At 34.8% G+C, this 144,179-nt stretch overlaps 1 long non-coding RNA gene across 2 annotated transcripts; it reads right to left on the bottom strand.

Moving 5' to 3' along the window:
- Window positions 1–28,172: 28,172 nt before the first annotated feature.
- Window positions 28,173–88,134, bottom strand: LOC145671899 (uncharacterized). Of its 2 annotated transcripts, none has more exons than XR_014128566.1 (3): window positions 87,556–88,134; window positions 34,828–34,878; window positions 28,173–28,437 (listed from the first exon to the last, which is right to left on the bottom strand). It is a non-coding gene; the product is annotated as an uncharacterized LOC145671899 (long non-coding RNA). The 2 variants fall into 2 exon arrangements; XR_014128567.1 differs by lacking the exon at window positions 87,556–88,134 and adding an exon at window positions 35,362–35,548.
- Between the last annotated feature and the right edge of the window lie 56,045 nt (window positions 88,135–144,179).

Below are 144,179 nucleotides of genomic sequence, written 5' to 3'. Positions count from 1 at the left end.
CTGAAACTGAGCAAAGTTGGCACACCCATCGGATTACCACTGAGATATCTAGGGAATCGTACTTGTCGATTTCACATATTATTGTTCGTTTCAGCGTTTAAGGCCACCATTGTTAAATAAACAATTGTTGGATTTCTCCATTGTTAAATAAACAACCAACTTTATCTGTAATACTTTCTACCACAAACTAACCAAACTTAGCACACTCATTTACGATTGAGATATCAATGAAATGGAACTTGTCGCTTTAAGTTATTGTTGTTACCATTGGTAATAAACAATCAACTTTATCTGTTATACTTTCTACCAGAAACTGACCAAATTTTGCATACCTATGTAAGATTGAAATATCTATCGTATGGTTAATGTCGATTTCACATATTGTTGCTAGTTTCATTGTTGGAGACTACAAATTTTACATAAAAGATTCACTTTACTTTCGACATTTTTTACTAGCAGCTGACCAAACTTGACATATTTATTTACGATTCAGATATCTAGAGAATGGTACATGTTGATTTCACTTATTGTTATTAGTTCCATTGTTGTAGGCCCCCATTTTTAAAAAAAAAAAACAATCAACTTTACGTTCCATACTTGCTATCAGAAACTGACCAAACGTGGCACACCTGTATGGAATTGAAATGTCTATGGAATGGTACATGTTGACTTTTCGTATTGTTGTTAGTTTCATTGTTGGAGGCCACTATTGTTAAATAAAAATCAACTTTATCTTTCATACTTGGTACCAGAAACTGACAATGCTTGGCGTAACTGGATGGTATATAGTAGTTGTTGGTGGGATATGTCCTCAAAATTCTCCCCAAGGGTCCCCAGAAACAATGGGTAGAGATGCTTAAATAAATAAAGAAATACACTATTGTTTAAATGACATATGATGACAGGTAAGGGTGGGGTAAAGCTACTACACTATTGTATGTAAAGGAGTAACACAAAAGAGAATAGTAATAGATGTCAAAGTTGCAAAGATATATGAGTAGTAAAACAAAAGAATAATAGAAATAAAAAAAACCTTGGAAACTTATTGAACAATGGTAGACTATTATAAATAAAAGAAAAATAATAATAGATGTAGAAAATACATTGTAGTTGCATGAAAAGAATTTTGAATAAAAGAAAAGATTAATAAAAGAGAAATCTTGCAGTTGTGTGCTTTAAAGAATAATAATTTAGGTGTAGAACAATCGCAGATTGTTATAAATAAAAGAAAAAGAATAATAGATGTAGAAAATACATAGTAGTTGCATGAAAATAACAAAAAAGAAAAAAGAATAATAAAAGAGAAACCTGCAGCTGTATGCTTTAAAGAATAATAATATTGGTGTTGAACAATGGTAGAATGTTATAAAGAAAAAAGAATAATAAAAGACAAACCTTGGGAAATCATTGAAAATTGGTAAATTGTTATAAATAAAAGAAAAGAATAATAAAAGTACACAATACATTGTAGTTGTGTGAAAAGAATAATAATAGAAAAGAAAAGAATAATAAAAGAGAAACCTTGCAGCTGTGTGCTTTAAAGAATAATAATTTATGTGTTGAACAATCTCAGATTGTTATAAATAAAAGAATAATACCTGATGTTGATGTCGTGCGAAGTTGAAGAGAACATTGTACAGTAAGAGACACTTCTGGATAGTACAGGCATATGGAGATTTACAGCTAAAGTGCTCCACCAACTGAGTCCCAAGCATTTAATGGGAAGTATGCAACCAAATTAGCTGTAAATGAAGGTGGGTGGCATAATCGCCAGGAGCTGAAAAAATTCCCATTCACTTGGGCGAAACTCCCACTACTCTCTACAGCATCATTTCCCCAAAATGAAATAAATCTTAACGTGTAGTTCTTATGGTAAAAATATTACTTGATATTTGCCCTATTTGTGAACATAAATTGAAACAGAAAATTGAAGTCCAATCCTGTTGTCAAAAGTCAAGAGTCAAGTCAAAAGTAATAACCTCGAGTCGAGTTCCGAGCCGATTCAGTTTTTCGCGTCGAGTTCAGTCGAGTTTGATAAATGGTTCGTTCGTTTTAACTTGTCTTGAAATCATGGCCTGATTACACTGGAAAACGAAAGCCATGAGAAATGTAAGCTAAACAGTAATATGGAATACTTTTAGTGTTGCTCACGAGAGGGGACACTGCTCGCATCTCGATAGCGAAACCACAAGAGATTTTTCATAACAAGCTCACCTCGGCTCGGTTCAACTGAGAGGATGGCTCGAGGCGGCTCACTTGGGGTGAACCATCGGCTCGAGCTGGCTTCGTAGGGATGAGCAATCTGCTCAGTTAGGCTTAACTGAGCCGAGTCGTTTGGTGAGCTGTTGGCTCGGCTCTTTTTTTCGGTTCGGGTCGATAGTGAATGAGCTTTGAGCCGAGCTGCTCGAGTCGTTGACAATTCTAAACCCGGACCGAGCAGTTTTGAAAATATTTGGCCAGTGCTATATAATTTTAACAGTGTTTACCTCGAGCCCGAATCAGAAGCGTCATTTCAGACTTCGCTTGGGGGGGTGGGTAAGAGCATCACCGACAAAAGACTTTCACGTTTTGTACTAGTATATTAGTAGGCAATCTATTAAAGTATATGTATTCCTCAAACTCTTGGGGGGCAATTGCCCCCTCCTGCCCCCCTAAATGACGCCCCTGGCCCGAATACTCAACGTAGACCCTCAACCAAAATTCAGAACCTAGTGAACAATGTCCTTGACTCCTAGACTTCACGACTACCGAGGTTCTGATTCAACTAGTTTTTTAGTATACAAATACAAACCGCCTATCTTTCACGTTTACAGAGTTGTTACAATTAATAATAATAATAATAATAATAATAATAAAATCATAGCCATATCTTATAAGAATTTCAGGCTTACTCAGTAAATTAATTCAACATGGTCTCTATTCGAAGTTCTATTTATTCGAGTCCGATAGAAATACAAAGAGAAACTTCGAGAACAGGTAAAAAAAATGTTACTTTTGTGGGACTGGAACTAACCTTTAAAAGTTCCTTTCAAGTTACAAATGCTTTAGACACTTTCTTTCTTGTCTTTAAGTTTACTGATTCACTGAACGTATCTGAGTAAGTTGTCTTTATTTTCTACTCGGTTATACACGTTTTACAATAATTTCTTTTAAACTTGAACGACAAGAACACGAATGCAAAAACAGTTAGGTCAATTAAAATTCCCCCACCGGGAATCGGACCGGGGACCCCGTACACCAAAGGCACACGTGCTAGCCACTAGATCGGCGATAAGAACGCATAAAACCTGTTTTGAAGTGTCTGAAATTTTTGCCTATTTCGCCCTGATGTAATGTTTACTGATATTTTTATTTTTACCGTATTCGTTATTTTGAGGAACGATATATGTTATTTATATAGGTTATATTACGTATTCGTCCATAAATACTATATGAATTATGAGAATTATTCATGATCTTTCATGGAAATTCGCTCGTGCATGCACAGTAGACGGGCAGTGTAATTGGAAGGTGAGTTCAAAAGAGATTATGTATTTCGCCGACATTATTTAATAGCTATATAGAAGAGATAGCGAAAACGAGTCTACCTAATGAAGATGTAATTTCGGTAGGGGATGAAATGATGAGGTGTATACGGTTTGGGGTTGATATAGTTGTTGCAAAATCTAAAAAGAAAATTAATAAGATGTGGAAAAATTGAGAAAGGTTTCTGAAGAATATGAGTTGAAAATAAATGTTAGAAAGACAAAATCCATGGTGATTGAAACGAAGCGATGGGTGTCAACTACAGAAGTAGGATCGGTAGAAAAGAACAAATGACTAGTTTTCGATATCTGAGTAGTATTATTAATGATGATATGATATGCGAACGTGAATTAAAAGCAAGGATAGAAATGGCGAAAGAAGCCTTTAGGATGAAGAAAATACTATTTTGTGGGACCTTGAATAGAGTTGAAAAAGACTCATAAAATGCTTCGTGTACTGTATTTTACTGTATTTATAGGCAGATTTATGAACATTATGCAAAAATGATGAGAAACAATTGAAGGGTTTCGAAATATGTGCGTCGAGAAGAACGGAGAGAAATAGCAGGGTCGAGGGGAAAACGAATGAGAGGACGTTAGAAATTGAAGGAGAAAAATATTATTTAGAAGAGGAAGAAAAATTGTTTGGGATATTGGTTAAGAAGGAACTGTATCATGAGGGATGTGCTAGATTGTATGGTGGCAGGAAAGAGAGGGAGAGGATTAATTAGACTATATAGAAACAGAACTAGGCAATTTTCGATATAAAAATAGAAAAATCGTATGTGAAGATGGAAAGGTTAATAGAAGATCGCGGAGCATGGCAATTTCTCAGTCACGGCAAGTGACCCGCTGGTAATGGCGGAATACTTCTGATGCAATGATGCCGATGATGAAACAGAAAAATCCAATTCACTGTCATTAGTAATACGAATCACAATGCAAATTTCTACAGGCTGTCAAACGGAAGCAGTGGTTCCAAACCTGAGGACGCGCAGCTTCCTCCTGGTTAAGCATGAAGAGGGAGTAAGGGGCCAAAAGCCGCTGGCAGAAATGAATTGTGAAATAAATAAATAAAGCACCACTTGGAAAGACTCCTTAAAATTTAGCTTGAAAATTTTATAATGACCGTTTAAAAATAATACTGTGCTACAAGGTATGCTAAAGACTTGCTTTAAATAAATATAAATACCTGACATTATTATTATTATTATTATTATTGGTCTCTCACTTCTTGGCTGAGATGTGAAATATTCACCACCTTCTTCATATCACTACATCAATTTCTTCACTGTTTTTTTTGTCACAGCCCATACCCCTAGCTATGTGAATGGCAGTTTGTCCCATAGTTACTCGACCTATGATTTCCCCTCTCATAGTAACAGATAGTTCTCTACAGCCTTTAGAGCAAGGCATTTTGACAGCCTGTAGAAATTTGCATTGTGATTCGTATTAGTAATAACAGTAAAGTGGATTTTTCTGTTTCTAGTGTGCATCATCGGCATCATTACATCAGACGTATTCCGCCATTACCAGTGGGTCACTTACCACGGCTGAGAAACTGCCATGCTCCACGATCTTCTATTAATCTTTCCATCTTCACAGACGATTTTTCTGTTTTGATATCGCCAATAGCCTATTAGTCTAATTAATCCCCTCCCTCTCTTTCCTGCCACCATACAATCTAGCACATCCCTCATGATACAGTTCCTTCTTACCCAATATCCCAACCAATTTTTCTTCCTCTTCTTAATATTCTTCTCCTTCCATTTCTAACACCTATTCGTTTGTTTTCCTCTCGACCCAGCTATTTCTCTCCATTCTTCTCCACGCACATATTTCGAAAGCCATCAATTGTTTCTCATCATTTTTGCATAATGTCCATGATTCTGCCTTATAAATAAAGTAAAATACAGTACACGAAGCATTGTATGACTCTTTTTAAACTCTATTCAAGGTCCCACAAAATAGTATTTTCTTCATCCTAAAGGCTTCTTTCGCCATTTCTATTCTTCCTTTTATTTCACGTTCGCATATCATATCATCATAAATAATACTACTCACATATTGAAAACTAGTCATTTGTTCTTTTCTCCCGCTCCTATTTCAATATTTGACACCGATCGCTTCGTTTCAATCACCATGGATTTTGTCTTTCTAACATTTATTTTCATCCCATATTCTTCAGAAGCCTTTCTTAAGTTTTCTACACCTTATTAATTTTCTTTTTAGATTCTGCAATAACAACTATATCAACCCCAAACTGTATACACCTCATTATTTCATCAATAGACATATTACATCAGGGCGAAATAGGCATAAATTTCAGACACTTCAAAACAGATTTCGCTCGTTCTTACCGCCGGTCTAGTAGCTAGCACGTGTGCCTTTGGTGTACGGGGTCCTCGGTTCGATTCGCGGTGGGGGAATTTTAGTTGACCTAAATGTTTTTGCATTCGTGTTCTTGTCGTTCAAGTTTAAAAGAAATTATTGTAAAACGTGTATAAACGAGTAGAAAATAAAGACAACTTACTCAGATACGTTCAGTGAATCAGTTAACTTAAAGACAAGAAAGAAAGTGTCTAAGGCATTTGTAACTTGAAAGGAACTCTTAAGGATTAGTTCCAGTCCCACGAAAGTAACATTTTTCTTTTACCTGCTCTCGAAGTTTCTCTTTGTATTTCTATCGGATTCGGTTAAATAGAACTTCGAATAAAGACCATGTTGAATTCATTTATTGAGTAAGCGTGAAATTCTTATAAGATATGGCTATGATTTTATTATTATTATTATTATTATTATTATTATTATTATTATTATTATTATTAGTTAAAGTACGAAGTTTCAAATCAGGCGATGCAGTATTTACGTAAACTAAATGATAATTTATTTGATAATATTCACTAGCCCACTATACATTTGTGAGGTTTTGCTTTGGGAAATGAAGTGTATACGACATTAAATAGTAAAAATATTATAATAAAAATATATTATTAAATATATTGATTAAGTAATTGGAGTTAAACATGCTTTCCAGAAAGAATTATATATAGAGAGGACTTACTTTAAAATGCGATGCAAATGAATATTCTAGTTTTAATCCGATTAGAAACCGATAACTTACACAATTCTATTTACTTCATTAGTTCTATAAACCTTTATGCTTATCATATTATAATTATCTTTAAAATTATGATTTTGTCATTTCAAAACGTAGAACGAGAAATAAATGAAATATTCTACCTAGGTATTTGTTAAAGAAACCTTTGAAACAGTGATGATTTCAGGGCATGACCTGTGGGAGAATTTGAATCCCTGTCGACATAAATTCGTGGCCATATCTTCGATCATGCTCAAAGTGGACTAATAATGTTCTATGAATTTCCTATCATTCATATATTGACTATTACACGGGGAGAATCTTCTGAAATCATCAATGCTTATAATTAGTTTTTCATTACAAAACAAAAGATAATAATGAAATATTGAACATACTTAATAGTTTTTTTTCAGTTTTGGATTTTAAATTTGCAATTCATATAATGTTCCCTTCTAATCGAATTTGAGAGAAAAGTAGTTGCCAAAGATTTTTTCAAAGAAATGTTTTCAGTCCTCTGATGACAATAAAGAACACACTTTTAAGGAAAAAACAAAAAGAATACTTCCTACAGGATTTGAACACATAAACTTATGATTGATAGATTATTGACCCAAACCGCTCGACCAGTTCGTACGCCTTCATTGAGTTTCTTTAGACTTTTGTGTAAAGTAGTTTCCTGCTCCACACTTTTTTTTTTGTTTATGTCGATACCACTATAAGTTTGTGGTGAATATTTGGGCGTTACAGGTCTTGCAATGCATAAAGGTCCTTTTCGTATAAACTATATTCAATTTTACGTCCTAATAACTTATATGCAACAGGTTGAATCCGTGAAATGATTGGGGGAGTGATCGTAAATGTTTTCATAGTTAGAAGCCCTGATATGGAAACCCGCTTAACGTGGGGATTTACTATTGTGAAATTTGGTATATTCTTCAAGTATATTACATAGATAGTATAATTATTATCAATGACACTACTACTACTACAATTTTTATTATTATTACTATTATTGTTATTATTATTATTATTATTATTATTATTATTATTAATAATAATAATATTAATAATAATAATTGTAACAACTCTGTATGTAAACGTGAAATATAGGCGGTTTGTATTTGAATACCAAAAAGCTAGTTGAATGAGAACCTCGGTAGTCGTGAAGTCTAGGAGTCAAGGACATTGTTCACTAGCTTCTGAATTTGGGTTGAGGGTCTAGGTTGAGTATTCGGGGTCGAGCCAAACACTGTTAAAAGTTATAGAGCACTGGCCAAATATCTTCCAAACTGCTCGGTCCGGGTTTAGAATTGTCACCGACTCGAGCAGCTCAGCTCACAGCTCATTTACTATCAACCCGAACCGAGAAGTGAGCCGAGCCAACAGCTCACCAAACGACTCGGCTCAGTTGAGCCGAACCGAGCAGATGGCTCATCCCTACGAAGCCAGCTCGAGCCGATGGTTCACCCCAAGTGAGCCGCCTCGAGCCATCCTCTCAGTTGAGCCGAGCCGAGGTGAGCTTGTTATGAAAAATCTCTTGTGGTTTCGCTATCGAGATGCGAGCAGTGTCCCCTCTCGTGAGCAACACTAAAAGTATTCCATATTACTGTTTAGCTTACATTTCTCATGGCTTTCGTTTTCCAGTGTAATCAGGCCATGATTTCAAGACAAGTTAAAACGAACGAACCATTTATCAAACTCGACGCGAAAAACTGAATCGGCTCGGAACTCGACTCGAGGTTATTACTCTTGACTTGACTCGAAACTAACTTTGAATTCGAGTCAAGTAGAGTTTTAGCTTGACTCGTGCTCATCCCTATGCGTTAGAAAAAAATTGTTGCTTATTATTATTCTGCTAAACTAATTATATAATAATAACAATGTTGTTATGTAAAATTAAAAATACAGAATATAGAGTAACATTACACTACAACTAATAAAATGAGAACACATAAACTGGGAGTGAATCAAAACTTGCCAGTAACTCTAAAATCGATACATGCTTTTTAAAACTATTTTCGAACTCTATAATCAACGGGACTCTAGGATAAGAAAACTGATCTGCAAGAACCCCAGCATTACACACCATCAGCAAACTATTTTCTAGTAATAAAGTAGGCCTGCTCATCAGAACACAGTTTATTCATATTAATCCCTTACTATAAATCGTTAATTATGGCAACCTAGTTGTTGATAAATATTTTCCGCCGGTGCAGTTCAGACTGTTTACTTTTAAATTTTGTCCACCATCATCCTCAGCTCTTAAGAAAAAAGTATTCTTTCAAATGTTCGAACGGTAAAATATTTTCGTACTCCATCTTTATTAAAACAACACCAATCTAAGTAAAATAGAGTACCGGTATCATTGCACTCCTAGTTCACTCACTGAATGTATTGACTTGGAGCTGCGAAATCTACGACAAAATCTTCCAGGTGCTCTCAGTCTGTACACGTGATTTCCCTAAGGCTGTCTTCATCTTCCAAAAACAGGAAGTGGCACTACGAACTAGGGAGCACATAGTATTTGCCTCCATCCAGCTATAACCAATGCCCTCAATTTCCTTCGTGCAGTTGAAACCGATTTTCCTCCAAGCTGTTACACAACGACAATTAGTGTAGTTTTCTACGTGTCGAACTGCTGAGCCAAAGGACGAGGGATCGAATCTCAGAGACGGACATGAAAATTTTTATTATTTGCAGAATTATACATTTCACCCATAATAAAATGAGCATTCAAACAGTTTGCCTCTCCGTGGAAAAGTAAGAATTTATTTCAAGTTAAGCTTGTGAACAGTGAAGCAAAACGAATTGGGATCATGGTTGTTCGAATACCTGACGGTTTGAATAAATCATACGACACGCCTTTAGTATGGAGTTAAAGAGCTTTCTGATACGTATAAAGAAATCTCACTGACCTAAAATCCGTTACGAAATAGGACCTGCCAGAAGCTTCAACACCACGTCTGCGTCACTTCGGTGAACGCTGTGTCGAAACTTCCTATATAAATTTCACTCACGTGACGTCTAGTCAGTCGATCGTACTTGGTTTGTTAGCTAACTATATTGAAGGGGTATAGAATGTCGAAATTAACGAAACGGTTCTCTTGCTTTCTTTCTAATAATGATTATTTAGATTTCAAGAGAGTTAATTTTAAATAAACATGCAACCAATTTGTTAATTTCTACGAGCATTGAGTTCTTCCTCATTGTGTGTTAATATATATTCTTCAGTGTTTACATTCTATTAATAATAAATATTTATGCCAAACTTAGATATAATTGAAGTATACGAACGTTAAGTGGGTAATAAAGCAGTTCAAACCAATATCTTACTTCAATCTGTATCGTAGATTACAATTATCGTTAAAAGAAATTGAATATTCGTATCCAAAATTGATTTTATGTAGGTAGGATTGATAGGGATGCGCGAGACGACATTTGAGATCGTCTCGTCTCGACAATATGGTGTAAAAGTGATGTCTCGTCTCGAAAAATGTATATTTTTCTATTGGAAGAGCTGTGTCTCGAATTGAATTTTGCCAGGAAAATTCTGTCTCGACTCGACTTTGCGCATCCCTAAGGATGGACAGTTTGAAGAGCCCAGTATTCCAAAGCTGGCGGGGTAACCAACTACTCCATTATGCACCACCCATTTCAGATACAACCATTATTATACACTTCATTTTCACAAGCTTCTTCTTATAATAACTATATCGATTTCCTACTTAAATTCGATTATAGATAATTCTTTCTTTCTAGCAGCTAATATTCATGCTATACAGTATAAAACAAGTGCACATTCAATGTAAATAAATAAAAATGTATGATATTACAAATTACTGGCATTGCGATTTAATCCGATTTTAAGCACTACATATTTTCTAAATAATTGTTCAAATTGCTTTATAAGAATCCAGATTATGAGGTACCCTAATGTTCCGTAATGCAAAAAAAATACATGCATATATATATATATAGGTGTATTTTAGGAGCTTCCGGGCTTGGTCCCCCCAAATTTTATGCTTATTTAAATAAAATATTGTAAAGTGAATCAAATATCTTGTAGAATTTTCACATTTTCAGGAATGAAGTTAGCAAAGCCCCCCAAAATATATATATGAATAATTTTCATTTTGGACGTGTGGTTTTAGGTAGGCCTATTCAACTGTTCACATTTCTCATTTTTTTAGCGTTTTCGTATATGAATTATGGACATCGCGGGCTAGTAAACGGGACAGGGATTTGAAAAGTGACAGTTTACCGGATAATGTGTTTCCAACCACTTCACAGTAGAAATTTATATTTATAAAAAAATTTTCATATATTTAAAAAAAGGAAGAAAAACTTTAACTTTACGCACGGAGGCTCGAACCGTCGACCTTCGTTTCAGAAATTTCAGTAGCAGCACTAAACCCGCTTGACCACAGACGCAACTTGCAAGAGCTTGTATTATAATATTAATAATAGAATCGCTCCAGCACAGGTTTCTATTTGCATGTTTAAATATTCATTTTCTGTCGTTTTCAGCAATTTCTGCTTAAGGTACTGGTTGAATTTGCATATTGGAACTGCAGAGGTGTGCTATCAATATTAATCTTAAAAAAATAGTAGTTTGATTTTGTTTTTACATTTTCACATCGCTTGGATGACAGTACGATTTGTAGCTAGTGTCTATATAAAGAACAGCGGGAACATGCAATTCCCTGTGTATAGATCTGCGGGAATTGTGACGGATCTAGGCTCACTTTTTTGGACTTAGAGAAAGAAAATCTGTTGTTTATCATCGCGGCTACTGATTCACCCTCGCGGTCGAGCTCCTTCGTGACTAAGCGGTTAGCATACGCGCCTTTGGCGTGGGAGACCCGGGTTCGATTCCCGGCGGGAGCTCATGTGGTTCGGTTTCCACTTTAATCAGTAGGTCCACGTCTCATATAGCCTCGCTGCTGAAAGGGACGCTAAACTAAAATCAACTCAACTCAACCCTTGGGGTCTACCTCTAGGTCGCAATGTAGCGTACATATTCCGCATGTGCATACCCATTTGAATCCATGTTTTTGTGCAAGTATCGAGAGTGACGCCTAGACCTCGATCGCGAGGTCTCTTCAGTATCTTTCTACCCTTGGGCTTTATTTTAACAACTTGTGCAAATGTTCGGAGGTTCCAGACTTCCTGGCTACCCAACTGCTTGGTAGCATGCATTCTTCATAAACATCATCAGTCTCTGTGTTCACTTCTACCTTCAGCTATAATTTTATTCTGTCAAGCTAAAGAGAATACTTTCGTTCTCTTTCGCATTTGGCGTTCTTAATAAAATTATGTTATAATAAAACGTGCGATTTTGCCATTTTCAACGTAAATTTCTGTCTCCTCTTCCGCAAAACAAATCTCATGGGCGCAATTTGCGTGTATGGTCCCCCTGTTCCAAATAGAAAAATTGAATTTCGATATTTTCTGCAACACTATTGCCGAGATATAGAATTTCATATCCAGTATTTCTGTTTACTTGGTACTGGAATTAATAGAATTGGAAGTAAATGTTTTGTGTAAGTACAGCCATGAATAAATGTTTTGTGCTGCTATATATAAATGTATGAAAATTGTTAGTAAAGTTTATGGAGGGGTGGAAAATATTCTTCTCAGGCTGAGACAACAGTAATTAAGTTAGTGCCAGGGAAAGAAAACTAGAGACGAGGAATTTCCTTAGTTTTTCCCCTTACAAAAACGTTTTGTTAGTAACAAACGTTCTGTGTCTGACGTATGACTGCCTGTTGTTCAGCGTGGCTCCGTGGATGAGTGAATAGAATCGTTGGGTGGTAATCGGAAGGTTGATAGTTCGAGTCCTTTTCAGGCCACTTCAATTTTTTCATTGTTTGTTTCCCAAATCTGAAGATATTTCTCCCCCTTTGTAATCATCTGATGCTCTCAACTGAGTTCTCCACTTGAATTCAACAATTGGTAGTGGGATGCTCTGAGGTTGGCTTGGGCTTTAGATGTCTACTTACCAAATCAAACTTTTCGACAAAATATGGATGCTATCCGATCATTTTGTCTCAAATTCTAAATTTGCACATGTGGCTGTATCTGTCTTTCATTATATTTGCATCTCTCTTTTTCCAAGGTCATCAGCTATGACATAAGATGGCTTGGGAGCAAAGATTGAAATCATAAAAGTGCTAGACCAATGGGCTCACTCTCACTAAGCATTTGATTAAGTGCGTGTGTTTTCACACTGATGGAGGGGGGGTATCCGCTCTTCCTACCCTCCTGAAGTGACGGAATATTTATTCAGACTCTGCAAAGTCATTTCAGATCAAACGACAGAAAGAGTGTTCATTCCAACAACAACAGGATTGGACTTCAATTATTTGTTTCAATTTATCTCCACAAATAGAACAAATATCAGGTAGTATGATTGCCATAAGAAGTAGATTCCTTTCGTTTGGAGAAATGATGTTGTAGACGATAGTGGGAATTTCGCATAATCGTACGGAAATTTTCAGTGCCTGGCATTTATGCGACCCGCCTTCTTTTAAAGTTAATTTGTTTGCAATACTTCCCGGCAAATGCTTCGGACTCAACTGGTGGAGCACTTTAGCCGTAAACCTCCATATGGCTGTACCATCCAGAAGTGTCCCTCGCTGTACAATGGATGGAATGTTTATGAAAAAACCTCTTAGCCCGCGGCCGATGCGGCCAACGCGGACGCGGTGCGGTGATGTGCGGGCGGGAATGGAAAACACTTGTAAGCGCGGACGGGAATAAACTTGAAACGAAGTAAATCAGGAACATTTAGAATTTGAAGAAGAGAATAGTATTTACCTTGAACGTATATATGAAAACAATTTTGGGATTTTTTTTGTTGTAAAGAATTTTTTTTACCTGTTTGTATAGTGTTAATGATTTTCTTTTGAATGTAATGAAAAAAAGAATATTGTTCCTTGAAAGGAATAGGTGACTTGTATGAACTTGATGCTGTTGGTAGACTCCATCTTCTTTCTTGAACTGTTTAAATACGGGAGTTTTCAAAAATGTATGAATTTTACCTATGGCTGCTGTGCTGAAGATAGATTTTGTGGACGTCGATGAAGAGACTTTGCTTTGTCCACCATGTGTGGAGAAGAAGTTGAAGACAGAAAATAGGGATTTGCCGGTAAAGCTAAGACCGGACTCTCCAGATAACGTGGAAACTATTTATTTATCATCATATTCGGATGATGATACAGATATTGAAGAAGAATTTTTATGAGGATAACCATCTTTGTTATCAAGATCGTCACGATTTTGGGGATTAGATTGGGTACCAAATAGAATTTTATTTTGTCCTCCATGTTACTGTAGTTAAAAAATAACAAAATACATACTTGTATAATGAAAAGTAAAGACGTGTTGCACTTGGAAGCTGTGTCCACGAATGGAAGCAAATAATATTAACTTTTGTAGGACGCATGAGCAGTCGTTAAAAGTTTATGCGGATGCGCAGACATATTTATGTATACATAGGAATATTACTTAAATAGTATAGTATATGTCAAGATGTGCAGTAGACGGGTATATAATTCCGAGTATACTTCACCAAGAGAGAAAGAACTTAAACTTGTTAATAGGAAGGAAGTTATTTTTGTAGATGATAATATTTGTGATGAAGTGAAATTATTATATCCTCTTGAAGAAAATTGTAATTTGTTTGGAAGATTTTATGGAAATGATGATGAAATACACGTTGAAAAAATATATTCTATTACACATATTGAAAATCATGATTTAGATATTGTGAGCTGTAAGTGTAATAAAGGAACTTTTTGAAAATTATAAATTCTATGAAGCAATACTTTGTCATGCTTGTTCCTTAGGAATACGCGATGAGCGCGTTCATTATTTTATATTATCGTGTAATAATAGTTTAAAACGTACTGTGTTGGAACTTGTAATTAAGAAGAAAACTCGTGACAGAGTGTTTGAACTGTACTTGAAGAAACATTCCTTAGACGATACATATAAACGAAACAAAAGGCTTTTTAACCCTCGAGTAGTCGCGCCGCGGTCAAAAGCACCGCAGGAAAATTATTTTTGATCGTGTGTCCATTCTGTTTGTTCGACAGACTTCTCCGTCTAGCTAATCTTCCCCCTCACCTTCCCGAACATTCCTGCTCAATCACTCCGTTATCCGTTGTTTAGTTTAACTACTAGTGATTGTTTAGTGATTGTGCGGTGCTTTCCACCGCGCGCGACTAACCGTGTAATGTTTTTCTCAGTGTTTCGCTCTGCACGTGACCTTTGCTTTTGAGATGTTTTAAGCTTTATAAACATAAATATTATTTTAATGGACGGAAGAGAGGTCGACAGAGTTAAACTGATACCAAGTATGAAAAAAGAGAAAATTAGAAATGAACAGCTTAAAATACGGAGGGAAATGTTAGGAATGGACTATTTGCATAAATCAGCCGAGATGATCTCGTGGAAGCTTTGTCTGAGGATATATATATATATAAGTGAGTAAACGCGAAAGGTGAAGTCAGGAGTCCGCGAGCGAATCTCAAGATCTTAAATCGAAATCCATAAATCCGATTCCCCGAATGTAGTCAGAGCAGGAGAGGACGAAATAAGCGACGACGAAGTGTAGCACAGTGTAAATTTGAAGATAACCTAAAAGAATTCAATGTAGTGCTGTATAAGTGAAGTTTCAAAATAACAGGACCGTAAAATAATTCAATGTAAATTTGATTTTATTTCAATTTAGCGCCCTTTTCAGCATCAAGGCTATGTAAGATGTGGACCTACTGCTTAACGAAGTATCCGAACCACATGAGGTCCCACCGGGAATCGAAGCCGGAAGTCCCACGCCAAAGGCGTGTATGCTAACCGCTTAGCTACGAGTGAGCTCTAATTCAATGTAAAATGCGCTGTGAAGCTTTGTTTTAGTGTTATGTTTATATAGTATATTTTTAACTAATTTACTATTGCATTATCTAATTTTAGACGAACCAGAGTTGACAAAAACTAAAGATCGTCATCAGATTTAGAATTTTCAATAAAACCAGTGCGTAGCTAACTATCTAAAGAAATGTGTAACGAAACAAAACATTTTATTCCAAATGAGAAATAAAAAAAGGAGGTGTCTAATTGTAGGTTTCTCTAATAGTTATTACTGTAAAACTTATTATAATAATAAAAATGTTATTCCCTCTTAATCAGAAAATATACAAAATTACGTTTCTAATACAAGACAAATGTTTAAAACGATATTTGCAACATATTATGTACGTGCGGTCCTTTTGACCGCGCGCGACTACTCGCGTTACTTTTTCAGCGCGACTTCTCGAGGGTTAATGGATTTATCACATGAATCACTTACATTTTTAGATTCTTATATTCTCCATTTAGTGGAACTGTTTTTTAAAAAAAGACAAAAATGTATACAGGAAACATACACTGTGTGTGATTGTACTTCTATTTTGAGACTGAACTGTGCGTGTTGGAATGTATTTCAAGATAGAAGCCAGAATATAAACTTTCAACATATAAAAGTTTTCAAAATAGCAGTATTTTAGATGAACATGAATGTATTACTTTGGACTGTGAAATGTTATGCTATAATGCATGGCGTGTTATGGTACGAACAGATATCTTTGATGAACTGTATGAAACCTTTTCCTCATATCATGATATTGAAATAGATGATTGGACTTGTACTTATGCTTTATATAATATTTTATTAAACAAATTATCACGATTTAATCACATACCTTTTCTTAGAAAAGATTTTATTTACAATGTTTAAGTTGTTTGATGTGTTAGTGAAATAAGTAAACTAAGTGCAAATTATACATTGTAAATACAATAAATTTTGTATTATAGAATACCGATTATAATTTCAAACAGAATTGTTTATATTTACATGAATTCAAAATGAAAATAGAATATAAAATTGCATATATATTTATATTATCTACTTAATAACAATTTTATTTATGATATATATATAATCACTTTTAAATTATGTTAAAAAATAAAAATATTTGGGTAAAAGTATTTTTGTTATTTTTATTTGTTTTTCAAAAATTACTTAGTTTGTAATTTTGTATACAAACACAAATAGTTTGCAACCTTGAACGCAAACGTATTTAGTTTGTGATTTTGCGCACACCCAAATTTAGTTTGTAATCTTGTACACAGGTGTTTTATTTTTTAATCTTGCACGAAATCGAGTTACAGTTATGTGATTATACCTGTATAAATAATAATTGTATAATTATTTTAAAATAATTTCAATACATTAAGAAAAGTATCATAAAATGAATTAACATAATTGAAGGACGAAATATATGAGAAAGAATAAAATAAACATGTTTGAAATACATATAAAGAAAAAACTTATGAAAGGAAACTACCAATATGAAAAATTACAAAAGAATTATTGTTAAGTTATTATTGTTAATTTTAATTTAAATTGTAGCATATACATGAACTTTAATATGTCGACAGGAAATTTTATATTTTCACAACCAATTTTAACAACGAGTATGCCACGGATACAATCCAACTAAAATTCCACAGGAAGCGAAGCGTAAAAAATTAGGAGTTTTAATACTACAACGAGAGATTGATTAGACCATCTTAAAGTAGCAATCCAATAAATAAGTGGAGTTTTCGTAGAAAATGAATTTGTTAATATAAGATATTAAAAAATATGAATAATTAAAAAATAGGAAACAATGCTTTTACAAAAAAGTTTACGGGAAACTGTAACCTGTACTTTATCGGTAAATGCTAACGATACTTCGCTCAACAGTTTACTTCGATATTCACCTAAAAGTATAACAGTAGTAAAAAAAGATTTCTTTTCTTACTGAACATATACTATAAATGAAGTAAGTTAAAAGGTTCAAACGTGTACTACATGGTAATATGAATACTAAGAAAAGTATATTCAAACAAAAAAGATAAAACATATATACATACATATACACAATAGTGATAAAGCAGACTGAAAACTTAAAAGAAATTGAAGAAGTACATATTTATATACAAATTAGTAATACGGAAATTTAAAAGTAGAAAGCTTTTAATATGATCACATTATACGGCTGTTTTTTTTAAGAAAAATTAACTTTTCCGATGATTACACTCTAAGTGTTCTAAGCTTGAATAGCAAACAATAACACAGATACTGCAAACAAATTTAACAACTAATTTATTAAAACGTTCACACATCGTGTTCCGAATTTGCAAAAGGAAATGATTCAATTTAAAATAAATAACACAAATTTTTATAAGAATTTAAATACGATCACAATTATAGATTGTTTAACGAGCTTTTTATTTAAGAATTGTATTTTTAGAGTTTTCGTAGAAAATGAATTATTTATAAAATCACAGTATCGCCTTTCTTATGAGATATTAAAAGATATGATCTAACTATAGAGAATGCGAACCAAATAAATAATACGAAAGTATACTGGAAAGTAACATAGGAAGAAGTTTAGAAAATTAGAAAGGCAAAGTTGTTAATATCATCACAGCAATTTTTATATTTTCACAATCAATTTTAACAACGAGTATGACATTCATACGATCCAACTATAATTCCACAGGAATTCTTAACACTTTCACACGAAGTGTTCGAGAAATTAAGTACGAAATGTTCAAAGATACGATCTAATGATCATATGATCATACTATAACTAAGAATAAAAAGTATAGTGGAAATCGATCTTATTACATTTAAAAAGTTCAAAAAAAGATGTATACTAAATAATATAGTAATATGTATAATAACAAAGTATATGCAAAACAAAAAAGATAAAACATGTACACATACATATACACATGTACATATACAGTTAGTAACACACATACTATTCTATACTGAAAAGCAATATAAAGTGTAAAATCGCAAACAGTATTTGCTGACACATACTTGTACAATTTTGGTATACTAAAACAATAGCTACTTTAAAAAAGTTAAAATAGAGAACGTAAAGTGCAAACACTTACACACATATACATTTTTAGTATACTCAAAAACAATATAGCTACTTTAAAAAGTTAAAATAAAAAACATCAAGTGCAAACACTTACCTACATATACAAATGAGTAACACAGATACTACAAACTGAAAAGGAATTCAACAAGTAATATCTATATGCAAAATAGTAATACGGAAACTTAAAAATAGAAAGTTTTTCATATTATCACAATCTTCGATTGTTTCAGGGGAAACGAACCAAGTAAATAATACGAAAGTATACTGGAAAGTAACGTAAGAAGAAGTTTAGAAAAGCACAAAGAGAAATAATCATCTGTGGATATGCACAAGAAAAATAAAAAGTATAGTGGAAATCAATATAATTACTTTAAAAAGTTGAAAAAAGAAGTATACTAAATAATATAGTAATATGCATAATAACAAACCTTATTCAAAACAAAAGAGATAAAACATGTACACATACATATACACATATACATATACAATTAGTAATACACATATAATTGTATACTGAAAAGCAATATAAAAGATTAAAATTGCAAACAATAACTGCTGACACATACATATACAATTTTAGTATAGTCAAAAACAATATAGCTACTTTAAAAAAGTTAGAATACATCAAATGCAAACACTTACATACATATACAAATGAGTAATACAAATACTGAAAACTGAAAGAGACATCAAACGTGGACACTTACTTTAGTATAGTGAACAGGGTAGCTACTTATTTAAAAAAGTTTTAAATAATATTTATACTCTGACGAGTGTTTTCTTTAGAGGAATACGAAAAAACATTAAATATTTGATAAATTACGGTTTGTGTGTGTTTTGTTAAGAGAAATAAGTACAGCTTCCACAAAAATTTTTAAGAGCGAGTATACCATGAATACGATCCAACCTAAGTTCCAAAGCATAGCTTTTGTTACGAGTATACTTTGGCATACGATCCAATAAATAGTAAAAATAAAATTGAGTGTGAAAATCTTTTTGCATACGTTAGTAAAAAAGTGTACTAAATATTAAATATTTCTCGGAACTGTTACACAGTAACTATTTACTTTATTTTAAATATGTATTTCTGCAGTATATAATCGTATAGTATAGTATGTACAACTTTTTATCATTTACCGTTAATGTATATTAAATGTAAGGTATAAGCAGCTAACTATCTTTATTAAGTCGTTTCTTTTTTCACCCGTATATGTATATCTTATGTAAAATATTTACTTCTCTTTTATTCGTGTATATAACATATAAAACGTTCAGTAGCTTTATGGCAAATATTTAATTTTGTCCATACCGGTTAATATAATACGCTATATACAAATATTATAAGCCTCACCACTTATAGTATATCAATGATAGAAAGAAACCCGTTAAAATGTACTATAGTGACCACCATGTTTGTTTCTTTCTTTGTTTTTCAATCAACGCCATCTCTCCACACAACATTCACACTAGTGTGTATGAGACTGTGTGTGCATGTACAATAGCAAGTTACCGAGTGTTGTTTGCTTTTATAATCGGTAATACCCCTTGTGGTGTCCGGGCGCGCAGCAGTGGCAGTAAAAAGAGCGAAAATGGTTTTATTTTAGTAATATAATTCATTTTGGCCATTAATGTGAAAATATATCCTTTAATAATTATAGTTCTAAAGTTTCAAAAAATTGACGCCAAATTGTTTATGCAAATTTATAATATTTTTATTTTAAAGTTACAATGTTCTAAGTTGTATAATAGAATTCGTTAAATCCTACGCTTCATCAAAATATCTTTGTTTACTCTGTACGACCTATAATTTGCCGTAAAAGCAAAAAATGTACTGTAACCCACCCCAATATAAAATTCCGTCTGCGCCCACGATACCGCGAAAAATTGTCCAACTTTATCGTGTAAAGTGTCAATCTATATAGTTTTTGTCCTTGAAAATCTCTACTCTATTTGTACTCTATTTGCTTCTAGCATCAATACATTAGCTTCTACCTCCAATCACTCATGATACTTTTATTTTAAAGTTACAATGTTCTAACTTGTATAATAGTATTCATTAGGTCCTGTGCTTCATGAAAATATCTTTCTTTACTCTATGCAACCTATGGTTTGCCATAAAAAGCAAAAAATATATTGTGACCCACCCCCATACATTTTTTCCGGCACCCATGATACCCCCGAAAAATATCCACTTTCACCGTGTAAGATGTCAATCTGCATAGTTTTCAATCTGAAAAATCGATTTCTGTATTCTATTTTCTTCAAGCACTAATACTTTAGCTGCTACCTCTAATCAAAGTCATGATATTTTTATTTTAAACTTACAATGTTCGAACTTGTATAATAGTATTCATATATCCTATGCTTCGTGAAAATATCTTTCTTTACTCTATACAAGCCATAGTTTGGCATAAAAGCAAAAAATGTATTGTAACCCACCCCTATATAAAATTTTTCGGGCGCCCATAACACTCCGGAAAAATTATCCAATTTCACCGTGTGAGGTATCAATCTATATAGTTTTCAACCTGTAAAATCGATTTATGTACTTTATTTGCTTCTAGCATCAATAGTTTAGGTACTACGTCCACTCAAAGTTATGAGGGCTTTATTACTATATACCACTGCATTACTACCTATTGTCAAAAAATCGAGTTTTCAAAATTTTTATACTTAATGAACTTTTTATATAAATTTAACCTCAGGAATGTGATGTTTATTTTATTGCTCATGCCATAAGTTTACGAAATACGGGTTTTAAGTGATTTTATATATTAATGTTTTTTGTCAATTTCTTCACTCCGTTCTATTATTGTGTTATATTTTTTCCTTAAATACTTTATGAGGAAAAAATATTTCTTTTTTCCATTAGCGCCATCTATTCACGCAATACTGTCACTACTCTGACGGACTTTGTGCATCTACCTTCGTAGGTTAGCGCGTGTTGTTATTCCTGCAAACGGTAATGCACCGTGCGTCTACCGATACAAATATTGTTTCGCTTCCCGTGTTGCATAAACAAGTTGGTTTTCCCGCCTAATTTCATTTTTTTCGTAAACATAAAGTAATATTCATATGTTCGTATACGGTTTCCATACGTGTCTTCAAACATATAATGTAGTGGCATACATTGCAAAACACTCATATTAGGTAAGTCACAACTTTTTAATTTTCATGTGATTTCTAGTACAGGTACCAACATATACTAAATTTTCATACCTCCTTAACATAACGTCCAAGTGCTTTGCACTACTAACCATAAACGTATAACGTTACATTACATAAACATATATAATACTCAAAACCTAATCTTAACCGCCATTTCCCCTTTCAAATGGTAAAAATAAAGCTCAATAGCATTAAAAGTAACGCTAAATATCCAAAATCAACACTAAAAAGCATATACAAGTCCATGAATCTTAGTTTACTCTCAGTAAGCCGCCACATAATCATATTCTGCATACGCCAGTGTTCTCAACAAATCATTCATCTCTTACAAAAAGACTGAAACATAAAAGAAAAATAAAAACAAATCAATCCTTTCGTTACTAATTAAACTAATCACTTAATCCATTTCCTTAAGTGTTAAAATTCATTCCAGTTTACATTTTACCAAAAGACGCATAAAAATCAAGACTAGAGGCGAAAACAAGTTTCATTGTCGCAGTCCTCCCTTCCTTTGGAATGCCATAAAAGCCTTTCCCCGTTTCACCTCTCATTCAAGTCCAGTCAAACCACAGCTAACAATCCCACCCCCCAACATTTCCCTCACTCTCTCTTTCTTTCCCACACAAACACACACACACAAAATGGAATAAAATGAGGACCCTCAAGCTTAACAACTAAACAGAAAAATACACATTGTGTCCTCTCTCTCTCTCTCTCTTTTCTTTCCTAACTGCAAAAGCAACAACACAAGTTACCCGCCGCAATCCCCACCGCTCTTTATACCAAACTTCTTTTTCTTCCTATCTCTTTTCAATCATGGTTTAATCGGCCTAACATAACTCCCCTTGCTTTCGATTCACTCATTCTAAACCATGGTTCTACAGCTAGCAAACACACACACACACACACACACACACACACACACACACACACACACACACACACACACACACACACACACACACACAATATATATACTCACACACAGGTCTATATTTAAAATTTCTCGTTCTACACCACAGTTTTCTATCTCCGTACCCCCTCTGTCTTTCTTTCTCATTGCAGCAAATACAACAAACATTCCGCTTTCCCCATTCATTCTTAAATTACTAGTACGCGTGTCTTACCCACTTTAGGCAATCAGTTAGTGGTAAACATCTGGTGGAAATTCAATTTTGCTTATGAACCTGAGGTTTAATGTTGCGTTCACAAAAGTTTTTTTTATTTACATTTATTCTTAGTGAACTGCATCTACTTTGTACTACAAGATACATCTTAATATTGTCCTTCCTATTCCGCCTCCTTTACTAGTTAAAGTTGTCAAAGTATTTCCCGGCTAGCTACATAACATGTCCATTGGACCCTCATATACTTGATGTCCCTAATAATATTAAAAACATAATATCACCATTTATCGTTTTGGTCCAAATATACAGGGTGACCGCGTGACTATGTTACAAAATTTAAGGTATGATTCCTGACACGGAAACAAGAAAAAAAGTTCAAATAAACTTTTGTCCAGCGTACATAATTTCGGAGCTACAAGGTGCCGAAAGCGTGGGAAAATGACATTCAAAGCTCTATAGCTCGACTATGGTGAATGATAGAGCTAATGCGGCATGGTCACGTCAAAGACACAGAAGCTGCTGTATTCAAAAATGCTTAGGTCGAGATCGTGCAATTCGTGCACAAGGGATTCCCCAAAGGAGCGTAGGGATTCCCGGATAATCTGTCAAGAAAGATGGGTCGAAAAGGATACGGATGAATAGCTGTCCCAACTGCTAGCAATAATGCGTCTGTACTAAGTCGATATCTCGCACAAACACAAAATGGCGAACAGTTTTATACGTGCCATGTGTGGTTGCATAACGCGCACTAAATAATAGTGGGAAAATAAAAAGGAAAATGTGAATAAATTGGTACAAATGGTAAATACATGATAGTACACTGTCCTGTTCATTGTACGTATAGACGCGTTTAATAAAGGGAATAATCATGAAAAGTACTAAAATGTTATACAAACATCACACTAACATTGTTTTCTTCCATGTAGTTTCGTCATTGAAAGTAAGTAAAACTACGGGGAAAAACCGGGGGATATGGGTGCTTTCTTCCAGGCAGAAATCTTATTTTATTTGATGATACGAGCCGAGGATACTTTTTACGAGAGGGGGATTGTTCCGCCATCCCATGTTAATGTGACCACTGCCAGAGAACAACAGTAAAATATCCGTTTCTTATCATTAGCCGTAATGTGCGTTACCCGAACATTGAAAAAGAACAAGGAAAAACAATTTATCAGGACGTTTGTTTTAGTCGCTGCTTCCGATGTTTTGCAGGACTGATTCCGAGATTTTGTCTAGAATGCTTAACATGTCGTCATATTGTTATCGTTTAGAAGATATTTTGTTTTCACAGACGGTGTTATCACCTGAAGTACGCCACAGTTTTCAGGTTCGATCACAAGCATTTGTTCTTCCTTCTGTCGTAGAAAACAATCGAAGGTAAGGAAAGTATAAGACAACCCTACTAGAAGGCGTTGTGGAAGGTGGAAGGTCATTCTTCATGTGGTTTGTTCGTAGCGTACGAGTTCCTTAGTGTAGTTTGTGCTATGCTTGTTCGAATGTGAGATCAAATGGAGTATTCGATAGCAGAACTTGCGGACATGATATTTGTATACGGTCAAGCAAATGGCAACAGTCGAGAAGCTGATAGGTTATATCGACTGAAGTATCCACAAAGAAGACATCCAGCCCATACTATGTTTACCAGACTTTTTCAACGCTTACGAGACACGGGGAATTTACAACTTCAATACTACGACCAAGGAAGACGAAGAACCACAAGGACTTCGGACTTTGAAGAACAAGTGCTTGATCGTTTCGCCCAAGACCCAACAGTAAGTACCCGGAAAGTAGCACGTGAAATGGGAGTAGCACAAGATACTGTTTGGAAAGTAGTACACGAGCAACAGTTACACTCCTATCATCCGCAGAGGGTTCAGGCCTTACGTCCAACTGACTTTCAACCTCGCGTTCAGTTTTGTGAGTGGTTTCTCCAACGCTCTGTAATTGATTCGCAGTTTGCTTCCTACGTGCTTTTCACCGACGAAGCTTGTTTTACGAAAGACGGGATATTTAATAGTCACAATAGTCATGTATGGGCAGACGAAAATCCTTATGCAATCGTGGAAAGGGGTCACCAAGACCGATTCGCCATAAATATGTGGGTGGGTATTATCAGTGATCAGATAATAGGTCCATATTTACTACCACCACGATTAACTGAACCAGTGTATACGAGATTCCTACAAGACATACTTCCAGAGTTATTAGAGGATGTCCCTCTCGGTGTTCGTCAACGGATGTGGTTTCAACATAATGGCGCCCCAGCCCACTTTTCAGCTAGTGCTCGAGAGTATTTGAATCAAACGTTTCGTGACAGATGGATTGGAAGAGGCGGTCCTTGTAATTGGCCTGCACGTTCCCCAGATTTGACTCCACTTGATTTTTTCTTGTGGGGTCATGTCAAAACACTTGTCTATGAAACGCCTATAGACAACGCAGAAGAACTATTAGCACGAATACTCGCTGCCTGTGATACTATAAGAACAGCTTCTGGGTTGTTACAGCGGATGCGTCAGAACTTACTGCGACGCTGTAACGCCTGTGTTGAAGTAGAGGGACGCCATGTCCATCACCTATTGTAGGATAATTGGGAGATTTGTCTCGTTTACAGGTAATTGATGATGTTCTTGGCTGCATTCAATCCTGCTGTAAAATGTTGATTGAAGACATTATTCCCATTCTTGTGACTTTCGTTTTTAGGAAACAACCTCTTTTGCATTATGGTTGTTTCGCTCAGTTTTGTTTATTTGTTTTCAATGGCAACAATACATGGAAGAAAGACTTTAATAGTGTGATCCTTTTACAACATTTTAGTACGTTTCATGACTATTACCTTTTATTAAAAGCGTCTTTTCAGTGATAGGACAGCATAATATCATGTATTTACCATTTGTACCAAATTATTTACATTTTCCTTTCATGTTTCCCACTCTTATTTAGTGCGCGTTATGCAACCACACATGGCACGTATAAAACTGTTCGCCATTTTGTGTTTGTGCGAGATATCGACTTAGTACAGACGCATTATTGCTAGCAGTTGGGACAGCTATTCATCCGTATCCTTTTCGACCCATCTTTCTTGACAGATTATCCGGGAATCCCTACGCTCCTTTGGGGAATCCCTTGTGCACGAATTGCACGATCTCGACCTAAGCATTTTTGAATACAGCAGCTTCTGTGTCTTTGACGTGACCATGCCGCATTAGCTCTATCATTCACCATAGTCGAGCTATAGAGCTTTGAATGTCATTTTCCCACGCTTTCGGCACCTTGTAGCTCCGAAATTATGTACGCTGGACAAAAGTTTATTTGAACTTTTTTTCTTGTTTCCGTGTCAGGAATCATACCTTAAATTTTGTAACATAGTCACGCGGTCACCCTGTATATGTTTAATACTACAGTAGCCTTGCCTAGTGTAGAACTCTTTTAATATATTGTAAGCGTTTATGATTTTCATTTTCGGTAGACGATAATGTCTGACTATTTTTGAGGGAGTTATTTGCTTTTTTAAAAAAAAAAGTTAAATTGAGCACTGTAGTTTGTTTCTAAAATGGTCAAAGATTATAATAAAAATTCCAAAAAATAATTTCCAGCTATAAAATACTTGCTATTTATTATAGAGCTCACCAAATCATTCAAAATTTGTACACAAAAGAAGTAAAGCTGTAATTAAATCACAAACAAAGGAAATGAATTATTTAAGAGTTCGCAAATAAAATTTGCTCTAACTAAAGATGCACGGTAAATTCAACATTGGAGGTTGGGGAAATCATATATGCAAATAATCCCTAAAACTGAAGGACAACTACAGAGCATGATTCACAAAAAATAAAGTGGTAATAAACAATGAAAAGCTATGAAAAAATACCATGCAATCCAAGTCTTATCTAACAAAAGTTTACAGCCTGCCACCCTTAAATTTTTCACTGACACCCTAAAATTTTCACTGAAGGTTTCTAAATAAACTATAATATGGTTACAGTGTTCTTTTCCCTAGCTTTTATCACAACTCACTCCCGCACTACATTTTTCAGCTAAATCCCAACTTGAATCAAACTAAAACTTTAAAAGGTCGATTATTTCAAGTAGCTGTAAAGTATTTTAACAAAATACGTTTCCTACAACAGGAAAGAAATCAAATAAAAAATTCATATACCCAAAGAAACAGTCATTCTTAATTAGCAAACTGAATATTCGACTTCGGAAGAAGTTGATCAGGTGGTATATCTGGAGCATTGGACTAGATGTTCAGAGACTTCAGCAATACGCAAGTTACAGAGCTTCAAAAAGTGTTTTTTCAAGGAAAAAATAAAATGCATATAAGGACCAACAAAAAATGATGTTTTAAAAAGAATAGGAGAGAAGAGGTGGGTTTTATTCATCTTTTTTGGTAATAATATTATTTCGATTGCACATACTTTACGAAAAAATTGTCTTTCTTCTTCGCAATGGTAAAAAGGGAAAGATGGAAGGAAAGCTAGGGATAAGAAGAAGGAGATAAGCATAATAAATTTTAAAACAGTAAGCTGAAGATCATGAAACTTAAAAGAATAATTTTCCAAGTCCAAAAACCTGTAGCTGCCAAAAGGCCAAATACTCAAATAATAATAATAATAATAATAATAATAATAATAATAATAATAATAATAATAATAATAATAATAATAATAATAATAATGGATATTCAAGTACCCAACATGGTTAGTTCAATTCCAGTTCGCATTACATAAAGTTCGTCTTTTTTGGTTTTCCGTTTCCTTTTATTCCTACATTGCCTAATCTTATCACCGTTTTTTTTCCAAGTTCAAAAAACCATCTTTAACCACCAACTGGTAATTATTTACAAAATTGTATTTTAGCATTCGTCTTCTTATAAAATTTCTATACAACTTTTCCTGTAATTTCAGCAAGCAAACATTCTTAAAAGCGCGTCAAACTAATAACTTTCGCTGGGTCTTTCACAAAAAAAAATTACGTGAAAGAACAGATTTCTAAAGTCATTCAGTAATATACAATCCCTTTCGCGTGCCTTGGTTCCAATGTTGTAGTACCAAAAGGTAACACTGAAAAAGAAAATCATAAAATGTGTTCGCTATAAAGGTTTCCAACCAACCTAAAAAAACTTGATTTTTCAAAGTCAAAATTACCTTAGGTAAAACATTGGAATTTAAAGGAAAGAAACTATATATTTAATAAAACACCAAAATTAAATTCCTATTTTATTTTTTTATTTTTATTTTTATTTAATATTTACATCTTTTTTAATCTTAGTTTTTCTAACGCTTCTACTCTTTTAATTGTTATTATTATTTTTTTCTGTTTCACCATATAGGGGAAACAAAGCCCATAATTTATCTTCCTCGTGCTTCATTTTTTTTCTCCTTTCATCTTTTTCTGATGCCGTCCTTTTTTGTGCTACCCCTGTCTTATTATTTCTTATGTTTTCTTCATTTTCAACTGCCAATAAAATGCCATCTAATTCACTAAATGTATTAAAAACATCAAAGGATGTTGATGGCTGTGATCCCTCCATTCTGCAACAAACAAAAACTGACAATTATAAAGAACAAATATTTTCAATATAAAGTAATACTATAAAATTTCAAAGGTTATATTTAAGCAAACCGTACTGTTAGAAATATATCAAAATAAGTACGCCCTTATTTTTTATCTCTCCAGAATTCAGGCATTCATTTATATAATTATCGATAACAATTCCAAGAAAATACAAGAATCACAATTCTTAATTCTATTGTAATAAAAGAAATACCTACTATACAATCATTACCCAGTTAAATTTATGAAAAACAATCGTAAGTCTTATTTCTCAAATATAACTCTTGTAGTTATTCGCTTAGCGCTTATAATCCACCCTACCGTAGCTATTTCGTTATTGAAAAGAAATACACGTATTACTTCTTAAAACGTTGGTCTTCAGCACAAGTAATTCCTGAATCACCTCCCCCATTGATAATACAATTTCATGATAATTACTCTTCTAACCAGGATCAAATTTCATTTACGGTTTATACCATAGTTAAAAAGTAAACTACATATAACTGTACACAAAATTATAGTTTGTATCCCTCTCAACAAAAATTTCTATCTGTCTCCCTATTTGTCAAAAGTATGAAATAGGCCACGTCCTTATTACAAATGTATACAAATATTGGTAACATCTAAGCTTTTCATTCCATCTATATGGAATTCCATAATAAATACCGGAAAAATTAAGCAACAGTTTTACTTAAAAACAATACTATTTACGAAACTAGCAACACAATATTCAGTTATCATAACGCTTTATTTTACTAGTCCTACACAAATCCTAAACTAAAAGTCACGGTATTTAGTTACTAAATTAGTTTCCTCTAGCACATATGGTCCCTACTTCCGTCCCTGGCTAACAAGGGAACCTTCCGAAAATGATAGTTGCAGTGAAAGATGTGGCCTATGCCAATTGAAAGAGGTGTAACAGAGATGAGCATTCCCAAAAAAATTAGCTGCCCATAGCAATAGGTTCAAGAAATATAAGGGGTGGAAGTTCGGGAAACAGCAAGATTGGACAAGGGGGAAAAGTGCAAATTCCGCAAAAAAGGGGGGTACGGCAAAATACAATGCTGACAAGTGATGTATAAAAAGAGACTTGCCATAATAGGGAACAAATGAAGGCCACCAGTGGGGTTAACAGTGTTCCCAACTGCAATGAAAAGTACATGTTTTGCAAAGAGTAAGTGCAATATTCAGTGTCAACCTGTCATGTAGAACATAAGATATGTCGTGTATAATCAGTGGTACAATCTAACAAAAGAAAATAGAAAAACAGAAGTACGAAAAATACGGAAAAGACGGAGTTGGCCATAATGCGCCACATTTGATCACGGGCTGTGCATATTAGAATGAACAAAGCAAGAAGCAGCGAATATGCAGGAAACCGACGTACCTAGAATCGAAAAGAAAAGCGAGTTCCAAAGTTGGCAACACTGGCCATGAACATCCAGACAAGTCTAATATAGTTAGGCCACTCGCTTCACAAAAAGAAAATTCCGGCAACAGGCATCACTCGGAATGCATCAATGCTAGAGTGATTGAGGCAATGTCAAGTCGGGGAACATGAAATGGTTGGGTTGAGCCAACAACCGATAATAGAAGTAGTGAACATTATGTCATGGTTGGGTCGCATGTGGGAATATACAGGGTGTCCCAGCAAGCTTTGCAAAACCTTTGACCTGAAAGATTTGCAAAACGAACAAAAATGTGACGGATCCAGTTGTGCAGGAATGTACCAATGTCAGAGGGTGATAAAAGTCTGTGAGAAGCAAGTGCCCCCAGGATCACATCATAGGGCCCCAGGAGCCAACTTCAAACTTTCAAATGACAACAGAGACCGAGTGGTACCTCTTTCGATAGATCATGGAATGTGCAACAACACCTATAGGAAACATTTGCTATATGAAGCATGGTTTTCAAAATGGCCGCCACAAATATATGTTGTGTCTTAACATGGCATCGAACATTGTGATCTCAAATTGCTGCGAAGCGAAAAGAGATGTTGGAAATCCAATTGTACAGGAATGTACTCATGTCGAGGGCCAAGAAAACTTTGTAAAAAGCAAGTCTCCCAGGGCCCCCATCATAAGGCTCGAGGGGTCAACCGCAACATTTCAAATGGGAACAGGGAGCGGATGATATTTCTCTGGATAGATACAACACCGCCCATAAGAAACATTTGCTATATGAAGCACGGGTTTCAAAATGGCCGCCAAAAATGTACGTTGTTCTTGTCACCGAGCAGATATTTTTGGCGGCCATTTTGAAATCCCATATAGTAAATATTTCTGATATGCGTTGTTGCATATTCCAAGATTTATCGAAAGAAATATAGTGTAACTCGACCGATGGTGCTATTTGAAATTTTGAAGTTGGCCCCTGGGACCCTATGAGGGTGAAATTGGGGGCACTTGGGCACTTACGTCTCACAGAAGTTTGTCGCCCGCTGATATGGGTACATTCCTGCACAACTTGATGTGTCACATTTTTTTCGCTTTGAAACTATTTCAATCGCAGAGTTAGGTGGGACACTCTGGATATAGCATATAGGCGGTGATAGTACTGCAGACAGCAACACACAGCAGATCAAGCCTTTGATTTGTTTGCTTTCTACAGGTGTGGATATGTGATAGAAAGACCACCAAAGGTTTCGACACTTCTAGAGTACTGTTTCGAGACATTCACAGGCGATCATTGTACCATGTGTGACGGATTGGCAGTATTCCGCTGTGCTCACTATAAATGTATCTTCTGTTTGGACTATTGTCTCATCGAACAATTCCACGTACAATGTGGGCGAGCATGTACAAATGATGCGAAGACTAATGCCTGTTGCGAATTTTCTTTTTGTGAAGCGAGTGGCCTAACTATATTAGAATTGTCTGGATTTTCATGCCAGTGCTGCCAACTTTGGAACTCGCTTTTCTTTTCGATTCTAGGTACTTCGGTTTCCTACATAGTTGATGCTTTCTTGTTTTGTTCATTCAAATATGCACAGCTCGTGATCAAATGTGGCGCATTATGGCCAACTTCGTCTTTTCCGTATTTTTCGTACTTCTGTTTTTCTATTTTCTTTTGTTAGATTGTACCACTGATTATACACGACATATCTTATGTTCTACATGACAGGTTGACACTGAATATTGCACTCACTTCATATAGTGCTCTTTGCAAAACATGTACTTTTCATTGCAGTTGGCAACACTGTTAACCCCACTGGTGGCCTTCATTTGTTCCCTATTGTGGCAAGTCTCTTTCTATACATCACTTATCAGCATTGTATTTTGCCGTACCCCCTTTTTTTGCGGAATTTGCACTTTTCCCCCCTTCTCCAACCTTGCTGTTTCCCGAAATTCCACCCCTTATATTTCTTGAACCTATTGCTATGGGCAGCTAATTTTTTGGGAATGAACATCTCTGTTACAGCTCTTTCAATTGGCATAGGTCACATCTTTCACTGCAACTATCATTTTCGGAAGGTTCCCTTGTAAGTAAGCTTATGGTAAACAACATTATGTCCATATTTTTTTTCGGAGTTCTCCCGTTTCCTCCCACTTTCTTCATTTCACCATTTTATTCATTTTTCATAATCACTGTGTCCTTTAGCCTAACTGGCATAACCTTGGGACCTAAATTAATAAGTAGCACAATAATTATTCAATATTTTAAATGAATTAATATACGGAAACAAGAATCAGCTTCCCTCACTGAGAAACAAATCTTCTCCATACCTACATTTTGAATAAGGCCTTGCTATATACTTCATTTAATTTTTCATAGTTAAATTTTAATCAAATTTCTACAACATAGAACATTAATTCAATTTCAGTCTAAGTAAATATTTTATCTTCCGTTCTATATTCGAGACATTGTTCTGATAAATGTTAACCAGTGCCGGCAAAAAAATCTTTACATTGTGTGGCAAAGAAAAACTTTACATGCAAAATCCACGTAACGGGGTCAAGCGCCGTTCCGGCCATAAAAATATGAGAGGAGTCTGATGATGACGTCAGCGATTAGCGCGCCACTTGCAATCTTCCCTCACCCATCAGAAGCCCACCCTTTGCTGTGTGCAGCTAGATTTTTGTTTAAGTTTTTGAAAGTAAGTGGTCTTATAACTTTGTTCTGATTACACACAATGGGTCGTAAAAAGCTGACAATGACAGAGAAATCCCGGGCCTTAACTCTTCTGGAAAATACGGTAATCGCTGTATCCAATGATCTTGGAGAGTCAAGAGAGACAATTTACCAGCTAAAGCGTTCAGCGGCGTCATTTCTTCCTGGAACTGTACCATGTAGGAATTCCGGCTCCGTTACACCTAGAAAGACTTCACCAAGGACTGATAAACTTCTAAAGCGTGAGATAATTTCAAATACCTTCATAACAGCTGTAGAATTGAAAAACAAGTATCCTGAGCTGCTCCAGAATGTCGCAACTAGGACAGTTCGTCACCGTCTGCAAAAGGATCTGGGCTTGGCAAGTCATCGTGCTGCTGAGAAACCCCTTCTCACAGCAGCAATGAAGAGAAAGAGGTTCGACTTCTGTAAGAAATATCAAGGTTGGACACCTGAAGACTGGAAAAAAGTGATGTTTAGTGATGACAGCACTTTTAGGTTGATCCGGGATGGATCTAAGATGGTGCGCCGTCCGTGTACTGCTTCACGGTATGACCCGAAATTTACAGTTAAGACCGTTAAATACCCTGATAATGTGATGGTGTGGGGGGCATTCAGTGCTTACAAGGGCAGAGGGGGATTGCACTTTCTTCCCAAGAATGAAACCATGAAAGCAAGCAATTATATTAATGTTTTGGAAGAACATTTACTTCCTTTTTGGGACATTCATGAGTGTAATTATTTTATGCATGATGGGGCCCCGGCCCACATGTCCAAGGCCGTGCAAAAGTTTCTCAGTGACCATAATATTCCTCTTTTAGAGTGGCCAGGTAATTCTCCTGACATTAATCCAATCGAAAACTCCTGGAACGTCATGAAAAACAAGATTCAGGAGACACGACCAAACAACATCAAGGATCTAAGGGAAACGATCAAAACACTGTGGATAACCATGGACTCTACATACTTCGCCACTCTGGCTGAATCAATGCCTAAACGACTGCAGATGGTGACAAAATGTAAAGGCGATATGACAAAATACTAATTTTAAAGTATTAGCCACAATAAAACACTTTAATATATGAATTTGTAATGATTTCTGATTTGTTTCGCAATGTAAAGATTTTTTTGCCGGAACATTAATTCAATTTCAGTCTAAGTAAATATTTTATCTTCCATTCTACATTCGAGACATTGTTCTGATAAATGTTAACCATTTGTTTATATTCTGTGTCAATGCTTTCGTCCTTGCTACATCTGCTTTTTTAATTCAATTTGCGGTAAAGTCCAATTGTTCAAAAAGTGTAAAAGCCTTTTTTCAAATTACTCATCACAGCATATAAATACCAAAATAATATTTAAGTCGCGAACAAATTCCCCATAAATTTTTTTTCGTCTCCTCAAATACTGCAGATGGCATTAAAAGTCCTCATAGGCATCAATTTAAATCATTTTAGTTATCATCACATTAACTTTTCTCTTTTTTTACCTAATAACTAAATACATTTTGAAGGCCTACACTTTTATTGCTTGGCGCTCCCTAGTTTCAGACTATCTCTACATTTTTATACAATTCTTCTTCATAGCAAATCTGCAAAAACAGTACCATTTCCCATTACTCTAGCCTCCATATTCGTAACACATAAAAATTCAAAAAATCATTTCATTTTCTCCACTTATAAAGTTAATGTGCTACTAATATTCACTTTTAATCCTTATTACATTCACGTTAAAATTAATTTTTCACCATATTTCTAATTTTTTAGGAATTTTCCTGTTTCCTTCCACTTTAAGCGGCTAACGCAAGCACCTCTGCAGCAAATCACCCAAATTAAATTCTCGGCATTAACATATTCGTTTCAAATCCAATATTAAGCTATATATACACGTCTTACATACCCTTGCTCTTAAAATTATCCGCTAAATTCAAATACAACCAAAAGCTTCCTCCCTCCTGTATATAATTCGTTTACAATAAAAGGTTATGCCTTTCAAACCATCGTTCAACTATAAGTCTATGTCTCATCTCCTCTTTTTATTAATAAACTCAGATATATATATATATATATATATATATATATATATATATATATATATATATATATATATATAGAATTTTAATTCATTATTTTCGATTTCTAGTATATTTAACTAAATATATATTCACACCTTATATTTTTCCTAATATCTTTAAATCGTGCCAACTTTTACACACTTGTCTTCAAATATTTTTTAAAAATAAATAAATAAATTCTTACCTCAAATCCAATAATTGTTGCAATAATGAGAAAACAGGAACCAGCAAAATTCTAAGAGAAAAAATAAGAAAATAATTAATTACGTATAAATTTTAATATGGCATAATAAAACTTGGCAAAGAAAAAATATTCATTTTTTAACTCAAAAAACGTAAATAATTACTAGGAATCCAACACCTCGTACGCAAACACATAACACTATTATTCTCTAGGTAATTCCATATCAAAATATTTATAAGTAACATAAACATTAAAAGTTTAATAAAAATTACTTGAGTGGTTTAAAGTTAAGTTCTATGCTCTTATGTACATTTGCATACAGTTTTAAAAATTAATCCTTCCCAGATCTCTTCAATTATTATTTTCTCTTTAATATTTCTCCTCATTTCTCTTAAAAGTAAACGAATATAAATTAACCTAACGTTACAGTTTGCAATAAAATAATCAAATTACTTACTAAAAATTTTAATATCTTACAGTTTAATCAGCTTTAAAAGTTAACTTATATATGTAAGGAAAGAGAATTCAACTTACCTTCCAAATATAAGTATTTTCTAAAATGTGCGTTCAATGGTCACCGCTTCACCCAACACAGGCAATGTCTAAAATCGAAATAAGCCTCTTCTCCGAAGCACCATATTTATATTTTTTTCACCAAAAACGGAGGTAAAATAACGCGTTCCATTTTCTTCAATACACTTTCTTTTTTTCAAATGCTCAGTCCCCCTCCAAATCAGCTAAGCCCAATTACAGCGTGTCTTCAAGCACTTTTTTCTAAAGCACAAAATTCTTTTAAAGAATCCCCACTACAAACCCATTCAATTCAACACAAAATTTACGCAACTAGCTGTCTGTAAAGGATAAATTCAGACACAATGCATATTCTTTCCTTAACAATAAATGTTGGGTAGCCAACGGGATAAAGAATTTCTGTACATACAAAAGACTTCTTTTCAACCATCTGCAAAAGGTGTGTGCTTTGCACTAACTTCGCGTCAAACATCCAAGGCGTCACAACTTTTTAAATTCTGTAAGTATATATTTTTTTCTTTTTTACATATTAATACTCTTTTTTGCATAATAATTTATGTATGGTCAACTACAAACACCTCTCGTCACTTGTTCCTAGCTTTCCAATGTATAAACAATATTTAACTCTATCCAACCTTAGGCTTAACCGTAGTGTTTCACTAATACATTAGTTATCTGCAATGCATGCCGTGCCTTGTTCCATCTACAATCATGTAAGTGTGCAGTCAAAAACATTATACCTATAAGCTCTAATTGGCTTCCATAGTAATCAGTGTCCATGTCTCATATACCCTCGCTGCTAAACAAAACGTTAAACTCAAAATCCAATCAAATTCATATAGTGTCCATCCAAATCCTCAAAGTACTTTCGTTTTCTCCCACATTATCATTCCATCAGTTCTTTCATCTTCATTCACTTGCTTTATAATTTAAAGACAGCTTTTCTTTACATTATTTCCTTCCACAAATTCTTTCATCATTATTCACTTACGGCATAAACTGCCTCAGTGCTAAAACATAGACCTTTCGTGTTTCTCAGGTCCTTACTTCAATACTTAACCAATCACTTTATATTTGACAGAAAGTCCAGTTTTATGTTTTCTCAACTTCGTGTTTTCAATTATAGGGCAAAACAACATTCAAAACAACATCACCATCAAATGAATTAAAAGTCTGCACAATTCCATAATCCGCAAATATAATCTATGTTTTTATTGCTAAAAATCATATCCCATTTCCATTAATCTTTTAAACATACTAATAATCATCAAATTATATGTTTTCAATTAATATCTTATAAATTTTGTACTCTCTACCTAAGTTTTTCTCCCTTCTCAAACTACAAAAAGGCATTCACGATACTAAGCCTCCAACAACAATATTTTTTCTTTTTTCTTTCTTCTTTCTTTTCAGAACAGTGTGTCCACGTGCTTTATTCTAATAATCCAACCGACCATATATTACGCTGCTTATTCTGAACCTTTTTTAAAAAAGAAAAAAGGACTACAATAGGTATTCTTCAAGTTAAAAAGAAAACCATAAGTTAGCTAACAAGGACCTTTTCTACACAAAACTGAACATTATTTCTTTCTGCTACCAATAAGGGAAAAAAACACAGCATACCAAGGGGATGCTAAGTGTCACATTTATCTGTCAAACAGATGAAAAAATCTTTTCACGTCTATTTCAAATGTTCTTAAAAGCGAATCTTTTCTCACTTTTTTCTAAAAAAAATGGCATATTTTAAACTATAGCATCTTTGCACACATCTCAAAATCGTAACACGCAGATGTTCACAACAAAAAACACTTTTTCTTCTGAAACTATTCATCTGTAACACAAAAGATGTTCCGCCTCTCAGATTCTGTCTCCAACAACAAAAAAGAATAAATGTCACATAACTTTTCTCATCTTATTCTGTTTACTTCTGTAACTTCTATATGCAGTGCTGTCACAACACTATGAGGTCTGATCCCAAAGATTGTTCCAATCAAATTTCAAAAAATAAATGTTGCAATAATTTTGTCAAACTGACATCTACCATTCTCTGCCCATTTCCCTCTCAGGTGTTATCCTAAAATTTCCACTTCATGACAGTAATGAGTACTATTTTTCTCAAACTTTGCATTTTTTCTTGTATCCTTATCTTTTCACATACAATATAGTATTCTTTTACACATCTTTTGTTCTCTCTGGTTCCAAAAGCTACAGCATTGTCCCAAATCAAATCTATCAATCCAATTGTCTATAACTTCTATTCTTTTAAAAGTACAAGCATCAAATTTACGTGACAGATAGATAATACTGTCATTCGGCTTCCAAAAGCTACAGCATTGTCCAAAATAACATTTATCAATTGAAATGTCTATAGCTTCTATTCTTTTAAAGGTACAAGCACCAAATTTATGTAACAGATAGATAATAGGGTATTCTTTAAATTTTAAGCTTCTCTATAGTTTTCCCGGAAGTTTCCCGCTGTGAATTTTGAGGGCATATCCCACCAACAACTACTGTACATATCGATTTCACATATTATTGTTAGTTTCGTTGTTAGAGGCTACCAATTTTAAATAAACAGTAAAGTTTATTTTCCATACTTGCTACAAGAAACTAACCAAACTTTGCTTTTCTATTTACGATTGGAATATCTATGGAATGGTACATGTCCAGGTGTAGCGGGATGGCCCCCTACAGCGTTCCTAGAATTGCACTCTAAAAGCCCACAGCGTTCCTAGAATTGCACCCTAAAAGCCCACAGCGTTCCTAGGATTGCACTCTAGAAGCCCCTCCCACATAACTGACCTTTCTCACAGCTGACACTTCACATTTGAACTCTGTTGAGATTCTGTGTAAGTTTGTCGGCTGTACGTACAAATTGAGAGAATAAACATGTATTAGGGAATGAGAAGTCCTCGAAATAAATTTGCAAGCTGAATATTTTTTCGCGAGATAAATGAAGAGTAATTGTATACCCTTGAAGAGTACCCTGGAAAGTAAGAAAGCTCTAAGCCAAATAATCATTGAATAAATAGCAATGTAATCAGAGTAATGTATGTATGGCATGTTGTATTTCTACCTGATTGTCAGAGCACTAATTCTCTCATTTTTTGATGTGAGTGATCTGGCTATCGAATCTCCAGAACATAAAAAAAAGAACGAAGTTGCATTTAGGTCTATTCCATTTTAAACAAACAAAGTACGTTGCGGATAAGAACTTTCCATGTTAAAATATTTGATCGGTAGAGTAGTTTGTGTGGGATTTGATTGTTATTGCATGTATCTATTGCATGCTGAATTGGTAGCTGGGAAAGCAGTCAGGATATTCATTCTGACGGTTGCAAGCCCGTGAAAATACAGAGCAACTGTTACTCCAAGCAAGTAGATAATAGATAAAAATTCTTAAAACTACCATGGGGGAGAGGGCCGAAAGAGGGTATAGTGTGAAATTTTGGTCCGCAACTAGGGAAGTTCCGCCAGAAACTCAGGATCGCCTGTATACGGCTCTCATTGTTGAGACACTAAAATTTTTCAATTACTCGTATACAGAAGATAAACATTACGAAACTATTTTTATTTATTTATTTATTTATGTATTTACTTATTCCTCGGGGGGTAGTCTATCTCAGAAGATTACGATTAGCATAATTCTATTTTTCAGTGGTACGGCTCCAACCCACCTCCCAGAGGCAGTTTTTTGGGCGGGCGAATCGGACCTTATCCGTAGGTCCACACATTAATTAAAGTATATGTAACACACATGTACATATATATATATATATATATATATATATATATATATATATATATATATATATATATATATACGTACATATGTGTTACATATACTTTAATTAATGTGTAATATATATATATATATATATATATATATATATATATATATATATATATATATATATATATATATGTGTGTGTGTGTGTGTGTGTGTATGTATGTATGCTAAATGTAAATTTTTTTGAACCAGTGTTCCCAATCCAAATAATAGAGCCCCACGGCTCCAACTCGCCAACGGCTCCACAAGAACAAATTCCGCCTGTGTCACCTTCTACACATCAGTGGCTATGCCCGTTGTATATTCTATGATAACAATTCAATGAATGTGCTTTTCAAGTTTCTAGCTCATTTTCTTGGAAAGAGAATGCGTAAGACTCTCTTAGTATTGAAACGAGACGAGACAGGACTCTCTGAAGCGAGACACGATACAATACGAAACGTTTCGTCAAATGTCTCGTGTCGTGTCTCAAAAAATACAAACACAGTTTCTGAATTTGCTTAAAAATTTATTAATTCGGAATAAATTATTTCCCTTCGAAATGTATACCATCTTTTATTATTTCAAATGATCCAAATTATTCAATGTTTCAAATCCTGCAAAGAACAGGGAATACCAAAGCATTTTTTAAAAATGATTCTTACAAAGAGCTTTCTCTTTCGTTTTTCAATCGATTCAAGTTTAATTATTTTGTGATAGACCTCCAGATTCAAATACAATGTAAAGCATTCATTAAGATCAGGGGCGGATCGAGCGGGGGGAGATCGGGGCGATGAAGCGACTTTCCGTGTTAGTGGTCAGGTAAACAAACAAAATGTTCGAATTTGGGGCCTACAGAACCCACATGCAGTCATCGAACATGTACGACATTCGCCCAAAGTCAATGTGTTTTGTGCGATATCCTGATCATCTGTTTACGGTCCATTCTTCTTTAATGGAAACACCGCTAACAGTCAGAAGTATCTCGCTATGTAACAAAACTGGTTGTTTCCGAGGCTGCACGAACATAACTTCATTTTTCAACAAGACGGGGCACCCCCTCACTGGAGTCGCCAAGTGCATGAATATCTGAATTAAAACTCTACCGAACCGTTGGATTGGTCGTCCAGGATCTTGTGACTTAGCAGGTCTGAGCTGGCCTCCACGGTTACAGCATTTGGCACCCTGTGAATTCTTCCTATGGGGTTTCGTTAAAGACTACGTTTATGTACCACCACTCCTATTGAATCTAGAAGAGTTGAAGAACCGGATCCGTACTGCCATAATATCAGTGACCAGTGGCGTATTCACGATTTTGTTTCGGGAGGGGCTTTGCTAACTTTCGGGGGAGGCTTTGCCTGGAAATGTGAAAATTCTGCAAGATATTTCATTTACTTTAATATACTAGGTAAGATTTCGGGGGGCTTAAGCCTGGAAGCCACCCCCTAAATACGTCACTGTCAGTGACGCAGGACATGCTTGCCCGAGAATGGGAGGAATTTGAGTATCGATGTGACAGTGTTCGTGTCGCTGATAGAGGACATATTGAACATCTGTAATTTGAACTTTGAACTGTAATTTGGACTTGAGAGGCTCGTAAATATGTGTGTAAAATTCATTTTCGTATGTCTTAAAGTTCAATAAATATATGCAATCGAAATGCGTATATTGTTTTTGAAACAGGGTGTATTTGACTGATCATTCAAACTAACCTACCCTAGCATTTATACATTTTTTCATTTTATTTCCCGTTTTATCTGCTTTAACATGTATGACTATTTTCAAAATGCTCCATGAAACTTATATTGTAGACGCAAGTATGATTTATTGTAAACATGAATTTTCTACTACAGAATTATATCTACATAGTATTGTTTAGACGCGTAATACAGCATAACTTGAGGTCCTATGGATGTGAATAGGTCATAAAGTTTAACCCAACATCATTATTATGTCATTCTTTTATATTTTAACTGCTCATTATGAAATTTGTTTCAAATTCTAACTCTAAACAATTACCATATTTGGTACTTTATGTGGAAATTACCTGCCTATTTGTAATTACATTTGAGTATTTCCAAGATGTGTTCCTGACACGTATATATTTTAACTATGAGATTTCACTAACCAATAGCCAGGTTTTTGCAATGCATCCCTCATTGATACTACAGAGTTTATTTTTAAACTTTGGAACAGCATGAACTTTTATCTAAGATAGTCACTGTAGAAGTTTTATGAACGCACCATTGAACATTTTGGGTTCCATAGACCATAGGATTACACCTACTTAAGTGGAGCATTTCTTAAACTGAACTTTACATGTATTGTATTAACGAATATTTCACTAATATGGCTTAGATCCAACTTTTGCGTGGTTTATTGAGTTAAGAAACTGGCTCTATGGATATATTATTTGGTACTGTGTTTTACATGTCTTTTTTGGTCCACCATTAAGTAAGAAATTCACGGAATGCATGAGGCGATTGAAGACTGAGTCTACTCACATTTCAGGCAAACTATCTGAATTTCCTTAGGATGTATATTTAGAATTTTAACATGTGTATTTTATATACATTTTCGAGACCTTTTGTAGAATTTGGGTGTAGTAGGATATATTAATTAACCTCTTATCTTCTTTTTATTACTATATATACGTTTGTTAACATTTCTTTGACCGAAAGTAACCACCTTTGTACAGTCAGCGACAGTAATAAGTGGAGGTTGAATACATAAGAAATGATAGCTTTTTCCAGTAGCAGAATAGTTTCACTGTATGTCTGATAGTTGGACAAACAACATGACAGCAAATACATGCCCGAAAACATAACATGCCAGGATATTCCTCCATTTGGAGGAAAAGGTATTACTATCTGAGAGCATCACTTAGAGAAACAACCACGAGATAAATCTGCAGAAATTCCATTCACTTTAAGATCAAAGAGATAGGAATTAATGCAAAGGAAACGAAAAGAATAATACGCATCATGCAGAGACCGAAAAAGTATGGAAAGTTAAACAAAATGAGAAAAGAAGGAAAGAGGGAAAGGAAAGAGCAAAAGACATGGGAATAAATTAAATTTTAACACTTAAGGATAAACCGTGTCCGTCTTTCCTCCTGCCCCCTATATCCGTCCTGGTTTTTCTCCCATCATAGGATAAATCTCATTCAGCATCAAACGCGAACATCATTTATAGTCTTTAATTCCTTGAAAAAAGTTTAACTCAGTCCAGGCCGAGACTCGAACCCCAGATCCTTAGAATGACAGTCAGACGCTGTAACCACTTACCTACACACGTTATAGGAACCGCGTTTATAAACCAACCATTACTCGCGCTGTTATCAAACGTCTTAAATCAGCCAAAGTCGGGAGTTACCCCAGTTACACTTGAAGAATGAATTTTATTTACGGCCTTTAGCCAACTACGGCAACAGGCCCCATGTTTTCATTAAAAGCATTTGTTCTGTAGATTAAAATCAAGAATAACTAAATCTATACTCTTACTTACTGTTGTCAATATAATATATATATATATATACAGAGAGAGAGAGAGAGAGAGAGAGAGAGAGAGGTATATAAAAATCGGATTAATGGGGGTTAAAAGAGTGATTTCGTAACTGCAAAATGGGTCTTCAAGACGGTGATCGCACCACTACTGACATCTGGTAGCGGTGTTACGTAACACACACATTAGAAATAAAGCTTCGAAACGACAAGTTGCACGTTGTGCTGTGGATAAGTCGGTAAGGTGTCTGCTTATTGAGTAGGCAAGTCGAGTTCGAATCTCGAGTACAAAGATTACTTTTTCCTTCAAAATACATTTCTATATTTTTATATATGTTATTAATAATTGCTTTCTTGCATTTTTTGTAAATTATCTTAAATTAGTGAAGGTTCAGTAAAATCAAGAAGGTTAAAATACATATATATGATTGTTTTATCCGTATGTACAGTCCAGAGATGGAGCGGGTCGGGGGCCGCGGGTCAACAGAACGTGACCCACTGCAACCCCCACCCACCAGGACCCACTCTGACTTAACAACGTATTACGACCCACAGACTCATTCTGCTCAGTGCATTGTAGACAGCTTCTGAACACTGGTGAATTTGTCTACTTTCAAGGCATCCTTTTTCTTTTCATTTGTTTCTATTGACAAAAGAACTTCAGGCAATTTTAGATATTGATATTTGCAACTGTAATAATAGCAATAGGACTTATTTGAGACGCAGCCTATTATTTCGTAGAGGAGCTAACTACTGGGGAAAATGTTTCAATCATGTGTAATATATGAATTATTATATAAAAAATTGAATGTGACTATGTGTGCATGATAATCATATCCAAATTGCAAAGTCAAATGAAATGATTTTTGGTATATACTTAAGCCTCAATCTCAACTAGGAAGTTATCATAAATGTATCGGTTTCATTATATTACATATTCTAAGAGGGTCCGAATTTTTGCGAAAAATTTAGTATCTCGCAAGCCGTTCAAGTTGGAGAGCTGATATTCAGTATATTAATTCTTTATCTAATATAAATAAAATAAAGAGTTTGTTTGTGTGTTTGTCTGTATGTCTGTCTGTCTGTCTGTGTGCGGCCTGGGAACCAGACGAGTGGATCGAGAGTTACCAAATTTTGGTCAGGGGAACCTAGCCCAGGCCCCACATCAAGACGAAGCCGTTTTTTCAAATTTCGAACCAGGGGGGTCTCAGGGGGGCTTTTACCGGAACCGGCTTGGGAACCAGAAAAATAGACGGAGATTTACCAAATTTTAGTCACAAATACCTTGGTCCACGCTCCAGATCAAAGTTAAACGTTTTTCTCAAAATTCGAAACAGGGGGTCTCAGGGGGGCGTTTATCGGGACATGTAAAAGTAGTAGAAAATTTCCGATATTAATGTCGAATTCATAGTTCTAGCTGTCGCTGAAATCAATAATAAAGCTTCTCTCGCAATAAACTTCCAAATTAACGCTATTCGGCTCCTTGCCATGGGTCACCGGGGGGGGGGGGCTGAAATATCGAAACCTATAAAAGTAATCCAAAATGACGTATATTAGTGTCAAATACATAGTTTTCGTGGTCTCTGAAATCAATGGTGACACTTCCATTAGCGATGACTTGCAAATTCAGTTACTATTGTATGCGGGCCGCGGGTCAGCGGGTAGGGGATACCTAGACATGTTAAAATAGCCCAAAATGACCGATATTAGTGTCAAATTCAAAATATTCGCGGTCACTAAGATCAATGGTGACAATTTTATTAGCTATGACTTGCAAATTCAGCTACCATTGTATGCGGACCGAGGGTCACATGTGGGGGGGTTACCAAGATGTAAAAATAATCCAGAATGACAGATATGAGTATCAAATCCATATTTTTCGCGGTCGCTGAGATCAATGGTGATACTTTCATTACCGATGACTTGCAAATTCAGGTGAAATTGTATGCGGGCCCGGGTCACATGTGGGGGAGGTTACCGAGACATGTAACAATTATCTAAAATGACCGATATAATTGTCAAATCCATAGCTTTCGTGGTCGCTGAGCTCAATGGTGAAACTTAAGATCGCGTTTACTTTGAAATTTAGCCTCAATCAGCTTAGGAACGGGGGTCATAATAGAGGGGTCATTGAGAAGAAGCGTTTGTTTTTTTAATTTCGAACCAGGGGTTCTCATGGGGAGCGTTTACCGGGACCGGCCTGGGGTCTGGGCTGAGAGTTACCAAATTTAGCTTATGGGTACCTTGGTCAAGGCCGCAGGCCGAAACAATATATATACTGTATATCGTGCTTGCCAAAAGTTCCGGAACGGCTAAATATCTCGGATAGTATGCGTTTTTTCGAAAATTTAGGAGGTACAAAAGTTGCAGAATATCAAAGGAACTATCGGAAGCTCGTGCCTGTCAAAATATGTGCGGCCCTGTGTGAGACCCAGGGGGCTAAACATTGATTTTTCAAATGAGAACCCTTTTTTATTGCAAGTTAGGTATCTCCGAAGCAAACTAAATCAAAATATGTACTACTCAAAATTATAGGTTGTAAGTACCAGGCCAGTAAACTAAATAACATGCAATGCAGGAAAATTACATAAAGATTATCATATTATACAGTAATTTCGCCGTGCATATTCAAAAGTATGTTAATAATAATAATAATAATAATAATAATAATAATAATAATAATAATAATAATAAATTATCACCTTCACTGTATAGTTTTAACTTTAACGAATAACTTACGTCTTCGTGCGAGTGGACATTGGTTCTAGTCCGTTGGGGATTATTGAACACAGAGGCTCTTAACATAGTTTGGCCACAACTGTAAGTCCTGTCGTTAGGAGCTCAGCTGTTCCTTTTTGTGTTTCGTAGCAATTATTATTGTTAATGTTTAGTGCTGATAATACTTTTTGTTTAGTGCTGAAATTACTGTATATGTTAATGTTTATGTAATTTTCCTGCATTGCATGTTATTTAGTTTACTAATGGGCACTAATTTGTCCCCAGGTCATCGAATAAATGAGTTTCGGCATGCACTTTGGTGGAAATATCATTACAGGAAGAACATTAGCGGTTCGCTCCAAATATCAGGGCTGAACTTAGTAATACCAACTTATTTGATTTATGATTTCCTGTGGGAAGATCGTGTAGGGATAACATGGTGAAATTCTGAGTAATATAGCTAATCAACATAGGTCCAAATTCTTTTCAACTCAAAGGTTTTTTTACAAAACGGTCGTGAAAAATCGAAGAGTGACTTCTCATACTAAACGAGCAATCCTTGAGAGGGTGGAATCACACATCTGGTGGAAATGATTTACGAATGTTGGTTGAAAAAGGACAAACAACATCTACGGGGATTACCAGTGGCGTTCAAAACTTCACTGATCTGAAGTATCCTCTTTTCATGTTATTTGTCTTAGAAAGAATCACTGCACAATTTGTTAAATATACATTTTCGGTAGAGTAATCTGTGGGGTATCGGTATCATCAGGGGCGGATTTTAATTTTGGGTATGCCCGCTCCCTCACTTATGGATACATACACACATTTGATTGATTAATGAGAGGAGGAAATAAATTTTACAGGAGTGGTTGATGCTATTTGTTAAATAATTATCTACCATTAATATAAAAAGTGGAAAGTATCTTTTCGCGTTTAATTTTTTTCTAAATTCTTGGGTAGGCCCGTGCCTACACTCTAAAACCGCCACTGAGTATCATGCTTGCCTTCCAAAGAGAAAACTTCCATTCGATTCCACCCCAGGTAACATATTTTTTCGCATAAAATAATGGCTGCACGGAAGGTGAATGATCAATATTCTTTGCTCAAAGTTCTCCATCTAGAGATGAGAGCAAGAATCATGTATCGTGGTGGATTTTCTGTTTCATAAGTAAGTGATTTTTTTTCATGGATATTATCTTTTGCCCCTTGAAGTGATGGAAAATATGAGAAAATCATTTCGCGTAATGTAATTGACCTTTAAAACTTTTAAAGCCGTGGATCCAAGTAAAACAACAAAACATATTACGTTTGCAAATGCAATTTACACAACAAATAACACGAATAGTGTGACAAGCAGGGAAAACAGAGAAAACTGTTATACGGTAAGACGAGACAAACAAAAATCATAAAATGAACGTTTAAAGTATATAGCAAGAAAACAGACACCTAAGAGTGTGGTGTAGTGAGTAACGTTCTATCCTACCAATCAGCCGATCCATGTTCGAATCTTCGGCAAGTACCTTTTTTTCTTTTCATCGAACAACAGCCGTCATTTGTAATATTTACTCTTTTTGCTTTTCACCAAAGGAACAGCCAGTACTTGTAGTATTTTTTTTCTCTTTTCGGGGAAAGAACGGCCATTACTTGTAGTATTATTGTGCCCTTCTGTTAGATTTTTTCTTATTCTCGTCTAAGGTAATAATATAAGGCTGCAAGTATGATCTACCTAGGTAGATCAAGAGTAACGATATTCTAGATTTCTTTCCATTAATAAAATATAAAAATAAGCTTAAATCGGAAACTAAATATACAAGTAATTGAAATGAAAGTAGCAGGTTGGTTCAATTTAACCTGAGGGCAGAAGAGCAAACCACAAGGCAGAAAACCAAAGCAATATAACCTGAGGAGCATTCAGGTGGCTGTTTTATCTCTGTTTTAACTGTGAACTGAACACACCTTTCTAAAAAACAATGTTGTCAATGAATTACTAGTCTGTGTAAAAACATAAAAAGAAGAGGAAAGAAACAATATTAGTATATTTTGTCTTATTATTAGATGTTTCAGTATGTTGAAAAAAAGAAATCATGTCCACTATTAAATGAGAATATGATCAATAAATTAGTGTTCATACCGAGTGGAATGACAGTAGGAATTCTGGAAGGTCATATTCTATTTGGGAATACTGACGTGCGAATGAAAAGAATGTAACAGTTATGGAATCAACCTATCAAGAGATTGATTTCTGAAGGGAGTTCATTTAGTTAGGGATCCCAAGTTAAGTTGTGGAACCATGTCTCATATAGTCTCGGTGCTGAAAGGGATGTTACACTCCCATAGAATCAACTGATCAGTCTTAGAACTATCCGTTTCAGGAAAGGTGATATATTTGTGAACTGTGGAAGGTCTCTATTAATCTACAAGCCAAGCTTAGAGCAATTTCCATATAACCCAAAAAACATTAAAGTCACAAATATGCGTATAAAAGTTGATGACTCGCTGAACCATTGTGATCCATAATTAAACTTGATTTTTAGCTTCGTAAAATTGTGATTCTAGGTTCACTGGAGAAAAAGCTGGGGGAATGACAGGGACATGTCTCCTCCAATTTGGAACTGAGGAGGACTGTCCTCACAAAATCCGATTTGAAGTTTTTTTTTGGCAGGAAACTGATGATGATTTAGGTCCGATTGCCACAAAGGAAAGTGAGATGAAATTGATGTCCCCCAAAATAATCCTCAAATCTGCCTGCCTCCCTATGTTGAAGACAATTCTGCTCCCCTGATGCTCCACAGCATTGTTTATCAACTTCATAATATTTTGAACATCGCTTTAAATAATATATGTGAACGGTCTTACCCTCTCCCCCTAATGTTGAAGACAGATTTGCGCCGCTGTCTAGGTTCGTAATACGGGTTCAAAAGACCTGTAAATATATTTTTAAAAATCAAAAAATTGAATATACAATTCGTTTAAAATATAGGCAGGAGCAATCTTTAAAGGTCCGACACGAATTAGTTGAAATGTTCATTTTTCGAACGAGAAGAATAAGTTTATGTAAATATTTTTTGCGAAATATTCAAACCTCTTCTCCAATAGAATAGTATATCAATCGAAGTGAAATGGAAGAGATCCAAGTGATTCCAACTGCCAAATATCTTCTATGTTTATTGTAAACAGCTAAAATGCTTACTCACTTTGGCCAGTTTATGAATACAAAATTAGAAATTAAGATATTGTATCAGTTGCCTTGTTTTCTTTGCTAGAGTTGGAATTCCCGAAAACGATGCACCACGTGGTTACAGATTTGTAAGGAGGAGTTTAAATGCCGAGATTCATCTTCCTATCATAAGAGTTTCATCAGAAACTCTCTTTCTTTACGTTTTTAATACTCCTTTCCTCGCTTAGAATATGTATTGTATGGAAGAAAGGTGAGAAAAGCCCGGCGAGAGTTAACTAACAAGGGGAAAGCAGACTTTTTAAAATAAACTTCGGGGATATACTTCGGAGGTAGTACTGCACGTTTAAAGTGTTAATATTACAAACTGGAGTAGCGCAATTGCCAGAAATATTGGGGGAAAAGCGTCTTAAAGGTTCCAACTCGCCTCATGTATGAGACGAAGCGTAAAGTTACCAAGTGAAGGCGTGGCAGAGTCAGAAAGATCCACGTCTCAGGTGTAAAGGGTCCTGGGTTCTATTTCTGCTTAAGTCTTTTTTTTCTTTATCCAATAAAGCAGCCATTTTTAACTACGAGTAAAATATTAATTCATAATATGTTTGTGACGTTTTGTCAAGTTTCCACTAGACGTCAGATAATCATTTTTTTCCAAGTACTAAATGTATTCAAATATTCATTTCAAACGGTTCATTCGATTTCCCGTGGTGATCGGACAGACAATCACGATGTCACTTTCACATATTGACCGCCTATTTAGAGCTTGTCCCCTTTCAAATTTTTTTAGAGTTTTTTTTCAAAGCAATAGTGAAGAATCAAAGAGTGACTTCTTATACTAAATGAGCGATCCTTAAGAAAGTAGACCCAAGCACTTGTATCATGATAGAGATGATTTATGCATGTTAATTTGGAAAGGGATAGGAAATTATGAGGACATTCGAAACACTTCATTGATCTGCAGTATACACTTTTTGATTTCTCGTTCTAAGGAAAAAGCACTACACCATTCAAACTTTGGCTAGCGCAATCGGTGGTGTATCATCGTCTCTGCAATAGGCATATTTCTGAAGAAGTTTGTCTGTTGTAGAGACTCACATGTGTGAAATTCGGGAAAATTTCCTTTTTCCGATCACCGCCCTCTGATACATACCCCTGATTAGATATACCTGCTACCTCGTTTTCATTGTTTCACTTCTCTAATAAATGTCACTGGAATTTTTGCCTCGTTTTCACTTAACGTTTCAAACGGGTAATACGCTCTCTTTTACCACTTCTTACGTGCTGTATGTATTATTTTAAAAAATCGTTTTACTTCGAGTGGATTCGAACTTACGTTCTTTGGATTTATGATCTAGCGTCTTAACCACTACACCAGGATCTTCGCTTCGCAAACATTTAGGTGTTGGCATATTTGAAGACATTTGTATTTTATGTTCCCACTTCGTCAATTTTTACTCTTTTTTCTCCGTTTACCAGCTGTGTGGATTTCTCTTTTGGTGTCTTCATTTATTTACACCATGCACTATTCGTACTTACACTTTGGCACTCTGCAATGTCTTATTCAGATTAGACTTTTCTTCTTCCCCTCAGTAAATATTTGATTGATTTAATTCTCATATTCTTCATGGCTGGAACGCAGGAATGCCAGACTCATAAAACAGGTGTACATTTACTTCCTTGATAGACTGTATACACGACTCCAAAAGTGCATTACCACCTGCAATTCTCCTTTTCCTGCAATAGCAGGCAACCCAGAAAGCTAGGCGGTTGGGTTGGTTGCGAATTCGAAAGGCGTTGGACCAAACCTCAATTTTGTAACAAATATATCAGTGTGGCAAACTGCAAATTACATAATAAAACGAGTTATGGAAAATGACAATTTTATTATCGTGGCGGAGTTGGATGACATCAAAAGTTACAACATGATCTTACTTAAGCAGTTCAAACAAGATGAATGGCAAGAAACACATATCACAGGAAAGCATTTCTCTCCTCCACCGCAAATAAAAATTATCTCATAAAATGAAAAAAAAGTTACATAATGTGAAGATTTAATATAAAAACCTCACCAAATATTTTGAAAGTTGACAACGGAAAATTCAAGAACAACTGAACCGAAGTGCATGCGAATGAATTGTGCACAGATATAAAATGACGTAAAATGCGGACGTAAAGTGAGGATACGGGTTTCGTATTTTCCTAAAAAAAAAGGTTGCGTGGGGCACGAGCCCGTCCAAACCTTTGATCACGAAATATGAAACGTGCTAGAAACACTATGTGAAATGTGTGTAAAGGACATGAAGAAAACTTTGTGTATGGACAATACGCCAAAAATAAACGAATACGGGTTTTTATGTTCATTGGAAAAACGATTTTAGGGGGCAAAAGTCCCCACGCAAAATGTTTAAAGCTAACGCCCGAAAGGCAAGGAGAAGTGAACGAAAGGGAATGAAATTGTGAACAAAGATTGCAGACGTAAAATGAGGATACGGGTATCGAACTTTCATGAAAAAAAATGTTGGGTGGGGCACGGACACCTGCAAACCTTTCATCACGGAATATGAAAAGTGCTAGTAATACTATGTCAAATGTGTGTAAAGGACACGAAGAATTGCCAGGAAACTTTACGTATAGACAACACGCAAAAAACAAAGGAATACGGTTTTTGATTTTCTGCGGAAAAATGGTTTCAGGGGGCAAAAGAACCCACCCCAAAATTTTGAAAATTAACGCCCGAAAGATTAAAGAAGTGAACCGAAGGGAATGAAATTTTGCACACATATTGTAGACATAAGTAGTATTCATAAAACCAGTTTGGGGCCACTTCCTCAAACCAGGCTTTTTTATATATGAAATCCCCCCAGCATAGAATCTAATTATATACATCGAAAATTTAAAATCCACCACTAGCCATAGTATTTTAACAAAGTAAATTGAGTAATTGCACTGCATATAGATATTTATGACATTTAAAAATCAAACAAAAATAAACTAAGTATTTTGGATATTTTATATTTAATAAATCATGAAGAAGTGTGTAATTTGTGGAGAATTAAAACAATATCAAGAGTTCTCTAGAAATGGTAATACAAGACGAGATGAGTGTAAAGCATGCCGGAATAAAATAAGCAAACAAAATGATGAAACAGAAAAAATAGGTGCGTTTGCTTATCATGTTGTAAATCCTGAACAATTATCTGAAAAAGAATTTATAGACTTACAAAACGAGCTGAATTATATCAAACTAATGTTTTTAGAATTTTACATCGACTATAAGAATGGAAAAGTTCAACTTGATGAAAAAGCAAAATATCATCTTAATAAAATACACGAGCTGTGGAATAATGCATTACCCTATAAGAATTTAGACTACTATTTCAGTTTTAAGAACCATCATATCTTTATCAATCATATTAATAATAACAAGTGGATTGATTATATGAATGCATTTTTGAAATGGAGGGTAAGGATGATGCCTTATTCAAATTGGGAGTAAAGATAAATAAACTACTGTTTTTATGACATTTAAAATCATAAAAACTTACATCTAAAACTTATAGTGCTGTCTTTAATTTAACAGATACTTTTTGTTTGATTAAAATCGATTCACAAATGCCCGAGTAATAAGAAGATGAACTTAAACTGTATATGAGTATTGAATAAACGCACAGCCAAACAGTATATATATATTTTCATTCATCTAACTCACTGATACATGCACACACAATCCAGTTTGCTTGGTGAGAAAAAAAATAAGTTGAACTAAAGCCAAGGCTATCTACTTCCATTGTATATGAGGAAGATTTTTGCATGCAAGTTGCTTACGTGACTTCCATATGAATTTAGCTGTAGTAACAATGTAAAGGAGAACTTGTTTCCTTTTAAGTCACAAGTTGCATTCTTTCAGGCAGTCTAGATGTCTTTCTTTTCTTTCTTTTTAGTAGTCAAGCAGTATATGGAAGTGTAGTAATAACAATACCAATTCTGTCACGTTATAACTAAAGTAAGAAGTTTAAAACTTTTTCGATTGTGAGGAGAGAGAAAATTGTAGCTAGATAACGTGACAATGTAACGTGATGATTTTTACCTTCACGTGACAAACAGGGTTGGAAACTAATTCTTTTTATCATGTTTTTCCAGAATTGTTAAAATTACGAATTAAGCTCTGAAACTATTACAAATGAACTAGTAGTAAATAAGGTAAATATGATAATTTTTTGGAAACGATAACCAACCCTGTTTTAATGGCGTACTCGAGGGATGTTATTTTTTTAAGTCGTTATAACTTTGTTGTTTATTAACCGATTTTCAAAATTCAAACGACATTCGACAGAGAAAAAAATTTGCCATTTTCTGAATGTATTGTGGGTTGCATACCTCTAAGGATACTATTCCGAATTTGTCATATCTCCGTTGTTTATTAACCGATTTTCAAAATTCAAACGACAATCAATAGACAAATAAATTTCCTATCTATTGAATGTCTTATAAATTGCATAACTCTAAGGATATATTTATAAAAAAAACTCAAATAAATCCCTTATTTATACATGTATCTTTAAAATTCAAATGACATTGTGTTCTGTATATTCAAGGCCTTAGTTTTTATAGTGTTGATACTATAAAAACACTTATACACTTAAAACATACTTAAAACATACTTAAAATTACAAGTTCAGATACTGATAATGGAATCTTCTGCTAACCTCGTTCTCTATAGGAAACAATGACTTCTTAAACTCTGTCCACTGATGATAATTCAAGCTGAATAGACAGCTGTTAATATCAAAAACTACTTGAACTTCGGTTTGCACATTTTTCACAATTACATTAAAATTATTAGTAAGTATAAATTTCTTTTGATGATCCATTCTATGCACTCCATTTTTTACTTCTGACGACACATTTTTTTTCATTTTTTGGATTTACATACAGAACTCAACAGTTGGATAGTTATCTTTTAAACCAGTGTATTTAATTTTTATTCCATCGTTAACGATCTCATCAATCATTTTATCTGTTAAGTGTTTTGTAAATCTAGGTGGAAGAAATACCTTAAACTCTTCACACTCAACTAATATGCTCTTTCCAAACTTAGTTTTAATCTTTTCCATTTTCACAATCTTATATTCTGTATTTAGTTCTAATTCTCTTAATCCAATAACCTGTTTTTGTTCAAGACTTCCAAGCTTATTTAAAAAATCAACGTGTTTTGCCATATTTATTATATAGAATTTTTTCTAATAGTCTCGAATTTCGTTAAGTATGTCATTGATTCTGTTAACAATATCTCTTACATTTTCATCTGTTAATTCACCATTCATGAGCTTAATTACATTAAGCTCATCTTTAAACAGCCCAATTCGATTCACCATATTTTTATAATATTCTTTCTTTGAAGCTATATTAAACCGTGTTGATAGACCAGTGATAACAGCAGAAGCCGAAGCAAATGCAGTTGTAATAATTGAATACACTGTAACAGGAATAAATACATTGATGAACCCTTTAGAAGCTGATAATAGAATTGATAACGTAATAAGAGTAGTATAAACACATTTTATTCTCTTGAACTTCCTTTTGTTTTTCATTAATAACTTCTCAAGCTTTAATATAGTATCTTCAATTAACACAATTAAATTCTCACGTGGAATGTTATCTGGAATAGTCATTTTATTAAATAAGTTTTTATGATATTGTCATAAAAACACTTACAAACTGAACTAATCTAATAAACATATAATTGGTTTATATCTTCTCAATTATTTTTTCTTTCTATACATCATACTCTAAATTTTTCTTACCAATCATAACAACATAGCAAATTGTTTTATCTGGTACATCGCTTTCAAAATTAACAGTCAGTTTCAAATTAGTTCTATCACTTACAGTTACTGATTTATGCTTGCTTGTGTTAATTACGAACATTGGTCTATTTTCTAAAAACTCTTTAGAATAATAAAACATCTCAGTATTTCCAATTGTAGCTCGCTTATATACCGTATACATTTCATAAACTTTCAAATACTTATGTTTTGCAAAATCTAAGTTTAAAGATTCTAATGGGAAAGATTCATTTCTAGAATTACGAAAATGGATATTCTGAACTTTACAATGATCAAAATAGCTTGAATCTCTTTCTTGATTATCATTTCTATCAGTTTGGAAAAAGGCAATCACAAAATTAGGCATATCAAATTCACTTGAGTTAAATTGTGTGGTTAAATCGAATTCTAAATACTTTCCACTAACAGTCTTCTGCAAACATTGATACGTGTTGAATGAAATAGGAATCTTACCTTCTTTTAACATATTAGATCTTAACAAGGTGGCATAGTTAGGTTCATAATTAACAATAGGCATTCTTAACTCCATATTTGTAATCTTAATTTTACCTGGATGCGGCTGATCATTCTCATATGTTTCATCCTGCTTTTTTGTTTTCCAAATAGCAAATGCGTTATCATCAGAACCACTTCTTTTAAATGTATATTTCAAACCTCCTTTCCACATAATATCTTAAAAATCTGAACAAAATCCTGGCAAAAGTCTGAGCAAAAACACTATTTCTTCATCTGTTCTGGCCCACGTAATTCCTTCCCATCCACATTCATCATAGTGATTTGCCTCTGGTTTTGAAATCGTACATGTGTTTACAGCTGTTGAAGTTAAACCAGGATAATCTATAATATCTAATATCTGCCCATGCTTACTAACTTGAATTTGAGAAAACAAATGTGGGAAGAAATTATTAATAAGTCTAATATTTTGACCTGTAGTATATTCTCCATCAGCATCTCTACCTCTAATTTCAAAAGTTACATAAATATCAGCATAATAAGGATGTATGAAACCATCACCCACGTCAATATCAAATTCAATAGACCTGTTTGGCTTATTTAAATTTTCGATTGTTTTTTGATTAGGTTTAAAGGATTGTAATTCATATGATTCTATCTTATCCATACTTATTATAAAAAATATTTGTAATCGTTTTATGAATTAAGCCCATAAAAACTTAAATATAACTTCTCCAAATATCCTTATTCCTATTCACCTGACTAATAATTTCTGAAAAACTATACCCATCTGTAAACATTTTTAACACTGTAATGCATAAATGTCCACAAATTACCTCTTTAAAATGTTGTATACGGCTGCTATTGTACTCTATATTATGACCAAGATATTTTACGAGTGTTTTTGGTGGATTACCTCCAAATGAATCAAACACATACTTTCTATTTCCTTTTTTCCAATAACAAATCCAATGCGTTCCTATATTATTAGACGTATCAAAATTAACAATACCACACTCATTCTTCCTTGGATGTTTAGGCAATTCATCACTCAAAAATACACCTCTAAAGTTTCTTATCTTAAGTTTTTTAACAAGTTGTATTAGGTCTAAATTACTTAAAGGTTTAATTTCTTCTGTTTCTTTACTGTTTGGGAGTTTACGTTTTTTGAAAGCCTACCACCTTGTTTTTCTTCCATTGCTAAGTTATGTCGCTTTTGTTCCTCTAATTCCATTTTATTCTTTTTTGCATCATCTACAGTCTTAGCAATAGCAGCCGCACTTCCAGCAACAGAACCTAGAGCACCTATTAAAGCTAAAATCGTTGGAATAGTAAATATAAAACCACCATAATGAACTTTATTATCATTTGTCTTCATTTCTTTGTTTATTTTCTTAAGTTGTGGTATAGAAAGAGATAGAGACATACATTGTCCTTTACTTAGTTTTGCTTCCTTTTGTTTGAGTTGTTTGTTAGTTAAAATGTGATCTATATTTAATTGTTTAAGTTCCTGATTAGGAATCGTAAATGTAAAACCTTTTAACTGCATATTTATTATATAATTAAAAGCTTTTTATGGAAACATTTCCATAAAAAGTACATATAAACCTAAAACTAAAAAATACTTATAAACCTAATCTTACTTTTGTTACTTATAAACCTAAACCAAATCTTACTTTTGTATTCATCACTAAAGCAGTTCCAAGAGCAGGTAATTTTTCAGTTATTAAATTAGCATCTTTAGCAAAAACTCTTTCCCAAGCTTTATTTTCTAATTCCTTATCTGCAATATGTCTTGATTCTGTATCTTTATTATCCCTATAGTATATATCATGTTCTTTACAAGCCTCATCTAATGGGTTAATACCTTTATCACCTCTTTCTAATCTTTCTTGTAGCTTAGTCCCAGGCCCGCAAAATCTAAAACCTGGTATATGCAACTCAAATGGAAGTTTATTAATCAAATCATTTACTAATCCTTTTCCATACTTTTCACTATTCCAAAATTTTGGTGGCAGCGTATTCTATATCTTTATCAAATAACCTATACCTTTTGGATCATTACTTATAAATTGTATGAGTTTAGAATTAATCATATCCATAATACCTACTTTCTCATTATAAAAGTTATCATTTCCAGATTTTTCTTCCCCATCAATAACAATCAGTTTTCTCACATCATCCATCCATATGTATTCTTTTGATAATTCGTTATATACCTTTATTCCTTCTCCAGATTTTGGTGTCTTTTTTGAAGGTGTTGTTGGTTTTATATATTCATCCCAAATAGGTTTGATAATCTCTTTATATTTTTTACTTTTACTAGATTTTTGTTTTCTTGTACTTGGATCATTATTATGAAATGCAACACTAGAATCAATTACTATTTGTTTATATTTTTCTAGATCATCATTATTATAATTTGTTGGATTATGTTTTGTCAATAATTCCCATAAACCTTCTGTTCCTGTATAATGTCGATTATTAATAACTAAATCATCACCATGAATTTTAACTTCCGCATTTCCTATCATATTTATAATTTTCCCATCTTCATCATATGGTTGTATTCCAAAACTTTTATCATCTCTAGTTGCATAATATCTTGAGGCAATCTTACCAAAATGAGTTGTTGCTAAAGATTCTATTCCTTCTACTTTATATTTAATTTGTTTTTTCATGTGTTTTATTTCTTCTGTTATAGGCGTATCACTTTCATTTATAGAACTATCATACATAGGTGGTGTTTCTAATAAGCTTGAATCCACTCTCGCACTTTTATGTACAACTGGAACTAACTCTTGAATTAGATTTTTATTTTCTTCTGCTACTTTTGATATATCTTGCCCTAAATCTTTAATTGCATCAATAACAGGCTGATCTTGTTCTTTAAATTTTTCATACTTACTTCGATTACTTTGTTTAATTTCCTTAAATCTTTTAATAAGTTCTTCTTTTAACTTAATATACTTCTTAGCTTTATTAACATCCATTTATTATATAAAGAAAAATAAAAACATAACATAACATAACTTAACATATACGTTCACCTGCATTCATATACGTTTTGTTTACACTTTTAGAAATTCTTTAATTTTATTTCTATATTTACCATTATTCACCTTCCTAGTCATATCTATTGTTAAGAAACCATGTTCTTCACTCCAACACTTGCTACATAATAATTGTAATTTTTCAAACGACATATCAGATGCAACAAATTCATCATATATATGTTTTAAATTTACATTGTCCTGTCTAAATATACAAAGAAAGTTTAAGTTGTCCCTAATTAATTGTTTTGGTACTTTAGAATATGTTTGACCAAGATAGAAACAGTTCAAACCCTTATGACGACCTCGAGTAAAATATTCTCTAACGTGATTTTGTTCTTCTAATATGAAATCATCAAATACTACCACAGAATAGTCCTCACATTCATCTAATGGAATAATCTCTTCATTGTTTCCTTTTATTATTGCTATTGTGTCTTTAATATTGCGTTCTATATCTCGAAAAAGTTGTATTAAGTGTTTGTATTTAGGTTGATTTAAACTTTTAGAATATATATAAACATTTGCATATTTTAACCATTTAGGTGCTAACAAAAATTATCAATCATTAACGTTGTTTTACCACATCCACTAGGCCCAACTATTAAACATCTTATATCATCAGGTAACAACTCACCATTCCTCTTTCTCTTCGCTGTTTCTTCTGTTAACCTTACTTTAATATCCCAATTATCCATATTAGTTATTTATTATATAATAAATGAAGGTATTTAATTTAAATGGTTATTCATCTGTATTAAACATGTCATTGCATTACCCATTTGAAAACGATTTAGAAGTAGCTGTTGCAGGATTTTATACAACATACTTAACTCCAAACATTACAGAAAAGAACAACAAATTAACATTTTGTAATAGTAACTTAAAATTTACAAAACAACTCATAATTCAGCCTGGTCAATATAGTTTACAAGAATTAGAACAATATATTAAATCAAACCTTCCATATACCAACGATCCTTTTAAAAATATTCAATTTACTGAGGATAGAAGGAAAAATAGAGTTAAAATATTTAGCCAACAATGTGATATAACCTTAGATACCATTAATACTGTATTAGGTTTTAGTGAAAAGAACTTGGCTGAAAAGATAGAACGTGTTGGAGATAAGCCACCAAGGTTTCATCTGTTTGATACTATAAATATTCACTGTGATTTAGCAGAAGGTATGATTTTAAAACACAATGATACAACACACAACGAAACAGATTTAATAGCAACATTTAGAACAAATGCAGAGTTTAGAGAACCAATTATATATGAACCTAATGAAAAGATATTTTTCCCAATACATCACAATAAATTTAATAATTTCAAAGTTTCAATTAAAGATGAGAACGGTGATTTGATTGATTTTGGTGGAGCTCGTATAACTGTTTTACTTGCTGTTAAATAATTCAAATTATTATATTATAAATATGGATATTTTTGGTAATGTTAAAAGTAAGGTAAGTGATATTAGTGAAGAGCAGTTAAGGAATTTAGATAATGTGGTTAAGAATGAAGAATTTGAAAAATATAAGAGACACACATCAAAATTTAATGAGTCGTACAAATTTTAAATCTGAACTAAATAAAATTTTCACAACAAATTATAGATCCTGGATTGATTTTACACAAAAAAGACTAGTTAGTATAACTAATGGTATTGATCAACAAGATGCTATTACGTTAAACCAGCTCGAGTCAGTGAAAAGCGATATTAACAACCAATTAGAAAGTGATAGAAACAAATTTGAAGATGTATTAAAATCATTACAAGACACGCATATAAAGAAAGACGATATTGAGGTTTTAACAGGTGAATATATGGAAGAATTTAAAAAGACCAATAATAATGTTACTATTCTATTTAAAGCAAAAGTTCCTGTTTCTGAATTTAATCAATATAAGTCAGAAATATCATCCCAATTAAATACACTTACAACAAAACAAGATTTTCAAATGATGAAAAAGGAAACTTTTAATCTAATTATGCAAAAAGAAACTATAAATTTATTATGTCGATTGAGAACTAGAAATGTTCCAAATCCAATCTTCAGAATATTTAATTTATCTAATGATTATGAGTTTCTCTACAAGGGAAAAATAATGCATATGGAATTAAGTTTGGATAGATACTTTTTAGATATATTTTTGAACAATACTTTAGTCGTAAATTTTCCTTTAAACATTAAAAAGGGTGATAAAATTATGTTTCAAGCACAAAAAAATTCAGCTATGGAAGAAGGAAAATTATTAGAAGTTATTATGTATATAGAAAGAGAACCTTAATTATTTTCTTTTAATAAATAATGATGTATTGTGTTAAGTGTAAGAAATCAACAGGTGCAATGAAAGGTACCATTAGAGTAGAACAGACAAAGAATGGGAGATATGTTAAGAAAGGTATATGTGTTGTATGTGGTACTAATAAATCCCAATTCATTAAAAAGCCCGATTGACTATATGAAGGTGAAGGTATTAGAGAAGATATTATAGAAGAAATTCATAAACGATCTAGAAAAAATTATCCTAGGTTAAGTGTTATTATTAAAGGTATTGATGATCTTTGGCAAGCTGATCTTGTAGAAATGGATAGTGGTGTGTTAAAAGGTATTTCCAAAATCAATAAAGGGTATAAGTATTTGCTAACTATTATAGATGTGTTTTCAAAATATGCATTTGCTGTTCCTGTTAAAGATAAGAGTGCGAAGAATGTTACAGAAGCATTTGAATCAGTGTTAAAAGAAAGAAAACCTAATAATTTACAAACAGATCAAGGGAAAGAGTTTTATAATAAAGAATTTGAAGATTTGATGAGAAAAAACAATATTAATCATTACTCAACATATAGTGGTAAAAAAGCTTCTGTTGTTGAAAGATTTAACAAAACACTTAAACAAAATATGTGGAAGAAGTTCACAACACAAGGAAATTATAAATGGATAGATACATTACCAACACTAGTTAAAGAGTATAATCATCAAATTCATAGAACAATTGGTTTAAAACCTATAGAAGTTAACAAGAAAAATGAGCGAAGAATATTAAAGAAAGTGTATCAAAAAGAATATAAGCGTGTTAAGCCCAAATACAAATTAGGTGATCATGTTCGTATAAGTAAGTCGAAAGGGTTATTTGAGAAAGGATATACACCTAATTGGTCAACAGAAGTATTTGTTATTAGTGAAGTTATTCCATCTAATCCACCTACCTATAGAATTAAAGATTTAGAAGAAGAAGATGTACAAGGTAGATTTTATGAACCAGAACTATTAAAGACGAAACATAAAGATGAATACTTGGTGGGGAAAGTGTTGAGAAAGAAAGGTGATAAAGTATACGTTAAATGGTTAGGATTTGATGATTCACATAATAGTTGGATAGATAAAAGTAATGTTGTAGGGTAAATATATAATGTCTTTTATGGTTATTATTACATAAAAGGTTAGTATGAATAGTGAATCATTCCACTTGTGTTTAAGCTAAGATGAATGATGATTGTTTTAGTTGTAAGGGAGACTCAATCAACCTTCTAAATAAAGTAAAAGAAAAAGTATGATTATCATGTGGATTGAGATATTTATAAAGGTAAGGGTTATGTAAATATAACTTTTATGATTATTGAACATAAAAGTTTAACATTAATCTACACTAACCTAATTCTACATAAAAACATGCTATCAATATCTAGAATAAACCGGGTTATCAATTATTATTATATATAACCGTTCTACACAAAGGACAAGTGTTATTATTTCCTAACCAGGTAACCATACACTTAACACAGAACACATTTTCACATGCTGTTTTACACAATTGAGTTTTTGTTTCTTTGCATATTGGACATTCTTCTGAGTTTTCTATTAAGCGTAAACCTGATGAAAGTAACATTAGTTTGTTTCTAAGGCTATCGCTAACATGTCTATTGAATCTTAAGAATTGAACTATATTGATCTTGTCTTTGATTCTCATTATAAAGCTTTCAGAAAAACTCATATTCCAACAAGTATATACTATCTCATTTAAATTTAAACCTTTGCTTTCAAACTCGAGAATGAATTTTTCGCTTTTATCATCTAAGCTAACATTTGGCCAATAAACTCTATTTTGGTATTTTCTTACATGTGTTTCATCTAGTTTCGGTGTAATAGCTCGCCAATTGATAAGAGAATTAAATTCGCTCAAGAAGGCTCTTTGTTCTTTTCTTTCAATATGACACTTTTTAGAAACCTCATCCCAACAGAGTTTATCTTTAAAGGTTCTTAGGAATGCAAGTGTGAGCAAATTTGAATGATAAGAGATTATATCCCATTGTAAGTATTCTCTGAATTGTGTACAAAAATTAATAGCATGTTTCTCTATATACTTTCTCCAGTTATTTTTTTCAGTGAATGCAGGCCAATCAATCTCTTCTTTAAACTCATTAAGAAAATCTTCCGTCATTTGTCGAGCATATTCATCAGTGTAGTAATACCATCTTATATGTTGTCTTACATGTTCTTTATGTTTTAATACGAATTCTGGTTTTAGATGAGAATATCGCCCATACCTTGAATCAAACTTTGGCTCACACAATTCATCCCAGAAAATCATATCGCCATACTTACTAATAATGCATTCGTGTTTAGTCAGATATTTTCTTCTTGATAATCTAACCCAATCAATGTGTTCTTTGTGATTTTCAATAAAAGAAAGTGATAGATTATGTTTAAATGTAACTGAATACCAGTTTATCTTGTTTCTGAAAGTATGTAGAAAGTTATCGGATAAATCCTTTATTTCTGAAATTTGTCTCCATTCTTCGACATTTCGATTATTAAGCACATCTATAACTATATTTTTACAAAGTGGATTTTCAAAGTAGTTTACGATATGTTCAGGATTTAATTTTTGAACCATGTCTTTTATAAGTTCAGTTAGTTGTTGTGAACTTGTGGAGTGGTTCTGTGTTCGTTGATTAAGGTTATTAGTTCTGCTTTTGTAAGCTTTGAATAACCTCGTATACCCTTTTCTTTACATAAGTTTTTCAATTCAGCAACAGTATGTTTAATTAAACTCATAATTACTCTATCGTATATATATAAATTTTAAAAAATAATGATCATTTTTGCTAATTTTCTATATAATAAATTTGAAGACGCATTTTGATTTATTACATGATAGACTTAAACTAATTCATCATAATCTTAAACTCATAACAGCACTACTAGAGAAGCAAATACTGTTAAAGGAAAAAGAATTATTAATAATACAACAAAAAACATCTGATTTGGATAGTGATGATGAATATAAATATGGTAGTGATGATTATGACGATGATGAATAAGTTTACAAAAATGATGTAATTTTAATATGTGTATATGTAACTTTGATGGGTTATTCCCATAAAAGTCGTGTTCTAATACAACGCGTAATATGTAGACAATGGCAGGAGTGTACAATGTTAAGCGTTGTATTAGGATATATGGAAGTAAAATAATACAAAAAATGACTAGAAATACTTCGGCGAAGATAAAAAATTGAGTAATAGTAAGATTTTCTATATAAAACGATAGAGTAATTATGAGTTTAATTAAACATACTGTTGTTGAATTAAAAAACTTATGTAAAGAAAAGGGAATCAAAAGATATTCCCGATTAAGAAAAGCAGAACTGATAGACCTTCTTAAACAATATGATGATGAACAGATTAGAAATATATTCCCATTTAAAGAAGAAGTATTTGAAAGACCAAAACCGAAAAGACCTAAGCTAAAAGTAGAATTGAAAGAAACATCATTGAAATATAGATTACAGACATTTAGAATAGAAAACATTGATGGATATAAAGATCCTTTGAAATTCTTAAGTGCAAGTAGTAGGATTGTTAAAAATAAAATCAAGGACAGTTTTAAACTTTTCAATGCGCTTAAAGTTAATATGTCATTTATTTGTAAATTTAAAAAAGAAAATACGATACAAGAACATAATTTTAAAACTTCAAATGAAATAATACTCGAATTTACAGATTTAGATGACGTTTGTAAAAAAGCTTCATACAAACTCATAAGAGAAATGGAAGAGTTTCAAAGTAAAGGATCTGGATGGATGTTACATTCTATAGACTTTTTAGAATTAAGAATTAATAAGTATGTATCAATGAGAGGTTCCTCTTACATAGAACTTCCATACATGATTAAGAAGAGAAGAGCATGTGTTAATATAAAGAATAATGATCAAAAGCGTTTCCTGTACTCAGTCATATCTGCATTATATCCAGTTAAACATGGGCAACATGGAGACAGGGTCTCTACATTTAAAAAACATGAAGATAAGTTTAAAGATGTTTTAAAGATATCCCATTTCCTGTACAAATTACTGATATAGCCAAGTTTGAAAAGAGAACTGATATTTCCATTAGTGTGTTTAGTTTTGATGATAACTATTCAATTTTTCCACTTCAAATCGCACAAGTAAAGAAAGAAAAACATATTCATCTTTTATATCTTAAAAGTGAAAAGAAAACTCATTATTGTTGGATTAAAGACTTGTGGAAGCTTGTAGGCAGTCAAATAACTAAAGATGGTCATAAAAGATTCCTATGTGAAAGATGTTTAGCTAAGCATTTTAAATCAGAAGAGTTATTAAAAGAGCATGAAAAATACTGTGGATTATATTCAGCTGCAAAAATCGTTTTACCAAAAGAATGGAATAAGGTACTTGAATTTATTAATTATAAACGATCTTTGAGAATTCCATTTACAATTATTGCTGACTTTGAATCACTATTAAAGGAAATTATTACATGCCAACCTGATCCAGAAAGATCTTATTCAAACGCATATCAAGAACATAAACCAAATAGTTTTACATACTATGTCAAAAGCACTTTAGATTCTTATAAAAGCAAACCAGTAGAATATATAGGAGATAATGTATCAGATGTATTTGTAGAAAAATTAAAAGAAGAAGCTATTAAAATTGCAAAGATTTATGATAATTATAAACCTATGAATCACCTTACAGAAGAAGAAAGAAATATATTTGAATCATCTGAAAAATGTCATATTTGTGAAAGAACTTTCGAAGAACTTCCACGCTTATTAGAAAAGAAAATAGAGAGGTTAAATATTTTAACTAGTTATTTAAAAAAGAAAATCGAAGAAGGTTATAAACATCTAGAAGAGGAATTGTATTTGAAAAAAGATGATGATGATATTGATGATATAGATGACATATTAATAGATATAAAAGAGCAAAAGGAGGATATAGAAGTTATACTTGATGAATGTACTAAAGAATTGAAAAAGACTATAAACAATATAAAATCATGTATAACCAAAGTTGCTGATCATGATCATTTAACTGGAAAATTTAGAGGAGCTGCTCATTCTTATTGTAACATAAAATATACAAACCCAAGATTTATTCCTATGTTCATTCATAACTTATCTGGATACGATACACATCTATTTATAAAAAGTTTAGGAGGCGGAGAATTAGAAGAAAAGATAACTATAATACCTAACACAGAAGAAAAGTATATTACATTCTCAAAAACGATAAGATACAAGAATAAAGAAAATAAAGAACGATCAATCCAATTAAGATTTGTAGATTCGTTTAGATTTTTATCAAGAAGTCTAGCTGAATTAGCAAAAAATTTAAAACCAGAACAATTTAGAGAAACATTAAAATTCTTTCTTAAAAATGTAATTGATTTAGTAAAAAGAAAAGGTATCTATCCATATGATTATGCTGATTCACCTGAAAAACTAGATGAACCTGTTCCACTATCTAGAGACAAGTTTAAGAATAGATTAACAGGAGAAGATATAAGTGACGAGGATTATAACCATCATCTATTAATCTGTAAGATATTCAATTTAAAAACTTTAAGAGAATATACTCAATTCTACAACAAAACAGATGTACTTCAATTAACAGACATTATTGAAAACTTCAGAGATACAGCTCTTAATACATATAAATTAGATCCTGCATGGTATTTCACAAGTCCAGGCTTCTTCTGGGATGCAATGTTAAAGATGACACAACAAAAATTAGAATTGTTAACTGATTATGATAAACTGCTCTTTATAGAAAAAGGTATAAGAGGTGGAATTTCTCAATGTTCAAATAGATATGCAGTAGCTAATAATAAGTATCTAGAAAATTATAATCCTAAAGAGAAAAGTTCTTACATAATGTACATGGATGCAAATAACGAATATGGATGGGCTATGAATCATCATATGCCTTATGGAGAATTCGAATGGAAAAAGGTTATTAATGGTGTAAATGATAAATACTGGATAAATAAAATATTAGAGACAGACGATGAGTCTAATACTGGATATATACTAGAAGTAGATTTAGAGTATCCAAAAGAACTTCATAATAAACATTCAGATTTGCCATTAGCTCCTGAAAATTATATAAACAACAAGAAACTTCCAAAACTATTAACAACACTTTACGATAAAGAAAACTATATATTACATTATCAAAATTTAAAATTCTATGTGTCACAAGGTCTCAAAATTAAAAAGATACATAAAATATTAGAATTTAAACAATCAGGCTGGTTAAAGAAATATATAGAATTAAATACAGAACTTAGGTCGCATGCAAGGAATGATTTTGAAAAAGACTTCTATAAACTAGCGAATAATGCAGTATTTGGAAAGACTATGGAAAACATAAGAAAGAGAGTAGATATAAGACTAGCACATAATGTAGAATTAACAGAGAAACTAATAGCTAAACCTACTTTTAAAGATAGAACTATATTTTCCGAAGATCTAGCTGCTATACATATGTATAAGACAAAAATTACTTTTAACAAGCCTATCTATGTTGGGATGTCTGTTCTGGATATATCTAGAATTTGTCTATATGATTTCTATTACAATGTGTTGAAGAATAAATATGGAGATAAAGTCAAACTATTAATGAGTGACACAGACTCGGTTATAGCACATATAGAAACAGAAGATGTATATGAGGATATGAAAGCTATGTATGAGCATCTAGATACATCTGATTACAAAGATAATAACAAATATGGAATAAAACAAGTTAACAAGAAAGTATTAGGAAAATTCAAAGATGAACTGAAAGGTGAAATCATAGGAAAAGTCGTAGGTCTCAAATCAAAGATGTATTCAATACAAGCACCTCAAATAGACCTCGAAGATAAAGACTTTAAAAGTAAATTTGATAAAGACAAATGTTGTAAAAAGGCAAAAGGAATAAAATCGAATATTGTTAAATCAGAAATAACTTTCAAAGATTACGAAGATTGTGCCTTAAAAGATTATGAATTATATAAAATGCAAAATACTATTAGGAGTAAAAGACATAATGTATATTCAGTAGAAGAAAACAAGCTAGCTTTAAGTTCTTACGATGATAAAAGATACATATTAGAAGATGGGATACATACTCTAGCTTGGGGTCATTATTCGATAGATTTAAGGAAAGATTTACTAACAAAGGTAAAAGAACTAATGGATAGCTATATCAAAGGGAGACAAGAAAAAGAAAAGCGAAGAATAGAAAGTTTAAGAAATGTTTAGATGTAAGTTTAGGTGTAAAATTCTTTTATGGTTATATATCATAAAAGTAAATTGAAGATGTATCCTATATGGGGTCAATGTGGGGAAGATGTAATTTTCGATGTGTATAATTAGATTCTATGCTGGGGGGATTTCATATATAAAAAAGCCTGGTTTGAGGAAGTGGCCCCAAACTGGTTTTATGAATACTACTGACATAAAATGTGGGTATACGGGTTTCGTATTTACCTGGAAAAGACGGTTAGGTGGGACACGGGCACCTCCAAAACTCTGATCACGAAATATCGAAAGGGATAGTAACAGCATATCAAATGTGTGTAAAGGACATGAAGAATTGCAACGAAACTTTATGTATAGACAATACGCAAAAAACAAAGCAATATGGTTTTTAATTTTCTGCGGAGAAACGGTTTCTGGGGCAAAGGAACCCACACCATTTTTTTGAAACTTGACGCCCGAAAGATAAAAAGAAATGAACCGAAGTGAATGAAATTTTGCACACATATTGTAGACATAAAATGCTGGTATACGAGTTTTGTATATACCTGAAAAAGACGGTTAAATGGGGCACGGACCCCTCCAATCATTTGATCACGAAATATCAAAAGTTCTGGTAAAAGTATGTGAGATGTGTGTAACGACATGAAGAATTGCAACGAAACTTTGTGTATGGACAATACGCAAAAAATAAACAAATACTTGTTTTTGTGTTCTGTGAAAGAACGATTTTAGGGGACAAAAGTACCTACGCAAAATTTTAAAAGCTCACGCACGGAAAGCAAGAAGAAGTGAACCGAAGTGAATTAAATTGCGAACAGAGATTCAGACGTAAAATGAGGATACGGGTTTCGTATTTTCCTGATAAAAATGTTGGGTGAAGCACGGACCCTTCCAAACCTTTGATCACGAAATTTGAGAAGTGTTAGTAACACTATGTCAAATATATGTAAAGAACATGAAAAATCGCAACGAAACTTTACGTATAAACAATACGCGAATAAAAGGATTACGGCTTTTTTTATTTTCAGCGGATAAACGGTTTCAGGGGGCAAAAGAACCCACCCCAAGCTTTTGAAAATTTACGCCCGAAAGATAAGATGTGAACCAAAGTGAATGAAATTTTGCACACATATTGTAGACATAAAATGTGCGTATACGGGTTCCGTATTTACCTGGAAAAGACTGTTAGGTGGTGCACAGACCCCTCCAATCCTTGATCAATTCTGTTTATATATTCTGTGGAAGAACGATTTTCGGGAGCGAAAGCTCCCACCCAAAATGTTGAAATTTTATGCCTGAAAGGCAAGTTGAAGTGGACCGAAGTGAATGAAATTGCGAAAAGATATTGCAAACATCTAGTTAAGGAATACGGGTTTCGTATTTTCCTGGAACAAACGGTTGGTTGCGGCACGGAACCATCCAAACATTTGATCAAGAAAAATAAAATGTGCTAGTATCAGTATGTCAGATGTGCGTAAAGGACATGAAGAATTGCAACGAAAGTTTGCGTATGGACAATACGCGAAAAATAGACGAATATGAGTTATTTTTGTTTACTGCGGAAATACGGTTTTAGGGGGCAAAAGCTCGCACCGAAAATTTTAAAAGTTGACGCCCGAAAGGCAAATAGAAGTTAACCGAACTGAATGGAATTGTGAACAGATATTGCAGACGTAAAATAAGGGTACGGGTTTCGTAGTTTCAAAAAAAAAAAAAAAAAAACGGTTGAGTGGTGCACGGACCCCTCCAAACCTTTGACCACAAATGTCAAAAGTGTTAGTAACACTAGGTCAAATGTGTAAAGGACATGAAGAATTGCAGGGAAACTTTATGTGTTGACAATATGCAAGAAAAAATGAATACGGGTTTTTATTTTCTGCGGAAAAACGGTTTTAGAGGGCAAAACTATCACCGAAAATTTTGAAAGTTTACGCCCGAAAGGCAAGAAGAAGTGAACCGTAGTGAATGAAATTATGCACAGATATTTTACACACAAAATAAGGGAATACGAATTTCGTATTTTCCTGAAAAAAAAAAAAAGATGGTTGGGTGGGGCACGGAGCCCTCCAAACATTTGATTACGAAAACCTTGTAAGCGTTAAAGGTGCTTCCCGAAATATTATAAAATACTATATATTAGGGATGGCCAGACGGATCCGGATCTCGGATATCCGGATCCGGATCCTATAAGATCCGGATCTCGGATCCGGATCCGGAATTTCGAATCTTGGATCCGGATCCGGATATCCGGTTCCTGGATCCGGATCCGAAATTTCGGATCTTGGATCCGGATCCGGAATTTCGGATCTTGGATCCGGATCCGGAATTTCGGATCTTGGATCCGGATCCGAAGTTTTGTATCTTGAATCCGGATCCTGAATTTTGGATCTTGGATCCGGATCCGAAGTTTCGAATATTTATCCGGATATTCGGTTCCTCTATCCACACCCGAAATTTCGGAGTTCAGATTCGGACTCCTGATTTGAATATTTTAGGCCTTAGATTGAGACCCAGAACTAAAATATCCATATGTATAAAATTGACTAGGTGAATTTTATCTAACTCAGTGGGAAGACAATTCAATTTAAATGACAAAAGATTACATGAAAATCTCATTTTCACATTTTGCGGGGTTAGACCACTGTTGCGCACACCCCATCATTTAGTCTTTAGTATATCTTTAAACGTACTACAAGTATGCCACTTTCATCTCAAGTCAGTAATTGTATAGATCTGCCTTTTGTTATATATTAATCGAGTTAGGATTAAAACTCGATTGTTTGTGAGACCTATGATAATATTTTCAGAATGAGTTATAACGTTGAAAAATTGCATAGTAATGCTGCATATTTTCTTTGTGCCACATTGAAATTTAATGTAGTCTATCTTATACAGTCGGCTCTTATGATTAATTCAATGATCTGAACTCCTGCAGCATTACGCTAAAATCATGGATGTCTTTGAATTTTCGTCATTATTTCTATTTTTTATTACGAGCAAAATAAATATCATAAGCGGCATTTTACATAATACATATAGACGCAGTTCAGTCAGTTGATTGCTTAAAGTTTATAGCAAAGCTATTACATTTCTATGACACTGGCGGCTTTAGGACAAAATCCATGGCTTTCCCATAAAATCTTAAATCTCTCTATATAAAAAGGGCAAAGTCCTGAGTGAGTGAGTGACAGATCACCGTACAGGCCAAATCGCTTAAGCTACAAACGTGAAATTTGGACAGTTTATAGGCTTTGTGACGTAGGATACTACTAAGGAAGGACTTTGGGAAATTCGACGAGGAAGGGGGGAAATGGGGTGGAAAATAATGATGATTCTTGACGTTAAATACTTCAAATTTGTATTTGGGTTTCTCATTGAAAATAATTTGATACTTGTTAAAGTGCTTTTTGATATTTAAAGTAGAAGGGACAGGGAAGATGTAGAAAGCAAAAGAACGGGTGGTAATTGCAATTATTGCAATTAGTATAATAATATGCCTATATCTTGGAATCTTAAAGGGTTAGAAACATGGAATTTGGTATTTGGACTTCTCACTTAAAATAATTAGATACGTATTTCAACGTTTTTTTTGATATGTGACCCAGAAGGGAAGAAAAAGGGCGAGAAGAAAATTAAGTGGAGATTAGAATTACTGTATTAATATGTTCAATCATTTAAGGTTAGAGACTTGAAATTTGGTATTTGCATTTCTCATTGAAAATAATTTGACATGTGTTTCAGTGTTTTTGGACGTTTTAGTAAAAAGGAAAAGAGAAGAGATGGAAAGGAAAGAGGGTGGGGATTGTAATTATTATAATAACATGTCGATATCTGGGAACCTCTGAAGGTTAGGAGCATAGAATTTGGTATTTGGACTTTACATTTGAAATAATTAGGTATGTTTGAAATAATTAGTTTTTTTTTTTCGCATATTGTCACTACACGAAATTTCGTTGCAATTCTTCATGTTCTGTAGGCACTTCTGGCATACTGTTATTAGAACTTTTGATATTTCGTGATCAAAGATTTGGAAGGGCCGGTGGCCCACCTAACCGTTTTCTCCAGGAAAATACGAAACCCGTATTCCCTCATTTTATGTCTACAATATCTGTGCACGATTTCATTCACTTCGGTCCACTTGTTATTACCTTTCGGGCGTCAACTCTCAAAATTTTGGGTCTGGTTTATCGCCCCCTGAAACAACTTTACCACAGAAAATAAAAATACATGTATTAGTTTATTTTATGTGTAGTATCTACCTACCAAATTTTATCAAAATCGGAGTGTTACACTTGGGAAATGTTACTTGTCAGTCATTGTAGAACTATTTTCCTTGTTTTTCCATCAATAAGAAATTGCCTGACAAGTAAAGGGTCCAAATGGATGAATCGAGTTGCGGGATGAGACGTAGTGCGACTGATAAAGGATATGGAAATATGTATATGTGCAAAGTTTTAAGGGCTGAACGCCATAAGAAACGGAGGGGTGTCAAAATTGATGGGAGGAGGGCTATGCTATGTTATTGAAATACATCAAATAAACTATTGAATCATGAAAATAGTGAAAGATAGACAATGCAAACTGTGATAGTTTGTCATATTGACAGAAGAAGAATGGGCAGAGTAGATCGCGAACCTCTGGCGGAACCTTCAAATCCGCCATTTTGAAATCTGTGATAATTTTGGAAATGGAAAGGTAGTGATGTGATATATCAGTTAGGGCCAACATGTTCTCAAAAGTCAATTATGAACTTTAGTGATCGGTATCTGTACTTAGTTGTTAGATTTAGGATAATCTTCATAGTTATTTACGAAAATCTAGGAGACTGATACTCGTATGTTGAAAGTTTGGACTATCACGAAAACACATGTACGTTGAACATGTCCAAAGCCAAGAAAACTAACCTCGAAATTTGATATCCAAGTTGTATATTATTATATTTCACTGTTGAATATCAAATATCACTGTTAGTTTTCTTGGTTTGTAGATATGAGTTATTTTTTGTCCATAATATGACTAATCCTAAAAGACTCACAAATCAAATTTAGTTCGTACCTTTAGCATTTCTTACAATCAACGTTCAATTGTAGTTCTTAGCCTTTCAAAATTATGAGCCTCATAGACTCCTTCTTTCTTACAAATATTAGTATCAATAATATAACATATTGAAAAATTATCTTAACGGTAACCCACCGACAAACTGTAAGCAACCCCTGTAAAATGAAATGAAGTATTTCATTTTAATGAACCACCATTATGCTCTTTAGGCTAAGGGAGACAATGATTAAGGCAAGTAAATGTTGATGAAAGATATGATGGAATGAGAATGTGGAAGGAAACTGAAGTATCCCAAGAAAACCCACACACGATACGATGGTGTCCACTACAAAGTTTCTTGGCTGAGGATCGAACCAGAGGCCCCACGTACCAGAAACAAGTCACCACCACTGAGTCACCGTGTCCTCCCCCAATCCCTAAGAGACGCGGGCATCCAATTAAGAATAACTGACATAGAAAAACGTACTTACCATTTTCTCACAAAGGAAACTCCACGAATCCCACATTCTGACCGTTTGTACTTCTTGTATGTTGGTTTATCACAAACATTATTTAGTATATCGATACATCTGTCAGAATAATAATGTTTCGTCCAAAGTAGGGGCAGGTGACTTAGTGATAGAGCGCTTACTTCTGGTGCGGGATGGACCTCGTTCGATCCCAGACTTAAAGTTTGTAGTGGATACCATCGTACCCGTGAGATTTCTCGGAATTATCCTGTTTTCTCCTACATTCTCATTTCACGAATTATTTCCAAAAAATTAGCTTCCATCTCTTACCTCTCTTTATTATTGGATCGGATTTCAGTTCAGCATTCCTTGGGTAGCAAAATTACATAAGATATGGAGTTATGGATTAACGTGAGATCCGAAATGCTTGCGCTCCCGCCGCGAATCGGAGCCGGGTCTCCTATGCGAAAGTCGCAGACGATACCCAATATCCATGCGTGATCTCTCTGTCTTCATTAGCCTAGAAGGCATAACATTTAAACTTTATGGACTTCATATAATTTCAGTTCTTCCACGACAGCCAATTCTATACTGAGACAAAGTAGATCAATCAAATGTGTCCATGTTCCCTTTTTTATAATTTTCATGATGTTCTTGTAACTTTGACCGTGTTCTAAGATTCCTGTTAGTTGAAATATCATATTTAATTGTAGTTAACTTGCCTCGGTCAACGTTTCATAAAATATCCCCATAATTCTTAAATTTCTTTGAGGTGACCTTTGTGCTGCTCCTGTACCATATCGAGTTGTGCGTTAATGGAAGCCATGGCTAAAAATAATATACATTTCCTTTCCCCCGACTTCGATCCGACATTTTGTTGTCGAGTTATCGCTGTTTTGGGCATTTTTCCGACTGGTTTTTGGCTGGTCATAGCGCCAGAAAGAAGCATTTCTGCACCCAGGTTGTCTTATCATGGTGTCAGGAATCAGCTCCCATACGTTGTCAGTGTTGTTTTGAAACACGCTCTATAAAATTTCTATCCTGTTTCTGATTAGGTTCTCTTTGCCAATCAGTTTCCAGTATTCCCAAAACAAACCAAAAGTGAACTAAATTCACTAAATCGCCTACCCCCTATGCTTTCTTCTTGTATAGTACTTATTATATATTTATATTGTAGTTGACAGAGATTGCCAATATTGATTGAAATATCTGGTTAAAATGCTAGTAGAGGAATTCCCTCTTCAGTACAGAAATTCCCTCCTTGCACCCTACCGCAATTTTAGGCGAGATGGGATTAAGTAAGATGGGAATTCCCATCTCGCCTAAAATAATAGGCATTCTTATCTTGGAGATATAAGTGGCTGATAAATCGTTAGGCTAAGTGGGGTTAGGCTAGATGGGATGGAATCATCTGAAAAGGTAGGTGGATGGTAGGCAGCGGCATGACATCACACCGTACCCCATGCCTATCTGTGTCCATTGTAAATGTTTAGGAAGTGGGGGTCGCCGTACCCAGTTTTTTGGAGGTGGGGATAGGGTCCCGCGCGTTCCCACGCACTTTTACCCCTGCTGCTAAGTATTAATTGCTGTGAGGACTAACAAAAAATATTATGTAATAATAATAATAATAATAATAATAATAATAATAATAATAATAATAATAATAATAATAATAAAGGATCTGAATGATAAATATATTTTTCAACTTTTATTACAATTGCTGTCTGTTCCCGTGAATCTGGTTATATTGTTTTAGTAAGGAGTAAAGAGGCTTCAAACAACAATATGATTTGTATAAAAGAAAAAAAGCTTTATCAGTTGTATTATAAACTGACAACTGACCTTGTGTTTGTTTTTTTAAACACAATGTTACGAGGCACAGAAGCCACCACACCTGCGGTGTGCTTGCTTTTTTTGCCTCAGGCAGCTTCAGTACTAAAATTAAGACTTTCATTCTGTCAATTTATGTGTAGCTATCAGTCAGTCACACAGGTTCTCTGTAACGCTGATTTTTACAAGAAAGGTTTTGTTCATCGGTTAGGAAGCGAAGCCCATCGTACGTTGTAATCCCTTCCCCTCTTTTGCACAGTGTGTGAAATTTAACTTGTATACTGTAGTAAGTTACAGAAAAGAGAATGCTATTTAAAAAAAATGACATTATGGAATAAGATTGACCATTATTACAATATATTCAACATGAAAAATATTCATTTAACAGTCATCGTACTTAGTTGTCTGCACTGAAATTCCCATAATGTGATTTCTTCTTTTCTAATATGAGCTCCGAGCTTCTTCGTGGCTAAGTGGTTAGCGTACGCGACTTTGGCGTGAGAGACCCGGGTTCGATTTCGGTGAGAGCTCATGTAGTTCGGATTTCACGATTAATCAGTAGGTCCCGTCTCATATAGCCTCGCAGCTGAAAGGGACGACAAAATCAACTCAACTCATATTCAGTACCATAGGAGATATAACTCCGAGGGGAATTTTGTCCCTGGAAAACCTTCCAAAATCATTAACGGTACGAAATATGTCTGCAATGCAAGATGTCAATCATTTCCAACTCTATGCTCCGTGACCTAGTTTGCTTTTCATGCTTTCAGTAAACTAGACAGACAAAAGGAAGAATAGAGGCGTTCTTCCAGAAAATTGTGTTCGAGGGTGGGGGGTCACACAGGCCCGTATCGATGGGGACTCTAGGGGGAAGTGCTCACCCTAAATTTTTACATGAGAATGATTTGTGAGCATTAAAGTAGTCAGCCATTAAGATTTTTTCTTTTTGTTTTTGGATGATACTAGATTCGACTCCTGGTGTAAGCTCAACCTTCAGTCCTGTGTCATTTGCAGGTCTCGTTTCATACAGATTCGTTGAAAAACCTCTAAACATGTGCTATGACTAGTATGCAAACTAAAGTTCTTTTTTTAGCAAAAAAGAGAAATTTCTTGCTTTAGACTCTGCCTTGTAATCCAGTTTTTCTGGAGGCGAGATACTATGGTTGGGAACGGCCAATCAGATTCAAGTTCCGATGCCACATTAAAAGGACCTTCCTTTATAACCTTGGTGTTGTATAAGGACGAAAAACAAAAATATACTGATTGCTCCAGTAATAGATATTATGGGAAAGAGATTTAAAAAAATAGGTGGTTTTGAAATAGAGAAAGGACAATACCTGAGCTTTATTAGTATTACTAGCATACAGTCGCGGCCACCGTTAAGCGACCCTTACCCATACCCTTCCTAAGAAACAGCTCCTTCCACAAGCATGACCACAAGTGACCACAAAAGTGTTTTCTACACGTGCTGAGGGACAAGGTTGTCACATTTTTTTCTTGAAAATGTCTGGACACCATATGGTCTTTCTTCTAGAGAGAGCCATTGAGAAAACCGTAGTAGAAACGTATTGACTCGTGAATTGTGTAATAAAAAGTGATCTAAGAAAAATGTTATGATCGAGTGCCAACAAAATTCAAATAGGGCAAAAATACCAAAACTGAACACGAATTATTTGAGTTTTTAAAAAGATATACACTATTATATTTAAAAAAAATAAAAAAGATTATATCTAAAGTGACTTACTCATCAATACCTTACTCAAACTATTATAGATAGAAACATTGATTTGTACAGAATATTCCTTTGTCAAAAGGCAAGGGCTAATAAAACAATTTTAAAAATATATGTCCTATAGGAGACAAAGAGATTTTTTTTTAACAAAAATAGAATATATCGTAAATTCTTGAGGTTAAGAAGATGGAACTAAGGGATAAATTCTTCATTAAAATTAACATAAAACACGTTTCAATGATTGCGAAAACTTCGCTCCTATAGGAGAAAAGAGAGGGTTTGTATTAATAATCAAATTACCGATTATTTGTTTAGAAAATGCCGAATGTGAGGATTCGCTTAAGAAGGCGTAAAATTCAGCACATACACTTCTCATTAAAAAAAAATTACAGGCCGCGACCTTCGGATTTTCTTTCTTTTTTTAAAATTCTGTTCCTGAGAAGGGGAAATGGGGTCAATTTTTATAATATTCTAATTTTAGTTTTACTAAAGAAATATCCTCAGGTAATTAGAAACAAAGATTAGTGCAAAATGTCAGTAAAATTGCAAATTTGATTAGCACTCGGTTGATAAATCTGTCAGTACCGAAACTTAAAATAAAATTGAAAACAAGCTGTTGAGAATTATATCTGTAAATACTTTACTTTTGTATTGAAATCAATGTAATTCAATTGAGTGCAAGTATCTTACATGAAAACGTATCCTAAGGTTAGTGACGTGGGCTGGCTGTATGGTTTCATCATTGAAGCCAATAAACTGGTGATATTAAATAAATGTTGTTTAGAATTATTTTATATTATTCCGATATGTGATCTCCTTTGATTAAAGTACGGTCACTGGTTTTGGAATGCGGAAAAACGATTTAACTCAGCCTTGACTAGTGTTGTCCACGAGAGGAGACGTCTTGTTAAGGTTGAAGAAGTCTCGTTTTGTCTCGATTCTCAAATAATCTTTGTCCTCTCTTTCGAAAATGTTCTCGTTTCTTTTAAAGTAATTTTATATCCTTGACTTTTGAGAGTAATGTACGTCAATTTTTGCACTTAGTAATAAGAAAATTAAATGCTTTGTGGGGATAAGTGTTGAATAATTAGCATTAATTAAAAAAGATACATATCGCCCGGATTTCTTAACCAATATTCATATCGAAACCAGACCCTAGCTAGGGGCAGCTAGAGTTTGAGCCCCTTTCGACCACCTTCAGCCCCCTGAAACTTTCATGTTTTGCTTCCTCTGCTTTGCTTCACTTCCAAGTACACGATTCTTTTATTTGTTAATTAGACTTTTCTGGCAAGAAGGACTAGGTTGCTTATCCTCTGGTACCTCCGAAAGAAATTAGACATTTCCAATCAGCAAGAAAATACGTAGAGACCACCAGCATACTACAATCTCTTCGAACAAAATCTCAAGGGAAAGTAGGGAACTAAAACTTACCAACTGACAACTGTGAAAAACATTGATGGTCATAAACAATAAATTGAAGCGTTCTATAAGGAATGAAATTTTTTGAGAAAGCATTCCCAGCTAAGATTTTCACGTCCTTCTCTTCGTTTCTTTAGTTTTCAAAACAATACAAAAAAGTTTTAACTTTTAACTTCTTTTTGTAATGTTACTCAATCGTGGATGAAGACGTAAGAAATACTGTGTTTCCTTCTTTCTTTCTTTATATATACACTTCAAAAAATCATGCTTAAATTTACAAATATATGATTAATTTTATTATGGTTTGCAAACATCGGAAAACTATAAAGGGAAGAAAGGAAAATCACCCTACTACCTGCCTTAAGTTGTAAACTATAGCGCCAAAAGTTAGGCTCTTGCAGAAATTGAGAATAAATCAATAAATATTTACCTTTTAAGTGCGTAAATTTTTCCTTTCCATAATTTTTTTCCTTTAAAAAAATGTCACCCTGAAGAAAATAGAATCCGTTTTTAAAAAAATGAGATACTTCGTTAGCTCATTTTCCCTACAGATCTTTTATGGGCAATAAATAAACATATCACTTTATCGAAAACTTTCGAATACTAACATAATGCAAGTTGGGTCTAGGTTGAACTAAAAAGTAAGTTTTTACTTCTGCTCTCTGCTGTTCCCATATGACAATCTGGAATGGAAACCTTCAAAACAGAGAGGAACCAGTTCATTCAGTTCAGAAATCTGGCATCGTTGAGTCCTTCGCGACCTCCAGTGCAGTTTGCGGTTGCTAAGCCACAGGGGGTAGAGGAAAGTCTTCCTTCTTCCAGGAAAAATAATCGCTTATCCATGGCCCCGACTTTATATTACCCGCTTTGCTAAGTTAAATGAAAATTTAAAAGCACAACTCCGTATTTCATGTGTTTAGTACCCGTGAAATATGCTGTTTTCGTTTTTAATGGCATCGATTTAAACAGCATCGGAAAGATCATTGATCATCTCGGCGACCCCAAAAATCATGGATTCGGCAGCAATAATGGTCATTTTCGGTCATTTATATGTATATTTCCCCCTCCCCCATCTCGCGGGCCATGGCACACGTTGCCCCCATCTGAAAATATCTAGATTCGACACTACTAATATATATATAATTAAGAAACAATATGTTTGTGACTTTAAATCTCCCGAACCGCTCCACCGATCTTGATCAAATTTGTAACATGGATGAGTTTTACGGCTGGGCTGGTTAAAGGCTATTTACTTTGAAGGTAGAACTTAGGGGGAGGGGGTGTAAAAATAAATGAAACTTAATAACTCCTGAACCACTCTACCGATCTTGATCAAATTTTCAACGTACATGAGGCTCAGGCCTGAATTCCTTTTTTTTAATTTTAATTATAGGAGCAACGTGGGGGCGGAGAAGGAGGGGAGATATATAAAAATCAGACTGAAAGTGACTATTTTGGTAACTTAATAACTCTTGAACCATATCTTGAATATCCGACCGATCGCAATCAAATTTTCAAGATATATGAGGATATGGATCTGAAAACATTTTTGTAATTTCACTTTAACGGTACATCCTAGGGTTGGGGAGGAGGACATATAAATAGAAATTAATAAAACCTAATAACTTTTGAACCACCCAACCAATCTCCATCTAATTTTCAACAAATATGAGGGTCGGCCCTTGGGTGTTTTTTTTTATCGTTTCACTTTGACGAGCCAATGTAGGGGAGGGGGTGGGGGAGATATATGTAAAAAAATAAAATAAATATGACTGCCTTTGTGACTTCATCACTCTTGAACCACTCGACCGATGTAAATCAAATTTTCAACATACATGAGTTTAGGGGCAGGGATTACTTTAGGCTATTCACTTTGATAAAGCAACGTATGGGAGGGCGAGAGGCAGAGAAATTTAAAAATGATCAAAAATGACCGATATTAGTGTTGAAGCCATAGTTTTCGGGCCCGATGAGACAAACAGTGACACTTCTGATGCTGTTTCAATCCAAGTTCAGCCCTAAGAGTTGGGAAGGGGGTACAATGGAGGAAAGGGGTATAAAGATTAAAAAATGATCGAAACTGAGTGATATTAGTGTCGAGTCAATAGTTTTAAGAGATGCTGAGATTAACAGTGACAATTCTGATTCCGTGTGCCGCAGCACGGGGGAGGGGGCACTGTATAATGATAATAAAAAATGACCAATATTAGTGCCTAATCCATAGTTTTCGGGATCATTCTGATGAACTGTGACATTTTCGATCCGGTTTAAATGCAAAATCAGCTCCGCCACTTGCGGGAAGGGGAGAAAGTGATATATAAAATGATCGATAATGCCCACTATCAGTGTCAATTTTATAGTTTTCTGGGTCGCTTAGATGAAAAGTGGTATGCATACTTTCGATCCCGTTTAAATTCAAATTCAACCCCACAACTTGGGGAGAGGGAGGAAGAGATATTTAATAATAATGGAAAATGACCGAATCCACATTTGTGGGGGGTCGCTGAAATGAACAGTGACACTTTCGATGCCATGGCCCGCAACATGGGGGAGGAGGAAATATACATATAAATGACCGAAAATGACCATTATTGCTGTCGAATCCATGGGGGTCGCCGAGATGATCAATGATCTTTCCGATGCTGTTTAAATCGGTGCCATTAAAAACGAAAACAGCATATTTCACGGGTACTAAACACATGAAATACGGAGTTGTGCTTTTAAATTTTCATTTTAACTTAGCAAAGCGGGTAATATATGCTAGTAATACTAATAAAGCTCAGGTATTGTCCTTTCTCTATTTCAAAACCACCTAATTTTTTTTAATCTCTTTCCCATAATATCTATTAATGGAGCTATCAGTATATTTTTGTTTTTCGTCCTTATACAACACCAAGGTTATAAAGGAAGAACTCTTTAATGAGGGTTCGGAACTTGAATCTGATTGGCCGTTCCCACCCATAGTATCTCGCCTCCAGAAAAACTGGATTACAGGGCAGAGTCTAAAGCAAGAAATTTCTCTTTTTTGCTAAAAAGAAAACTTTAGTTCGCATACTAGTTATAGCACATGTTTAGAGGTTTTTCAACGAATCTGTATGAAACGAGACCTGCAAATGACACAGGACTGAAAGTTGAGGTTACACCAGGAGTCGAATCTAGTATTATCCTAAAACAAAAAGAAAAAATCATAATGGCTGACTACATTAATGCTCACAAATCATTCTCATGTAAAAATTTTGGGTGAGCACTTCCCCCTAGAGTCCCCATCGATACGGGCCTGTGTGACCCCCCACCCTCGAACACAATTTTCTGGAAGAACGCCTCTATTCTTCCTTTTGTCTGTCTAGTTTACTGAAAACATGAAAAGCAAACTAGGTCACGGAGCATAGAGTTGGAAATGATTGACATCTTGCATTGCAGACATATTTCGTACCGTTGATGATTTTGGGAGGTTTTCCAGGGACAAAATTCCCCTCGGAGTTATATCTCCTATGGTGCTGAATATGAGTTGAGTTGATTTTGTCGTCCCTTTCAGCAGCGAGGCTATATGAGACGGGACCTACTGATTAATCGTGAAATCCGAACTACATGAGCTCTCACCGAAATCGAACCCGGGTCTCTCACGCCAAAGTCGCGTACGCTAACCACTTAGCCACGAAGAAGCTCGGAGCTCATATTAGAAAAGAAGAAATCACATTATGGGAATTTCAGTGCAGACAACTAAGTACGATGACTGTTAAATGAATATTTTTCATGTTGAATATATTGTAATAATGGTCAATCTTACTCGATAATGTCATTTTTTTAAAAATAGCATTCTCTTTTCTGTAACTTACTACAGTATACAAGTTAAATTTCACACACTGTGCAAAAGAGGGGAAGGGATTACAACGTACGATGGGCTTCGCTTCCTATCCGATGAACAAAACCTTTCTTGTAAAATTCAGCGTTACAAAGAACCTGTGTGACTGACTGATAGCTACACATAAATTGACAGAATGAAAGTCTTAATTTTAGTACTGAAGCTGCCTGAGGCAAAAAAGCAAGCACACCGCAGGCGTGGTGGCTTCTGTGCCTCGTAAATTTGTGTTTTAAAGAAAACAGCCAAGGTCAGTTGTCAGTTTGTAATACAACTGATAAGGCTTTTTTTTCGTTTATACAAATCATATTGTTGTTTGAAGCCTCCTTATTCTTTACAAAAACAATATAACCAGATTCACGGGAACAGACAGCAATTGTAATAAAAGTTGAAAAATATATTTATCATTCAGATCCTTTATTATTATTATTATTATTATTATTATTATTATTATTATTATTATTATATATCATTATTACTATTACATAATATTTTTCGTTAGTCCTCACAGCAATTAATACTTAGCAGCAGGGGTAAAAGTGCGTGGGAACGCGCGAGAACCTATCACTACCTCCAAAAAACTGGGTACGGCGACCCCCCACTTCCTAAGCATTTACAATGGACACAGATAGGCATGGGGTACGGCGTGATGTCATGCCGCTACCTACAGTCCCCCTACCTTTTCAGATGATTCCATCCCATCTAACCTAATCCCACTTAGCCTAACGATTTATCAGCCACTTATATCTCCAAGATAAGAATGCCTATCATTTTAGGCGAGATGGGAATTCCCATCTTACTTAATCCCATCTCGCCTAAAATTGCGGTAGGATGCAAGGTGGGAATTTCTGTGCTGAAGAGGGAATTCCTCTACTAGCATTTTAACCAGATATTTCAATCAATATTGGCAATCTCTGTCAACTACAATATAAATATATAATAAGTACTATACAAGAAGAAAGCATAGGGGGTAGGCGATTTAGTGAATTTAGTTCACTTTTGGTTTGTTTTGGGAATACTGGAAATTGATTGGCAAAGAGAACCTAATCAGAAACAGGATAGAAATTTTATAGAGCGTGTTTCAAAACAACACTGACAACGTATGGGAGCTGATTCCTGACACCATGATAAGACAACTTGGGTGCAGAAATGCTTCCTTTTGGCGCTATGACCAGCCAAAAACCAGTCGGAAAAATGCCCAAAACTGCGATAACTCGACAACAAAATGTCGGATCGAAGTCGGGGGAAAGGAAATGTATATTATTGTTAGCCATGGCTTCCATTAATGCACAACTCGATATGGTACAGGAGCAGCACACAGGTCACCTCAAAGAAATTGAAGAATTATGGGGATATTTTATGAAACGTTGACCGAGGGAAGTTAACTACAATTAAATACGATGTTTCAACTAGCAGGAATCTTAGAACACGGTCAAAGTTACAAGAACATCATGAAAATTATAAAAAAGGGAACATGGACACATTTGATTGATCTACTTTGTCTCAGTATAGAATTGGCTGTCGTGGAAGAACTGAAATTATATGAAGTCCATAAAGTTTAAATGTTATGCTTTCTAGGCTAATGAAGACAGAGAAATCACGTATGGATATTGGGTAGCGTCTACGACTTTCGCATAGGAGACCCGGTTCCGATTCGCGGCGGTAGCGCAAGCATTTCGGATCTCACGTTAATCCGTAGCTCCATATCTCATGTAATTTTGGTACCCAAGGGATGCTAAACTGAAATCCGATCCAATAATAAAGAGAGGTAAGAGATGGAAGCTAATTTTTTGGAAATAATTCGTGAAATGAGAATGTAGGAGAAAACAGGATAATTCCGAGAAATCTCACGGGTACGATGGTATCCACTACAAACTTCAAGTCTGGGATCGAACGAGGTCCATCCCGCACCAGAAGTAAGCGCTCTATCACTAAGTCACCTGCCCCTACTTTGGAGGAAACACTATTATTCTGACAGATGTATCGATATACTAAATAATGTTTGTGAATACACACAAATGAATGAATACACACAAATAAAAAAACTCAACACTAACATACAAGAAGTACAAACGGTCAGAATGTGGGATTCGTGGAGTTTCCTTTGTGAGAAAATTGTAAGTACGTTTTTCTATGTCAGTTATTCTTAATTGGATGCCCGCGTCTCTTAGGGATTGGGGGAGGACACGGTGACTCAGTGGTGGTGACTTGTTTCTGGTACGTGGGGCCTCTGGTTCGATCCTCAGCCAAGAAACTTTGTAGTGGACACCATCGTATCGTGTGTGGGTTTTCTTGGGATACTTCAAATTCCTTCTACATTCTCATTCCATCATATCTTTCATCAACATTCACTTGCCTTAATCATTGTCTCCCTTAGCCTAAAGAGCATAATGGTGGTTCATTAAAATGAAATACTTCATTTCATTTTACAGGGGTTGCTTACAGTTTGTCGGTGGGTTACCGTTAAGATAATTTTTCAATATGTTATATTATTGATACTAATATTTGTAAGAAAGAAGGAGTCTATGAGGCTCATAATTTTGAAAGGCTAAGAACTACAATTGAACGTTGATTGTAAGAAATGCTAAAGGTACGAACTAAATTTGATTTGTGAGTCTTTTAGCATTAGTCGTATTATGGACAAAAAATAACTCATATCTACAAACCAAGAAAACTAACAGTGAAATTTGATATTCGACAGTGAAACATAATAATATACAACTTGGATATCAAATTTCGAGGTTAGTTTTCTTGGCTTTGGACATGTTCAACGTACATGTGTTTTTGTGATAGTCCAAACTTTCAACATACGAGTATCAGTCTCCTAGATTTTCGTAAATAACTATGAAGATTATCCTAAATCTAACAACTAAGAACAGATACCGATCACTAAAGTTCATAATTGACTATTGAGAACATGTTGGCCCTAACTGACATATCACATCACTACCTTTCCATTTCCAAAATTATCACGAAATATCAAAAGTGCTATTAACAGTATGCCAGAAGTGCCTACAGAACATAAAGAATTGCAACGAAATTTTGTGTAGTGACAATACGCGAAAAAAAACTAATGCGTTTTTTTATTTTCTGTGGAAAAACGTTAAAGGGGAAAAATCCCCACACAAAATTTGGAAAATTGACGCCCAAATGCAAAACCAAGTGGACCGAAGTGAATGGAACTGTGCTCAAATATTGTAGAGGTAAGATGAAGGAATACGTGTTTCATATTTTCCTGCAAAGAAAAAACTTTTGGGTGGACCGAGGTGTCTGGTGGCGGTAGGAGTGGACAGAAGCGAAAGAAATTGGATATGTAAAATAAGACCTTTCATGTTTCACAAGTGTATCCATCCGATTTTTCAAATTTGGATGATCAACAGTAAGCACAAACAGTATATATAGTATTTTGTAATATTTCGGGAGGCACTTTTAACGCTTACAATGTTTTCGTGATCAAATGTTTGGAGGGGTCCGTGCCCCACCCAACCATCTTTTTTTCCAGGAAAATACGAAATTCGTATTCCCTTATGTTGTTTCTAAATTGTCTGTGCATAATTTCATTCACTTCGGTTCACTTCTTTTTGCGTTTCGGGCGTAAACTTTCAACATTTTCGGTTATAGTTTTGCCCTCTAAAACCGTTTTTCCGCAGAAAATAAAAACCCGTATTCATTTATTTCTTGCGTATTATCAACACGTAAAGTTTCCCTGCAATTCTTCATATCCTTTACACATTTGACCTAGTGTTACTAACACTTTTGACATTTCGTGGTCAAAGGTTTGGAGGGGTCCGTGCACCACCCAACCGTTTTTCTTATGAAAATACGAAACCCGTACCCTTATTTTACGTCTGCAATCTCTGTTCAAAATTTCAATCACTTCGGTTCACTTTTTCTTGCCTTTCGGGCGTCAACTTTAAAAATTTTGCGTGGGGACTTTTGCCCCTTAAAATCGTTTTTCCACAGAACATAAAAACCCGTATTCGTTTATTTTTGGTGTATTGTCCATACACAAAGTTTCGTTGCAATTCTTCATGTCCTTTACACACATTTGACATGCTCTTACAATCGCTTTCGATATTTCGTGATCAGAGGTTTGGAGGGGCCCGTGTCTCATCTAACCGTCTTTTCCAGGTAAATACGAAACCCGTATACCCACATTTTATGTCTACAATATGTGTGCAAAATTTCATTCCCTTCGGTTCACTTCTTTAATCTTTCGGGCGTTAATTTTCAAAATTTTGGGGTGGGTTCTTTTGCCCCCTGAAACCATTTTTCCGCAGAAAATCAAAAACCGTATTCCTTTGTTTTTTGCGTGTTGTCTATACATAAAGTTTTGTTGCAATTCTTTATGTCCTTTACACACATTTGACATAGTATTACTGGCACTTTTCATATTCCGTGATCAAAGGTTTGCAGGGGTCCGTGCCCCACCCGACATTGTTTTTTTTCAAGTAAATTCGATATCCGTATCCTCTTTTACGTCTGCAATCTCTGTTCACAATTTCATTCACTTTCGTTCACTTCTCCTTGCCTTTCGGGCGTCAGCTTTAAACATTTTGCGTGGGGACTTTTGCCCCCTAAAATCGTTTTTCCAATGAACATAAAAACCCGTATTCGTTTATTTTTTGCGTATTGTCCATACACAAAGTTCTCTTCATGTCCTTTACACACATTTGACATAGTGTTATTGGCACGTTTCATATTTCGTGATCAAAGTTTGGAGGGGCTCGTGCCCACCCAACTTTTTTTTTTTTTTTTTTTTAGGAAAATACTAAACCCGTATCCTCATTTTACGTCTGCAATACCTGTGCACAATTCATTCGCATGCACTTCGGTTCAGTTGTTCTTGAATTTTCCGTTGTCAACTTTCAAAATATTTGGTGAGGCTTTTATATTAAACCTTCACATTATGTAACCTTTTTTCTTTTTATGAGATTATTTTTTGTTGCGGAGGAGGAGAGAAATGCTTTCCTGTGATATGTGTTTCTTGCCATTCATCTTGTTTGAACTGCTTAGGTAAGATCATGTTGTAACTTTTGATGTTATCCAGCTCCGCCACGATAATAAAATTGTAATTTTCAATAATTCGTTTTATCTTGCTACTTTTGTACCTTTCAAATTTTCAGAAAACGCATTCTAACAGATTTTTCGCTGTTCCAGAACCTTTCACACTACTCACCCTTATAGTGTTTGCGGCCCTGTAGGACCTGGCACTTACATCCTACCACTTTAAGCAGTACATATTTAGATTTAGTTTGCTTCGGAGATACCGAATTTATAATAAAAAATGGGGGTTCTTATTTGAAAAATCAAAGTTGGGCCTGGTGAGGCCCACACAGGGCCGCACATATTTTGACAGGCACGTGCTTCCGATAGCTTTGTTGATATCCTGCAACTTTTGTATCTTTCAAATTATCAAAAAACGCATCAAATACTATATATATATTGACAACCTCCTCAGTTCGTGCCTTTGAAACGGGGATGTAATAATTGAACTGAGAAGATCACCTTCCACTCACCATCTAGAATGAATGGGTACGATACTGATTTCTATGCGAGAGGTAAACGCTTTAAGCATGTTCCTTATGGGGATTAACTTAAAATGACAACTCATAGATTTAATGGATAATTGAGCGTTATATTTCTGATTATTATGTGTTGCTGTGTAAAGGTTGTGTTCAAATACGGATATCTAGAAAGTTTGCCAGAAGAGCAACGCATGCCAAGCATTGAGCATTTGATCACTGATTTCGAGGTCACACATACCTTGAATGATATCTTCAGTTGATGGTCGCTGGTGGTGCTCTCCTGGGCTGTTCTCTGAGTGTCGATATCGCCAAGTTGATATCGTCCTGGATAGGTGTCTCTCTGGTTAAGACACGGCTAACATTGGTAATGGCTTCTCTGACCAATGTCCTAGTTAACTAACGTTGGAAGTTAGTTTGTTCAATATAAGCGCTTTGAGACTCTAGTCTCAACTTCGTAATTGGATTGGTACTTTCAAGTCACATACAAACAAGTTTGTTGTATTGAAACTCTTCCCTCCATCAACTCGGTACTTCTCCATCTAGAGACCTCCTGTCCTCTGGTTTTGTTTGAAAATCATCCTCAGGAATTCGATGGCGTCGACTGACGTCAAGCACGTGTGTCCTCCTTTCTTTGGAAAACAAGGTTCTTCCTTGTTTCGCGAACAACAATTGGAATACTTGGAATGCTCTGATCTCATGATTCTAGACAATTTCTACATACCCGTGAATGTGTTTCGTGTTCACAATCATTATACAATTGCAACTCAAAGGATTTTACAAATTGTTCTTGCCAACACATTTTCTAAATTTAGGGTAAGTACAGTGATTTCCTATTTAAATATGTATATGTATATGTAAATATTTTTATAATTACTTAACTATCCTAACTTATAAAATAAACTATTTATTTATCTAACACTTGATAACTGAACACAAAACCCGGTTAAGATTCAGGGGTAAAAATCGATGGAATCTCGAATTTCTGTAAGATTCGATAGAGCCTTGGTTGTTAAACGGCTGCTCGACTACCCGTCCATCCTAATCGAGAATTGTTTCCAGTTATCACATTTACAATCAACTAAAATATATATGTGCAAAATTATAAAAATCTGACAGGGTAATATAAATTTTAAAAATCTGATTCTTCTTCATACTCAATTTCTTTGTTTGCTTTTTCTAAATTACTCGTGACGAAAGAATAATTGTTTTAACTTAATTAATATTCACTTAATGTGTAATTAATCTATATCGACATAATCAGTGATTTAAATAAATTCATCACTCCGGTGAACATAGACGTACTCATTATTTTATCTAACTTCATTGCTTTGGTTGGCCATTCCAAAAACAAATTCAATTAGCTAAAGACAAAATATTTATAAATTAATTATGCGCGCGTTAATTATATTATTTACTATTATTTATATTATATTATTATTACTATTACTATTTATTATTATTATTATTATTCATTACTCTTATTATTATTATTAAAGTATGCCTACAGGGCCTTGCTTGTGAAATGGAACCTCATAATCAGTCGTCAGGCTCCGTTATTTTTGTCCATCTCTTAAATGTTCCTTTCTTGTTTAGGGATAACACTTGCAGAATCTCCTTGTCTGCTTTTCGCCAAATCTATAATTCTTCTTTTCTTCTGCGCTATATCTATATCAACTTATATTCTATTCTCTTATATTCAGTATTCACTATAATTCAGTATATTAGCGCTAGTAAACTCATATATCCATCATAAATTCAACGTTGTATGCTCTCTTTTCTATATCACTTATTTCTATTAATATACTTCTTCTATTATTATTTATTATCTATTTATCTATTTACTATTTACTATTTATCTATTTACTATCTTCATTCTTCTTTATACTCATTTTTATACTTTATATACTTTTATGTCTTTATTATGTATTTATTAATCTTCGTCACGTCTAGTTTTATTCTATTTATCTATTAGTTTGCTATCATTCCTATAATCTAATTTATTTCTATTTTCCTTCTTCTCACTACTCACATTCCTTCCAACACCTTCTCTATTTCTTTACTTCCTTCAATCCATTACAAATATATGAAAATTAATGCTAGACTACTTTACTTAATTCATTAGCAATGAAACTAAAAATAAAGTTCTATTTTAGTTCTTACTACTTGTACTCTAGATCTACTAGATATTAATTAATCTTTACCGTGATCAAACTTATTCACTATATCCTACTCTTACATACTAGGATACTAGATTACTCATTAAATTCACTAATTTTACCTTAATTTAGTATTCGCTAGAATCTAGTCTAAAAATGAAGGATATCACCCCCAAAAAAATATTCACTGCTTTGCACGTGATAAACGAGTCATCTCTTGTGTCTCTTTGAAATTATCACGGAAGACTTATGTGATTTCTTAAATAAATTATTCTCATCGACGTTCGGTAATCGCCCAATTTCAACTCGACGAGAATGTGATTTCCTTCCTAATTAGAGTTTCCCCTAATGAAAGGTTTGCCAAATCTCAATGTTTTTCTTAATTTTAAATTCCTTATCTAGCTTTACATAATTCGCATCATTCATTGTGTTTTGTTTGTTCTTTCTTGCCTTCCTTAATTCTACTTTTCCCTGATCTTATTCTAATAGCAAAAATCATTCAGTTTTTTTCATTCTTCTCCATAGTCATTTTCCCTATAACTACTGTTTATTTTAAAAATAATCATGTCACCATTAATTTACTAAATTTCTAATCTCGATAATTATCTATATGTCATAAAGACATAGTCAAAATTTCCAATAATCAAATGTCAGATTTCTACTTATTTATCACTAATAATAACACTCCTACGAATTAACATATACGCGTCTTTACTTATCACTTAAAATTCACTTATTCCTAAGAACTAAATTACTAACCTAAATAATCACTTTACACAAAATATTAATAGCTAATAATACTCCTAGTCTTACCCTGTATATATATATATATATATATATATATATATATATATATATATATATATATATATATATATATATATATATATATAACTAAGTATTAATAATAATATACTATGTACAACAAAATCCTTATGTTTACATCGTCATGTTTAGTCAGATAACCAAGGCGTTCTCTGCTTGAACAATGACGCAAAAGCCACTAAATCTAAAGCTGCTTTATCACTGGCAATCACAAGCTTAGCTTACTTTTCGAATTGTGATAACGTTGTTATGAAATCGGAAATCTTCATTGCCTGTGTACATTCGAACTTATTTCTAAAGCGATGTAGCCATTCGTTAACTTTCTCCTGGCTAGCTCCAGAACTAAACAAAGCACATATCTTGTACTTCAATTGCTCATTTTTGATTGCGAAAAATATAGAACAACGCACTATAGTATTAGTTTCAGCAATTCCTGTTATTACGAACATAAAATGCCGTCTGAATCCTAATTCCACTAATTCGTCAATACTGAAGTTTTTCTCGTAAAACTCTATCAAGTAATAGTGTTTATACCTTAAGCCTAGTACATTATTCCTAAACGTCTGTTCTTTATCCTCATTGTAAGTAGGATTATATTCTACGAAATGTTTGAGAACTCCTAAGTCTAGATAGTAGTATCTGGACTTACTAAACATCGTAGCGGTCTTTCCATTATCCTTTAGTACGGGATAATGCACCCTATAGTTGTTCTTCAAAGACAACATTGTTATTGACTTAATAGTGCTATTCACAATAATATTAACTACTAACTTAAGAATGGGTTGGTTAATTTTAACTATAACTCTAAGTTGTTACTACTGTAAAGTAAAACAAATCGTAAGATATTATTATTTTGCTGCCCTTCGCTCGACCTTGAGTCGCCGCGAAGGATGGAATCAACTACTCTCTCGCTTAGTGCGCTCGTGTACCGTCGTCTTCGATCGGCAACGTTCGTAACTACTCGCGCAAGCCACACTCTTGCGTTCACTGTGAATGATTTACACTGCTTTCTCGCTCTACACATTCGTTGAATTTCTTACAAATATTTTACTACGTTATTGTTGTCTAACTTACAATAATAATGTATTATATTATCACTAAATATGTCGTAAAAGTAATTAAATCTTGTCGACCACACTCCAATAAAATTACTTCGTTCCTTGAACGCTATCCGTTACAATAAATTGAAAAATATCACTACGACCCATAACTATATTTTATGTTACTCAGCCAAGAATCAAACTCGTGACTCTTACTCATTCATCGCTGAAGTTTAAACTTAAGTCTTAAGTAGTAACAAGGGCTTAAAATTAATTATGCAACTACTGTACTTCCACTGTACTTCCCGTAACATTAGTAAGGGTGGGCGGGCGGTAATTATTTATATTTATTGCTACTAGAATCAAACCAGTAATCTCCAACCATGACATTAGCGAGGGTGGGAGGGTGCGAATTAATTTAGTAACGTTAATAATCTTCTGCGAGAGTTAATTTTAACATGCTTTTCTGAGAAAGACCCAGAACATCTCCGCCATTGCATTAGTGGGTTATTAAAACGGATATTTAGAAAGTGTGCCAGAAGAGCAACGCATACCAAGCATTGAGCATTTGATCACTGATTTCGAGGTCACACATACCTTGAATGATATCTTCAGTTGATGGTCGCTGGTGGTGCTCTCCTGGACTGTTCTCTGAGTGTCGATATCGCCAAGTTGATATCGTCCTGGATAGGTGTCTCTCTGGTTAAGACACGGCTAACATTGGTAATGGCTTCTCTGACCAATGTTCTAATTAACTAACGTTGGAAGTTAGTTTGTTGAATATAAGCGCTTTGAGACTCTAGTCTCAACTTCGTAATTGGATTGGTACTTTCAAGTCACATACAAACAAGTCCGTTGTATTGAAACTCTTCCCTCTATCAACTCGGTACTTCTCCATCTAGAGACCTCCTGTCCTCTGGTTTTGTTTGAAAATCATCCTCAGGAATTCGATGGCGTCGACTGACGTCAAGCACGTGTGTCCTCCTTTCTTTGGAAAACAAGGTTCTTCCTTGTTTCGCGAACAACAACTGGAATACTTGGAATGCTCTGATCTCATGATTCTAGACAATTTCTACATACCCGTGAATGTGTTTCGTGTTCACAATCCTTATACAATTGCAACTCAAAGGATTTTACAAATTGTTCTTGCCAACACATTTTCTAAATTTAGTTCCTGCATTCGCAGACTACTAATTATGTGCTTTTTCTTGTTTTTATTAGCTCACAACAGAATTGTATAATTTCGTAAAACTTGCATTGAGATAAATTATATTCGTTATTTTCCTTCACCAAATAAAAATTTAAAATCTTTCATAAATCCAATATTCCCAAATAAACAAAATTAATCGTTAAATTATGAGCTCTGGTATCTGAAAATACAGGCTCTGCCACTATATATATATATATATATATATATATATATATATATATATATATATATATATGTGTGTGTGTGTGTGTGTGTCAGATTATTATCTTGGGCATGATCAAAGGGATTGGATAAACCGTAGTTTGTGGCTTTATCCAGTGTAAAGTTGGATTGAAGCCCATTTTATCCCGTGTATACCTGAGCGTCAAGAGGGGCCTATATCCCCTTTAGCTCCCCTTGGATCAGCCTATAATATATATATATATATATATATATATATATATATATATATATATATATATATATATATATATAGAGAGAGAGAGAGAGAGAGAGAGAGAGAGAGAGGGGGGTATGTTGGTGCACTAGTAAGCTCTCAAGAGTACAGATTAATTCATTCTTGATTTTAATCTACAGAACAAATGCCTTTTATGAAAGTAAGGGGACTGCTACCCATAGATGGCTAAATGCCGTAAATAAAATTTAAACTTCAAATGGAACTGGGGTGGATCGCAGACAGTGGCTAATTTAACAATACGTTTGATTATAGCGTGTGTAATGCCTGATTTAAAAGCCTGCTTGATATGGCCTCTGTAGCTAAGTGGACAGCATGTGTAACTGTCATTCTGTGGGTCCTCAGTTCGAGTCTCCGACCAGACTGTTTCCTTTTTTTTCAAGGAATTAAACACTGTAAATGATCGCATTTGATAAACTGTTAAAAATAATTTATTCAAAAATGAATACATTTTACTACTCAAAAAAAAATTGAGTAAATTTGTCTCAATTTTGAGGAGAAAATAACTCAAAAAATGAGAATGAGGAAATTTAGTTGCATATTTGAGTCAGAGACTGGTTCTCAAAAACGAGTAATAATGTAGTCTTAAAAAATATTGTTTTATGACAGATATATAATTGAATATCGTGAGATATAAAAGACAGTTTGCAAATGCAAGACTATGGAAAACAAGTACGAACAAGCTAACATAAGAGCACAAAAGTCCTTTATAATCCTGAACTATATGTTCTCATTCTGGCTGATGGAGGAACTACTTAGCGGATGGATAAAGAGAAAGTTAAAAGGCAACATGGACGACTTGTGTTGTTTACTAATCATAGAGGATTTCGCAGGTAAGTACTGGTAGCAACATGAATTTAGTTTTAAGTGTGAATGCAACATTGCTTGTGTGCGATCATTGTAATCGATTGACGGTTAATCACGACAATCCATTATTTTCCTTCGAAAATCATGAGTAATGCTTCTAGGTACTGGTTCTCAGAATTAGTATCAAGTTGGCCGCACCACTTTTGGACGGAGAAAAATAAATAATGCTATTCGTTTGTGCTACGTTAGTGCTGGTTAGTGCCCAAATTTCAGCGTTTGTGCAATCAGCAGAACAAAGTCATGAACAATTTAAAATTCGGGGCCAACTTGGCGTCAAGTTGGCCCCGCTTTTTTCCTAATTCAGATAGAATCGATTTTATAACGTCAAACATTTGTGCTACGTTAGTGCTGGTTAGTGCCCAAATTTCGCCGTTAGTCCTGTTCAAATAACGCCGTTATAACCAAATTAATTAGCGTCAAGTTGGCTCCGCCTTTTTTCCCTAATTGAGATAGAATGGATTTTCTAACTTCAAACGTTAGTGCTACGTTAGTGCTGGTTAGTGCCCAAATTTCAACGTTAGTGCTGTTCAAATAACGCCGTTATAACGAATTAATTAGCGTCAAGTTGGCCCCGCCTTTTTTTCCCTAATTGAGATAGAATGGATTTTTTAACGTCAAACATTAGTGCTGCGTTAGTGCTGGTTAGTGCCCAAATTTCACCGTTAGTGCTGTTCAAATAACGACGTTATAACGAATTAATTAGCATCAAGTTGGCCCCGCTTTTATTCCCTAATTCAGATAGAATGAATTTTCCAGCGTCAAACGTTAGTGCTACAATAGCGTCAAATGTTAGTGCTAGTTATTGCACAAATTTCGCCGTTAGTGCTCTTCAAATAACGACGTTATAACAAAATTAATTAGCGTCAAGCTGGCCCCGCTTTTTTCCCTAATTGAGATAGAATGGAATTTGTAATGCCAAACGTTTGTGCTACATTAGTGCTGGTAAGTGCCCAGATTTCACCATTAGTGCTCTTCAAATAACACTGTTATAACGAAATTAATTAGCGTCAAGCTGGCCTCGCTATTTTTACTAATTGAGGTAGAATTTTATATTTAATGCAAACAGTTTGTGGTTGATCGTTGATGCTTGGTCGTGCTTCATTTTGTCCGTTAGTGGTGTTGAAATTGCACGTCCATGAACTTTACGTCTCCACTTAACGCATTAACAATAAAATTAGTGTCAATCATTATTGCATCGTTAGTGCTACTTAGTGCAGCAACCTCTAACCTTAGTGCTTCGTTCGTGTACATGCTACAAGTAAAACAACGTTAGGGTTTCAAATTGGTGCTGGGCTCACTTTAAGGACTATCGAAATAATTAGTGCCATTTGTTAGTGCAGCCTCAGTGCTTCTTACTGCACTAACCACTAACGTTAGTGTTTCATTAGTGTAGTTTTTACAGCCAAAGCAATGGTCCTCGCTGATCTCTCCACACTATGCATTGATGAAAAAATCGTGCCATTCGTTTGTGCATCGTTGGTGCTTTTAGGAAACACTAATAGTTTCGTAAATACTTTACTACTCGTGTAGATATAGCCAATTATATATCACGAAACTCCCTTAAGAAATACATGGGGAATTTTTCATTGCGTGAAATTCCCGGCAAATTCAAAAGCACTAATGACTTCTTCTAGTGCAATCGTTAGTGCTTCTTAGTGCACCATCCCCTAACGTTTGTTCTTCATCAGAATCGCTGCAACAAGTGGAAAACCTATGTAGTCAGCGTGATCTTGATCCCTACTTTAAGCACTAACGAAGAAATCAGTGCTTTTCGTCAGTGCATCGTTAGGCTTCTGGAAAACACTGATTGTTTCGTGAATGCTTCACTATTAGTGTAGATGTAGCAAATTATAAGTTCCAAAACTCCCAGATAAAATGCATGGACAATTTTCTAATTGCGTGAAATTCCCGCCAAATTCAAAAGCAGTAATGACATCTTTTATTGTACTCGTTAGTGCATCGTTAGTGCTTCTTAGTGAACCAACCAATAACGTTAGTGCTTTTTCAGTTTAGATGCTACAAGTAAAAAACTTTGGGGAGCTAAGTTCACGCTGCTTTCACTTCAAGCAGTAACGAAAAATCAGTGCCTTCATTAGTGCGTCGATATTGCTTCTTAGTGCGCCAACCAATGACGTTAGTGCTTCATTAGTGTATTCTCTAGAACCAAATGAATGATAGGGAGTAATTACCCTATAAGCCCCACTTTGGGCACTAACGGAGAAAATAGTGGAATTTCTTAGTGCATCGTTAGTGCTTCTTAAAACGCTAATAGTTTCGTTAATACTTCGTTATTGTTGTAGATATAGCCATTTATATGTCATGAAACTTCCAAAAGAAAAACGTTAATTTTTTTACTCCTTAAATTCTCGCCAAGTTCAAAAGCAGTAATGATCTCTTCTAGTGCAATCATTAGTGCATTGCTAGTGGTTGCTAGTGCACCAAGTCCGAACATTAGAGCCTCTCATTGTGAATGTTTTTGTAGGGAAGAGCTAGCGTGTAGTTAGCATCCCCTAAGTTTTATTTTATAGCGTCCATACTGTTGAAGCACTAATGTTGGGAGTTCTGCAATAAGACCTATTAACGAAGTAGTAACCATTACAATACACGTCGTCATTAGTGCTTTTAAATTTGGCCTTAATTTTACAAAATGAAAAATGCTATGTCCGTAAAATTAACCCCGCACGGTTCTCAAATGCTACTATTTTTTTTTTTACATATTTACAGCTTCTTTAGTGCACATTAGTGCACTAACCACTTACCTTAGTACCATAGTACTTTAAAAGTTATTAATGAATAACTAGGGCAGTTCTAAGTTTAGATTTTTCAACTTTCGCACAATTTTATAGTAATTGTGCCACAAAAGTGGAACTAACACCAGCGGTTAGTGCATTGTTAGAGCTCTATGACACAGTAGGCCCTAAAGTTAGTGCTAGCATATTTTAGGAGTTATAAGTGCATAACTCACTCAGCACTAAATTTAAGTTTATCGAACTTTACAATAATTGTCTCGCAAAGGTAGAATAAACGTTGAATTTTTGTACATCGTTAGTACTCCAAAAAGTTCTAACGGTAGTGATATTTAATCTCTAAAGTTAGTGCTATCATAGTTTGGGAGTTATTGATGAATAACTCGTGCGGGGCTAACTTTAGATCTTTCAGTTTTTGTAGAATTTTACATTTATTGTCAGATAGAAACCAGTCAACAACATTAGTCAGTGTATTGTTGGACCTCCATTAAACAGTAAGCACTATTGTTAGTGTTGTCATAATACAGGAGTTATTATTGAATTACACGGATGGTACAGTATTGAAACTTACTGAATTTTACAATAATTTCCTCATAAAGACAGGACAAACTCTAAAGATGAGTACATTGTTAGTGCTACATAAAACTCAAAACACTAACGTTAGTGCTATCATAGTTTAGGAGTTACCAATGAATAACAGAATTTAAAATTATCGAATTTTACTCTGTTTCACAAAGGTACGACAAAAACTGAAGGTTAGCGCATCCTTAGCAGTCAAAAAAGAAAAACTAAAAAACTAGGTACTAACGTTGTACTATCTCATTTTAGTGGTTGTTAATGAAGAACTCAAGCGAGGCTATTCATTTTACACTAATTTAGATTCACATTAGATTTTTCATTTACACAATTGTCCCACAAAAGTGAGACTAATACCAGGGCTTAGTGCATTTCTAGAGCTCTATAAAACACTAAGCACTGTCGTTGTAATTTCATGAATACTTCAGGCAGGACTGAATTTAAATTAATCGAATTTTACTCTAATTGTTCCACAAAGGTGGATAACCACCAAAGCTTAGTGCACTGTTGGTGCTCCATAATACACTAATCACTAACGTCAGTGCCATCACAGTTTAGGAGTTATTAATAAATAACTCGGCAGGGATAAAATCAGGTTTTTCAACTTTTACACAATCAGTGTAAAATTCAATAAATTTTAATTTAATTTCGTCCGAGTTATTCACTAATAACTCTTAAACAATATCGTTATCGTCAGTGCTTACTATGTTTAGAGCACTAATAAAACACTAATATTTAGCAATTACACTACCTTTTGATTGACAATTATTGTAAAATTCGATAAATTTAAATTTAGCCTCGCGCGAGTTATTCATTAATAACTTCTAAATTGAGATAGCACTAACGTTAGTGTTGAGTTTCTGGAGCACTAACCTCTGGTTTTGTCTCATTTCTGTCTGACTAGCATAAAATTGTATAAAAATTGAAAGATTTAAAGTTAGCCCCGCCCGAGTTGTTCATTAATAACTTGTAAACTACGATAGCAGTAACGGTAATGTTTAGTATCTTTTGGAGCACTAACGATGCACTAACCTTTGACGTTTACTGCACCTGTATGGGACGATTATTGTAAAATTCGATAAAACTAAATTAGTCCCGAGCGAGTTATTCACTTATAATTCCTAAACTATGAGAGCACTAACGTTAGTGCTTGATGTTTCGGCAGGCAATAACGATGCACTAACTTTTGATGTTTATTCCACCTTTGTAGGACAATTATTGTAGAGTTCAATAAATTTCAATTTAGTCCCACGAGAGGTAGTCACTAATAACTCCTAAACTTACATAGCACTAATGTTAGTGTTTAGTGAACGAAGCACTAACCATTTGAACTGTTTTGGTAGTAATTCAGATGCGTGCGAATCTAAATTTAGACAAGTGGCATTTTCCAGTTTGTAAAATTCCCGCCAAATTTAAAAGCACTAATGAACATATATAGTGTAATGGTAATTATTACATTAGGAGGTTTTATTGCAGAACTCATAATATTAGTGCTCCAATTGTATGGATGCTAAAAGGTGAAACTTGGGGAAAACTAACTACACGCTAGGACTAGCCCCTCCGCACAAAAGCATTCACGATAAGAACCACTACTTTTTGGAATTGGTGCACTAGAAAACACAAACGATTACACTAGAAGAGATCATTACTACTTTTGAATTTGGTGATAATTTGACTCAATGAAAAATTCCCGATGTATTTTTTATGGGAGTTTCATGATATAATTTGCCATTCTACACTAGCTACTAGTGAAGCACTAACGAAACTATTAATGTTTTCTAGAAGCACGACCGATGCACTGCGTTTCATCGTTAGTGCTTTCTCGGGAAACTAACATGTATTTAGACCTCCCAAAGTTTTTCCTTCTGGCATTCAAACTATTGAACAATTAATGTTGGGAGTTAATGCTCCAAGAAGCACTAACGAAGCATTAACGATTTTACTAGAAGAGATTATTAGTGCATTTGAATTTGGTGGAAGTTTGAGACAATAAAAATTTGCCCATGTAACTGTTATTTCCTATGGGAGCTTTGAGACATAAAATTGGCCATATCTACAGTAATAGCGCAGCACTAATGAAACTCTTAGAGTTTTCTAGAAATACTAACGATGCACTATCGATTTCACTAGGTTTCATCGTTAGTGCTTTCTTAAGGGCCAACGCTTTTCGCTTCTAGCGTCCAACCTATTGAAGCATTAATGTTGGGAGTTGGTGCTCTAAGAAGCACTAACGAAGCAATAACAATTGCACTAAAAGAGATCATCAGTGGTTTTGAATTTGACCAAAATTTGAGCCAATGAAAAATTCCCAATGTATTTCTTATGGGAGTTTCGTGACATGCAATTGGCCATATCTACTCTAAGTGAAGTACTAGCGAAACTATTAGTGTTTCCTAGAAGCACCAACGATGCAATAACGAATGGCGCTAATTTTTTCGTTAGTGTTTGAAATGGCGACCAGAGTGTAATTACATACTATCATGTTTTGGCTTTAGAGCCTCCACTAATGAAGCACTAACGTTAAGAGTTTGTGCACTAAAAACAGGAACAATCCACTAACGAATGGCACTACCTTTTTGTTAGTGCTAGAAGTGGGGCAGAAGGTTTCGGCCCCACGAATCCCTACAATTGTTTTGGTTCTAGAGCTTACACTCATAAGCACTTACGTTAGTGTTTGGTGCATTAATAAGCACTAGAAATGCACTACAAACGGCAGTATTTTTTCGTTTGTGCTTGAAGTGCGGGCAATGTCAACTTGATCCCAAGGGGTTTTTACTTGTAGCACCTACATACACCAATGAGCACTAACGTTAGGGGTTGCTGTACAAAGAAGCACTAAAGATGCATTGACGATTACACAAAAGGAGATCATTAGCGCTCTTGAATTTGGCGGGAATTTATCGCAATCAGAAATTATCCATAACTACACTAATAATGCAGTACTAACGAAACTATCAGAGATTTCAAGAAACACTAACGATGCACTAACGAATGACAATAATTTATTCATTAGTGCTTAAATGGGAGGCTAAGTTCACACTGGCCCTCCAAATATGTTTTACTTCTAGCACCTACACTAATGAACAAGTAACGTTAGGTGTTAATGCACCAAAACGCACCAATGATGTACTAATGATCGCATTAGAACAGAACATTAGTGCTCTCGAATTTGGCGGGAGTTTGACGGAATCAGAAATTACCCATGTATTTGTTATGGAAGTTTCGTGACATGTAATTAGCCATAACCTCACTAATAGTGAGCACTAACGAAAATATCACAGTTTTCTAGAAGCATTAACGATGCACTAACGAATTCATTAATTTCTTCGTTAGTTCCTAAAATGGGGGCCAAGTTCACGCTAGCCCTCCAGAGGTGCTTTACTTGTACAACCAACACTAATGAAGAACTAACATTAGGGGTTCGTACACTAAGAAGCACTAACGATTGCACTAAAATAGATCATAAGTGCTTCTGAATTTACCGGGAATTCGACGCAATGAAAAATTACTCATGTATTTCTTTAGGGAAGTCTCCTGAAATGTGATTCCCATAACTACACTAATATTGAAACATTAACGAAACGATTAGTATTTTCTACACGCACTGACGGTGCATTAACGAATGACTAATTATTCAGCTAGTGCTTGAAGTGGAGGCCAACGTGAAGTTGGAGCCATGAAGGTTTTCTTTTACTTGTAGCATGTACACTAATGAAGAACTAACGTTAGGGATTGTACACTAAGATGAACCAACAATTGACACTAATTTTATTGTTAATGCCTCAGGTGGAGGCCAAGTTCTCTGACGTGAAATTTCATCACAACTATAGAACATATGAAAGCACGACCAAGTTCTAACATAGCTGAAACGCTTGGCATTATAAAAATTCTACCTCAAATAAGGAACAAAACCGGGGCAAACTTAACGTTAATTAATTTCGTTATAACGGCGTTATTTCAACAGCACTAACGATTAAATTTGAACATTAACCAGCTCTAAAGTAGCACTGACGTTTGGCATTAGAAAATCCATTCTATCTCAATTAGCGTAAAAAGGCGGAGCCAACTTGATGCTAATTAATTCGTTATAACGGCGTCATTTGAACAGCACTAACGTTTACATTTGGGCACTAACCAGCACTAACGTAGCACTAGCGTTTGGCATTAGAAAATCAATTCTATCTCAACTAGGGAAAAAGGCGGGGCCAATTAGACGCTAATTTCGTTATGATGGCGCTATATGAACAGCACTAACCAGCACTAACGTAGCACTAGCGTTTGGCATTAGAAAATCCTTACTATATCAATTAGGGAAAGACGGCCAATTTGACGCTAATTAATTTCGTTATAGCGGCATTATTTGAACACCACTAACGGTGAAATTTGGGCACTAACCAGCACTAACGTAGCACTAACGTTTGGCATTAGAAAATCCATTCTATCTCAATTAGCGGTAAAAGGCGGGGCCAACTTGACGCTAATTAATTCGTTATAACGGCATTATTTGAACAGCACTGACTGTGAAGTTTGGGCACTAACCAACACTAAAGTTTGTAGTTAGAATATCCATTCTATTTCAATTAGGGAAAAAAGGCGGGGCCAACTTGACGCTAATTAATTCGTTATATCGGCGTTATTTGAACAGCACTAACGGTGAAATTTGGGCGCTAACCATCACTAACGTTTGGCATTAGAAAATCCATTCTATCTCAATTAGAAAAAAGCGGGGCCAACTTGACGCTAATTAATTCGTTATAACGGCGTTATTTGAACAGCACTAACGTTGAAATTTGGGCACTAACCAGCACTAACGTAGCACGTACGTTTGATGTTAGAAAATCCATTCTATCTCAATTAGGGAAAAAAGGCGGGGCCAGCTTGACGCTAATTAATTTTGTTATAATGGCGTTATTTGAAGAGCATTAACGGCGAAATTTGGGCACGGACCAGCATTAACGTAGCACTAACGTTTGACGTTAAAAAAATCCATTCTATCTCAATTAGGGAAAAAAGGCGTGGCCAACTTGACGCTAATTAATTCGTTATAACGGCGTTATTTGATCAGCACTAAGGTTGAAATTTGGGCACTAACCAGCACTAACGTAGCACTAACGTTTGACGTTAGAAAAACCTTTCTATCTCAATTAGGGAAAAAAGGCGGGGCCAACTTGACGCTAATTAGTTCGTTATACCGGCGTTACTTGAATAGCACTAACGCTCAAATTTGGGCACTAACCTGCACTAACATAGCACTAACGTTTCCTATTAGAAAATCTATTCTATCTGAATTAGGGAAGAAAGCGGGGCCAACTTGACGTCAAGTTGGCCCCGAAATTTAAATTGTTCATAACTTTGCTCTTTTGATTGCACAAACGCTGAAATTTGGGCACTAACCAGCACTAACGTAGCACAAACGAATAGCATTATTTATTTTTCTCCGTCCAAAAGTGGTGGGGCCAACTTCATACTAATGTTCTCAGATAGAATGCCCGGAAGCCTCTCTCTATGCTTCTGGGCATTCTATATCTTAGACAAAGTTGTTGTGTTAATGATATGCGATTTTCCAATATATTCAGTAAATTGTTTACTTTTTTTTTTGGGTGAATTGGGGCGTGCACTTTTACTTTTGGCGCTGCACTCTAAATAACTGTTGGAAAAATACATTTTTTTTTTATAATTTCCTTCTTATTGTCCCCTAAAAGATTTGTGGTGGGTGACATGAAAAAAACTCCCTTGCGGGAAGGTTCTAGATTACTGGTCCCTCATGTAGGTTAGTAGCTGGGTTGGTTTCTTTCTCTACTAAAGTTTATACATTTAATCTACACAGTATTGCCGAGCGAGCGTTAGCGAGTAAAGGCGGGTTAGAACCCCGCAGGGCACGTTGTTTTCTGTCTTTATTATTGCTCAATCGGAAGGGGGACCAGTAATCTAGAACTTTGCCCTCACTTGCAGGCCCGTATCCACACGGGGGGTCTAGGGGGACGGGCTCCTAAATTTTTACTGCCTGCCTAAAATGTTCACGGTAGGCTTGCAAATGAACTATAATATGGTTGGATTCCCCCCCCCCCTACATTTTTGGGCTGGCTACCGGCCTGCTCACTTACACAGATAAAATTTCAAGGGACCACCAGAAGTATTAGTTGAAAAATTGCAATTCCTTTACGATTGCCATATAAATACGGATTCCGTATCTGTTGCATAAAAGCTACAATGTAAAAAAACACAGGCATTACTCGAGCAGACTCTTCTATCAAGTTTTGACACATTTCTTACATTCTCAGGTTGGGTTAAAGTTTTTTTTTTTTTTTTTTTTTAGCAGCACTAAATGATAAAGCTCCAGTACTACATACAGATTAACTTCAGAAGGGCTCGATGTAAATACAGTGTGGACGTAAGGCTTAAACACGAACGAACTTGTGCTAGGTGGCAATAAAAGCATGAATGCTATCTAACCGAGTCAGTGCAGAACGAACCTGGTGGCACTGTTCGTAGGTTTCTTGAAGAAAATTTCCATCGACTGACACAAATTTTTCACTTTATCAAATTTTCCGTTGTTTGTTGAGTGTCCAATACCTATGACAGAAGTTATGTAATAATTTTAATTTAGCTATATTAAGGGAACTACCACCAGTGGCGTCATTTAGGGGGCAGGGAGGGGTAATTGCACCCAATGAGATTGAGATTTATATAGATTTTTTGAGTAGAATAGTAGTCAGTGAAAAACGCAAAATTTTACTTATATCAAGGGGTCTTGCCCTCCCACAAGCAAAATCTGAAATGACGCTTCTGCTACCAACCACATTTGTTTTATTAATTTGCTTTTTCCTTCTATTTTTACGTTTACTTTTTTTTTTTTTTTTTTACAAAAGTATACACACAGCCAACAAAATGAAATATAGTGAAATCTTTCAGTTTAACATCCCATGATTATGCCTTTAGGTTAAGGGAGACGATGATTAAAGCAAGTGAATGATGATGGAAGAATGAGAAAGTGGGAGGAAACGGGAGTACCTCGAGAAAATCCACGAACACAATGTTGTTTATCACAAGCTTGCTTGGGTGAAAATCGTACCAAGGAAACCATGCACCTGAGGTAAGCGCTCCCCACTGAGCCACCGTGCACCCCACCAGCTAACAATGGGTGCAAATTATGCTACTTGCAGCACACACAAACTATTGCAATTGTATTGGTTTATTTCTGAGTAACAAAGAACAATTGAAGTAGTGATGTTTGTTAATCAGTCAACTAGAGAATTCCCCTGAATTTTTCACGTTTTATCGAAAAATTCCCTTTTTTCCTTTTTGCTAAATTTACCTATGAAATTTCCCTAGACTAGGGAACTTCCCTCAAACTACGAACACTACGGTGGCTGTTTCAGCTGAATTACTTATTGTTTAACACGGGTGTTGGTTTCGTTACTCATCGGGAAGTGTGGGAGCCTGAAAATTAAGGTATGCGAGTTGCACAGAAGGTTAGTTTTTTCGAGTTTCATGTCAATTCCTTCATTGTACTGTACCTATTTTTGTATTATTATTCATACGTCTCATCCATCACTGTCTCCCTTTACCGTCTGGTTAGATTCTTTGGCTTGGTGCAGTTCAACCTAGTTAATGTCTTGTCCGTACAATGCTGGGACTTTATACTGGTACATTTCAGTCAGGATATGAATCTGACAGTACAGTGCTTTTGAATCCGTCTTACCAAGGGCCGAGGTGGTGATAGTGTTCTTCGTTCGATCCCAACTTCCGCCAAGTGAACTTTGTAGTAGACAAACACCGTGTGCGTGGGTTTTCTCGGAGTTCTCCCGTTTCCTCCCACTTCTCCATTCCCCCATTTCCTTTATTTCTCAAGTGACAAATTCATCTCTCATTCCCCCTGCGTACACATGAAAGAAAAGCACGCTGTTTAAGGGATACAGCTTTTTTCAAGCCTTTTATATATATATATATATATATATATATATATATATATATATATATATATATATATATATATATATTCAACTACTACCTTCGTTTTCCCTGTAATGGAATCTACAATTAAAAATCTGCCTTGACAAGATTCAATACTTGTGACCTATGTACTATTCTATTCCTCCCCCCCCCCCGCAATTTCCTTGTACACGCCCCTGGATGGAAAAGGACTAGTCCCCAAAATCCAAGTCTATCAATCAGTATCATATTTAGTTATTACTTCAATTAAACAAAAGTAGGCTTCGGAAGAAACCAATAAACTTCTGATTTTCTTTCCCTTCAAAATAAGAAATAACCATTCTCATATACAGCTTTACAAAACACACGACCTCATTGTTTCGGGACTTCGGCCTTCAAGACTTCAACCTCTGTAGCATACAGAGTATAAATGGAAGGCATTATACTGAAACTTTGATTTCATTTGAATGTTTGCAACGATATGATTTTGCAGGGTTTCTAATAGTAACGAAATACTTCTGGTATTTATATTTTATTCTGTCTTTTATAGTAGTCAGTATTCTAATCCAAACAATTTCGGTAGCCCCTACTACCTTCCCCATTAGAGTTGGGAATTTAACAAGCAAAGCATACATGCAAAACTCTACGATGACATCGTGAGAGGTGTAAGTTATTCGTGCAGCTAAGAAGGTACCAAGCGCTACCGAAATGCCACTAATATAATACTCAATACTAAAGAACACGAAATAAACTGAAAATATTTCGAGGTTTTGAAGAACAGGTTTACACGTTTAGCTCGAAAGTTTAGTCTTATCTCAGTGTTTTATCAGATACCAAATTAATATAAAACTAAATGTTATTAGGTAAAAATTTATCATACTAATTTCGGGAATATCTGACTTATTAGTTGTACGTACAACCAGTAACAGCACGATCTGCCTGGTTTTATCATAGTTTACTTTGACTGAACAAGAGTCTAATTGCTACTTCACATTATTCATGTATGCGCATTTCTAACATTGCAGTAGAACATTATGACAATGAACTCCTTTGGAACTTCATGACTAGAAAAAGGTAAAATATATTATTTAATAGAATATATTTTTATAACAATTAAATCTCTATATTTCAGATCGATGCTGAATTTAAAAATTTGTTCGGCGCGACAGAGCCTGTTTTCAATGTCATCTGTTTGGCAGTGATAATTTTCTTTAAGGTTTCGCTAGAGAAAGTTCTTGGTGAGTAAGATCAAGTTTTCGTGTATATTTATCATATTTCAGGTTGCATGTATAAATATGTACACAAGAGTCTATTTGTCATCAACACAACCCTACTTCTGGCAAAGCACCCATTTGTTTTTTTTTTCTTTACATTATCTTTTTATAGTGTCTACTCACAAACATTGTTTTATTGTTATAATTCAATCGCAGCAAATAGTAGCTTTTATATGCTTTACTTTGAGAAGTAAAAATAAGTCAGTATTTTGAAACACGTAATACCTTTTAAATAAACGTACATGAACTCAAAATTGCACATCTTTGGCTTATTATCTTCACGTCTTAAGACAGTGATGGGCAAAGGATGGCCCGCGGATTAGATGTAGCTCCTTAAACGTTTCCACCCAGCCCACGACGTGATTAATTACCTGACGAATATAACTTCACTTCTGAGAATCAGTGGATTATACTTCCAGCCAAATTATGAGAAATGTTTAAAAATGTATTCACAATACCATTTATCACATTCCCCTTCATGATCTTTTGAGTATTAATAGAGCTTGGTTTTACAAGTGATACAATCACTGTTGTTCTTTTTTAAAATTATATTGGCCCACCTGTATTTTTTTTTGTTTTTCTTTGGCCTGCGGCCCAAAATGTTTCCCCATCATTGTGCTAAGGAATATAACAATTGTCTAGGGCTTTAGAAAGCAGTACACTTTAAGTAAAACCTTATTTCAACTCATGGAAGTAGTTTTTGAATAATTTAGTGTGATTTACATTGTACTTCAAAAAATATTTTGGCAGACAATAGCAATATCTCCTAATTCCAAACATTATTATATACTGACTTAGCCATATTTTCTCCCTATAGCAATCAATTGCGCACTACATTTGCTTCCATTTCTACTACCACAAGATGTAATCATACGTAAGAAAGGAGCTAAAATAGTAAGGAGAAGGCCGGCACCTTACACGAGCCACGAATATGTCATTGCAGAGCTACAGGTAAGTCGTGTCAGGCGTTTCATTGGACACATAATTTTTGTATACCTTCCTGATTAGGAATATGCCCATTATCGTTCAATTGTAGTCATAGTTTCATAATTACAGAGTTAATACATTTACTTTCCAGGTTATACGTTTTGGAAATATCTTTATAGAAGGATGGTTTTATAAATAATTTGATTTGCATACTAACGGATGGTTCTAACGTGATCTGTATATGTATCAGGGTTGGCAAAAACCATGGCTTTTATTGAAAAAACAAAATAAAAAACGGGTTTTTTGGTTTAAACCAGGTTTATTTGGTTTAAATAATTTGCTCTATATATTCGTATAATATATGGACAGAAATAAGTTTGTTTCGCCTTGATGTTATTATGCAACAGCCGAGTTATGCTGGAAGGGGTCACATAAGCTTAAAGCGGAATAAAAACTGCTTCTCGAGTTACATCCGAGAGAAATTGTCCTCTATTCGAACTCGGAACCAGGACTAATTGGCCACAAATGCGATACGTCTGCCGACTCACTCACCAAGGAATCCTGATTAAAATACGTTGTACTGATCTTTATATGCTTCTTAATATAGCTCTCAAGAGTCATTTCAGAAGGACAAAAAGATAAACAGTTGCACAAGTGAAACCATTATACTGAATTACATATGGGCAATTTCAAAGTACTACGGAGTACAGAAGAACTAATTTAATTCAAGTTAGTTAACAACGACTTTTATTGGTCCAAATTAAAGAAATACAACGACTTAATTTGCATATCACAAAGATACGAATTATTTGAGTCCACTTTGGCTCAGACTCATTTATACATAAATATATATCGAAGATACTTCTCATTTCACTAAATGCCTCTCGTTGGGTCTGTATGACCCCCCCACACACACACACAAAGTACGGCATTTCGATGTATTTTATCAATAGTAAACAAAATAATATTTAGAATGTTTCTTTGATTGCAATTACATAACAATAATGACTACAAAAAAAAACACAAAACAAACTTTATAAACTTACATAAAAAAGTTGCTTTTGTAGTATAATCTTTTTGAGTAATGAATGGGGAATTTAGGTCTGAATATAATACGAATAATATACGGGAGTGAAACGTGATAACCCACAAATGTGTGTTCATCAAGATTTTACAAACACTTACACTTTTACGAACATTTTCGTTTTTTGGTTTAAACGTTTTTTTTTTTTTTTGAAAAAAAACAGCTGGTTTAAACCTTGGTTTAAACCATGGTTTAAACCAGCCAACCCTGATATGTAGTCATTAAGTTTCCTTTCTATGAATAAAGAATCTGTATTCTCAAGCAGTGGCGTAACTAACAGGCTCCCGGTATTTAAGTTTCGGAGTATAACTTTATAATGTTTGGATGTTAAAAGCACTTTGCAGAGCTCATCCGTGGCTAAGCGGTTAGCATGCGCGCCCTTGGTGCGGAAGACCCGGGTTCGATTCCCGGCGGGAGCTCATGTAGTTCGGGTTCCACGTTAATCAGTAGATCCACGTCTCACATAGCCTCGCTGCTGAAAGGGACGCTAAACTGAAATTCAACTCCATTGAAAAGCACTTTACAGGTTTCATATTACTGCAAGAGTACTCTATTTAAAGGAAAAAGAAATCACGGAACCAGCTGTAATAGATTTAGTGAATTCTACTCGGAAAATTTATCGCCTTTTGTTGCAACAACTAACAAGTTTCCGATGAGTAGTGAAGAAACAATTTAGTGAAATTTTAACTTGGAATTAATTAGCCAATTATTTAGTCGTAGATAACTTCCTATGTTAGTAGTGTTCTGGATTTGTGTACTTCTTTGCAACTGTATCTCACTTTGCCTCGGACGAAGCCAATCCTGAGCGATCATTCAGTACACTAAAAGCCATCAAACTTTATATTCGTAGAACAAGGTCGAAGATGAAATTGAGCTCAGCCCCGTAGCTTGGGCTTTTTCTTGGAAGACCAAACATTAATTAGACCTCCTAAAATATGTGAAGTTGAGGCCCCCTAGAATAATGATGGCATTTGAAGTGAAATCCTTACTAAACGTGTTCGATACTTCTTGGGGCGCCAGTTGATGGTTTACTAAAGTAAGATCCAGATTACATATATGCTACATCTTAAAGGAATGTATTTCGTTCAGATAGTGAGGCAGCAGAAACGCCTTAAATTATTTGCAATGCTTTTGAAAATAGTACGGTGCTTCACAAGTTAACTAAATGAGACAATATTTCACCCAGTGGAAAGCCTTAGTAAATATATATTTTGTCTGGGGCTCTAATAGGACACATTTTACTGAATGAGGCTCGGAACACATTTTCGTTTCATTTTTTTTCCTGTTATGTGGTAAACCTATTCCAAGCTTTATTTATAAGTTTCTGTTCATATCATACAAAGCAACAAAGTTTTCACTCAAATGAATCCTATCAAACAACTGAAAGCTTAATTGGGAGGGCAGTTTCCCCATTCCCCCGCAAAAGTTACGTCATTGGTTGAGCCCTTTGCCAATCCTGAGCACTTAAAGCGAAGAATGGCACCACGTTGATATTGAGAAAGTAGTCAGCGAATTACTCGCCGAAAAAAAAATACGCCGGTTTAGAAATATGTGAGCAAGTTCCACAAGTTTTGACGAGTTTTCATATGTTAGTTGTAATGTGAACGTTAGGAGGAAATTATTTCTGCTCTTGCCTTTGAGGTGAGCGGTCCCAGGTTCGACTCCTGGTGGGGACACTCGGCCGAAAGAGTGTAACAGCTTTTTCAGACCTGCCATCTTGAGTGAAGTCTTTCTTGGGTTTCGTTCATTCATACCATTCAAATGCCGGGATGAAGGTACCTAATATAATGGTCCCAGGCTGCTTCCTTCTTTTCCCAGTCCTTTCTTCCTTTCCTTTCATCGTATAGTGGGCTCGCTGAGGGACGTCATCCTTCATACGGGATGGGCTAACGTAGCCTTAGATGCCGACAGCCCAGAAATCTAATTCCTAATTCCTAGAAATTATTTCTTTTAAGAAACTTTTTAGTCCCATGTAATTGCTTAATAATAATAATAATAATAATAATAATAATAATAATAATAATAATAATAATAATAATAATAATAATAATAATAAAAATGTGCAACTTTTGTATATTAGCAAGTAGTGTCTGACTAGATGGAAAAATAACTCTACTACTGTATAAATTGTACGTGTGCCATGAAGGTAGAAACAGGAAGAGCCCCCTTTTGACATTTTCGCGGGTGGAGGGGGGCATGCATTCTTAATTACGCTACTGTTCTCAAAGCATTCTAGTAATTCGTTTAACAATTGCTAAAAAAGTAGAAATCGAATAACGGTGAAATTTTATATAAATTAGAATTTGTGGTGTGATTCATTGTTTCTTTTTTTCTGGAAGGGAAACAGTGAAGGAAACTGATAAGAGGATTTTACTTATGTTGGTGACTCATAGCCTTTCTTAAAACTGTTTGACTTTGAGTAAATGTATTAAGTGTAACAGAACAAGCATTGATTCAGGAAGCTCCGCTAAATGACGCCACTTATGTTTTTTTTTTTTCCGTCACACATAAGCAGAAATGACTAATTTTCAGGTTTATTGTTTCCTTGTCTTGCATAGATGAAACAGATCGAAATGTTTTTGGTTACCTTTCAGTTTCCTTATTTTTATAATCTTATTTCAATTGATATTAATCCTTCCAGAACGTGTCAACCCTACTATTATTATAAAGATCGCCATTGACGAGTAAGGTCTTAAGTCTTTCATTTGATGTTTATAAGGATCACGCAAGTGGGATATATATATATATATATATATATATATAATATTGTAATGTAAGTACCATAGGTGTTCATTTTACTCCTACCTCACTCACCTTCATTCTCACAGTGAATTGGCCCTCGCCCTCACCTTCGAAGAGAGTTGACCATCGCTCTCGCCTTCGTGTTGGGAATTTGTCCTCGCTCTAGCCCTGAGAGTGACAGTTGGCCCTCGCCCTCGCTGTCCAAGCTTGTCATCGCCCTCGCGTCATTATGGTTGAGAGAGAATTTGAGGGTGAGGATGCCCTCGAGAGGGCCATCCTCGCAAGGGTATACACCTCTGGCTTAGTACGTCCGTTACACCACTCAATAACTCTTCAACAAAAGATAATTTTAAAATTGTTTTCTGCAGTCAACAGCTAGATAATTATCTCGGAGAAGTTCGTTAATGGATGTGATCCACCTACTCGTAGTGATAGAAATAAACCATTTCCGGTTAACGTTGATCACTATAGACCATAGACAGTAATCTCACATTGTATATTTTTTAATCGATTAAGCGTTCTCAGAATTTATTCCATTTCCACTCTAATCACTCTGCTAAAACACTAAATGGTAGATCTACTACAACTTCTGGTTTCAATATTAATTGAAGAAATATTGCGTAATTCTCTTTACTGTTTTTACCAGAGTCTATATTATCGTATTTGAATTGATACTAATTCAAATTAGAACTTAGCAACACTAATATTATTCAAGATATCGCCATACACGAGTAAGATTTAGAAGTATTACATTTTATTTTTATTTCTATTGTCACTAATTACACAATCTCTTTGTTTCCAGGGAGATGAAGGTATAGACACATTTATAGCAAATGAAAAACTTCTGGGAGGATCTCGAACATAACCGTTTATATTGTCCATTGGCAGTCGACACAGACTGTTTTCCAACGAATGCATACATCTGTCATAGTACTTTGTAGGCATATTCAGAGGGTTCATGTATCCTCATTGTCTTGTGTAAGTTGTTATAAAAATTGTGCTCATGTATAGACTTAGTTTATTATTTGACAAATAAAAAATACAATGTACAAACATATTTTCTTTTAATCAAAATGAAACAAATATATATATACATTAAAGTTAGTTTGTTTTTGTGTGTGTGTGAGTGTGTGTGTGTATGTATGTATGTATGTATGTATGTATGTATGTATGTATGTATGTATGAATGTATGTATGTATGTATGTATGTATGTATGTATGTATACATACATACATACATACATACATACATAAGTAACGTCGCATGATTATGTTTCAAGGCTACATAAGGAGAAGGCAATGATAATGAAGTGATGCAATGAAGAAAGTAGGAGGAAACGAGAATACATGGAGAAAACCAGTGCACATAAAATTTGTCCACCATATCAGGCTTACTTGTTTAAAACTACGCAAACCAACATCACGAAAACTTTAAGTTACAAGGAGCTTGTGTGTTGATTAAATTAAAATTCTCATCTATGCTATTTATGGAAACAACAGGTATCAGCATAAAAATGTAACCTTGCAGATTCAAAATTGAGTAAAAAAGTACTTTAACAAGTGGGCTCGCTTGAATACATTACATTAGTATTCAAAAATAGGAAAGGGAGTATTTATTCTGGTGCCTTGCTGGCACAGGCAAAATTCCCCAAAATTACAAAGGTAGATGAATTTCACACTGCACTAAACAATTTATAGTAAGTACGCCTTCTACACATTAATATTGATGTTAGACATTTTCATTTTCAAAGCTGGGAAATAGAAGTAATTTTTGAAGTACTCGAATTTTTTCAAAAACTGATTTCTATTTTCCAACTTTTAAGAGGAAAATGTTTTAATTTCAATATTAATGTGAAGAAGGCGTACTTACTATAAATTGTCCAGTGCAGTGTGAGAGTAATCTACCTTTTTAGTTCCAGGAAACCTTCCCTGTGTCAGCAAGGCAGCAGAATAAGTACCTTTTTCTTATTTTTGAATACTAATAAAATCTCATTTTTGAGTACTTTTTTACTCATTTTTTTAAAAAAAACCTTCTCATTTTTGAGAAGAGTTTTTCTTAAATTTGAGAGGAAATATTCTCAATTTTTGAGAACGTGTGTTTCTCAGTTTTGCGGCTATCTGAGCATTTCGAATACTTTTCTACTCACTTTTGAGTATACATGTTCTCAATTGTGAGGACAGCATTACTAGTTTTTGAACAAAGAGTTTCTCAATGTTGATTACATTCATCTCATTTTACGGTTAACTTTCTCATTTTCGAGAAAATATGTTCTCGTTATTTTTGAGAAATAGCAGTTTCTCATTTTATTTAAGAATATTATATCTCGCTTTTAAGAGAATTTTTACTCAAAAGTGAGTAAAGTTTACTCAAATTTGAGTACATATTGTTCTTATATTTTGAACGCCCACACTTTCTCACTTTTGAGAACAATGTATTCGGAGCTATTCTGAGAACACAATGTTCTCAAATTTGAGTCAATTTTACTCATTTTTAAGTAAGTATTTTTAACAGTGTACTGAAAGAGATTTATCCTATGAAGGAATTAAAACCAAGACAAAAAAGGGGAAAGACGGACACTGTTGATCCTTAAATGTTAAAATTTGATTTATTTCGATGTCTTTTGCTCTTTCCTTACCCTCTTTCCTTCTTTTCTCATTTTGTTTAGCTTTCCATACTTTTTCGATCTCTGCATGATGCGTATTGTTATTTTCGTTTTCTTTGCATTAATTCCTATCTCTTAGAACTTAAAGTGAATGGAATTTCTGCAGATTTACCTCGCGATTGTTTCCCTCGTGAGTTACCCCAGTTACACTTCAAGTTTGAATTTTATTTACGACCTTTAGCCATCTACGGCAACAGGCCCCATGTTTTCATTAAAAGCATTTCTTCTTGTTCTGTAGATTAAAATCAAGAATAAATAAATCAATCTATACCCTTACTTACTGTTGTCAACATATTATATATATATATATATATATATATATATATATATATATATATATATATATATATCGGATTCATTGGGGATTAAAAGATTTATTTCGGAAATTTACGAAACGGATCTTGAAGAAAGTCGTCGCAACAGTACTGATATCTGGTAGCGTTGTTACGTAACACACGGAATATAAATAAAGCTTCAAAACCCACCGATCCACTCTGACTCACCGACCCATTTTGCTAAGTGCATTGTAGACAAATTGTTCTGAGGAATGATGAAATTGTCTACGTTTTACTTTCAGGGCCTTCCTTTTTCATTTTTTTCATTTGTTTCTATTCAAGAAAGAACTTCAGGCAATTGACCATATTTGCAATTGGTCATATTTATTATTATTACTTTCTTTCTTGCAATTTTTCCTACATTATCTTAGATTAGTGTCCGCGGTTTAAGATAGATTCTATAAAGTCAAGTACGGTTATGTATGTTTACACTTTCGTTTCTTCCTTTTAAGATACATTCCTATCTGTTTACGTAGTCCAAAAGTAGGCATACACCTCTGCATTGATGAAGTATAACATTCTAGTTTGTGAGTTTACTTGCTTTGACTCTTCTGAGGTCAAGATGTAAGTAAAAACACATTAAAAAAAATAATATAGAAACTAAGTCTACCTGATGAATAACAATAAGAAATTATATAAAGTGCGATGAGCTGATCAGTACGGTACTACCTACCTATTTTTGGTCCCCTGTATATTATTAATAATTTATATCTTGCATTTATTAATAACTAGCTGAAATACTCACTTTTCGCAAGTGTCAGATAAACCAGGGTAAAGAAACTGAACAACGAAACGATAAAATATCGGTAATTTTCTACTACTTTTACATATCACTGTAAACGCGTCCTGAGACAACCCTGTTTGAAATTTAAAAAGAACGTCTCTGGTCCCCAGCCAATGGGAGTTGTATTTAGAAGTCAACGCCTCTGGAAGAATCACCATTCATCTCAGCGACCGTGAAAACTAAGGATTTGACACTAATATAGGTCATTTTGGATTATTTTTACATGTTTCGGTATCCCCCGGTGACTCCTGACCGCATACAATGGTAACTGATTTTGAGTAATCGCTAATGGAAATGTCAGCATTGATTTCAGCGACCGTGAAAACTATGGATTCGACACTAATATCGGTCATTTTGGATTACTTTTACGTGTCTCGGTGTCGCCCCCCGTGACTTCCGGCCCTTAACCAAATGGGGTGAATGCACTCGGAGTTTCACCATTGACTTCAGCGACCGCGAAAACTATGTATTTGACACTAATATTGGTCATTTTGGATTACTTTTATATGTATATATGTCTTTTAACATCATATATATGTAAAACAATCATATATATGTATTTTAAACTTCTTGATTTTACTGAACCTTCACTAATTTAAGATACTTTACAAAAAATGCAAGAAAGCAATTATTAATAACATATATAAAAAAATATAGAAATGTATTTTGAAGGAAAAATAAATTGGTGTACTCGAGACTCGAACTCGAGTTGCCTACTCAATAAGCAGACACCTTACCGACTTATCCAGGGCACAACGTGCAACTTGTCGTTTCGAATCTTTATTTCTAATGTGTGTGTTACGTAACACCGCTTGCAGATGTCAATAGTGGTGCGATCACCGTTTTGAAGACCCATTTCGCAGTTACGAAATCACTTTTTAACCCCCATTTATCCGATTTTTATATACCTATCTCTCTCTCTCTCTCTCTATATATATATATATATATATATATAATATTGACAACAGTAAGTAAGAGTATAGATTAAGTTATTTTTGATTTTAATCTACAGAACAAATGCTTTTAATGAAAGCATGGGGCCTGTTGCCGTAGATGGCTAAAGGCCGTAAATAAAATTCAAACTTCAAGTGTAACTGGGGTAACTCCCGACTTTGGCTGATTTAAGACGTTTCCTAACAGCGCGAGTAATGGTTGGTTTATAAACGCGGTTCCTGTAGCGTGTGTAGGTAAGTGCTTAGAGTGTCTGACTGTCATTCTAAGGGTATGGGGTTCGAGTCTCGACCTGGACCGAGTTAATCCTTTTTCAAGGAATTAAACACTATAAATGATGTTCGCGTTTGATCCTGAATGAGATTTATCCTATGAAGGGAGAAAAACCAGGACGGATACAGGGGGCAGGAGGAAAGATGGACACTGTTTATCCTTAAGTGTTAAAATGTAATTTATTCCCATGTCTTTTGCTCTTTCCTTTCCCTCTTTCCTTCTTTTCTCATTTTGTTTAGCTTTCCATACTTTTTCGGCCTCTGCATGATGCGTATTATTCTTTTCGTTTCCTTTGCATTAATTTCTATCTCTTTGATTTTAAAGTGAATGGAATTTCTGCAGATATATCTCGTGGTTGTTTCTCTGAGTGATGCTCTCAGATAGTAATACTTTTTCCTCCGAATGGAGGAATATCCTGGCATGTTATGTTTTCGGGCACGTATTTGCTGTCATGTTGGTTGTCCAACTATCAGACATACAGTGAAACTATTCTGCTACTGGAAAAAGCTATCATTTCTTATGTATCCAACCTCCACTTATTACTGTCGCTGACTGTACTACATATGGTAAGATTGGGAAGTATAACTCATTTTTGAGAAAATGATACATGTAAGCACTCCCTGAATTTTAAGTTAATATAGGAAATTGTAGGGATCCCATGATTTGTTTTTTCTGACAACTACTGATATAGAATAATGAGATATTTCTTCAGGAATAAATTCTGTAATATTTAATCATGAATATACGGTTTCTCAGTATGCTTACATATGCTAAGGAAATACACAGAGCGTTTTTCCATTAAATTTATGTTTGTGGATAATTGGACACGATTTTTAATAATTACACTATATTTACTATGTACAGTACTATTTTTACCAGAACTTACAATACTTTAAAACTGTTTTGATCGCGTGATAATCACTTTATTGGATGGAACAGCAAACAGATGTATGAATTATGCTTGAAAATTAAAGCTCCTTTATTTGTAGTTGGAAAGTTTATATTTGTGATTAGTTGGGAAACTTGTTTGAACGGAATATAGGTTTATAACATGATAATTATTGTCTTTGTAGATGAGATGAATATTCACATGGAGTGAATCAAAATATGATTGGAGAAATATTACTTTAACGCTAGTTTCCGTAGGAATTGCGCCATGAATTTTATGTATCAGAGGTTAGAACTGAACATTTAATAAAATGTTTAACGTCCCGCGTATATACCCTTTATGCTAAGGAGTTAGATGAATAAGACAAGTGAATAACGATGGTAGAATTGGTTGGAATGAGAACGTGAGAGGAAACAAGAGCACACGCGAATAATCAACTCACACAATCTTTGTGTATACAGAATTTGACAATTTTTTTTCTTTTTGCAGAACGATTTTACGGGAGTTGGGCTTGAACCACAGACTCCACGCAATAGAGATGTTTCTGTAACTAAGAATACTGGATAACCAAATGTTTAGAATGAATTCATTGAGAAATTGATGATAAGTGTAGGTTTCAAAACCTTACCCACCTTATTTGACAGATGTTGCTGTGGAACTATATACATAAGGGGGGACTTAATATTTAGAATTAATTGAGATACTAACATTGCTTATTTAAGCATACATTTTAAACGAGAAGTGTATAGAATGGTTTTCTAACAGCAAGTCGTTGATGATAAATATATTAACACATTTATGAAATATTATACCAACGATATATTTGAAAACTTTTACCGCAATCGCTTTCGAAACAAGAGTATTTTTCGGTTAACAGATGAATGCATTACTTGATTATTATTTTATATAGCACACATTTTCTTACCTGTTAAGCAGTTTTTGTGAATATTTAACCACTTTTGCCACAACATCGATTCGTAATATATATTTTCGAAACAGGAGCGTCATTTCAGATTTTGCTTGGGGGTGGCAAGACCCCTTGATATAAGTAAAATTTCGCGTTTTTCACTGATTTGCTTCTATTTTATTGGCAAAGTCTATATAAATCCCAAACTCGGGGGGGGGGGGCAATTGCCCCTCCCTGCCCCCCCTAAATGACGCCCCAGTTTCGAAAACTTTCGCACCATTTTGTGTGACCTGTTTGAATATATCATATGTTTTGGTTATGCTAACGTAAAACATTACTGGGAAAACTATATGGGTCTTTGATTTGTTTAAAATTAGAATATATCTTTTAGATAGTATATTTGACATATATTTAATAGAAGTTAGAGATACATATGTACATAATAAGACTTATTATATACACTTAACTTTCACTGTGTCGTATAGAAGTACTTTATTTTACAATATTTTAAGGATATAAAAATTTAAATACGCGGGTTTACTTATATTATGCTTATTACGTACAGGTGTATTTCCTAGAACCAGTATATGAAGATATTTTTTTAAATGAAGCGTTAAAGATAGAATACAACACAGAAAAAAAACGCTTCTTCAATATTCAACAATAGCTTATATGGTGCAAATCCAATGTTACTCATGTGTATGCATGTTTCATGTAGGTTCTAACGTTAAAGGCTAACTGATCTGATTTTCAGCATCGATGCTATTTTTGTATTTTCTATTTTTCTTACAATATAGTTTTTAGAGTATGAAGTAACGTAAAATTGAAATCTACGCACCAACACTTAGGCTAAAGGAGACCATGATGAGAAATGAATGAAGGAAGTGGAAGAAAACCCATGCACACGATGTTTGTTCAACACAAAATCCAAAAATTTTGTTAGCATTGAAAATGTAAAAAATTAATTGGTTGGACCGAGATCAAACCCGGGACACCACAAATCAAAGAGGTATTATACCTGAACGAATACAAATAAAGTGTTGCTACTGTTAACAATTAAAAGAATTAGCTTGAAATACCTATATAAATGGACTTGGAAATGATACTATCGATGTAATGGAAAGAAAAAAGACAAGCTATAACTTGTATGTCAGCGATCGTTTCAGCATTTAACTGGAGAAATGCTAAGTTGTTTTTAACCTTGGGAATGCTGGCATAAAAAGCAGAAAACAATCTTATTTTATTTATTTATTTATCATGATGGATATCTAATAACGACAAAAATAATTGGGAAGGTATCGCTCAGAACGTGTTTTAGTACGTACTATTCCGGCCATACTTGATAGGATTGAGAAAAACTTCATTTAAAATAATATATCTTGTAAGAAAAGAATAAAATTGAATTAATATACGTTGATAATGCGAGACGAGTATCAGATAACTTTGTTCGATTGTACCATTGAATATACTTTTAAGCTAAGAGAGAGAGAGAGAGGGATGATACTGATAAGATGAACACTAATCAAAACAGATGCAAAAAGGTATCACTCACTCAATGCAACCACGAATTGTAATTTCTCCCAACAACAACAATTTACTAACTCTCAATCGAATCAATCTTTTACGAATCCTCGGCCATCAGCACCTAATTCTCAAGAATATCAGAACACGACTCAAGAACCAAAGATCGTTCTCCACAACGAGCAAAATCCTCTACAGTATTGTCTATCCACCTTGCCCAATAAAATGGCAGAATTGTCGCTAATGATAGCGCAGACAAGTTATAAAAACCAACGTCATAGTTTACCATAATTCATATTCATAATTTATCATGTTAATTACTACTTGAAATCAAAGTCTAGAATTCATAAATTTCTTATTCTGTTTCTCCTCATAGCATACTACGTATGAAAGTAGTTGTCAGCTGTAAATTGAAATAGGTAAAACATATGAACTAAACTAAGCTAAACTTCTATTGGAAAAGCTCTTAAATGGCGAGGGCGTATCAGCAGGCTTGCGGTACTTGTGTATTTATGGCTTATGTGTACAGCACATTGGCTACCTTCACCTGCAATTCTAGACTGGAATTGGTTAGTTCCTTAAAGTAGCTCTCCGATTTTCTTCACATTGAGTGGATGCCGCAATGTTAATACCATTTGATGCGCACCAATGATCACTAATCTCCTCTCTGACCAGACCTGACACTTTATGACTCGGTTAATGTCACGACAAGTGGTATTTTAGTACTTCTAGGACCTGGTAGATAAGACTGATTATGTCGAAGTGTTTTCCAGTATTTCACATCATTTTGTTAAATATTGAGGAATCAAATTCGGACTTAGTAGTTTACGATATTGTTGTAGGATTTGCTAAAATGTTTCTTTTTTAAAGGTAATCCTATGCTCTAGCTACCAATATCACTCCTCTAGCAACTTCTGTGTCTCCTTGAAGTGACGGAGGAGGGTTTTTGAGGAAGGAGCACTCAAGACAAGCGAGTACAAAGTGCTTACTCAGCGTCAGTGACACATTACACAGCGACCGACTGATTTTTATCCTCTTTTGATGTTGCTTCGTATCGGGATGGAACGGGACGTGGAAAAAGGAACAAGGGGACAGGCGATTGTTGGAAACCCTTGTCTTCGTTGCGAAAACACAACGAAAACCTATAGAGAAGGAGGACCTCCTTTCTAAAGTCCGCACAAAATCCCTGATGCAGAAAAGCTCTTTTTTAGTGGTCAATAATAAATTTCCCTTCGCTTGGCTTCATGTAGGTTGCATACACTTTCTAGTGATATACCACCACTACAATGCCTGTCGTCCACTTATTTGCGCCCAACAGAAAGAGAAAGAAACGGGGAAGGGAATAATGGGGATCAATCTCGAAATCACGTTATCGTGACAGTTTCGGAGATTGAAAGTGAATTGCGAATCGGAGAGTTAACACGGTTTGACAAGTTAAGTTCAGTTGATTTTAGCAGCAAGGCTATATGAAACGTGAACCTACTGATTAACGTGGAATTCGAACCATATGATCTCCCGCCAGGAATAGAACCCGGATCTCCCACGCCAAAGACACGTACGCTAAAAGCTTAGGCACTAGGGAGCTCCATGGTTTGACAAGTTACGACTCTTTGGATAAGGTGAAGGTTACTATAGTTACCATATTTATATTATTAATAGTGGAAGTGTTTACAACATGAGCGGTATGCAACTGACTGGCCATCTGGTGGTCAAACGCACAGTGCTTTGTGGATAAGCCCATTGAGACTTTTTCTTAAAATCACAATATCTACAACATATCATGGTTTCATTCATTTTCACCAAAATGCAATTTCGATAAGGATTGTGTGGGGTTCTTTCCTTTCCTTATCAGGAATGAAAACTAGCTGAACCCCTTACCATCTACGTTTCCACACTTATAGATAAAGCTGTTTGTGTGTCGGTTTGTATGTGCGTCTTTCACACAAATTTATACAGTTGGCTTCCTATATTTTGAGGTAACTTGTACGCGAGAGACGATAGGGTATTCAGAACTTTTAGGAATGCATATCCTAATAGGAAAAGGAGTTCGAACTTTATGGAGTATTTCAAAACTCCCTCAAGTTAAATAACTCCAAACAATTGTCTGTGTTCTCAATTGCATACCGCTTATGTTGTAAACACTTCCGCTATTAATAATATAAATATGGTGATTATAGTAACCTTCACCTTATCCAACGAGTCGTAACTTGTCAAACCATGGAGCTCCCTAGTAACTAAGTTGTTAGCATACGCGCTTTTGGCGTGGGAGATCCGGGTTCGATTCCTGGCGGGAGCTCATGTGGTTCGAATTCCACGTTAATCAGTAGGTTCACGTTTCATATAGCCTCGCTGCTAAAATCAACTGAACTCAACTTGTCAAAACGTGCTAACTCTCCGATTCCCAATTTTAGTTCAATTTCCGAAACTGCCACGATAATGTGATTTCGAAATTGATCCCCAGTACTCGCTTCCTCGTTTCTTCCTCTTCCTGTTGGTCACAAATGGATGGAGGACAAGCATGATAGTGGTGATACCTCACTAGAGAGAAAGTCTGTAACATACACGAAGCCAAGCGAAGGGAAATTTATTATTGACCATTAAAAAAGAGCTTTTCTGCATCAGGCATTTTGTGTGGACTGAAGAAGGGAGGTCCTCCTTCTTTATACGTTTTGGTTGTGTCTTCGCAACAAAGACAAGGGTTTCCAACAATCGCCTGTCTACTTGTTCCTTTTTCCCCGTCCCGTCCCATCCCGATACGAAGCAACATCAAAAGAGGATAAAAATCAGTCGGTTGTTGTGTAATGTGTCACTGACTCTGAGTAAACACTTTGTACTCGCTTGTCTTGAGTGCTCCTTCCTCAAAAACCCTCCTCCGTCACTTCAAGGAGACACAGAAGTTCCTAGAGGAGTGATATTGGTAGCTAGAGCATAGGAGTACCTTTAAGAAAAAAAGAAATACTTTAGCAAATCCTACAACAATATCGTAAACTACTAAGTCCGATTTTGATTCCTCAATATTTAACAAAATTATGTGAAATACTGGAAAACACTACGACATAGTCAGTCTTACCTACCAAGTCCTAGAAGTACCACTTGTCGTGACATTAACCAAGTCATAAAGTGTCAGGTCTGGTCAGAGAGGAGATTAGTGATCATTGGTGCGCATCAAATGGTATTAACATTGCGGCGTCCACTCAATGTGAAGAAAATCGGAGAGCTACTTTAAGGGACTAACCAATTCCAGTCTAGAATTGCAGGTGAAGGTAGCCAATGTGCTGTACACATAAGCCATAAATACACAAGTACCGCAAGCCCACTCATACGATCTGGCCATTTAAGAGCTTTCCCAATAGAAGTTTAGCTTAGTTTAGTTCATATGTTTAACCTGTTTCAATTTACAGCTGACAACTATTTTCTTACATAGTATGCTATGAGGAGAAATAGAATAAGAAATTTATGAATTCTTGACTTTGATTTCAAGTAGTAATTAACATGATAAATTATGATATATTAATTATGATAAACTATGACGTTGGTTTCTATAACTTGTCTGCGCTATCATTAGCGACAATTCTGCCATTTTATTGGGCAAGGTGGATAGACAATACTGTAGAGGATTTTGCTCGTTGTGGAGAACGATCTTCGGTTCTTGAGTCGTGTTCTGATATTCTTGAGAATTAGGTGCTGATGGCCGAGGATTCGTAAAAGATTGATTCGATTGATAGTTAGTAAATTGTTGTTGTTGGGACAAATTAAAATTCGTGGTTGCATTGAGTGAGTGATACCTTTTTGCATCTGTTTTGAATAGTGTTCATTTTGTCAGTATCATGCCTCTCTCTCTTAGCTTAAAAATATATTCAGTGGTAAAATCGAACAAAGTTATATGATACTCGTCTCACATTATCAACGTATATGAATTCAATTTTATTCTTTTCTTACAAGATATATTATTTTAAATGAAGTTTTTCTCAATCTTATCAAGTATGGTAGGAATAGTAGGTACTAAAACACGTTCTGAGCGATACCTTCCCAATTATTTTTGTCGTTATTAGATATCCATCATGATAAATAAATAAATAAAATAGGATTGTTTTCTGCTTTTTATGCCAGCATTCCCAAGGTTCAAAACAACTTAGCATTTCTTCAGTTAAATGCTGAAATGGTCTCTGACGTGCAAATTATAGCTTGTCTTCTTCCTTTCTATTACATCGATAGTATCATTTCCAAGTCCATTTATATAGGTATTTCAAGCTAATTCTTTTAATTGTTAACAGTAGCAACACTTTATTTGTATTCGCTCAGGTATAATACCTCTTTGATCTGTGGTGTCCCGGATTTGATTCCGGTCCAACCAACTAATTTTTTACATTTTCAATGCTAACAAAATTTTTGGATTTTGTGTTGGATAAACATCGTGTGCATGGCTTTTCTTCCACTTTCTTCATTCATTTCTCATCATGGTCTCCTTTAGCCTAAGTGTTGGGGCGTAGATTTCATTTTTTTCTTACTTCAAACTCTAAACACTGTAATGTAAGAAAATTAGAAAATACAAAAATAGCATCGATCCTGAAAACCACATCAGTTGGCCATTTAACGTTAGAAAAAAAAACGCTTCTTCAATTTTCAGCAATAGCTTATATGGTTCAAATCCAATGTAGCTCATGTGTATATACGTTTCATGTAGGTTCTGTGTTGTATTCCATTCTTAACGGTTCATTAAAGAAAAAATCTTCATATACCGGTTTTAGGAAATACGCGGGTTTACTTAAATTATACTTATTACGTACAAGTGTATTTAAATTTTTATATCCTTAAAATATTGCAAAATAAAATACTTCTATACCATACAGTGAACGTTAGGTGTATATAATAAATCTTATTATGTACATATGTACCTCTAACTTCTATTAATTATATATCAAATTATTATTAAATATATTATATTAAATATACTCTATCTATCAATCTATCTATTCTGTCTATTAAATATATTCTATCTAAAAGATATATTCTAGGTTTACACAAATCAAAGTCCGATACAGTATTCTCGGAAACGTTTTACGTTAGCACAACCAAAATATATGATATAACATATACAAACAAGTCACACAGAATGATGCGAAAGTTTTCGAAAATATATATTCCAAATCGACGTTTTGGCAAAAGTGGTTTAAATATTCACAAAAACTGCTTAACAAGTAAAGTAATGTGTGCTAGAGGAAATAAAAATCAAGTAATCCATTCATCTTTTAACCGAAAAATACTCTTGTTTCGAAAGCGATTGCGGTAAAAGTTTTCAAATATCGTTAGAATAATGTTTCATAAATGTGTTAATGTATGTATCATCAACGATTTGCTGTTAGAAAACCACTCTATAAACTTTTCGTTTAAAATGTATGCTTAAGGGGATGTTATACCTTTTATCACTGGTTTCTCACAAGTAAACCTTACGTTTGGGTGAATCGAGTTGCTGACTGAGACACATATGAGAAAGTAGTACTAAATGTGGTCAGTATTTCAGTGAAGTTGTAGGTGCGAAGCTCCAGGGGTTTAGGAGATACAGCTACCAGAACATCACATGGAAGTACAGAATAGTCTTCATACAGTTGGAGGTAAAAGCTCTGTAAGTCCTCTTGTAACGACCAAAGGTGAATAACATATATATTGGTATATATTAGGACTAGGGGCAGTCATATAGTAAGGGTATACCTGATGGCGGACATCTTGAAATCCGCCATTTTGAATTACGGTTAAGTTTTTAAAATAGGAATAGGGTCATGTGATACATAATTTAAGGCGCAAATTTAATCAGAAGAACAATGGTGACGTTAATTTTGATTTACGCGCAATTGGTAAAAAGTTACAGGGAAATTAAATATTGTTGCAGCATATGTATTAGTCCTTTACATCACCTTGTAAATTTTGTGTTAATGATAATAATTAAATAAAAAGCAGGTGGATAAATATTAGGTCTATGGTAAGAGTTGCCTTGATAGCGGCCATGTTTAAATCCGCTATTTTGAATCAGACAAAAGTTTTAAATAAAACGCATAACAGTGACACCTTATTAATAGCAAATCTTACCATAACTCCAACGGTACAACCATTTTTGCTTTATCATTAACCATCACAAAATTAAATGGATCGCTCCTTATGACTACTGCTTTGACGGAATTGTTAGCGACAAATGTGTCAAGTGTAACTCGATTGCCTTTGTCAGGTGTGCTCACTGTGAGTACAGCATTTGTGCAAGTCATGCACTCTTTCCTGAACTACATATTGATTGTACTAATTGAGGACTTTTCTGGAAGAAAGACCCAAGTTTAATTTTGTGCTGGTTAATGATAAAGCAAAAATGGTTATACCGTTGGAGTTATGGTAAAATTTGCTATTAATAAGGTGTCAATGTTATGCGTTTTGTTTAAAACTTTTGTCTGATTCAAAATGATGGATTTGAAGATGGCCGCCATCAAGGCAACTCTTTCCATAGACCTAATATTTATCCACCTGCTTTTTATTTAGTTATTATCATTAACACAAAATTTACAAGGTGGGGTAAAGGACTAATACATATGCTGCAACAATATTTAATTTCCCTGTAACTTTTTACCAATTGCGCGTAAATCAAAATTAACGTCACCATTGTTCTTCTGATTAAATTTGCGCCTTAAATTATGTATCACATGACCCTATTCCTATTTTAAAAACTTAACCGTAATTCAAAATGGCGGATTTCAAGATGTCCGCCATCAGGTATACCCTTACTATATGACTGCCCCTAGTCCTAATATATACCAATATATATGTTATTCACCTTTGGTCGTTACAAGAGGACTTACAGAGCTTTTACCTCCAACTGTATGAAGACTATTCTGTACTTCCATGTAATGTTCTGGTAGCTGTATCTCCTAAACCCCTGGAGCTTCGCACCTACAACTTCACTGAAATACTGACCACATTTAGTACTACTTTCTCATATGTGTCTCAGTCAGCAACTCGATTCACCCAAATGTAAGGTTTACTTGTCAGTCCCCATAAGATAACATGTAAATTTTACTTCACGAATATCTAACGAAATATGGTACGTAACAACTTAAAATTTTCCTTATGAATAAAGAAAATCAATAGAAATTAAGTAGTTGTTTAAATTTCACGCTTTATGACGTAGATTGCCAGTAATGAACCCTTTTTGGTAACATTGTTGTGGACTATATATTACATAGTGGTTGAATGTATCTGCTCCAATTTGGTCTTCACGAACAGATGTGCTGCTGACAGGCAGGGGTTTCCGTCCAACTCTCAAGTCCTTTCCCAATGGGTGTGGTAGAACGCCCCGGGGTGCCACCCCGATCCTGTTTGTTTCCTTCGTTTCTGCAGAGCAGGTAGATTTTCTTGTAGATACCAAAAAGAAAGAACACGACAATTTTGAACTCTTTGCTTCTTACTATTTCCTGCTGCTGCATTAGTTAGTTCCAACTTTATAATAGCACTGCCTCAACTGTAAAAAAAGTTTTACTTTGGGTAGTAGGATCAACAGTTCGATACAGATCATGGCTGAAATTTAGCGTTCTTTTGCAGCACTAAGTTTGTATGAGACATTTACATGAATAGAAAATACATAATTCCCTCTAGTCTAGTTACCAGGATTTGAAATTTGTGGCGGGTAGTTACTTCCGCTTCCTGACAACATTATTTAAATTTTCAGGAAGTAATGAAAAAATCAACTTTACTTCAAGATCTATTTAACAGAAACGATGGACTGAACTCCAGGAACCAAATTGCATGTGAATAAATATACGTAAGTAACATTTCAAAAATACAGCAGCTCTTCCCGTTGGTATAGTGCCTAGCTCGCACATTTTGGAGCACGGATCTCGGGTTCGATACCCGGTGGAAGAGCCCTGAAATTTCAATGCCTTATTAAGGATACGGATCCCACTGAAGGCTCCGTAATCTCTAGTCTCTTACAACACTGGTACAGAAAATGTAGCTAAATTCTAAACCCACAAAGCCAACCAAGCTAATAAAGGACGGACGCAGTAATGTCACCATAATTTAGACTACGTGAGCAATTTTATGATGTTTCAGACTGTGGTCATAAATCTGAGTAGAACTAGGGCTTGGAACATTTCTAGTTCTTGTTACTCGAAAGTAAGTAAATTTAATATATACACATGGTGTTAGGAAATAACTTTGGGAAGTGAATCCTCACACGTAAACGTGAAAAAGCCTATAGACCAATGTTGGTCCACAAATGCGTTATTTCAGAGATACAGTCCGCTGAAAGTTGGTTGTAATGGTACAAAAAAGAAATAACTAGAGAGCGAAATGTTGGACAAGTTATTATTTTCAGCCTAGATTCTAGTGGATAAAGGAAGTGTGTCAGTTTTCTAGGATTCCCCAGGAAAGGGGTTGCATTTAATTGTATTATCTGTCAGGAAAGTAAATGTACACCTGTTTTTCGAGTCTGGCATTCCTGCGCTCCATCCATGGAGAGTATGAAAATTAAATCAATCAAATGTTTACTGAGGGACAAGAAGAAAAGTCTAATCTGAATAACACATTGCAGAGGGGCACAAGTTGTGAATACGAATAGTGCATAGTGTAAATAAAGGGCGACACCGAAAGAGAAAGCCAGAAACAGGTGCTAAACGTAGAAAATAGAGTAAAAATTGCCGAAGTGGGAACATAAAATACAAATGCAACAAATATGCCAACAACTAAGCGTTTAACAAGCAACGACCTTGGTGTAGTGGTTAAGACGCTAGGTTACAAATCCAAAGAACAGCGGTTCGAATCTGCTCCAAGTAATATATGTTTTTTTTTAAATAATGCATACAGCACATGAAAGGTGGTAAAAGAGAGCGTATTACCCGTTTAATATGTTAAGTAAAAACGATTTAAAAATTTAGGTGAAATTTATTAGAGAAGTGAGACAATGAAAATGAGGAAGTAAGTATATTTAATCAGGGGTTGAATCAGAGGGAGGTGACCGAGATTTTCCCGAATTTCGCCATGTGAGTCTCTACGATAGACAAATTTCTTCAGAAATGTGCCTATTGCAGAGAGAGAGAGAGAGAGAGAGAGAGAGAGAGAGAGAGAGATGCTCCCGGAACTGAGAGTGTGCTGCTTCCATCCAAATCAACGAGATGATAAATAGACGCTTACATAATAAGAATACCGAATACAAACAGCCATAAAACATCAAAGTAATAATTGCAAGCGTTATCACCTAAGGTTCCAGGATCCGAACAACATATCACTAATATCCCGAATGTCAAAATATTGTGACTTACACAACTACCCCTCTCCCCAAATGTTTCCTGTGAAAACAAGCACAAGTTTTGGGATGAGAGACCATATTGAGATTACAATATGTATAAGTAGACTTTTAGCAGATTCGTATTCAGTTATTTTTTCCACAACTAGTTTTATTGATATTCAACACAGCAAAAGCACTATATTTATTAACGACAAAGCGAAGTTATTGCAACACTGTGTTACACAGTGAGTCATGCATATTACATTCGTGATTTTGCTATGCAGAAGCTAGCCACCAAGGCACGCTGAATAACGCCTGAAGGAAGCAGCGAGGACAGCGATACAGTAAACGGAACATGCAATGCATTACAGACATTTCAAGAGAAAAAAAGAAAGATCCCTCTTTCCACACTACCATGCTGTAGTTTTAACTCCCATTTCCCTATCAACGTTACATGACTAGACTATTATACAGTTCCATTACACTTAATTCTGGGCCTTCAAACAACTTTGTTCTACGAAAGAAAACGTAGAACACTACACTGATAGATATACCATACATAGACAGTTAAGTAGTAATAGATGAATGCAATTAACCCTGCATAATATCGATTGTCTAAATATACACTAGTTTCAAACAATTAGACATAACAAACATTCACAACACCATTATAACCTATCATATGTTAATTCCACTTCACAAGTGGTAGAATTAAAACCGTAGACTGACCGTGGAATGAAAACCGTAGAAAATGGAATGATTTTTTTTTAAAAAAAAATTACAATTATGAACACAAGTTAGTAAAGGAAACAATGACAGTCAATGAAAGGAAGATGATCCGAGGTCGGATATCGAGAAATAACTTGATAATGAGATGAAAAACGAATTTTATAAAAGGAATGGTTATGATGCGCTAGACACAACATGGTTGCCTGTTTCGTCTCGTCAGTAAAAATGTCTCGTTTTAGAGAGGCGAGAAAAAGCCTGTGTTTCGTCTTTGCAGTGGCGGACCTAGCTCGGGGGCGAGGGGCCTAGGACCACCCACTTTCAGATTGACGAAAATATTTTAAGCTATTATTTATATAGTTTTGAAAATTTATAGTAAGGTCATGATATACTTAACATAGTCTAAACTCAGGCAGCCCCCCAGTTTTTACCTTCTAGATCCGCCACTGGTTTTGCGGCTATCCCGGTGTCATCTCGTGTTGCCGAAACGAGACAAATTGTTATCTCGTCTCCTTTCCTTTAATTTTCTTTCGTAAACCTCATAATAATAGAAGTAAAATTGGAAGCCATGCGGCTTCGAAATGTAACGAAGTTTACCAGTTAGAATTGATAATCGGACAAGAGAGGGCTATGCAATGCTTTCAAGACATTTAAAACGCGACGAGTCCAGACAAGGACCTGTCACGTCTCGTCTAGGAAAACGATACGAAACAGACGCTTTGGATTTAACAAAGCCTATATTGTCTCGCCCATGCTGGATTGGAAGCCTCTCGTCAGAGATGAAGTAGATCGTGGGCCGTGGGTCAACAGGACGTGACCCGTTGCAACCCACCATCGCCGTGACCCACCATAACCTACATACCCAAAACGACCCACCAACACACTCTGCTTAGTGCATTGTATATAGCATCCTCTGAAGAGTGGTGAATTTGTCTCAATTTTACTTTTAGGATCTCCATTTTCTTCTTCTTCTTTTGCATTTCTTTCTGTTTACTTACCTGAGATGAGTATATCTAACAAGGACAACGCAGACTTTGTTGAATGAACTTAGGGGCCATCTTTCGCGAGGTAGTAGTGCACGTTTAAACTGGGAGAGCGCAATAGCCAGAAATAGCTTAGAAAAAGCGTCTCAAAATTTCGACTCGCCGTATATATGGTATGATGCCTAAAATTGTCAAGTGGCGGTGTGCCAGAGTGTGGAGCATTTACGAATCTCGTTTAAAGGGCCCAGCTTTCGATTCCCGCTCGAGTCAACTTGTTTTTGCTTTTTACCAATAACGTAATCATTTATAACTACAAGTAAAATATTAATTCACTATATGTTCATATATTCTAAACGATAAGAATTTTCAAATCAGTTGTAAAACCTTTCAATGTTTTATGTGAACTAGATACAAAATATAACCTAATTCATAAATATATTGATATCACTACCTGTATTACGGTTACCACAATCGTTGTGTCCGAAGTTTCGTGTCTATATCTGTGGACAATATTCAGAAATCCCCTTTGGCTATAGCATACATCCAGTATTCCCTAGCCGATTTCCCACTCATTCCCCTTGCAATTCGCACACTGTCCACAGGTATAGAAACGAATCGTCAAGAAAACTATTCATTTAACGACTTTACAAAATAGGTTATATTTGTATCTAGTTCACATGAAACATTGAAAAGTTTTACAACTGATTTAAAAATTCCTATTGTTTCATGCATTATAAAAATATGGTGAATTAATGTTTTACTTGTAGTTGTAAATGACTACTTTATTGGTAAAAGCAAAAACAAGTTGACTCGAGCGGGAATCGAACTCGCGATCCTTTACGCCTGAATCATGAATGCTCCACTCTCTGTCACACCGTCACTTGGGAATTTTAGGCGTCGTATCATATATACGGCGAGTCGGAACTTTAAGACGCATTTTCTAGGCTATTTCTGGTTATTGCGCTCTCCCAGTTTGTAATACTAACACTTTAAATATGCACTACTACCTCACGAAAGTTCATTTAACAAAGTCTGCTTTTTCCTTGTAAGATATAGTCATCTCAGGTAAGTAAATAGAAACAAATGCCAAAAAAGAAAAAAAGAAAATAGAGACCCTAAAAGTAAAATGTAGACATATTCACCACTGTTCAGAGGATGCTATATACAATGCACTAAGCAGAGTGTGTCGTTGGGTCGTAGTGAGTCTGTAGTTTATGGTGGATCACGATGGGTGACGGATTGCAGTGGGTCACATCTCATTGACCCACGACCCACTAACCGACTTACACATCTTGACCCACATGTCTCACTTGACACAAGACCCACTTCAATTCTGGTGAGAGGTTTCCAATTCAGCATGGGCGAGACAATATAGGTTTTGTTAAATCTGAAACGAGATGAGACAAAGTGTCTGTCTCGTCTCGTTTTCCTAGACGAAACGTGACAGGTCCTTGTCTCGACTCGTCGCGTTTTAAATGTCTCAAAAACATTCCATAGCTCTCTCTTTTCCGATTTTCAATTCTAACTTGTGAACTTCGTTACATTTCGAAGTCACATGGCTTCCAATTTTACTTCTATTTTTATGAGATTTACGAAAGAAAATTAGAGGAAAAGAGACGAGATAACAATTTGTCTCGTTTTAGAAACACGAGATGACACTGGGATAGCCACAAGATGAGACACAGGCTTCGTCTCGCATCGCTAAAATGAGACTATTTAACATGAGGAGAAGAAACAGGCAATCATGTTGTGTCAAGTGCATCATAATAATTTCTTTTCTAAAGTTCTGTTTTCATTTCATTATCAAATTATTTCTCAACGTCCGACATTGGATCATATTTCACTGACTGTCACGGTTCCGGAACTTTAGGTGATCACTTAGATGTTTTCTTGTTGTCTGTATTCCGCATTCTCATTATGTAAGCGTCTATTTGTCAACTCGTTGATTTTAATGGAAGCACCTCACTCACAGTTCCGGGAACATCTCTCTCTTTCTCTCTCTCTCTTTCCGTTTCAGAGGTGATGATAGACAAAAGGGCAAAATTGCATAGAAATTTTACGGCATTTCTGGCAAGATGGTGTCTGCGATAGGCACATTTCTGAACAAATTTGCCTATCGTAGAGAATCACATGTGCGAAATTCGGAAAAATTTGCAGTTTTTGAGATTTCCACCCTCTGATACATACCCCTGATTAAATATACCTGCTTTCTCCTTCTCATTGTTTTACTTCTCTAATAAATTTCACCGAAATTTTTAACTCTTTTTCACTGAAAGTATTAAACGAATAATACGCTCTCTTTCACTACCTCTCATGTGCTCTATGCATTATTTTTAAAACCTACAAAAAATATACTCCTTGGAGCAATTCGAACCGCCGTCCTTTGGATTTGTAATCTAGCGCCTTAACCACTACATAAAGATCGTTGCTTGGTAAATGTTTAATTGTTGAAATTATAAGGGCCTGGTTCGTATTTTAGGTTAATCTTCTAAATAACTTAACGCGTTTTATCACTTTCTTAATTTATTTTTAATATTTGACCATGAAAAGTATATATTATTAACTTTTCTGCACATATAACAAAATATATGGACCTTCATACACACACTTGTTTACTCGTCAATATGTCTACGTATATGTACAATTATTTATATCGTTGCTATAGTAACAACAACTCATATTTTAGCTACCGATTACGAAATAATCTCGAAATCTCTACATGTCTTTCTTTTTCGTTATACATTATATTGCTCATATAATTCGCCTCTGATTCCTTTCTGTAAAATAGGCACAGATTGCCAATGATACATACAACGTTACCGTTGTAGATGTCGCCTCGAAAGGGACTTCCATAATAGTTTTACTATGAAGGAAAGAACCCTGGGTTATATATCATGAAACATTTATCTTTTGAATAGCCCTCACATATATATAATATCATCTTTAATACACATACATAATTAACTTTTCCATTTATATATAATATACTATAACATAATTTTATATTTTTATCAATATATCTCGACAGTAACAACGACGAATTACAATTATCATTAAGGCTATTCAAGAATTAATCCTAACTAATAGTTTCATTCTAGGGTACAAATTCAACTATTCCTTCATATGCAAACAACACTCTTTACAAACAAAGATCTTCATGCTATTAAATATTGATAGGATCAGGCAAGAAAGTTGGAATATATAAAGGCATTGATGGTCATCTTCATACACACTTATAAGTTTTGAAAAATCAAGAGATTCGATAATCATTATTCTTATTCTTTCCATATAATAAATTGCATCTATTTCATATATCTGTCATTACTTTCATAAGTTTACATTAAAATTACGATCTTTTATTTTTAAAGATTCATAATATTCAAATGAAATCCGAATGGAATAAAAACACGGAAACAATAATAGCTTCTTACAATAAAGTTCTTAGATAATTTCTTATCGTGAAATACAAATTAACATTTTCGCAGTTAATGCTATAAAAGGAAATTCAACGATAGAATAACAAAGTTGGAACAATATTCCATAACTACACATTTTTTACAACGTACATTTTAATAATAAATGAATTGAAAAACACATTAACCATAGACATAAGCAAAGGTCAATTTAGTACAAATCCATCGGACGCCTTTTTGTCAATTCAAGTTATACGTTCGAAGGGTTCAGTTAAGGAACATTGTATAGCACAGTCTTGCGTACGTGCTTGTCTTTCATAAGATGATACCATATTTTGATTCCTATTTACGAAGTTCCTGCCATCTGTAAATTGATTTTGTGAGAATCGGCGGTAATTATTATTATTCCTACTGAAATTTCTGTTGTTATTTGTGAAATTTCTAGCTCCATTTCTATAATTAGGTTGCGTTTGATTTCCGGTACCATTATAGCTACTCATTCTGGTATTGAGATTACGAACATTAGTTTCATTTTCAGGTTGTATATCTACATTTCGAACAGATGCATATTGTGTCTGATTAGTGCATAATTGCCCTGACCTCTATCCTGCATCTTATTGTTATTTTGAATTGCAGATTGACTCTCATAACTTTGAATGAGCATAATTAAATGATTGAAATTAATGCACTGAGCTGACATTAACAACTGTTGTAGTCTAAATGGCAATAAGATCCTAATTAAAGCTATAATTCGGGATTCCGGATGGTTCGGGTTTAATGATCTTAGCTCATTGTAAGTTGATACTACAAATTCAGTAATACTCTACGATGTAACTTTGGATTATAGTGGTTCGTTCGTAAAACAGCATCTCTATTTGCTACCATAAAATCGTTTTCATAATTCGACAAAAGAGCATTTTTAAAATCTGAATACGAATGAAGACTACCTCTAATAGCCTTAAACCATGTTAAGCAAGGTGGCAACAAGATATGCGGTAATATTTTTAAGAGTTGAGACACATTTACACCGATGAGCTCACATTCATCCTGGAATTTTTCGAGAAATGCCCTAGCGGGTATATCTCCTGGCACACCACTAAACTTTGTGAGTGACTTTACTTCGCTAAACCGCAATTGATTACCTGTCGATGTCTTCATACCTCTACTGGAGATGCGTCTGCGTTTGGATATTTGCCTCTCTCGTTCTTCTTCGCCACTACTCGCTGCACCACTCAATGATCCAGCAAATTCCAATGTTGCTCTTGGAGGATGATCAGGTACCCAACCTGTGGCTATAGGATTACTCGTGCCTTCTGTATCCAGAAATGAAGTTCCGGGAATGCATCTTTCTTTGATGAAATTAACTTCATCTTGTAGTACTTTGATGTGGTTTTCATGTGCGTTAATTGTCGATTTTAAAACATCCATAGATTCTTGAATTTCTGTGCTTCGCTGTACAACTTTTTCCATTTTCTCTTCGTATTTCTCGAAATTTTGCACCACATGTAAGTTCATTTGATCTAACTGATGTTGCACATGCTCCCTCTATCTTCATTACGTTGATTCAATTTTACTATGTTTTCATCAAAGTCATTAGCTAGTTGCGTTAATTTCTGGTCCAATTTGTCATTCACATGTTGCATTTGCTGGTCCAACTTTTCATTCACATGTTGCATTTGCTGGTCCAATTTTTCATTCACATGTTCATCTGTTGAGCCAAATCTTTTAGGATGTCTGCCAAATTGTCCCTCGGAGTCAACTCAAGATTTACGCTTTGTCCATCAACCAAATTATTACTTTCCGTGGCCATATTTCGTTTAATTACTTTTCCACTTCGCAAAATTGTGATATTAAGATCGCGTTGAAATGCCGTTCTCGTCAATATGTCTACGTATATGTACAATTATTTATATCGTTGCTATAGTAACAACAACTCATATTTTAGCTACCGATTACAAAATAATGATCTCGAAATCTCTACATGTCTTTCTTTTTCGTTATACATTATATTGCTCATATAATTCGCCTCTGATCCCTTTCTGTAAAATAGGCACAGATTGCCAATGACACATACAACGTTATCGTTGTAGAATATATGTTAGCATTTGTATTTTATGTTCCCACTTTGACAATTTCTACTTTCTTTTTCTCCGCTTTCTCTGTATTGATTTAATTCTCATATTCTAGATGGTTAGAACGCAGGAATGTAGTGGCTAAGACAATACATTGAAAATACAAAGGACGTAAGTTCGAATCCACTACAAATAGAACGATTTTTTAATAAATCATACAGCACGTAAGAGGTGGTAAAAGAGAGCGTATTACCCATTTGAGATGTTAAGTGAAAACTTGGTAAAACTTCCACTGACATTTATTATAGAAGTAATACAATGAAAATGAGGAAGCAAGTGTATCTAATCAGGGTTATGAATCAGAGGGCGGTGATCGATAAAACGAAATTTTTCCGAATTTCACACATGTGAGTCTCTACAATAGGCAAACTTTTTCAAAAATGTGCCTATTACAGAGACCATCATATTCCACCGATTGCGCTATCCAAAGTTAGTTTAACAATAACAAATGGTGTATTGTTTTTTCCTTAGAACGATAATTTAAAAAGTGTATACTGCAGATGAACGAAGTGTTTCGAATGTCCTAGTAATTTCCTTGCCCTTTGCTAATTAACATTCGTAAATCGTCTCTATCATGGTACAAGTGTTTGCGTCCACTTTCTTAAGAATTACTCATTTAGTATGAGAAGTCACTCTTTGATTCTTCACGATTGCCTTGAAAATAAAATAACTGGAAAAGGACTTGAAGCTATATTGATTAGCTGTATTACTCACAAGTCCAGCACTTCACCCCTACATTATCTTCTCATGCAACATCATAAGCTGAATATTGCGGCATTCAGCCCTGATGTTTGGAACGAACCGGTCAAGTTCCTGTAATGATATTTCCACCAAAGTGCATGCCGAAGTTAATTTATTTGATGATCTGCAGACAATTTAGTGCCCATTATTAAACTAAATAATATACAATGGAGTAAAATTACAGAAATGATATCGTATTATACAGTAATTTCGCCGTGCAAGTTCAAGAGTATAATAATAATAATAATAATAATAATAATAATAATAATAATAATAATAATAATAATAATAATAATAATAATAATAATAATAATAATTTTTCATCGGTCCTGCGCGGAAAATGAGAATTAAATCAATCACATGTGTAGTCAAGGTAAGGAGAAAAGCCTAAACTGAATAAGACAATGACGCGGGTCACAAGCTGGGAATAAGAATAGTGCATGGTGTAAATAAAGAACGACACGGACAGAGAAATCCAGAAACAGCAGGTAAACAGAGAAAAAAGAGTAGAAATTGTTGAAGTGGAAACAAAATACAAATACAAATACGGATGAGCACGAGTCGAGCCAAAATTCGACTCGACTCGAGTTCAATTCGACTCGAGTCAAAGGTATTTTTCTTGAGTTGAGTTCCGAGCCAAGTCGCTGTTTTCGAGGTCGAGTTTCGAATTGAGTAGAGTTTGATAATGGCTCGCTCGCTCGTTTTAACTCGTTTTGAAATAATGGCCTGATTAGACTGGAAAGCGAAAGCCATGAGAAATGTAAGCAGTAACGTGGAATACTTTTAGTGTTGCTCACGACATTTCGTCTCGTAATTTTAGTGCATCGTGGGGCACTTTTAGTGTATCTCGTGTCGTCTTGATAACGAGAGGACAAGAGTTTTTTATTATTACGAGTAATCACCAAATCGATCAAATGTCGTAATCACCAATATAAGTATATACTGTAGTTCTTAAAATCAAGGCTGAGACCTGTACGGTCGAGTTCTTGAGCCCAAGCAGAAGACCAACCCGGGTAGTGATATTAACCGGCTCGGCTCGTATCAACTGAGCGAACAGCTCGAGTCGCCTCGGTTGGTATGAGCCGTCGGCTTGGCCCAATTGAGCCAATGACCTGAGCCGGCTCAGTTGGAACGAGCCATCGACTCGGCTCAATTGAGCCAATGGCTCGAACTTTCTCGGTTGGGATGGGTCACCAACTCGGCTCATATGAACCGCTTCGAGCCAGCTGTTGAAACTAGTTCATCGGCACGGTTCGACTCAGCTCAACTAAGCCCATGGCTCAAATCAGCTCAGTTGGGTGAGCTGTCGCCTCGGCTCACTTCTCGGTTCGCTTCGGTAGTGAATGACCTATAAGCTGAGAAGCTCGAGCCGTTGAGAAGCCTAAACCCGGTCCCAGCTGTTTTGAACATGTTTGGCTGAAGCCTATAACTTTTAACAATTTTTGGGTCGAGCCCGAATACTTGACCCTTCGGAACTCAAACCCAGAACGTGACCTATGTCCTTGCCTCCTGAAGACTTCTCGACGACCAAGATCGACAGTCAATTAGCTTTTACTATTCAGATACAAACCACATATCTTTTAAAGATTATACACGGTGTTAATATAATAATAATAATAATAATAATAATAATAATAATAATAATAATGATAATAATAATAATAATAATAGTAGTAGTAATAATAATAATAATGGCATTAAAAGTTTTAAACGCCCTAAAATTTGGCAAAACTTACTTAAATTAGAGATTCCGGGGAAAGGGTTCTGTACCTTCAAGACACACCTCTGCAACTACCAAAATTTTAAACTAGAGCGTTCCACTGAAGTTTCATGTAGAAAGTATTCTACTGTATGTTTTAAGGAAAATAACTGTAATAAAAATACTGTAATATAATATACTAAATTTTAGGATATGCAGAGGTAAATATAAAAGCTTTGCTACAAAAATACCTACACAGACTATAATTCAATGAGCTCTGAAATACAATGCAACGAAATAGCCTATGCGATCAGTCTACAATTGTTACTTAAAGAATGGAAATACACTATTTCGGGAATCGAGACAAGACGGGAAATGTTTACGATACTTTTCGTCTTGTCTCGATTCTCATCTCCAAAGCGAGACGAAAATTTTGAGTTAGTCTTGTCCCGTCTCGAATGTAAATGTTATTTCTCATGTTATATTGTTTGTTTTAGAAACAAGATGAGAAATTCCTCTTCTCGTGGGGAACATTAAACCAAACCGAAATATTCTTTCCAAATGTCACGCTTCTGCTTGTAACGGTATGACCTGAGCGATAATTAGCTCCTAGCTTTTAATCTTCTATGAGATAATAATAACTATTATTAGTTTATAATTATTACTATTATTATTCCTGAAGATATGATAGTGCATGTATTGAAACATGCGAGTATTCAAATATCTGAATATAATAAAACGTATGTCATCGCCGATCAATCGCCAACAAAAACCCTAAAGTAAAAAAATATGCGACGTGGATTCGCACAAGCACCTTGACCACTGAACCGCGATCGTTACGCGGTAAACGATTCGTCTTTAGTCTGGTTACGTTAGGTTTCTTTGTCTCCGCTTGCAAACTTGTGTTATATTTCTTCGATTTAAAATGTTTTTCGTATTTCTTTCATGATGTCGGCAAAGTTTACATTAATAACTTGAGTTGTTCTTAAACCGTTGGTTCACAAGTTATTTTTTTTGTTTTTTTTTACTCCACACGAAACTACAGATATGACAGAATGAATAATCATACTCTCCATTTCTTTCAAAGCAGTCGCCATTACCTGGTCAAAGACTTATTTCCGCCATGATTCATATTAACCAAGATAAATTCATTTTTTGGAAGCGAGATTTTCACTTTCCGGATTTCGGAAAATTATGGAATTCAGTTAAACTCCGGAATTCAGAAGAACTCCGGAACTCGGAAAGAATCCGGAATTGAGAAAAACTCCGGATTTCGAATTCAGGAATGTTAACGAAATCACAAATTTCTAAATTCCGAATTTTTTCGAATTCCGGAGCTATTCCATAATCGGAATTTTCCGAATTCCGAAATTTGTCCGGTTTTACTTTCGGGAGTCCGGAAAGTAAAAATTCCGGAATTGGCTATCCCTAGTTTATACACAACCTTTCAGAACAATAAGCAAGTAGCTGTCTACAAACAAACAAGTAATGCACAGCATTTTGTATCCTGCAATACTTCTTGTATTAAAATCCGACAGGAGTTTCAGTATCTAACCAGAAATTGCATGTATCTAGCTACTGGAAGCTGAGGTATGAAGAATTGTATTGTGTCTTATCTTTTTGTGTCTTATACAACCTGCAAACCACTGAATATCTAAACGGCTTTCGATAAATCCAAGTTGTGGTACTCACAGTTTCATTCATTTGTGTCTATATGAATTTGTTACTAAAGCTTATTATACGATAGCGTTAGTAAGTCTTCCTCTGCTCTCCCGTAAAGTTGTGATAGATCTACTACATGATACAGAACGAATTATCAATTTAACCAAGTTGTTGTATTACTACGCATCTGCTTCCGCGTCTATCAACTCTGTTCAGTCTCGTTGATCGCGACATATTTGCTTTTTTATACTCCTTTCTTCCTTTACTGAACTAAACAGCAACTATTCTGAATTATACTACTGCGCATGCCTCGTGGATAAATATTTCTGATGCCAATAGTTTCCGTTTTGTCCAAGCAATGTTCTTTTTCTTATTCAAAGGATGATTCTTTTATTACATTATATGAAGAGCATGTAGGTCTAAATACCTCATGTATTACATAGAATGTAGGTTTAACTCTTCCAGCAAAGAAGGAACATGTGATCATAGTATACAACCCACAGAAGTGATAGTTGGCAATACATGCACGAAATCCCTAACGACACAAGGGTGAGCGGTGTCCTCCCCGCTGGTCTAGTGGCTAGCACGTATGCCTTTGCTGTATGTTGTCCCGGGTTCGATTCCCGGCAGAGAGCATTTATGATTTTTAACTGTCCTCGATGTTTCTGTGTTCGTGTCCCTTCGTTCTAAGTTTTTATAAAAAGCAAGTTAAACGAGTGAAGCAAGTAAAATTAGCAATAATTAAGTTACTGAAATACGTTCGGTGAGTCAATTAAAAAAAGTGGACAAAGCACTGGCTTTTCGCGCCGTCCATGCGAGTTCGAGTCTATCTCGGCTTGATTTTTTTTCAGCCATTTGAGAGAAAGTATTGTTTCTTTTCGCTACGGGTACACACTCTTTTCGTATTTTTCGCCGTCCTTCACAGTTAAAGTAACTGGCTATTCTTATTCTTTCTACGAATGATGGATCTTCTCTTTGGTTTCATGTCAAACATGCACACATAATTAAAAGACGCTGTTGATAATAATAATAATAATAATAATAATAATAATAATAATAATATGAAATATTACTAGCTAACTTGTGTGTGTATTTCCACAGTATAATTTTATATTATTGTGTGGAAATAAGTAAGGCTAACTAGCGCCCTCCCCCCCTAATTTTTTCGATGCGCCTTATTGGTCCACGGTGTCCAACGCTGGTCCCATCCCACTATCATCTCCTGTTCTCTCGATATAAGTTATCGATATTTTGCCTAAAGAGGGTTCTGCCGTGTTCCTATGACTCCCCATGACATGACTCTTCGTTTATTTTGCATCGAAATCGCTTATTTTTCTGAGTACTATCAGTGCATACTGTCCAACGTTGCTCTCATCACTATACAATTTCCCGTTCTCTATATAAATTGCTAATATTTTGTTTGTAATGGAGATATGGCGTTACAATCATTACGTTTGAAGAAGAATTGAGGAAGATATTGCCTTGTCACAAACAACACCTATTATTATTATTAATATTATTATTATTATTATTATTATTATTATTGTTGTTGTTGTTTTACTTACCACTACTGTTGCCTACCTTTATTTGCAATGCAACGTGTTACTAAAAAGCAAATCAAATAACACTCCTCGCCATTCACACTCCCGAGCTCGAAATACATGATTTACAGTTCTTTGTGTTAGCACATTTATTATATTATTCTTTCAAACAACACGTTTAACAAGTTATTTCACTTTCAATGTGTAATTTCATATCATCATTAACAATCATCTTGTTCCGATAGGAAAATATCCCTCCGACCTCCTGCAAAAGAAAGCCTGACCGTAGCGAAAGGGCGTGAACCTTCTTTAGGCGATTAATCGGGTCCAATATTTCAATAAAAGAGGATAAATCCCTGCACACAAATATTTCAGTAAAAGAGGAAAAGTTACTCAAACTTTTTGAATACCTATTCATGGGCGAAATTTGGTTCCCTTGGAACTTTTTAAGAGTTTGAAGGGCCGCCATTTTGAACATTTTCAACTGATTATTCTGGTTAACGAACTCATCAAGGTATTTCAACAGTTAATGTTTGTGCCAAGTTTCGTCTCAATCAGCTGAAAATTAGGGTGGTTATGGCATTCTCGAATAGCGTTATATATATATATATATATATATATATATATATATATATATATATATATACAGATAGATAGATAAATAGACACACAGAGGGAGAGAGAAAAGGTGTTTTGCTCCCTTCTCGCACCTGTGCTGCGTCAGAGATAAACCGGACCTCTTTGCAGAACGTATTGACCAGTATTATCAGTACTAAACATTACCAATAATAATTGCTACGAAAGACTAAATACGACCTCTTTTACCATCTCTAATGAGCTGTATGTATTATTAACAAAAATGTCCTTGCCGGGGATTCGAACTGGCGTCCTTTGCATTTGTAAGCCATCATCTTAACCACAACACCAAGACCATAGCGTGGTAAACGTTAAGTTGTCGGTGTATTTGTTATGTTTGTTTTATATTTTCACTTCGACAATTTTTACTCTTTTTTTTCGTTTAGCAGCTGTTTCTGACTTTCTCTTTGGGTGTCGTCCTTTATTTACACTATGCACTATTCGTATTCACAGCTTGTGCCCCTCTGCAATGTCTTATGCAGATTAGACTTTTTTTCTTGTCCCTCAGTAAACATTTGATTGATTTAATTCTCATACTCTCCACGGATGGAGCGCAGGAATGCCAGACTCGAAAAAAGGTGTACATTTACTTTTCTGACAGATAATACATCTAAAAATAAGAGTAGTTTCCTGAAGGGTGAAAAATAGGGAGAAAAGAAGATTTTCTCGGAAACGTCTCCAACGGATTTTGTTTATGCTTCATACATCAATTGTATTTACAACCCTATACTGTGTTATAAGTTATTTAGAAAAAAAAAGTATTTCAGTCTTGGGCTGTTCTTTACTGACGATTTAAAAACAGTAACGTAGCGTGAAGTTTTGAAATGGGTAGGCTGTAATTAGATTTGTAGCTAGAGGGTGGCTAGGAGGGGCCCAGTCCCCTGAAACTTGCCATTTTTGTTGTATGTATATATAAGTGTAAAATGAATTTAAGTTACCCCCCAAAAAAACTATCCCGCCCTTATTTAAACGATCACGTCTTAGTGTTCTGACTACACTGTAATACTTGATAGAAAAATGCTAATTCATGCAATATGTTTTTCATACAACGCAAGAAAAAGTAAAAGAGTGGTTCTGCTTCATATTTCCCTTACACATACGGTTTCCTTACATATGCAATACTCGCATATCACACACACTGTATTACTGTTTCAAAGAAACAAATGAAAACGGATACCTATAGAACGATCTTAAGTGTAACTTCCTCAAATCATAGACAAACTTAAGCACTTCACCCACAACAACATATATCAGCATACTAATGGAAAGCAGTGGAGCAGTAGCTCACAGTCCATTGATGGCTTTTACAGAAGAAGCTATTTTTAGATTGAAAGTATGAAAAAAGAAACTATAAATCATTTGAGGTCTTCTTCAGTATCGCTCTTCGAGAAACTTGCGGATAGCAACGCAACGCAAAAAATACAACATAACTGCTATGTCAATTCTTGAAAACTAAAATGTAAATTTTACGCTGTGATAACGCAAACCAATACGGTACGCAATAAGGTCCCTGACGAATTAATACTATTCATAATGACATAACATTTTTATTCTCTCTGCCTCTCTTTTTTGTCTTGGTCAAAACTCGTTACTGAATGTGAGCTTCTAAATTTTTCATAGTCTCTGTTCTATAGTTTCTTCCAAGACCGCATCCTGTCGCTTTTGTTTCGCCAAACACCCGAAAGGCTAGCCTTTCATCAACATTCGTCTACTTTCGTTGCATCATGTTGAATTTGTGTAATATAGCTCAAGAAGTTTTCGTCTGCTGAGGGTGGCGGGAAAGTGATTGTCACCGCCCCATTCTCCTAATTCTATGAGAGAAGCGGAAGGCTAGCCGTCGATAGCCTTCAATGCGTTCTTGCAGAAGCTTCGCTTCAACTCGCTTGATGTTTAAACAGCGTATTATAAAA

Source organism: Thermobia domestica, chromosome 15 (assembly GCF_964235325.1).
Source record: "Thermobia domestica chromosome 15, izTheDome1.hap1.1, whole genome shotgun sequence".
Lineage (NCBI taxonomy): Eukaryota > Metazoa > Arthropoda > Insecta > Zygentoma > Lepismatidae > Thermobia > Thermobia domestica.
The sequence above is the reverse complement of the archived record's forward strand: the minus strand, read 5'-3'. Positions and strand labels throughout refer to the sequence as shown.